Genomic DNA, 144,179 nt, shown 5'->3' on the forward strand with positions numbered 1-144,179 from the left:
TAATTAGCCAATTTAGCTCCTAAAAGACATTATAAGCTCAAAATGGCATAAGAACCTTGGTTAGCTCATTAATATTATATACTTAGCTTGTTTTCCTCTATAATGACATAATTAGCCCATTCAGCTCCAAAAAGACATAGTTAGCTAATTTAGCTCCAAGAAGAGGAGAAGAAGAGAAATGAAAAGAAGGAAGAAGAAGAAGAAGAGAAGGAGAAGGAGAAGAAGAAGAATAAGGGGGAGGAGAAGAAGAGAAGAAGAAGGAGAAGGAGGAGAAGAAGGAGAAGGAGCCCTCCTTCTTCTCCTTCTTCTTCTCTCCTCCTTCTTCTCCTTCTCCTTCTCTTCTTTTTTCTTCTTCTCCTCCTCCTTCTCCTTCTGCTTCCCCTTCCCCTCCTCCTCCTCCTCCTCCTCCTCCTTCTTCTTGTTTTTCTTCTCCTTGTTCTCTTATTCCTTCTTCTCTTTCTTCTTCAATTTAGCTTATTTGTCATATATATGTTGTTGTTCTTCTTCTTCTGACTTTCTTATTCCCATTTTGCAGATTGGATGTACTACATGCATGGAAGCTTTAGTTTCCGTTTTTATTTGAGTTGATGAACAATGTGGAACTATATGTATATGTATATATGGATGAACAATATATGTGCATATATATGTATGTATATATGGATGAAACTTTGTATGTGTTGGTTCTTTTGATATATGGGATGTACGTTGATGAACAAATGGCATTGATGAGCTTTATATGTATATCATATATGTGTTGTGACCTATTTATCATATATGTGCTATGAATTATATGTATATTTGCTGTGAAATAGAAAAAATAAACAAAAATGTGACAATATAGGCTCTTTGCCGTCTGCCAGCTGATGGCAAAGGCCTTTGCCGTCAGTTGGCCGACGGCAAAGGTGTCACGTGGCGCCCAGCTGTGCAACATGGGCAGTAGCAGCTGGCCATATAGTATCTTTGTCGTCTGCTTCCAGGGGGGTAGACGGAAAACAAGAGGGCACACAGGAGGGGGGGAGGGGTAGGCAGACGGCAAAGAGTGGAGGGGGGAGGAGGAGGCAGACGGCAAAGAAGAGGGGGGAGGCAAACGACAAAGCCTCCGTTAGCCCCTAACGGAGGTAACGCCTGTCGGCTGCCGTCTCGATCACTTTGCCGACTACTCCTATGAAAAGCTAACGGCAAAGCTCTTTGTCGTCCGCTTTGGGGAGACAGACAGCAGAGAAGCTACGATGCCGTCGTAGGCTAACGCAGAAATTTTGCCGGTCGTGAGATTCTTTGCCGTCTGTGATATTCTCTTTGCCGTCCGGGATTTACTCTTTGTCGTTTGTGATGGCAGACGACAAAGAAGCTAATTCCTGTAGTGTCACTATCTTCTTTAGTGCCGTGCAACTTTCGCTGGTGCACAAACCCACCATATAGCCTCCCTCAAAACAGCCAGCATACCTACCTACTATGGCTTTTCAAAGCCATTCTGAGATATATTTCCATGCAACTACCACCATGACATGTGCCACAGCTTCCACATTGCCATTGCATGATCGTAAGATAGCTAGCATGATGTTTCCATTAATGTCTCTGCCATGCTAGATCATTGTCACGGTACACTACCGAAGGCATTCCATATAGAGTCATCATTGCTCTAAGTTCTGAGTTGTAAGTGTGATGATCATCATTGATGGAGCATTGTCCCGTGTGAGGAAATAAAAGAGGCCAACGAAGCCCATTTACAAAAAGAGTCCAAAGATGCCCACCAAAAAAAAGAGACCAAAGAGCCCAGCAAAAAAAGAGAGAAAAAGAGAGAAGGGACAATGCTACTATCCTTCCACACTTGTGCTTATTAAGCACCATGATCTTCATGATTGAGAGTCTCTTGTTTTGTCACCACCATATAGCTAGTGGGAAATTTTCATTATATAACTTGGATTGTATATTCTAGTGATAGGCTTCCTCAAAATTGCCTTCGGTCTTCGTGAGCAAGCAAGTTGGATGCACACCCACTAGTTTTCTTTAAGAGCTTTCACAGACTCTTAGCTCTAGTGCATCATTTGTATGGCAATCCCTACTCATTCACATTGATATCTATTGATGAGAATCTCCATAGCTCATTTATATGCCTAGTTAATGTGACCATCTTCTCCTTGTTTGTCTTGCAACCTCCACCACACTCCATTCCACTTATAGTGCTAAAACCATGTCTCACGCTCATGTATTGCGTAAGAGTTGAAATTTTTTGAGAAAGTAACGGTGTGAAAACAATTACTTGGCCAATATCGAGGTTGTGCATGATTTAAATTCATTGTGCAAGTATGATAGAGCATAGTCAGACTATATGATTTTGTAGGGATAACTTTCTTTTGGCCTTGTTATTTTGGAAGTTCATGATTACCTTGCTAGTTTGCTTGAAGTATTATTGTCTCCACATCAATAGAAAACTATTGTTTTGAATCTAATGGATCTGAACATTCACGTCACATAAGAGGAGTTACAAGGGACATCTATGCTAGGTAGCATGAAAGCATCAAAAATTCATTCTTTATCACTTCTTTACTCGAGGACGAGCAGGAGTTAAGCTTGGGGATGCTTGATACGTCACAGACGTATCTATAATTTTTGATGGTTTCATGTTGTTATCTTGTCAACTTTGGATGTTTTATGTTCCTTTTATATCTTTTTTGGGACTAACTTATTAATTCAGTGCCAAGTGCCAGTTCTTGTTTTTTCTATGTTTTTGACTGTTTTCAGATCTGATTTTGGAACGGAGTCCAAACGGAATAAAATCCCCGAAATAAATTTTTCCAGAACAGAAGAAGATCGGGGGACTTGAGGGCCAAGGAAGGAGAGCCACAGGGGGCCCACAAGCCCTGTAGCCGCCACCAGGGGGCGGCAGCTACCAGGCTTGTGGCCCCCCTGGAGCTCCCCTGCCCTAGGTCTTTCGCCTATATATTCACTAAAATCCGAGAAAAAATCAGGGCATCCATGAAAACACTTTTCCGCCGCCGCAAGCTTCCGTTTCCGCGAGATCTCATCTGGAGACCCTTCCCAGTGCCGTGCCGGAGGGGACTTTGGAGTTTGAGGGCTTCTACATCAACATCATTGCCTCTCCAATGACTCGTGAGTAGTCCACTTCAGACCTACGGGTCCGTAGTTAGTAGCGAGATGGCTTCTTCTCTCTCTTGGATCTTCAATACAAAGTTCTACATGATCTTCATGGAGATCCATCCGATGTAATCCTCTTTGGCGGTGTGTTTGTCGAGATCCGATGAATTGTGGATTTGTGATCAGATTATCTATGAATTATATTTGAGTCTTTGTTGATTTCTTATATGCATGATTTGATATCCTTGTAAGTCTCTCCGAGTCCTGGGTTTTGTTTGGCCAACTAGATCTATGATTCTTGCAATGGGAGAAGTGCTTGGTTTTGGGTTCATACCGTGCGGTGACCTTTCCCAGTGACATAAGGGGCAGCAAGGCACGCATCGTGTTGTTGCCATCAAGGGTAACAAGATGGGCTTTCATCATAGATTTGAGCTTGTCCATCTACATCATGTCATCTTGCTTAAGGCGTTACTCTGTTCTTATGGACTTAATACACTAGATGCATACTGGATAGTGGTCGACGTGTGGAGTAATAGTAGTAGATGCAGACAGTATCGGTCTACTTGTTTTGGACGTGATGCCTATAGATATAATCATTGCCATAGATAATGTCATGACTTTGCGCGGTTCTATCAATTACTCGACAGTAATTCGTTCACCCACCGTCTACTTGTTTTCATGAGAGAAGCCACTAGTGAACACTACCGCCCCCGGGTCTATTCACAACTATCGTCTCCACTTTCACTTTTACTTTGCTTTGTTTAATTTTTGCTTTCAGTTCTCACTCTGCAAACAATCTATAAGGGATTGACAACCCCTTCATAGCGTTGGGTGCAAGCTCTTTATGTTTGTGCAGGTACTTGTGACTTGACGCGATCCTCCGACTGGATCGATACCTTGGTTCTCAAACTAAGGGAAATACTTACCGCCGCTGTGCTACATCACCCTTTCCTCTTCAAGGGAACACCAACGCAAGGCTCCAAGGCCGTGGGGAAATCCTTTGCATATTTGTCAAGGAAGTCCCTATAGGCGTAGCCCGTAGCAGCAGGATTCCTCGGAAGGTCTGTTGTCGCAGTAGCAATATGAAATCATGCATATAAGAGATCAGAAGAAACTCAAATAAGATTCATAGATAATCTGATCATAAATCCACAATTCATCGGATCTCGACAAACACACCGCAAAAGAAGACTACATCGGATAGATCTCCATGAAGATCATGGAGAACCTTGTATGGACCCGAAGGTCTGTGGTGAACTACTCACGCATCATCGGAGAGGCAATGGTGTTGATGAATAAGCCCTCTGTATCCGAACCCCCCCCCTCCGACAGGGCACCAGAACATGCCCTAGATGGGATCTTGCGGAGACAGAAGTTTGCGGCGGCGGAAAAGTATTTTTGTGGATCTCTCCCGTGGTTTTGGATTTTTCGGGGATTTATAGGCGGAAGAAGTAGGGCACACGAGACATAGGGGGCCCACAAGCCTGCTAGACGCGGGCCCCCTGGCCACGCCAATGGGGCTTGTGCCCTCCCTTGGTGGCCTCTGCCTTGGTTCTCACGCCCCCTGCGTATCTTCTTTTCCGGAAAAAATCTTTTCGGAAGTTTTATTCCGTTTGGACTCCGTTTAATATTTTCCTCTAAAAAGGGTCAAAAACACGGAAAAAAACAGGAACTGGCACTTGGCACTGAGTTAATAAGTTAGTCCCAAAAAAGATATATAAAAGGCATACAAAACATCCAAAGTTTGACAAGATAATAGCATGGAACCATAAAAAATTATAGATACGTTGGAGATGTATCATGAAGCAGCTAGCCAGGATGAAGATGTTGGTAATTTCTATCTCTTCCGACTCAGAAATCTCATTTCCATTGCCACGAAAGTGGGTTGTTAATAAAGTACCTCTTTATCACCCGGAAGCTTATTTGGATCTTGATTTCATTTTGAAGAAAACTTATATACACCAAGGCGCCAGACCCGAAGTGCCTCTGGTGATCTTGTGTCATGTTTACGTTAGAAGTCGGCCACTCGTAAACGACACAATGATGTGCCTCATAGTTTAAATTTTTCTTGCACAAAAGTTGGCCTTATTAGACAAGCTCTTAAATCTTATGATTCATATTATCAGAAATCACCACCTTCATTGGGCGACTCAACTGCTTCAAAGCTGCCACCCTTTATTATCAATCCAGGGTAACTATTGTTTTTATGTCGCGCATTGTTTATTACCTTTAATCCTTGCATATGTCTTAACCTGCTTGCTTTTGTTTTACAAAGCCCAAGCCAAGAAAAGGAAAGTTGGCGGGTCATCAACCAACCCTGGTGCGTCTGAGCATGAGAAACAAACAATTGTTACCCGTGAAGCTCATGTCAAACCTCCTGAGACTCATATTGAGCTCCCTGAAGCTCATCAAGGTGCCAATGGTGACATGCCTCAACATGCGAGCCAGCGAGTGCTGTTGAGGTGGCCATGGAAACCAGTCCGAAGGTTAATCCTAACCCGCCCAATGCTCTAAAAACAACCAAATACACTACGTCTCATGAGGAAGGGGTTGTGATTACTGGGATGGGTTACACAGCTCCTGTGTTTACTGTATTGACCAAGCATTCCTCCAAAAATGAGTCACCTTAGCGTGATAAAGAAAAGGCTAAACTTGATCTTCCCAATATCGAGAAACTCATCTTTGAAGAATTGCACTCTAGTTACTTAAGCCACCTCTCCGTAAGCCGGGACATGGAAGCCAACCTAGTTGGCATGATTAAGAAGCGATATGAGGTATGCCAAGTTTGATCTTATATTCCATATACGCCTACGTTGACCCTAAAGGCCGAGTCATCTTTTTGAAGACGAGTCAGGTCTTGATGAAATGGAAACTTTGATGAAGCCTCTTGTAGCCCCAAGGGCCGAGTCATCTTTTTGAAGATGAGTCGGGTCTAATGATGCTGACTCATAAGAATTCAACCTGTAGCCCCCAGTCGCCTGGTCATTATGATAATAATGAGCCAGGTCTTATCCTGCTGACTCATAAGAATTCAACACGTAGCCCCCAAGGGTCAGGTCATTATGATAATAATGAGCCGGGTCTTATCATGCTGACTCGTAAGAATTCCACTTGTAGCCCCAAGGGCCGGGTCATTATGATAATAATGAGCCAGGTCTTACAGTTTGCAACAGCATAATATCAGTCTATCTTTGAAATTGTAGAGCCAATTGCCCCCAAGTGTCGAGTCAACTTGCTTGGAGATGAGTTGAGTCTTCATGTAACATATGGCGTGAAAAAATGATATACATTAGCCCCCTAGTGTCGAGTATATTGCTTGCAATCTGCTTGAAACTTGTAATAATCTTCTTCGTAGCCCCACAGGTGTCATCATGCACCTTGCTCGCAGCTTAAACTTGACTAATATCCATTTTGGTCATTTTATTATTCAGGAAGCGTTGAATCAGTCCGACTCAGAATTGAGTAGCATGACTTAAAGTCTGGCACTGCGCTAAAGCTGATGAGAAACTTCGGGTCTCTTGTGAAGGGATGGAGAAAATCAAAGCTGATTTCAAGGCGTACAAGGAATATTCCGAGGCTGAAAAGCCGCCTTCGTTAAACGTGCTAAAGACGCCGAAGGTCAGTTGAAAACTGTTACTGAAGAGCTAAGTAGTCTCAAACGACATATCTCTCAGATGGCCACGGCTATCTTTGGTAAGTAGTGTTTGACGAACTTGTGAGAACTGCTTTATAGGGAAAAGTTTGTAGAAAAGACCCGCCAGGCGACTTATATACTTGAATTATTTTTTACAAGCCTCCGAATTCGCAACCTTCAAGACAATAGCTTATTGAAGCTAAAAGCTTTGTATACCTTAACTAAACAATTGTATGCTGGGAGCTTGTTCACCATCAAGGCTGTCATGGGAGATAAAGACCCGATCAAGTTCATCAATGATGTGTTGAGGCACCTTTCAACGATTCCAAAATAAATTGAAGAATTGAAGAGATCAGCTATTCGCAAGGGTGCAATAATTGGTCTGAGATGGGCTTTGGCTTATGCACAGGAGCTTAACCCATAGGAGATAGCTGGTGGGTTTCCTCAACTCAAAGATGACGAGACAACTTTTATGCAAGAAGACTATGCACACTTCATGAAGGCGTCTCAAGTGTTGGCTAGTCATCTGGCTGAGGGTGTAAATCTGAAGACATATCTGGCGGTTTATGATGATACCAACACACGAGTGGGGCACCCACATTTTAACCGGTGGATCTGACTCCTCAACGTCGTAAGCATCTCTTTGCCCCTCATGTTGACATGTTCCCCATCTTGAATGAAGAAGCTGAATTCCACGCCTTAATCCATTACAACTACGATGTGGACAACCTTCACATCCAGGATCCAGAAGGCTCGGCACAGGATGACCTGGCGGCGCCTTGAGCAAGAAATCAACCTGAGGCTAACCCGGATGATTTGACAGCTGGGTGATATTACTGATTGCTGATAAACTTTTGTTAAAGATCCTAGGCTACATGTAGCCTTGTAATATTCTGAGTTGTAACAAACTGATTGTCTATGCAATGTCTTCGTGCATGTTTTAAGCTTTTTGTCCTCCAACTTAAGTTGTCAAAGGAGTCTTATATGAATCAAATGTTGCTCCTTCTTTACATCTTTGTTTTGAAGACCATACATCCATCATAGAACTAGAACTGCATAACTCGCCATTATGGGGCTAGAGCTGTATAACCCGCTATCATAGGACCAGAAGTTGTATAACTGAGATGCTCTTTGTGAGACGGTAAAAAATATTGGATCATCCCTAAAATAAGTTAAGGTAGAACTTAACAGTAACAAGAAGGCTACTCAATGAGACTCGGCAGGGAGACTGGCTTGCAAGGCTCCAGTCATACCCTTAGCTAGGTGGGTGTAATAACCCATATGAATTATGATAAGCCGGCTCAATGAGACTCGGCGGTTGAGACTGGCTGATCAGGATCAAGTCATGCTTCAGTGAAGCAGATTACGTGAACCCATGGTTTCGCCTTTTTCATATGTCAGCTCTCACATGACACGCTCGATGTTTTAACTTTGACAAGTTCCAGGTCCATGCTATCCCACACACAACAGCGCCAGAAGTTGACACGTTGACAGAGGCTGGGCTTGCGTTGGTTCTTCCCTTGAAGAGGAAAGGGTGATGCAACACAGGAGCAGTAAGTATTTCCCTCAGTTTGAGAACCAAGGTATCGATCCAGAAGAAGGGTCTCGTCAAGTCTAGAGTACCTGCACAAACACAAACACGCTTGCACCCAACGCTTCAAAGGGGTTGTCAATCCCTTCAAGATTGTTTGCAAAGTGAGATCTGAAGGCGGAAAGTGCAACGAAGTAAAAAGTGTAAGGCTGAAAATATGGTGTGGAGTAGACCCTGGGGGCCATAGCGTTCACTAGAGGCTTCTCTCAAAATAGCAAGTACTACGGTGGGTGAACAAATTATTGTCGAGCAATTGATAGAACCGCGCAAAGTCATGACGATATCTAAGGCAATGATCATGCATATAGGCATCACGTCCGAGACAAGTAGACCGATACTTTCTGCATCTACTACTATTACTCCACACATCGACCGCTATCCAGCATGCATCTAGTGTATTGAGTTCATGACGAACAGAGTAACGCTTTAAGCAAGATGACATGATTTAGAGGGATAATCTCAAACCAATGATGAAAACCCCATCTTTTTACCCTTGATGGCAAAAACACGATGTGTGCAACGCTACCGCATGGTATGAACCCAAAACCAAGCACTTCTCCCATTGCAAGAATCATATATCTAGTTGGCCAGACAAAACCCACAACTCGAAGAGAATTACAAGGATATGAAATCATGCATAAGAGAGATCAGAAGAAACTCAAATAAGATTCATAGATAATCTGATCATAAATCCACAATTCATCGGATCTTGACAAACACACCGCAAAAGAAGATTACATCGGATAGATCTCCATGAAGATCATGGAGAACTTTGTATTGAAGATCCAAGAGAGAGAAGAAGCCATCTAGCTACTAGCTATGGACCCGTAGGTCTATGGTGAACTACTCACGCATCATCGGAGAGGTCATGGTGTTGATGAAGAAGCCCTCAATGTCCGAATCCCCCCCTCCGGCAGGGCACCAGGACGTGCCCCATATGGGATCTTGTGGAGACAGAAGCTTGCGGCAGCGGAAAAGCGATTGCGATGATCTCTTGATTTTTTCTTGAATTTATGGGATTATATAGGCGAAAGACCTAGGTCAGGGGACCTCCAGGGGGCCCACAAGCCTGGATGGCACACCCCCCACACCGCGGGGTGGGGTCTTGTGGGGCCCTTGGGGCTCCCCTGCCTTGGCTCCCAAGTTCCCCGATCTTCTTCCATTCCAAAAAAAATCTTTTCGGGGATTTTCTTCCGTTTGGACTCCGTTTCAAAATCTCCTCTGAAAGGGGTCAAAAACATGGAAAAATAGGAACTGGCACTTGGCACTGAGTTAATAAGTTAGTTCCAAAAATATATAAAAGGCATGCAAAACATCCAAAGTTTGACAAGATAATAGCATGAAACCATCAAAAATTATAGATACGTTGGAGACGTATCAGTCCACAATGGATTGACTTGTCAAGATTACACGGGAGTTGTAAATAGGAGTCGCACAAACATATAGTCAGGTATAACCATCGTATAACAGTATTTTTTCGCATACCAAGAGGGTGAGAAAGCTAAACTCGGTGAGTTGGAAGCGCCCAAGTGACCCATGATTAGGGAGAAACCCAGCATAGGATTGCAGAAGACAATGCAATTACTACCAAACAATATGGGGACCAGTAGCCCCCCAGATAAGATGGGTTGATTATCGTGACCAAAATTGTTCCTTATGTTTGAACCGTGCATCATGGCAACTGATTCTCTTTGGCTTATTAGCACCTATGTTTGAATGGTCGCAACGTGGTGGCTCATCCTCTTTGGTACTAATAGCGTCCATGTTTGAATGACCGCCCCACGGCGACTCATCCTCTTGGGAGGCTTAGGCTAAATAATAAAGACTCATGGTCATTGTGTAGGCTAAAACGGAAGAAATCCCAACTTTTGTGGGTGCGGACTTAATTATATTAAACAAAAAAGGGTGTCTACAAAAGTTGCAGGAGGTACATAAGTGAGGAACCACTAGCTCTAAGTATAATAAGCCGAAGGTGAGCAATGTTCCAAGGCCGGGTCGTCTCCTCCTGAGAGGTGTATGAATTGGGTCGGAGGTCCACCAGGTAATATGAACCATCGTTGAGATTCTTGCTAATGACGAAAGGACCCTACCAGGGTGGTTAAAGATTGTGCATGCGTATGTGGTCTTGAATCAATCGAAGCACTAAGTCGCCCTCCTGAAAAGTCACGCTCTTAACTCTACCGCTATGATAGCAACGTAGGTCTTGCTGATATATAGCGGATCTTGCTGCTGCCAAGCCATGTTCCTCCTCTAAGGCATCCAAAGAATATTGACGTGTCTGTTCGTTGTCATCTTCAACATAAGCGGTGACTCATGGAGAATCATGTCGTATATCACTTGGTAGAACTGCCCTAGCTCCATAAATGAGGAAAAATGGTGTGTAACCAATGCATGTGTTGGGAGTCGTCCTGATACTCCAAACTAATGTGGGAAGCTCCTCGACCCAATAGCCGGGGGTACGCTGTAAAGGAACCACGAGTTGAGGCTTGATCCCTCTCCAAATTTCTTGATTAGTGTGTTCGGCTTGCCCATTTGACTGTGGATGTGCTACTGCTGACACATCAAGCCGGATATGCTCGTGCTGGCAAAATTGTTACATAGCTCCTTTGGACAAATTATTACCGTTATCAATGGTAATGTTGTGAGGATAGCCGAAACGAAAGGTCAACTTCTTTGAAAATTTGACTTTTGTCTCTGTTTCGTAATTGTTGTTAGGTTCGGCTTCAACCCACTTGGTAAATTTGTCAACTGCCACCGGCAGGTGAATATTCTTATGAGAAGACATCTTGAACGGACCGACCATATCAAGTCCCACACTGCAAATAGCCAAGTGATTGGGATCATATGAAATTCCTGAGCCGGCACATGAGCTTGTCGAGCAAACTTTTGACATCCATCACACTTGCGTACGATATCCTCAACATCTGCATGAGCTATTAACCAGTAAAACCCATGATTGGAAGCTTTTGACACCAAAGATCATGCAGCATGATGCCCACAGCCATCAGCATGTATCTCATTGAGAATTTCCCGTCCTTCCTCGGGAGAAACACATATTTGAAAAATTCCACAAGTACTTCGCTTGTGTAACTCGGCAATATGGATAGTCATAGACTTGCACCGTCGTATTATCTATCGGGAGACGATTTCCTCAGCCAGCAACTCTCCACGAGCCAGGTAAGCCATATATGTACCTTCCAATCAGGAGTTGCCCGGAGAGCCGCCACTAACTGCAATTCCGAGTCACGGTTCAGACCGTAACTTCCGAGAGGAGTTGCGGAGGACATCCAAGAACACATTGCAAGGGAAAGGCTTGCATTTAGATCCAGTCGTGACAAAGTGTCTCCCGCCTCATTATGCCGGTGATCAATGTGGTCGACCTGGTAGCCATGAAAGTGACCCGCCACCTCGGTTACTGCATGTCGATAAGCCGCCATGAGGCGGTCTTTCGAATCCCAAGTTCTAGAGACATGTTGAGCCCCCAAATCTGAGTCGCCCAAGCATCTGACCCGACTAAGGTTGATCTCCTTAGCTATCCTGAGCCCATGTAACAAAGCCTCATACGCAGCTGCATTGTTAGTATAAGGGAACATGAGTCGTAAAACATAACAGAACTTGTCACCTCGTGGATATGATAAGACTACACGAGCCCCCAAGCCCTCCAATTGCCTAGAGTTGTCAAAATGCATAGTCCAATATGTGTTATCTGGCCTATCTTCTGGAATCTACAACTCAGTCCAATCATTGATGAAATCCACCAGTGCCTGGGACTTGATGGTTGTACGAGGCACGTACTTCACATGCTGAGGACCAAACTCAATCGCCCACTTAGCAATCTGACCGGTGGCCTCGCGGTTCTGTACGATGTCTCTAATTGGTGCCGAATTGACCATAGTGATTGGATGTTCGTGGAAGTAGTGCTTTAGCTTCCGGCTTGCCATCAAAATTCCAAAGACCAGCTTCTGCCAATGTGGGTATCGTTGTTTGGACAAGGTTAGCACATCCCTGACGAAATATACGGGTCATTGAACCGAATACTCTTTCCCCTCTTCCTTGCGCTCGGCGACCACTGCCACACTTACCGCTTTAGAATTAGCAGCAATGTAGAGGAGCATGGGCTCTTTATTAGTCGGGGCAGCTAAAATGGGCGACTTAGCGAGCTGCTTCTTGAGAGCTTCAAAGGCTTCATTAGCTGCATATGTCCAAATGAAATTATCCGTCTTCTTGAGAAACTGGTAAAGAGGGATAGCCTTTTCACCAAGGCGACTTATGAACCGGCTTAATGCTGCGATGCGACCCGCCATGCGTTGGACCTGGTTGGTATTAGCCGGTTAACCCAACAAAGTTATCGCCTTGATTTTATCTGGGTTAGCCTCAATGCCTCGCTCGGACACCAAGAAACCAAGTAACTTGCCTGCAGGAACACCAAAAACATACTTGGCCGGGTTAAGTTTCATCTGGTAAACTCAAAGACTATCAAACATCTCCTTGAGATCCTCCAAGAGGTCTTTCTTCTTCTGAGATTTCACCACGATATCATCAGCATAAGAGTTAAAGTTGCACCCAATCTGACCGTGCAAACAATTCTGGATGCAGCGTTGATAAGTCGCCCCCGCGCTCTTAAGCCCAAAAGGCATAGAAACATAGCAGAAAGTGCCAAAAGGGGTTATGAAAGTCGTCTTCTCCTGATCCTCCTTAGCCATCTTGATCTGGAGGTAACCTAAATACGCATCCAGGAAACACAAGCACTCACAACCCGCTGTAGAGACAATAATCTGATCGATACGGGGAAGAGCAAAGGGGTCCTTTGGACAAGCTTTGTTGAGGTTGGTGTAGTCGATACATATATGAAAGGTGTCGTTCTTCTTTCTAACAAGCAATGGGTTAGCCAACCACTCGGGATGAAAAACTTCAACAATGAACCCGACAGCTAGGAGCCGGGCGACTTCTTCCCCAATAGCCTTGTGTCTCTCCTCATTAAAATGACGGAGGTATTGTCGTACGGGTTTCATCTTTGGATCCACATTAAGGTGGTGCTCAGCGAATTCTCTCGGTACTCCATGCATGCCAGCCGGCTTCCATGCAAAGATGTCCCGATTCTCACGGATGAATTCGATGAGCGCGCTTTCCTATTTGGGATCCAAGTCGGTCCCAATGGTGAACTGCTTAGAACAGTCGCCCGGGGTGAAATCGACTTGCTTAGTATCGTCCGTTGGCTTGAATTTGAGAGGCGGCTCAGAATCAATAGTGGGCTTCTTGAGAGGGCTCATGTCTGTCGGGTCAACATTGGTCGTATGGAATTTCAACTCCTCGGATGCGCATGCCGACTCAGCATATGCCACATCTCCTTCCTCGCACTCCTGAGCTATCTTCCAACTCCCATTCACAGTAATGGTGCCCTTGATACATAGCATTTTGAGTTTGAGGTACACATAACAGGGTCGGGCCATCAATCGGGCATAAGCCGGCCGTCCAAACAAGGCATGGTAGGGACTCTTGATTTTAACCACCTCAAACATCAAAACCTTGTTTCTATAATTGAACTCGTCACCGAAAGAGACGTTTAACTTCATCCTCCCAACCGAGTATGCCGACTTGGCTGGAACTATACCATGAAAACCGTTGCCGACGGTAGTAGGTTGTCCTGATTACGAGATGATGTATATACTTCTCGCACCTAGTTGGTTACCCCAGTGGAAGGTTGAGATGTAGTCAGCTGCAAGTTTTTCTCACACTAAGACTGTAAGGTTTATCGAACCAATGGACTCCTAGGACCAACAAGTAGGTGTCTCCCACCCTGGCGCTAGCAGAAGACGTGAACATCCACACACAACAAATAATTTTGCTCCCAACGAGTACATAGATCTTGTCAATCTCTCCGGCCTTGTAGTTTGCAAAGGATCAAAACATAAGCGGGAAAGTAGTAGTGATTGCAACGGAAAAGTAAATGAAAGCGGTAAATGATGGAGGTGTAAAGAATAATGATGATATGGACCGGAGTCACATGATGTCCACTAGTGATGTCTCTCTCCCAAAAGACGATAAACAACTATGCTTGGATAAACAAATCACATTTGGGCAATTGACAGAATTATGAACGCACCGCAATGCTAATTATGCTACTTGATAGTTAGACGTTCAATAGTAATGGGTAGTACGCCAAGACAAGTAGACCGTTTATTCATCAGCATCTACTTACTAACCATCCACCTTGAGATATCTATCCAGAACATCTCGCCGATATTAAGTTGCGACCCACACCCAAAGTGTAAACTCAAAGCAACGGACAACTGCATTAACAAATTATGCGTAAGGTAAACAATCCTTGCAACCATTGTTTTCTAACTGTTGGCAACAAATCATGCCTTAGTCTCATGTTTCTCTCACTCAAGCTAGACATCGAGGGGCATGAACCCACGATCATACATAACGCGCCCTCTTGAAGTTACAATGTACTACTCGGCCAAAGCAATAAATAGCAATGGAGAACATGCATGAATCACTAAGCATCATAATATAAAAGTATAATCAAATATATAACTCATAACAATCTGAACATAATCTCATAATCCATCGGATCCCAACAAACCGAGCGTAGCAATAGCAAGAGAATTACATAGATGCCTTGATCATCTAGGCCAGCTCACAAGGACTAACCATTGAAGCACAAGATTGGAGAGAAGACATCACATAACTAGTGGTCATGGATCCATGGTCCAAGGAGGACTACTCACGGCACGTCCGGGGAGCGTCCATGGCGGTGGAAAGCTCCCGGAGGACAATCCTCCCTCCGACAGGGTGCCGGGAAGAGGTCTCGTGACGGTCACAATCTCTGAAGCGCTGCGGCGGCGGAACGATGGAGAAATTCGCGATTCTGGAAGTTGAGGAAGGGTTTCCTCTTGGAGGACTAAATATAGGCCAAAGGAGGGCACCGGAGGAGGTGGGGCCCACCCAGGCGGCCTCCTGGCGTGGCCAGGGGGTAGGCCGCGCCAGCAGGTCGCCTGCACGTCCCTTGGCCCCCCTCTGGAAGCTTCCGTTATGCTGATTTTTTATATATTTTTCCTGGAATTTTTCGGGCTTCGAAAAATTGGGTAAAAGCCCCTGCAAAATGGACATCAGCACACAGAAACTGGCACTAGGTGCACTGAGTTAGTAGGTTAGTCCAAATATGTGTAAAATGATATAAAAGTGTAGCAAAACATCTAACAATGTCACCCAAAAGATCATGGAACAAGCATAAATTATAGATACATTTGGGACGTATCAACATCCCCAAGTTTAGTTTCTGCTCGTCCTCGAGTAGATAAATGATAACACAATAATTTCTATGGTGACATTCTAACACACATATAAGAACTTCAAAGTAAAGCAAGTAAGATATGCAATTCAAGTCAAGACAATAACAAGCAAGAGTTTATATCTTGTAATGAGTTTAGCAAAGTAAGAACATAAAGGTGCAAGAGCTCTCGATGTCTGTGACTCGAATGTCTCCAAATGGTGTTTGCGTGCAAGAACTGAGAGATGGGTTGAGATCATAAAATATATATTTTTAATTGAGAACTCAATGTAGTAAACCTTCACACTCGGTCTCCTTCGGAATCTTATTTTGACTCATCCCCAGACCACTAGTCAGGCACAAGTCAAAATGATCCTCTCCCTTTCGACTTTGAGCACTCATGCAATGGATGAGCGTAAGCAAGATATTTTTGCACTTAGGATGGGAAATAGAATAATGATGTGGAAGGAAGACAAAAAAGGTATGAAAGGCTCACATATATGAGGACAACCATAGGCGAGAGAAAGCCAAATGATAGATATGATGTGAGGAGTAGGGATTCCATGTAACGGATGCACATATGAGCTAAGGTAAGCTCTCCAATGGAACTAGTGGGGTGCATTCAACTTGTTTGTTCATGAAGACCTAGAGCTCATTTGAGGAGGCTCATCATTGGAATATGAAAACCAAGTTCTATAGTGTAAGGGTCCCCACATAGTTATGCATGAATGATAATCTCTATGTAGTACCAATATAGCAATGGAGTACGAGTGTGGATCTTTCAAATGAAATAGTAGTGTTGCCCCCTTCTCGCTTTTTTTTCCTTTTTTTGTATTTTTTGTGGCCTCTTTGGCTCTTTCTATTTATCTCTCCGTTGTCCTCTTTGGGATCTTTTGTTTGTCGTCTTTGGGATCTTTTCCTCACTTAAGGGCAACACTCTATGTTTTACATGAATAAAAAGAAGATCATCACACTTTATAGGAAGTACTCACATAAAGATAAGTGAAAACAATCATGATGTATGCAAATGTATGCCTCTGCTAGTGTAGTAGGATATGCAATGATACTAGCACGTCATGTAGGGCAAGGCCCAACTATCATGCGGTCTATGATCAAGCAAAAGCATGTATGACATGAAGATCAAGTCATGAGATGGTGGATGTTGCATGGCAATGTATCTCGCAAAGTCTATGGAAATGCCTTAATAGGTAGGTATGGTGGCTGTTTTGAGGAAAGATATAATGAGGCTTATGTATGACAGAGCGTATCATGTCATGGGTTTGGATGCACCGACGGAGTTTGCACCAACTCTCAATGTGAGAAAGGGCAATGCACGGTACCGAAGAGGCTAACAAAATATGGATGGTGGAAGTGCCAACAATCGAATACTCACATTAGTCCGAAGAACTCATACACTTATTATTGGTAACTCTCTATCTAGTTAGGAAATTCACAAAGAGACAAGTAACCCGAGGAGGAGTGTTTGGGGGTTTGGTTATCCTTGCGCATCCTCGACTCATGGTAACGTGAGGGTACTCTATATATTACAACCCCTCCAGAGGTTAGCGATCAATTTAGTAGCTAGAGTTCTCAACTAATTTTTAGTTTTTGAAAAAAACACGGATTTACCAAAATACGACACCTATCACTAATAGGCTCAAGCTCTTGGCACCAATAGTCCAAACAATACTCAAATCAACACCTCAAAACTATTGCAAGTTACTACTATACTTAAATAGCAATCTCAATTACCTACTCATGCAAGACACACAACTGAGTGCAACGAGCCAACTCTCTAAACATGATAAGCATGATAACTCAAGAGAGTTCCAAAAGCAACCTAAATAAAATATCTTAAAAAGATAAGCATGAAAACTAATAGCTAAGCATGACAATAGCTATAGAAAGATGAAGAACACACAAAAAAAAAGGATAAGCCTGAAAACGTATATTGTGTTCTAGAGTGGAATGGAGCGTGTCTCTCTCCCGAACAAGGTAGGCTAGGTTCCGACTTGTTATGAACAGCAAGCAAAACTGAAACAAACTAAAAAGTAAATTGTGGGACGCTCCAAACATAACACATAACATATGAAGTGATAAAAATATAGTATGGAGATGGACGAACTGATGATTGTTGATAGAGAAGGGGATGCATGGGGCCATCCCCAAGCTTAGACTCTTGAGTCTCCTTGAATATTTCTTGGGGTGCATGGGGTCATCCCCAAGCTTGAGCACTTCACACTCCTGTAGCTTCTTTCATCATCTCCCATCGCATACTAGAAAACTCCCTTCATACGAAACTCATCATAAGCTGATTAGAGTGGTTAGTACCCTTAATAAAATAATTCATTACCTGCTAGAAATAAAGATTTTCATGAAAATCTACTTCTTCTCATGATAAAGGATTTTGCAAATAAAATTAAGCTTATGATTTGAAAAACAATGAAAACGCAAAACATGGCAGAATCTATGAAAAAACAGAACAACAGGTAGTAAATAATTTATTCAGGGTACTTCCGCAACTCGAATAAACAAACTCAGAACAGAGGCCAGAAAGGAAATTATATAGGGGATGCTTTCAAAAAAATTCAGATCAAAAAGATGATCTGGTGAGATTTGGCAAATTTATCCGTCGGGAAGACATAATCTGTTTCTGGACAACATGTCACAATTGTTTGAACTTTCTTGCAATTGGAGGCTATAACTTGGCACAAAGCTTAAAAATAAAGATACAATGATGTTGCTACAGTAGTAACAAGCATCAAGACCACTAAAACAGAAAGTAAAAAAACAAATTGGGTTGCCTCCCAACAAGTGCTTTCTTTTATGCCTTTGAGCTAGGCATAATGCAAAAAGATCAAGTATTATCAACTCCAAAAGAATAACTTGCCCGAGTGACGGACTCATAAGGTAATTTAATCTTCTTTCTAGGGAAGTGTTCCATTCCCTTTTTAAGGGGAAATTGGAATTTAATAATTCCCTCTTTCATGTCAATGATAGCACCAACGGTGTGGAGAAAAGGGCGTCCAAAAATAATTGGACATGAAGGATCACATTCAATGTCCATAATAAGAAAATCAACGGGGACATAATTATCATTGACAATAATAAGAACATCATCAATTCTCCCTATAGGTTTCTTTATGGAAGAATCAACAAGGCGAACACCAAAAGAACATGGGTCATAAGGTTTCCAATCAAGCATATCATACATTCTTTTGGGCATAGCAGAAGCACTAGCAACCACATCACACAATGCAAAGCAAGAGATATTATTCAATTTAATTTTGACCATAGGATCCCAACCATCTTCTAGTTTTCTAGGAATAGAAGTCTCTAGCTTGAGCTTCTCCTCCCTAGCTTTGATCAGAGCATTGTTAATATGCTCGGTGAAAGCAATATTGAGTGTACTAGTGTGGGGGTCTTTAGCCATTCTTTGCAGAAAAGTGATAACTTTGGAAAGACTACAATTGTCAAAATAAATATCATTGGTATTAAGTAAAATTGTATCGTGATACTCTATGTTGGATTTGTTCTCTATTATGAGAGTTTGGACGTCTTCCCAAGTTTGGGGACGTTTAGGAGCAACTTCAAACCAAAGATCCCGTGGCTTCCCGATGCAACCATGCCAAGGGCATAATTCTCCATAATGACTAGTATAATCACAAGGTTTACTTGTAAAAAGACCCTTAGTGGTAACTCGAGCAATAGGAGTGTAGGTATAATCATTGTTGTTGTGACTAGTGAAGTTACCCAACATAGTGTTCTCGGTGGAACCCATAGCAACGACAACAAGCAAGAACAAAGCAACTAATTTTTTTTTGTGATTTTTGGTATAAGACTCTAAAGCAAAAACTAAAAAGAAAACTAACAAGACTAAAAAGAAAAGGTAAAGGATAGCGTGCAACTCCCCTATCTTGAAGACTGGAGTCCCCGGCAACAGCGCCAGAAAACTTTGCTTGATGACGAGATGATGTATATACTACTCGCACCTCGTTGGTTACCCCAAGTGGAAGGTTGAGATGTAGTCAGCAGCAAGTTTTCCCTCACACTGAGAATGTAAGGTTTATCGAACCAGTAGGACTCCTAAGACCAACAAGTAGGTGTCTCCCACCCTGGCGCTAGCAGAAGACATGGACCTGCACACACAACAAATAACTTTGCTCCCAACGAGTACAGAGAGCTTGTCAATCTCTCCGGCCTTGTAGTTCGCAAAGGATCAAAACACAAGCGGGAAAGTAATAGTGATTGCAACGGAAAAGTAAATGAAAGCGGTAAATGATGGAGGTGTAAACAATGTTGATGATATGGACCGGAGTCACATGATGTTCACTAGTGATGTCTCTCTCCCAAAAGACGATAAACAACTATGCTTGGGTAAACAAATAACAGTTGGGAAATTGATAGAATTTTGAACGCAACGCAATGCTAATTATGCTACTTAATAGTTAGAGGTTCAATAGTAATGGGCAGTACGCCAAGACAAGTAGATTGTTTATTCATCAGCATCTACTTACTAATCATCCACCTTGAGATATCTATCCAGAACATCTCGCCGGTATTAAGTTGCGAGCCCCACCCAAAGTGTAAACTCAAAGCAATGGACAACTGCATTAACAAACTATGCGTAAGGTAAACAATCCTTGCAATCGTGGTCACAAGAATCGTTGTTTTCTCCCTGGTGGCAACAACACATCCCCTAGTCTCATGTTTCTGTCACTCAAGCTAGACATCGAGGGGCACGAACCCACAATCATGCATAACGCTCCCTCTTGGAGTAACAATCTACTACTCGGCCAAAGCAATAAATAGAAACGGAGAACATGCATGAATCACTAAGGAACATAATATAAAATGATAATCAAATATTTAACTCATAACAATCTGCAGATAATCTCATAATCCATCGGATCCCAACAAACCGAGCATAGCAATAGCAAGAGAATTACATAGATGCGTTGATCATGTAGGGCAGTTCACAAGGACTAACCATTGAAGCACAAGATTGGAGAGAAGACATCACATAGCTACTGGTCATGGAACCATGGTCCAAGGAGGACTACTCACGGCATGTCCAGGAAGCGTCCATGGCGGTGGAGACGCTCCCGGAGGTCAATCTTTCCTCCGGCAGGGTGCCGAGAAGAGGTCTCCTGACGCTCCCGATCTCACAAGCACTGCGGCGGCGGAACGATGGAGAAATTCGCGATTCTGGAAGTTGTGGAAGGGTTTCCTCTCGGAGGACTAAACATAGGCTAAAGGAGGGCACCGGAGGAGGTGGGGCCCACCCAAGCGGCCTCCTGGCGCGGCTAGGGGGCAGGCTGCTGCAGCAGGTTGCCTGGACGGCCCCCGGACCCCCTCTGGCCCATCTTCGATGATCTGGAAGCTTTCATTATGCTGATTTTTTATATATTTTTCCTGGAATTTTTTGGGCTTTGGAAAATTGGGTAAAAGCCCCTGCAAAATAGACATCGGCAGACAGAAATTGGCACTCGGTGCACTGAGTTAGTAGGTTAGTCCAAATATGTGTAAAATGATATAAAAGTGTAGCAGAACATATAACAATGTCACCCAAAAGATCATGGCAATTCTTCTCCAAAATCAGGATGGGTTGAGCTACTGTGGTGCCATCTGATGAGTGAATGATTTCAGTGACCCGACGTGTCAAGTGGTGCGCCGACTCATCAGAGCGTTGAACACAATGCTGCAGATCCACAATCGACGTTGGGCGTTTGCACGTTCCACGAAAGTTTCTCATAAAATGCTCCTTCAACTCCGCCCAAGTGTTGATAGAATTGGGCGGCAAGTTTTTCAGCAGCGTTCGAGCCGGCCCTTCCAGCATCATTGTAAGATACTTGACACACACACCACATCACTCGCATCAAGCATGTCCATGGTGAGTCCATAGTTCTCAATCCAGGCCGCTGGCTCGAGAAATGTTGTATAGTCGGGTACCTTGTGGGGGGCCTTAATGTCCTTGGGCATGCGTTCATTGCACACATCCAAGGACAAACACGGGACCACGACCATTCTGTTGCTTGATGTAACACCCAAGATGCGATCCTTATTCTGGCATGAAGACCTCGAGAGGGATAGAAGCGCATCTCGTAGTTTACAAGAATGGATATCGTTACAAGTACATGTACTGAAAATATGAGTATAAGAGTTGGCTTACACTCGCCATAAGCTACATCAAGATCACATCAATACAACAACATAATCAATCATCATGAAGAAGAGCAGGGTCCGGCTACACACAAGAATAAACGATAAAAACGACGTCCATACTTGCTATCCCATGCTATCGTTTCACGCCAAACATGCGCCCTATCCTTATTTTGGTACGAGGGCCTCGATAGGGATAGGAACGCATCTCATCATTTCACAAGAATGGATATCTTTACAAGTACATGTACTGAAAATATGAGTATATGGAATTGGCTTACACTCGCCATAGGTTACATCAGAGTCACATCAATACAATACATACAATCATCATGAAGAAGAGCAGGGTCCGACTACGGACGAAAACAAATGATAAGGGAATGACGTCCATCCTTGCTATCCCAGGCTGCTGATACGTCTCCAACGTATCTATAATTTTTGATGGTTTCATGCTATTATCTTGTCAAACTTTGGATGTTTTACATGCCTTTTATATATTTCTTGGGACTAACTTATTAAATCAGTGCCAAGTGTCAGTTCCTGTTTTTTCCATGTTTTTGACCCCTTTTGGAGGAGGACTTTGAACGAAGTCCAAACGGAATGAAACTGTCAAAAAGATTTTTTCCGAAACAGAAAAAGATCGGGAAGCCGGAGAATCAGGGCAGGGGGCCTGCAGGGACCCCACAAGCCCTCATGGCGCGGCCAGGGGGCCCGCGCCTCCCTGGCTTGTGGGCTCCCTAGGCCACCTCTGCCCTAGGTTTTGCGCCTATATATTCCCTAAAATCTGAGAAAAAATTAGGAGATCATCGAAAGTACTTTTCCGCCGCCGCAAGCTTCTGTCTCCGCAAGATCCCATCTGGGGCACGTTCTGGTGCCCTGCCGGAGGGGAGATTCGGATATGGACGGCTTCTTCATCAACACCATGACCTCTCCGATGATGCGTGAGTAGTTCACCATAGACCTACGGGTCCATAGCTAGTAACTAGATGGCTTCTTCTCTCTGTTGGATCTTCAATACAAAGTTCTCCATGATCTTCATGGAGATCTATCTGATGTAATCTTCTTTTGCGGTGTGTTTGTCGAGATCCGATGAATTGTGGATTTATGATCAGATTATCTATGAATCTTATTTGAGTTTCTTCTGATCTCTCTTATGCATGATTTCATATCCTTGTAATTCTCTTCGAGTTGTGGGTTTTGTTTGGTCAACTAGATCTATGATTCTTGCAATGGGAGAAGTGCTTGGTTTTGGGTTCATACCGTGCAGTGACCTCACCCAGTGACAGAAGGGGTAGCGAGGCACGCATCATGTTGTTGCCATCAAGGGTAAAAAGATGGGGTTTTCATCATTGGTTTGAGATTATCCCTGTACATCATGTCATCTTGCTTAAGGCGTTACTCTGTTCGTCATGAACTCAATACACTAGATGCATGTTGGATAGCGGTTGATGTGTGGAGTAGTAGTAGTAGATGAAGAAAGTATCGGTCTACTTGTCTCGGATGTGATGCCTATATGTATGATCATTGACTTAGATATCGTCATGACTTTGCGCGGTTCTATCAATTGCTCGACAGTAATTTGTTCACCCACCGTGATATTTGCTATTTTGAGAGAAGCCTCTAGTGAACACTATGGCCCCCGGGTCTACTCCACACCATATTTTCAGCCTTACTCTTTTTCTTCGTTGCACTTTCCTCCTTCAGATCTCACTTTGCAAACAATCTTGAAGGGATTGACAACCCCTTTGAAGCGTTGGGTGCAAGCTTGTTTGTGTTTGCGCAGGTACTCTGGACTTGATGAGACCCTCCTTTTGGATCGATACCTTGGTTCTCAAACTGAGGGAAATACTTACTGCTCCTGTGCTGCATCACCCTTTCCTCTTCAAGGGAGAAACCGACGCAAGCAAGTCTCCGTCAACGTGTGAATTTTTGGCGTTGTTGTTTGAGAAGTACCAAGAAGAATTTCTGGCGCCGTTGCTGGGAAGGACTTTTGTTGCCATAGCAGCTGCTGACTTGTAACCCATCCTCGATCGATTCAGAAGAATAAGAAGAAACTCCAAATAGCACAATCAGTGCGCTCACGTCAAAGTAACCCTTTACCTGTACCTGCAACTGGTGTTGTAGTAATCTGTGAGCCACAGGGACTCAACAATCTCATTTCCAAAGGTATCAAGACTAGCAAAGCTTAGTGGGTGAGGTAAGGTTAAGTGGCAAGGCTGCAGCAAACGGTTAAGCATTATTTTAGGTAGCTAACTTACGAGTACTATAATAAGAGGAGGATGATCTACGCATAGTGCACATGAACAACTCATGATCAACTGAATGATCCTGAACACCTACTTACATCAGACATAACGCCACCATGTCCTCGGTCGAAGAAGGAACTCACAAAAGAGATAGTCACGGTTACGCACTCAGTTCGCACATTTTAATTAAGCTTACTTCAAGTTATCTAGAATGGGATGTTAAACAAAGTTTCCACGTTGCCACATAACTGCGGGCACGGCTTACCAAAAGATTTAACCCTGCAGGGGTGCTCCAACCAGTCCATCACAAACTACCACCCGCTGCGACGGAATGACCTCGATCAGGGAAGCCCGTGATCTCCTCGGGTTCCTATTGGAAAACCTCAACCTCGAGATAACCCAAAGCATCCTCGGAATCCCTCGCACAAGACGCTCGAGAAAGGTAAAACAAATCCAGCAAGGCCGCCCGACGTGTCGATGATCCCGATAGGAGCCGTGTATCTCGTTACCAGGACAGGACGGATGAGCGATGGTTACCACGCGAGACGTCGAGTTGCCCCGGGTAGCGTTAATAAGCTTCTCTGTTTGGGACCAACACCATCAGCACTGCCCCTGTATTATGTTGAACTACTCCTCGGGTTCATGACACCCTATGTTTTTCAGAATTAACAGAATTGTTATGTTGGGAAAATATAATACCAATGTTGGGCCTTGCCAGACGAGCTTTATCCAAAAATGAGAATCGAGGGGGTCCCCATAACAACCCCAACCATGTTAGAAGCGCTCATTTATGAAACATAACACCGGTAGCCGAAACTAAGGCGACAAAGGTGGAACAAAACACCAGGCTAGAAGGCCAAGCCTTCCAACTTTTAGCAAATATATAGGTGCAATAAATTAAATAGCATTAATATGGTGATATAATAAGGAACCCATGTTTGCACATGGAAGCAGGTGCACCTGCAACAAGCAATGCTATCCAATGGTTAAACAAGCGGTAACATAGCCAATCAGTGGTTTGTTAGGTTGTGAACAGGTTGAAGGTATTCATGGCAATGTTGGGAGGCTGATATTTAACAGGAGGTAGGCAGCGAGACGTAGCGATAGAAACGAAACAACTAGCATGGCAATTATAGTAATGGTATCTAGGGAAATGATCATCTTGCCTCATATCCCGTTTGGAAGAGGAACGACTCCGTGAAGCAGACGAACCGACGTAGTCGAACGGGTCCTCACATTCCGATACGCTCGCGGAACTCTATCGAGACGAATAAAATCGGAAACAAGAATCAACACACGATATTCACCACGACACATGCACAACACATATGATGCATGATCAGCTTCAAATATGCAAGGTAGGGCATGGCAATTCACACAGTCAAGCGCTACACATTAAGTGAAGCTCAATATGCAACGAGTTGCATATTGACAGAACTCCACATTTAATTATTTAGTTCACTCCCGTTTAGGTACACGACAATATTAAATGTTGTTAAACATGCAAGGGGTGAAGCACAAATTAATCTACCTATCTAGGCATTTTAAATGAGGCCGGAAACGACATATAACATCTCTGAAACGACCCCACGTGTTAACTTTGTAATCTGTCCAAATTTGTCCTAATCATATTTTATGTTTGTTAAACGGCAAAACAAAGTGGTTCACGTGATTCTACTCGTCGTTCTAGCCCATTTACATATATGGCTCATCTCCAACGGAGCTACGGATAATTAACTACGGCATAAACCTTTTCTAACACGTCGACACACAAACCGATGCAAACAGCATGCTAAACAGTTTTAAATATGCAAGAGAGTTGGAAAATGTTAATCTATGCGAAATTCTACACGTTCTACATACATAAACTATTCCGATCCGGCGCACGGTTTAAAAACTACGGGCGTTTGAAAATATGTTTTTCCCTGAAATTAATAAATCCGAAAAACCTAAATAAAAACTAAACAGGCCGAATTCTACAGCAGATAGGCCTACAGTGGCAAGCACAAAATATAATACACCGCTCGGCGCAAGGAATAGGGTTTATCACCCATGGGCTATCGGGCCAGCCTGGTGGAGAGGTAGGCCAAAGCTGGAGCTGGGCCTGCTGCAAAGGGCGGCTAGGCCGGCCTGGGCTCGGTGGCCGACTGGGCTGAAGGGAGGCTCTGGCCGATGCGGCCTGGCTGCTGACGCGCAGTCAACGCGCAGGGCATCGGGGGAATTAAAGGAACTGGCTCCCGCCGATCCAGATCGCGGAGACAGGAGCGGACATCGACGGGGCGGGGCACGGAGGCGCCCCGGCCAGCAGTGTCGGGAGGCGGCCGAGCTAGGGATGCCGGTGGCCGGAGGCTGCGGCCGGAGAAGAAGGTGGCGGCGGGGATCGGAGAGAGACCCGGCGGGGAGCTTGGGAGGAGCTAGGCAGCGAGGCTGCTGTCGGAGGAGCCGGCCACTTCAGGCACGACGCGGGACTTCGGATCCGGCGGGTCTCCAGCGAGCTCCGACGACGAGGCACGGTGGGGGGCCGACGTGACGTCAGGAGGAGGCCGGGGCTGCCGCCTCGCGGGAGCTATGGGAGGACCATCGCCTCGGGGCTGGCGGCAACTGGTGCTTGGCCAGATCGGGCCCGGGCGGGCCAGATCTGGGTCCGGCAAGCCCTGTCAGCTGGAGGAGGCACGTGGGAGTGGCTGTGGTGGCGGCTAGGGTTTGGGGTGGCATGGGAACCAAGGTGGGAGAGAGGTTGATTGTCTATTTATAGACTAGGGGCTAGGGTTAGTATTTTTTGTTTCGATTTCGACCGCAGGATTGCAATCAGACGGTCTCGACTGCACCGTAGAGTTATGCGGTTGTGTTAGAGCGGCTAGGTGGAGATGAGAGGGAAAACTATCACCCGGCGACAAAGTTTTAAAACACGGAAAACATGCGACGATAAAACCGGCTATAGTGTCGCTATAGGTTTAATGGTTCGGGTATCAAACAAACTTCGATTGCGATGGAAATTGGCAGGCGGCCTACCTAGATTAAAATAAGACCGCATGCAAACTTTCAACCAAAGCCGAGAGTGTTTTAATTACACCTGTAAAAGCTAGATTTTTATCAATGCCACGGGCGCATGCGTGTGCGGTCGGGCTCAAAACGGTCAACGACGAATACAGAGAGAACTGACAACTAATAACAGATGCATGTTTTGGAAACTGGCGGTAACGGAGTGCCGATGCAATGTAGATGATGTGCATGATGCGATGATGAGTGCGAGAGACAATCTAATCACGCGGTGATAACGGAATAAAGGGGGAATCTTCTGGAGCATCGATCTCGGGCTGTCACAACTCTCCTACACTAACAAGAGATCTCGCCCCGAGATCTAAGAATGATGATGGGAAGAGGAAGAGGAAGAGAAAACGGTAAATCTTAGTTGCTTCTTGACAAATGAGTGAAACCAATGATCCTTGAAGGTTGCAAAGAGATGAAGAATGATATGAGAAACAAGCAAGAATTCAAACAAAATTTCGGCAACACTTCGGTAGGAAAAGGGGACAAAAATTAGATAAAATAGAAAAATCTTGAGAAGATTCACAAGAAACGAACTAAATTGAACAAGCAAGGAGAGAACATGATCGTGATAGAACAAGATGATAGATTGAAGAGAGCAACATCACCACAACTCCGGAACAAGAGAATAGAAACTAGATCATTGGGAAGAAAGAATGAAGAAGAGAATGACAACTACTATCACAATTGAATTTGACAAGCAGCCTTGCAAGAAGAATTGAACATTGTTGTTGGAAAAAACAACAATGAAAAGAACAAGCTTGTAGTGGACTTATGAAAACCATCCCAAAGTAATGAGGTGACAACCAGCCACTAACAGAAACAAGGATTGACTGAAAGCAACAAGATATGCATAACTTCTTTCACCAAGAGGAAAAATGTTGAGAACTTGGATCAACGATAATCACCCTAATCGCAAGAACCCTTAGGAAATGATTTAGGTGAACTTCCAATCCAAGACACCTCAATGAAGAAACCATGGGTTTGAAAATATCTCATGATCATAGAATCGGTGGGTTTAAATATCTCATTCTTGAAACAAATTTTCATCAAGACTCCTCCACTAACACAATGTTATAATACCACCACAAGGATAAAGTTGGAAGACTTGCTCTTTGAAATGCAAGAGAAAGAACACTTGAGGTTCTCCAACAAGAATCTTGAAGAACACCTTGAGAATGAAAGAAATCTTGAAGAACCAGCATGAAAAACCTCCGTTTACAAAAAAAAACGATGCAAAGATATGAAAGATGAAAAGAATAAGATTCAGTCCCTCCATTATTAGATGAAGCTTCACGGAGAGATACTTAAGGAAACTTGGGACTCCGGAAAAACAAAAGATGAGCACTTGAGAAAAGAATTGATATCATGAGCCACTCCGGAAGAAGAATTGTAATCACTTGAGAGAACAATAATAAGAATTATGTTATGTTTCTCCTTCATCAAGTTAAATTGATGACAATCACGGATTTAATATACCACTTATTCTTCTTGAAAAAGATTGAAAGAGATAGAGAACAAACTGAAGAAGTTTTGGAAGAACACCGGTAAGAATTGAAATGAATGAAGATACATGACCATGAGAGACCATGATCCACCTGAGAGAAAAACATGAACAAGGCACCGGAATAATTGAGAGACGAATGAAGAGACAACAATTGAGGAGAATTTGAGGACAAAAGCTGGAAGCTGGGAACGAAGAACTCTTCTGAAATGATGGCTTTCGAAGGATCGAGAATGAAAACAAATCTGAAATGCACCGGATAGCAAGAAAGGGATTACTCATGATTGGAAACAATTGAGAAGATAACACGAAGCTGAGATGACAATCTTCAAAAGAATGGAAAAAAAGACTTGATAAAACACCTCTTCGGTCTTCCAAGCTGAAAGATGCAGAGAACACCACCAAGAATTAGTGAGACACTCCGGAGTATTGAAGAATTAAAAGTTGAGCCAAAGATGAGAATTAATTTTGAAGCAATCTTGGAGAAGGAATATGACTGAAGGAATGCATACTTACCTCATAATGAAAAGAATTAAAGATCTCCGGAAAGATTACAAGAGCCAGATAAGATCATGGGAAAGAACCTGTGGGTGATGGGCGCACTGGAAAAAAAACACCGGATGAATGGGTTGCTAAGTAATATTTATTGCGTCGGTACAAATGAAAACTTGATGAGGTGAGAACCTCGAAATAATTGAAAGGATTGAAAACAAGAAACTTCTCACATATCTTCAGCACTCCGGATAGAATGGAGAGAGATGAAAGAAAAAAAGAAAGACTTGAATAAGAATTTTCAACATGGGAAATAATTAAAATGATGAAAAGGATATGGAGGACACCGAGAGCTTGAATTGAATCCACCGGAAAAGAGAACAAGAATGAAGAATGATGAACTCAAAAACCCGGAGAATCTTCACAATGAATCACCGGATACGACACGGCAGAGAAGATAACACAATTAACAATGAAATGAAATGCACTTGGATGATAATTGAATCACTGAAGAAAAGGGTGGGAGGGTGGGGAAAACAAAGATAACTTGGGACAGATGAGACAAACTCCGGAAGAAATGAGAGATTGATCTTGCGAATATTTGAGAGGATTGATTTCACTTGAAGAGAAGCACTCCAGATGAAAAGAATTGACATGACGACTCGGGTTGAGAAGAATTGAAAAGACAAATTGATTCAGCAAAATAATTTGCATTCCCATAAAAATATGAGAACACCTCTTGGAAAGATATGAAATCACCACTTGACATCGAAGCAACTCGAATTACCATACTCCAACAAAACAAAGGATGAGGCTTACAACACAAGCCAGACCAAACTCATGATCGAGATTTCGTTTGATATTTTCTTGGATAGGATCGCACGAGCTCTATCCTACAGTACCCATCATGTACAACGCAGTGCACACGACATATGAAGCGTCTCCGAGTCGTAGAAAGCTACAAAGACTCTTAAGACACAACGAGAACCGCTCTAAGATGACCGTGAACAAACGAATCCATTAGATGTCGAACCCCAATCTCACATCATGCATCTGTTGGAAGATTGTCCTATAAGTAACTACTAGAATTCCCACCTAAGAACTCCCAAAATTTCTGGTAACGCAATCGGGTCCACGGATACAAGGAGTAAATCCCTCACTTAACTCCTAGCAATAACACTACCCGTCCAGTGTATCACATCCGTCAACACATCACCAAAGATGTCGGAAACTCATATATTTCAGATCCTCGAAAACACAACGATATTAAGTATGGCAGTACCCCCGAACTCTCTGCACCAGTACTGGTGATGCCGGTGCTATCTCGCCACTACTAGTATTGAAGAAATTTCAAATATCCTCCGTCCTGAGATACTAAGAAATCGGAATGATAACGATGTGCTCAAGAATCTCCTGGAGCTCAATTCCTCGGAATAAAATCAACACAACACGAGGAACCAAGTCATAACTCCGTCACATCGACGTCATATAGATTCCAAAATATTCGCGTTATCCTCAAAATTTTGAGTGAGGAGAGGAGTAGAATTATTATTATTACATCAAGATTCCTCACCAGAGCATAGAAGATTAGAAAAAAGAATCCTACTCACCGATATATACCTAGACTCAAAGTAGATTTTTACTAGACTGGACTCGGCCAAGTTCGATCAATCAAGGGGGCTCCTAGGTCAGTACTGCTTTCATACCAACTTCTCACGACAAAGATGCGCTCCTATCCTTGTTTTGGCGCGAGGGCCTCGATAGAGAGAGGAGCGCATCTCGTCGTTTCGCAAGAATGGATATCGTTACAAGTACATGTACTGAAAAGATGGGTATATGAAATTGGCTTACACTCGCCACAGGCTACATCAGAGTCACATCAGTGCAATACATACAATCATCATGAAGAAGAGCAGGGTCCGACTTCGGATGAAAACAAATGATAAAAGAACAACATCCATCCTTGCTATCCCAGGTTGCCGGCCTGGAACCCATCCTGGATCGTTGATGAAGAAGAAGAAGAAACTCCAAATAGCACAATCAGCGTACTCACGTCAAAGTAACCCTTTACATGTACCTCAACTGGTGTTGTAGTAATCTGTGAGCCACAGGGACTCGGCAATCTCATTTCCAAAGGTATCAAGACTAGCAAAGCTTAATGGGTGAGGTAAGGTTAAGTGGTGAGGATGCAGCAAGCGGCTAAGCATTATTTGAGGTGGCTAACTTATGAGTACAAGAATAAGAGTGGGATGACCTATGCATAGCGGACGTGCACTACTGATGATCAACTGAATGATGCTAAACACCTACTTACGTCAGACATAACCCCATTGGGTCCTCGATCGGTTACACACTCAGTTGGCACATTTTAATGAAGATTACTTCAAGTTATCTAGAACTGGATGTTAAACAAAGTTTCCATGTTGTCGCATAACCGCGGGCATGGCTTTTCGAAATATTTAACCCTGGAGGGGTGCTCCAACTAGTCCATCACAAACTACCACACGCTTCGACGGAATGACCTCATTCAGGAAAACCCGTGATCTCTGCGGGTTCCTATTGGAAAACCTCAATCTCGAGATAACCCAAAGCATTCTCAGAATCCCTCGTACAACACGCTCGAGAAAGGTAAAACAAGTCCAGCAAGGCCACCCGACGTGTCGACGATCCCGATAGAAGCCTCGTCTCTTGTTCTTAAGACACGACGGATGAGCGATGGTTACCACACCAGACGCCGAGTTGCCCCGGGTAGCGTTAATAAGCTGCTCTATTTGGAACCAACCCCATCAACACTCGCCCCCTTGTATTATGTTGAATTATTCCTCCGGTTCATGACGCCTTATGTTTTTCAGAATTGACAGAATTATTATGTTGGGCAAATATAATACCAATGTTGGGCCTTGCCAGACGAGCTTTATCCCAAAACGAGAATCTAGGGGGTCCCCATAACAACCCAAGCATGTTAGGAGCACTCATTTATGGAACATAACACCGGTAGCCGAAACACTAGGCGAGAAGGCCAAGCCTTCCATCTTTTACCAAATATATAGGTGCATTAAATTAAATAGCATTAATATGGTGATATAACAAGGAACCCATGTTTGCACATGGAAGCAGTTGCACCTGCAACTAGCAACGATATACAATGGTTAAACAAGTGGTAACACATCCAATCAGTGGTTTGCTAGGTTGTGAACAGGTTGAAGGTTTTCATGACAATGTTGGGAGGCTGATATGTAACAGGTGGTAGGTAGCGAGACGTAGCGATAGAAACGAAACAACTAGCATGGAAATAATACTAATGGTATCTAGGGGAACGATCATCTTGCCTGAGATCCCGCTTGAAAAAAGAACAACCGTGTAAATGAGACGAACCGACGTAGTCGAACGGGTCCTCACATTCCGACACGCTTGCGGAACTCTACCGAGACAAAGCAAATTAGAAACAAGAATCAACACACGATATTCACAACGGCACATGCACGACATGATGCACAACACATATGATGCATGATCAGCTTCAAATATGCAAGGCAGGGCATGGCAATTCACACAGTCAAACGCTACACATTAAGTGAAGCTCAATATGCAACGAGTTGCATATTGACGGAACTCCACATTTAATTATGTAGTTCACTCTCGTTTAGATACAGGGCAATATTAAATGTTGTTAAACATGCAAGGGGTGAAGCACAAATTAATCTACCTATCTAGGGATTTTAAATGAGGCCGGAAACGACATATAGCATCTCCGAAACGACCCCTCATGTTAACTTTGTAATCTGTCCAGGTTTGTCCTAATCACAATTTATGTTTGTTAAACAGGAAAACAAAGTGGTTCACGTGATTCTACTTGTTGTTCTAGCCCATTTACATATATGGCTCATCTCCAACGGAGCTATGGATAATTAACTACGACCTAAACCGTTTCTAACACATCGACATGCGAACCAATGCAAACATCATGCTAACCAGTTTTAAATATGCATGAGAATTGGAAAATGTTAATGTACACAAAATTCTACACGTTCTACATATATAAACTATTGTGATCCGACGCACGGTTTAAAAACTACGATAATTTGAAAATATGCTTTTTTCCCTAAAATTAATAAATCCAAAAAACCTAAATAAAAACTAAACGGACCGAATTCTACAGCAGATGGGCCTACAGTGGCAAGCGCAAAATATAATACGCCTCTCGGGGCGAGGAATAGGGTTGCTCACCCATAGGCTATCGGGTCGGCCTGGTGGAGAGGCAGGCCGAAGCTGGAGCTGGGCCGGCTCCAAGGGGCGGCTGGGCGGGCTTGGGCGCGGTGGCCAACTCGGCCGAAGGGAGGCTCGGGCCGAGGCGGCTTGGCTGCTGGTGCGCGGTCAACGTGCAGGGCTTCGGGCGGATCAGAGGATCTGGCTCCCGTCGATCCAGACCGCGGCGACACGAGCGGAGACCGACGGGGTGGGGCACGGCGGCACACCGACCTACAGCGGCGGGAGGTGGCCGGGCTGACGACGTCGGTGGCCGGCGGCTGCGGCCAGAGAAGATGGAGGCGGCGCGGGATCGGTGCAATATCCGGTGGGAAACTCGGGAGGAGCTTCGCAGCGAGGGTACTGTGGGAGGAGCCGACAGCTGCAGGCACGACGCGGGGCTTCGGATCCGGCCAGTCTCGGCGAGCTCTGGTGACGAGGCGCAATGGGGGCCCGGAGTGGCGGCGGGAGGAGGCCACGGCTGCGGCCTCTCGGGAGCTACGGGTGGACCCATCGCCTCGGGGCTAGCGGTGGCTGGTGGTTGGCCCGGATCGGGCCCGGGCGGGCCAGATCTGGGTCCGGCGGGCCCTGGCGGCTGGAGGAGGCACGGGGGAGTGGCTATGGTGGCGGCTAGGGTTTCGGGTACCACGGGAATTGAGGTCGGAGAGACGTTGGCAGTTTATTTATACACTAGAGGTTAGGGTTAGCGTTTTTTATTCCGGTTTCGACCGTAGGATCGTAATCAGATGGTCTTTGTTGCGCCCTAGAGTTAGGTGGCTGTGTTAGAGCGACTAGGTGCAGGTGAGAGGGAAAACCGACACCCGCGACAGAGTTTTAAAACACCGAAAACATCCGGCAATGAAACCGCCTATAGTGTCGCTATAGGTTTAACGGTTCGGGTATAAAAAATTTGCCAGGCAGCCTACTTACATTTAAATAAGACCGCATGCCAACTTTCAACCCAAACCGAGAATGTTTTAATCACACCTGCAAAAGCAAGATTTTATATTGATGCCGCGGGCGCATGCGTGTGTGGTCGGGCTCAAAATGGTCAATGACGAACACGGAGAGAACCGGCAACTAATAACGGATGCAAGTTTTGGAAACTGGCGGCAACAGAGTGTCGATGCAATGCAGATGATGCGCATGATGCGATGATCAATGTGATAGACAATCTAACCACACGGCGACAATGGAATAAAAGGGGAATCTTCTTGAGCGTCGATCTCGGGCAGTCACATGCCGGTCTGGAACCCATCCTAGATCGATGAAGAAGAAGAAGAAGAATCTCCAAACAGAACAATCATCGTTCTCACGTCAAAGTAACTCTTTACCTGTACCTGCAACTATTGTTGTAGTAATCTGTGAGTCACAGGGACTCAACAATCTCATTTCCAAAGGTATCAAAACTAGCAAAGCTTAATGGATGAAGTATGATTAAGTGGTGAGGCTGCAGTAAGCGACTAAGCATTTATTTGAGGTGGCTAACTTACGAGTACAAGAATAAAAGAGGGGGGGTGATCTACGCATAGCGGACGTGAACTATTGATGATCAAATGAATGATCCTGAACACCTACTTACGTCACACATAACCCCACCGTGTCCCTTACGTCACACATAACCCCACCGTGTCCTCTTCCGGATACAGAACTCACGAGAAGAGACAGTTACGGTTACGCACACAGTTGGCATATTTTATTTAAGTTCACTTCAAGTTATCTAGAACAGATGTTAAACAAAGTTTCCAAGTTTGCCACGTAACCTTGGGCACGACTTTCCGAAAGATTTAACCCTGGAGGGGTGCTCCAACTAGTCCATCACAAACTACCACACGCTTCGTCGGAATGACCTCGATCAGGGAAAACCCGTGATGTCCTCGGGGTCCAATTGGAAAGACCGCAACTTCGAGAAAGCCCAAAGTATCCTCGGAATCCCACACACGAGACTCTCGAGAGAGGTAAAACAAGTCCAGCAAGGCCGCCCGGCATGTCGACGATCCCGATAGGAACTGCGTATCTCGTTCTCAGGACACGATGGATAAGCTATGTGTACGAAGGCCCGATATAAATCCCCTGAGTTCCCCCTGGTGGCCCCGCACAGTGCTCTGTTTTGGACCAACACCATCAGCACTTTCCCCCTGTATTATGTTGAATTACTCCTCGGGTTCATGACGCCGTATGTTTTCAGTATTGTCATGTTTGGCAAGTATAGTACTAATGTTGGGCCTTGCCAGACGAGTTTTATCCAAAATCGATAATCTAGGGGTCCCATAACAACCCCAAGCATGTTAGGAGCGCTCATTTATGGAACATAACACTGGTAGATGAAACTAAGGCGACAAAGGTGTAACAAAACACCAAGCAAGAAGGCCAAGCCTTCCACCTTTTACCAAGTATATAGGTTTATTAAATTAATTAGCAATAATATGGTGATATAACAAGGAACCCATGTTGGCACATGGAAGCAACTTCACCTGCAACTAGAAACGCTGTCAAAAGGTTGAGCAAGCGGTAACATAGCTAAACAAGGTTTGCTGGGAAGTCGAAAGATTAGAGGTTTTCATGGCAATGTTGGGAGGCTATTATTTAACACGTGGTAGGCACCGAGACATAGCGAAAGAAACGAGACAACTAGCATGGCAATGATAGTAATGGTATCTAGGGGAATGATCATCTTTCCTTAGATCCCGCTTGGGAGAAGAACGAATCCATGAAGCAGACAAACCAACGAAGTCGAACGGATCCTCACACTTCCAAGCGGTTCGGGACTCTAACAAGAAGAACCAAACCGGAAACAAGAATCAATAGACGATACTAACCATGGCACATGCACGACATGATGCACAACCTAATATGATGCATGTCCATTCAATTATGCAAGGCATGGCATGGCAATTTACAACAATCAAACACTACACATCAACTGAAGCTCAATATGCAACGCGTTGCATATTGATGAAACTCCAGATATGAATTAGTTAGTTCACTCCCGTTTAGGTACACGACAATATTAAATGTTGTTTAAACATGGAAAGTGGTGAAGCACAAATAAAGTACCTATCTAGGCATTTTAAATGAGGCCGGAAACAACTCATAGCATCTCCGAAATGACCCCATAAGTTAATTTCAAAATCTGTCCAGAACTGAACTGACATGTCTTAAAGTTTGTTAAACAGCAGAATAAAGAGGTTCACGTGATTCTACGCATCATTCTAGTCGATTTACTTGTATGGATCATCCCCAATGGAGTTACGGTTCAAAAGATATAATCATGGCAAGATTATATGCATGAATGCAATATGTATGCAAATGATAGCCACAAGCATTCAAAACCATTAAGGAAGCAAGATATTATGTAACTACATGAGATTCTAAGCAAGTTTCATATATGACACTTTCCAAATGGAGCAACGGTTCAACAATTACATGCAAAACAAGAAATAGCTACAATCTGTCAAAAACAGCAACATTGCATATTCTACACCCCAAAACAACAAGCTACATGATTCTAAAATGCTCAAGCAAGGCATGAGGCAGTACTGGTCAAGATGCACAATAACCCTCTACCAATGGCAAGTAGCATGGAAGCATGGAACACTCGTAAATGAGCTCACAAAATGGCAAGTTGCACATAGTTTCACACTTAGTGAAAATATCAGTTTTGACAGTGCAGTTTTTTTTAAACCAGAATGACATGAAAATTACCAGCATGCTATAGAATCCTAAGAACTACAAATAACTCCATTGCACCAACCCCAAAGGGCCTCTAGATCTCTAGCAAATCTCATGGCAAGACAACAACAAAATATTACACATCCCAGACTTAGAATATTTCAGCATCTCAAAACAGCACTATTTTCTAGCATGTTGACAACAAGCAAACAACACCTAAACATGGATTCTATTTCAACCAAAAATACTAGGGTCTACCATACATATCCAAGGGCATATCTCATGTTCACAACTAATTCATATCAGAATAATTCACACAAAATAAACAAAAGGACATCATGGCAAAATATCATGCACGCTAACTTTCTCCAAAGACAAAACTAAATGCAGAGATAAATTCGATAGATTTTTCTACCCTGAAAACATATATAATACATGGGGTTGCAAATAAAACCAATGCCACCACATATATGCAAGAATATTACATAAACCCACCTTAGCAAACTATTTATGCCACCTAGATCAAAACAGCAAGACAACTATTTTTCCATGCATGGAAATATAGAGCAAACAATATGAACATTTTACATATTAGGTTTGAGCTATTCGGATGCACGCTTAAATAGCTACGGAATAAATCACCTAACATAACATTACGCAAACCTATGCAAACAGCAGGTCAAACAATTTTTAATATGCATGCAAGTTGGAACATATTAACCTACATAAAATTCTACATGTTTTACATATATATTTTGTTTCGATCCGACGCATGGTTTAGAAGTTACGGGCATTTTAAAATCATGCAAATTTTGCCATTTTTAAACCGGGACTAATTTAGACAAATTCGCAGAACTTAATAAATATTCTACCGGCTGAGAGGGTGCTTGGATCCAAGAGACTAAAACTAGTCTCTTTAAGAGGCTAAAGTTCCAAGCACCCCTGACTAAAGAGAGGCTAAAACTAGTCTTGAGGCTAAAATCTTTTAGTTAGGGGTACCCCTACTAAAATGTGCATTAGTCCTCTCTCTCCTCATTTAACTCCTCATGCAAGTTCTGGATTGGAGGGTTTGAAGGATAATAAATGCTCATTAACTTGATTTTAGTCTCTTTAGTACTTGCATCCAAGCATGGATGAGGCTAGCAAGTTTTAGTCTCATTACTTTTAGTCATGGGACTAAAACGTATCCAAGCACCCTCTGAATCTACGCACTGAGTCGTTACTCCATGCAGGAGCAACAACGCTAAACATGGCATGTGGGCGAGATTAACGGAGGTGCGCTCACCTAGGGCCTTATTAGGCCGGTTGGAGGAGCTGCGGCTTGGGGTAGTTAGAGCTGGCCGAACTAGGCCTCGGCTGGCTGGGCCTGGGGAGGCTTCCCGCACCCGAGGCCGAGGCGATGCCATGGTGCGACGACAGCGAGCGGTGGCTCATGGGGAGGCGAGCTGCCGGCGGGGACCGGCTTCGGCGGCGCGGGAGATGACTTCCAAGACCGGATCTGTCCTGATCCGGCTGACTCGGGCTGCTGGCGGCAAGGCCACCCTGCGCGGAACACACAGAAGGAGCCGAGGTGAGAGATAGACACCACGGGGAGGAGGAGAGGGCCGACGAGGGCGCGATATCCCGGCGGCTTCGACCTAGCGAGTGCCGGTGGACGCGCCCGGGAATGATTCCTGCGGCTCCGGAGGCTCACTGGTCGGCCGGTCACGGGGGAGAGGCGGAAGGGTCGGGCAGCGCGCTCGGGACTCGGGCTCCGACCGCGAGAGGCTGGGATCGGGAGATCGGGCTTTTCCCGAGAGAGGTGACGACAACGGTTCGAGCCCGATGGGCCAGATCTGGGCTCACGTGCCCACGCGGCTAGAGGTGGGTGGAGGATCTGGTTGTGGCGGCAAGGGTTTACATGGATTTCGAGGTGTGAGCGAGGCTATTCAAATTAGACCGGGGGTGTTTAAATTGGAATGGGGCTAGGGTTAGGGGATTTTTGCCCAAATTTCCACCGTGCGATCGCGTTCGGACGGCTCCGGTCGCAACCTCAAGCTAGGTTAGGGCTTAGTGGCCGTGTAGAGGGGGTGTTGGGCTAAGAAGAGAGGGAGATTTGCGTCCTGGCACAATATTTTTTAAACACCGAAAAACACGTGAAGATAAACCGATGACGGTGCCGCATCGGTCGACCGTCGGGTACCAAACGAACTCCAATTGCGACGAAATTTGGCAGGCGGCCTACCTACACTAAAATAAGACCGCTCGCCAAGTTTAAACCCAGTCCAAGAATAATTTACACACTTATTCAAAATAATATTTTAATGATGTCGCGGGCGCGGGCACGTGTGGTTGGTCTCAAAACGGTCAACGACAAGAACGGAGAGAACCGGCAAATAATAACGGATACAAGTCTTGAAAACTGGCGGCACCAGAGTGCCGATGCAATGCGGATGATTCCCATGATGCGATGATGAATGCAGAAAACAAATAATTAACACGACAACAATGGAAAAAAGGGGAATCTTCTGGAGCGTCGGTCTCCGGCTGTTACAACTCTCCTATACTAACACGAGATCTCGCCCCGAGATCTAAGCATGAAAAGGGGAAGAGGATGAGAAAGAAGAGGTAAACTTAGTCACTTCTTTGACAAACGAGTGAAACCAATGAATCTTGAAGGTTGGAAGATATGAAGAATGATATGAGAAACAAACAAGAATTCAAACAAAATTTTGGCAGCACTTCGGTAGGAAGTTGAGGACAAAATTTGATAAGATGGAAAGATCTTGACAAAACTAGATAATGGATAAAAGAGAGCAACATCACAACAACTCCGGAAAAAGAGAATACAAACTAGATCATTGAGAAGTTGAGAACGAAGAAGAAAATGACAACTACTACCACAATGGAATTTGGCAAGCATTATTGCAAGAAGAATTGAATGGAGTTGTTGGAAAACGAACAACAAAAAGAACAAGCTTGTAGTGGACTTATGAAAACCATCTCAAATAATGAGCTGGCAACCAGCCACTAACAGAAATAAGGGTTGATTTGGAGCAACAAGATATGCACAACTCCTTACACCAAGAAGATACATGGAAAACTTTAATTAATGACAAGCACCATGAAAGCAACAATCCATAGGAAAAGCTTTAGGTGAAATCCAAACCAAGATGGCTCAATGAAGAAATCATGGGTTGAAAATATGTCATGATCAAACAATTGCTGGGTTTAAATACCTCATACTTGAAACAGTTTCCCTTGAGACTCCTTGTGAGTCAAGAATGCCATAACACCACCTCAAAGGAAAATGAAGGAAGAATTGGAGTTTGAAATGCAAGATAAAGGACACTTGAGGTCCTCCAACGAAATATTGAAGAACACTTTGAGAATTAATTACATCCCAAAAAAACCACCATGAAGAACCTCCATATACCAGGAATGATGAAAACAAATGAAGGTTGAAAAGAATAAGATTATGGCCTTGCGAAAAATTGGATGGAACTTCGCGAAGAGAAACTTGAGAAAAACTTCACCTCCGGAAAAGAAAGATGAAGCACTTGAGATAAAGAACTTGATATCATGAGCCACTCCGGAAGAAGAATTGAAATCACCTTGATGAAATAAGAATAAAAATTATCTTATGCATATCCTTCATCAAGTTAAATTGACGACAAGCAACGGATTTAGCATACACCTTATTCTTCCTGAAAAGATTGAGGAGATATATGAGCACAAACTTGAGGAAGTCTTGGAAGAAACACCGGCAAGAATTTGGAATGAAAGAGGATAACACAAATGGACTCGGGTACATGAGGACAAACAGAGCACTATTCAATTAGAGAATGCTTGAACAAGCCACTGGAATAATTGAGATATGAGCGAAAATAAAACAATTGAGAAGAATTTGAGGATGAAAGCTGAAAGTTGAGAATGAAGAAATCTTCTGAAAAGATGGCCTGCGGAGGATTGAGAAATAAAAAAAGCTCAGAAATGCACCTGATAGATATGGACGAAACTACTCATGATCAAAAACAAATAGAAGGAATAACACCGTGCTGAAATGACAATCTTCAAAAGAACAGACAAGATTTAAGACAAACCCTGCTTCGGTCTTCTAGCTGAGAATGATGGCAAGAAACAATACCATGAATTACTGACACACTCCGAAAGAAATGTATAAGTAAATGGTTCAGCCAACGATGAAAATAAATAAATTTGAAACGATGTTGGAGAAGGAATATGACTGATGGTATCCATACTTATGTCATATTTGAAAAGAATTTGAGATCTCCGAAAAAGATTAAAAGATCTAGGTAAGATCCTAGAGAAGAACCTATGGATTATGGGCCCACTCAAAAGAAAACATCATTGAAAGATTGCTTAGAAAGAGAGATTGCACCGGTATAAATCAAAACTTGATGAGGTGAGAACCTAAAAATAATTGAAAGAATTGAAAAGAAGAAACGTGTGAGAATCTCCAACACACCGGATAGAAAAGAGAGAGATGACTAAACAAAAGGGAGTTGGATAATAATTTCCAACATGGGAAAGAATTTAAAGGATGAAAAGGATATGATGAACACGGATAGCTTGAATTGAATCCATCGTAGAAGAACAAGCAAGAATGAAGACTGATGAACTTAACACTCAGCATCTTCACAATGAATCACCGGATACAATACGAAAGAAAAGATAGGGCAAGCATAAATGAAAGAAAGGCACTTGGATGATATTGAATCTCTCAAGGAAAGGTTGGGAGGGCCGGGAAAAACAAAGACAACTTGGGACAGACGAGATGATCTCCGGAAGACATGAGAGATTGATCTTGCAAATATTGGGGAAGATTGAATTACTTGAAGAGAAGCACACTGGTTGAAAAGAATTTGACATGACTACTCCAGTTTGAAAAGAATTGATGAGACAATTTGAATGAGAAAAGAATTAATTAACATTCCCATAGAAATACGAGAAAACTGCTTAGGAATGATATGAAATCACCACTTGACATCGAAGCAACTCGAATTACCATACTCCAACAGAAAAAAGGACGAGGCTTAATAAACAAGCCAGAAGAAATTCATGACAGAGATGTTGTCCGATATTTTCGTGGTAAGGTTCGCATGGGCTCTACTACAATAGCCATCATGTACAAGGCAGTGCACACGACATACGAAGCGTCCCCGAGTCATAGCAAGCTACAAGGACTCTTTAAGACACAACGAGAACCGCTCTAAGACGACCGTGAACAAACGAATCCACTAGATGTCGAACCCCAACCTCACATCATGCATCTATTGGAAGATTGTCCTATAAGTGACTACTTGAATTCCCACCTAAGAACTCCCGAAATTTTCTGGTTATGCAATTGGGTCCACGGATACAAGGAGTAAAATCCATAACTCAACTCCTAGCAATAACACTAACCCGTCCAGTGTATCACATCCGTCAACACATAACCAGAGATCTCGGAAACTCATCTATCTCAGACCCTCGAAAACACAAAGATACTAAGTATGGCAGTTTATCCGGACACTCTGCACCAGTACTTGGGATGCCAGACTGCTCTCGCCACTACTAGTATTGAAGTAATTTCCAACATCCTCGTCCTGAGATACTAAGAAATTTGATTGAAAACGATGTGCTCAAGAATCCCGTGGAGCTCAACTCCCCGGAAGAAATCAAGTTAGACAGGAGGCACCAAGACAAAACTCCGTCACATCGACATCATATAGATTCCAAAAATATCCGCGTGATCCTAAAAATTTGAGTGAGAAGAGGGGTAGGATTAAAATTATTACGTCAAGATTCCTCACCACATCATAGTAACAAGAGTAAAAAGAATCCTACTCTCCCATATATAACTAGACTCAAAGTAGTTTTTCGCTAGACACGACTCGTCCAGGTTCGATCAATCAAGGGGGCTCCTAGGTCGGTACTTCTCTGTTACCAACTTGTGACGCCCAAGATGCGATCCTATCCATATTTTGGCGCGAGGGCCTCGAGAGGGATAGAAGCACATATCGTCGTTTCACAAGAATGGATATCGTTACAAGTACATGTACTGAAAAAATGAGTATAAGGAGTTGGCTTACACTCGCCACAAGCTACATCAAGATCACATCAATACATCAACATAATTAATCATCATGAAAAGGAGGAGGGTCCCGCTATGGACAAAAACAAATGATAAAAGAACAACGTCCATCCTTGCTATCCTAGGCTATCAGCATGGAACCCATCCTAGATCGAAGAAGAAGAAGAAGAAACTTAAAATAGAACAACCATCGCGCTCACATCAAATTAACTCTTTACCTGTACCAGCAACTGTTGTTGTATTAATCTGTGAGCCACATGGACTCAGTAATCTCATTTCCAAAGGTATCAAGACTAGCAAAGCTTAATGGGTGAGGTATGGTTAAGTAGTGAGGCTGCACCAAGCGCCTACGCATTTACTTGAGGTGACTAACTTACGAGTACAAGAATAAAAGAGGGGGATGATCAACGCACAATGGACGTGAACTACTAATGATCAAATGAATGATCCTGAACACCTACTTACGTCAAACATAGCCCCACTGTGTCCTCTTCCGGATACATTAGTCATGAGAAGAGACAGTCACGGTTACGCACCCAGTTGGCGTATTTTACTTAAGTTTACTTCAACTTATCTAGAACTGGATGTTAAACAAAGTTTCCAAGTTTGCCACATAACCGCGGGCAAGGATTTCTGAAATATTTAACCCTGTAGGGGTGCTCCTACTAGTCCATCAAAAACTACCACACGCTATGCTGGAATGACCTCGATCAGGGAAAATCCGTGATCTCCTCTGGTTCCTATTGGAAAAACCTCAACCTCGACATAGCCCAAAGTATCCTCGGAATCCCACGCATGAGATGCTCGAGAAAGGTTAAACAAGTCCAGCAAGGCCGCCCGGCGTGTTGGTGTGTCACATCCCTGAATCCTTAATAGAGTATAGCAAGTTCGTGTTCATGTCTTATTCACTGTATCCAAGTAAATGAAATGAAATCAAAAGCAAAGCAAAGAAAACAACAGCAAACCCTAGCAACTCTACATTCAAAAGCAATTCAAATTTGGTGGCAAATTAAAAATTCCAAAATGGCTATTAGAAAAGTTCATCATTTCTGATAAATGTTGAAAACAAAATATTAGGGGTGAAATATATTTTCAAAATGCTTTCGGCATTTTATTTTAAATTTAAAATCTACTGAAATCAACTATATAATTGATTTCAAATAATCCAAAGTGTTAAAAAATGTCGAAACTTTTATATATGTTTGGAAATATTCCAAATAACATTTCAGCATGTTTCAAACTATTTTAGGAATAGTTTGGAGCCAAAAATAAAACAAAACAAAGTCAGAAAGGATCTAACAGAAATAGAAAGAAAATAAATAGGAAAAGCCTTACCTGACGCTCACCCTGGCCCAGGCCCTTCTCCTCCCCTTCTGTCGTCTTCCTCCTTCGCCGGTCGGAGCAGGAGCTGGCCACCGCTTCTCCCGACGTGCCCACACACCTATGTGTGTGCCTGTCTCGCCCGAATGAGAGGGAGAGGGAGGATAAGCCTCCCCGAGCTCGTTCCCATCCTCTCCCCCTCTCCATTCACTCTCCTACGCTCCTTCTCTCAACCGCCATTAGAGCCGAGCTCGAGCTAGCCATCGCTCCGGCCGTCCTCCCTCGCTTCTGAGTGTGTCGTTCGCTCTGCCTCGACAAGCTGGTCGTACCTGCCAAAGGAGAAGAGCCCCCGAGCCCTGCATCGCTCTCGTCACCATCGTCTTCAACCTTCGCCCGCCGGCAAGCCACCTTCAATTCGCCGGATCCAGTGCCTCCCCGAGCAGCGTGAGCATCCCCTCGTCACCGCAGTGATCTCCGGAGTGTTTCCCCCATCTTCCCCTCTCTTCCCCAAGCTCTAGGCCCAGTTTCACCGGAGCCTGACGAGGATCGCCGCTGTAGCTCGTCGCGGATGACCCTACGGTGACCGGTTGGTCCATCCGAGGCCTGCAATAGCTTCAGCTCATGGCGTAGGTGCTCTAGGAGCCCAGCGTTGTGCGTTTTGCCCCCGTTTTCGATGACCTCGACGATGGCCGAGCTTCGGCCGCCGCCAAGCTCGTCGCCAGCGTCGATTCCGGCCACCCCAGCCCCTGGGGTTTGCTCCATCGTGCGCGCCCTCGAGTGGTCGTTCTTCCAGTGCCTTCTGCCGCTCGAATGGTCATCGGAGATGCGTTTCCGACGCTCTCCGCCATCTCTGGTGCTGCCGAAGGCTCACCGCCGGCGAGATCGACCTCGTCGCCGGTGGGTTCAACCCCCCCTGAGCCTATGAAAGGTGGGGCCAGCCCCAGACTAATTAGATTTAGTTAAAATAAAAATAAAAGTTTTATTAAAAGTTAAATAGCCACTGACATATGGGTCCAGCTTTGTTAAATAGCTGATTAAATTTAAGCTTAATTTAAAACTCCACTGACTAGTGGGTCCCACTGGTCAGGTTTGACTTTCAACGGCCGCTGACGTGCTGATGCAATAAGTCCAATTCTGGTTTTAAAACAATTCCAGAATAATTGCAAAACTTTGGAAATTCATAGAAATTTCAATATAACTCCAAATCAGACAAATAATATATGCAAATTGATCAAAAAATTCAATGAACACAATGGTGCTACTTTCATGCATGAAAAATAAAGTTATGGAACAACATCAGGTCAAATAAATTAAATGATTAATATGAATATGCCATTTCAAATAATATTTGATTTTGGATTTCAAACCAGATGGAAACTAAGGTTTCACCAACCACATTGAAACATATCACCTTTCATTTCATGCCATGTTCATGCATCATGATTGTTGCATATGATTGTTATTAATTGTATGTTGTTATTCGGTAGGCCACGCCCCTCCGGATACGACTGATTATCCGACTGACGAATATCACCCCTCTACTGAGCAACAAGGCAAGCACCAATTTTGATCATCCCGATAAATCCCATGTTCTCGCTCCTGCTCTTATTTATTGCATTAGGTCAAAATGCTTCAAATGCTTTTACCACATTAGTTGAACCCATTCCTTTGCATGACCCACCTTTGTCACAGTAATTAGCTAAACCTTGCAACCTAGCATACCTGGTAGATGCTTGAGCCATGATGTGTCTTATCCTGCTATGCATGCCATGCTTAGAGTTGTATCTGGTCTATCATCTGGGTGATGAACAGGATCGTGAGAATGTGTTCAGTTAATAAAGGTTGTGTGTTGAACCTGATTTGGTAAAGGTACCAGTGAAAGGCTATGTAGGAGTACATGGCGGGTTGTTTCATTGGAACCGTCCTTAGGAACTGAGTTCCGTGTATGTAATCCAAGACTAGATACTACCACACGTTGGGATACTTAATTGACCCTCTCGACTTATTAATCGCCTAGTACTCGGTCCAGGAGTTGCAAGTAGTTTCTGGTGTTTATAGTCATGCTGGAGGCCGTGCATAGTGCTAACCTTAGACGTGGGCTATGATGCGGTAGGCAGTGGCACGGTGTACCAAGTGGCACCCGCATGGTGGGCTTGGGAACCCTGCGCACATCGTTTGGGGCCGTGGAGGAAACCTCAGCCGGACTTCCGTGCGGGTTACCCTCAAATAGGCAATAAACCTGGACTAGGTATTAGCGTGGTTAACGGTCGTGGCCGACTCCCTCGCTGGGCTTCCGCTTGAAGGTTGCCGAGGTGCATGACGTGCACATAGCGATAAGTGGCGAGAGCGTGTGTGAATAAGTACACCCCTGCAGGGTTATGATCTATTCGAATAGTCGCGTCTGCGGATATGGACTACTTGGAAACATATGTTGTTCATAGACAACTATAATGGCTACTCATAAAAATGTTAAGATAAGTGTGAGTGTCGTGGATGGCATTTCCGTAGGAAGACGGAATGATTCCATGATGGTGTATTGTTGTGGAGTTAGTGGACTCGTGTGCGAGAAAACAAAGTTTTCAAAACTATTTAAAAATGTAGTTTTTTCTAGCCAAAAGTCAAGTGCTGGCTTTCTGCATGAAACCCCACAACTCCTTGTTGATACATTGCATAAGTAGATGGATTATTCTAAAGTCTTGCTGAGTACTTTTGTACTCACGTTTGCCTAATAAATTGTTGCAGAGGTTGTTAATGACCCTAATGATGGGTTCTATCTAGACGTTGACGACGACGAGTAGCTGGTGTCCCAGCTACGATCTGGCCCTAGGTTGGGCATGTAGATAGTTAGGCCATGTGCCTTTTACCTTTCTATCTGTCTGTACTCAGACAGTTTTAATCTTTCGCTGGCTTGTAAGACTTGTTTGAATGACTTGTGATGATGGGTCGTGAGACCCTATTTGTGTAATACTATGTGAGAGGCTCTTCCGAGCCTTCTAAATAAAGTTTGTATGTTTATGGTTATGTTGTAATCCATCGATGTATCTATGCATATCGGGTATGCCATGCGTACGTGTGTTGTACTTGATATGCATGGGGTTCGAACACCTAGTCGTATGCCTTAGTAGCACTCCTTACGGGGAAATGCCCCTTTGTGATTCCACCGAGCCATGGTAGTTCGCTACTGCTCCGGACACATATGTTGACCGGCATGTGTCCTTCTTAGCTGCTGTGTCTGTCCCTTTGGGAAATGTCACGCGGTGTAAAGAAGTCCTTGTAGCTTGCTACGACTCGTCTACACTGGCGGATGACCGACACCTGCTTTGTTGGGTCATGTATGCCTGTCCCTGTACGGAACCGCCACTTGAGTTTATGACTAGACATGTCGACTCTGGTTCTTTGACCTCGGAATGCTAGCGACACAATTGCATACGCGAGTCAAAAGGCGCAAACGGTCCCGGCTAAGGTAAGGCTACAGCCGTGGGGATAACCGTGCGTGAGACCGCAAAGGGATGTGATGTGTTACATGCTGGATTCCTATGGCTTAGGATCGGGGTCCCGACACGATGATCCCGATAGGAGCCGTGTATCTCGTTCTGAAGACATGACGGATAAGCTACACGTACGAAGGCCGGATAGAAATCCCCCGAGTTGCCCCGGGTGGCCCCGCACAGTGCTTTGTTTCGGACCAGCACCATCAGTACTGGGCCCGCTGTATTATGTTGAATTACTCCTCGGGTTCTTGACACCCTATGTTTTCATAATTATTATGTTGGGAAAATATAGTACCAATGTTGGTCCTTGCCATACGAGTTTTATCCCAAATCGAAAATCTAGGGGGTCCCCATAACAACCCCAAGCATGTTAGGAGCGCACATTTATGGAACATAACACTGGTAGCCGAAACTAAGGCGACAAAGGTGGAACAAAACACCAGGCTAGAAGGTCAAGCCTTCCACCTTTTACCAAGTATATATGTGCATTAAATTAATTAGCAATAATATGGTGATATAACAAGGAACCCATGTTGGCACATGGAAGCAACTACACCTGCAACTAGCAACACTATCAAAAGGATGAGCAAGCGGTAAACTAGCCAAACTAGGTTTGCTTGGTAGTGGAAAGATTAGAGGTTTTCATGGCAATGTTGGGAGGGTAATATTTAACAGGTGGTAGGCAGCGAGACATAGCGAAAGAAATGATACAACTAGTATGGCAATGATAGTAATGGTATCTAGGGGAATAATCTTCTTGCCTGGGATCCCTCTTGGAAGAAGAACGAATCTATGAAGGAGACGAACCAACTAAGTCAAATGGATCCTCACACTCCTAAGCGGTTCGGAACTCCAACGAGAAGAAGCAAACCGGAAACAAGAATCAACAGATGATATTCACCACGGAACATGCACGGTGATACATCTCCATCGTATCTATAATTTTTGATTGTTTCATGCCAATATTCTACAACTTTCATATACTTTTGGCAACTTTTTATACTATTTTTGGGACTAACATATTGATCCAGTGCCCAGTGCCAGTTCCTCTTTGTTGCATGTTTTTTGTTTTGCAGATTATCCATACCAAACAAAGTCCAAACGCAATAAAAAAACCTACGGTGATTTTTTATGGAATATTTATGATTTTTGGGAAGAATAATCAACGCGAAACAATGCACGAGGGGGTGACAAGCTCCCTAGCCATGGCCTAGGGGTGGGGCCGCGTCTGGCCATCTTGTGACCAATCCCTAAGGCACTTGGTGCCCTTCTTTCGCCGCAAGAAAGATAATATCTGGAAGAAAATAGTGTTAAAATTTCAGCCCAATCGGAGTTACGGATCTCCGGGAATTGAAAGGTAGCATGTGGGAAGCGCAGAAACAGAAGGACACAGAGAGAGAGAGATCCAATCTCGGAGGGGCTCTCGCCCCTCCGCCGCTATGGAGACCATGGAACATAGGGGAAACCCTTCTCCCATATAGGGAGGAGGTCAAGGAAGAAGAAGAAGAAGGGGGGCTCTCTCCCCCTCTCTCCCGGGGGTGCAGGAACACCGCCCGAGACATCATCGTGTGACGACAATCTACACCAACACCTCCATCATCTTCACCAACACCTCCATCACCTTCCCCCATCTATATTCAGCGGTCCACTCTCCCGCAACCCGATGTACCCTCTACTTGAACATGGTGCTTTATGCTACATATTATTATCCAAAGATGTGTTGCCATCCTATGATGTCTGAGTAGATTTTCGTCGTCCTATCGGTGATTGATGAATTGCTATGATTGGTTTAATTTGCTTGTTCTTATGTTGCTGTCCTTTGGTGCCCATCATATGAGCGCGCGTGTGGATCACACCATAGGGTTAGTAGTATGTTGATAGGAATATGTATTGGAGTGCAAGGGTGACAGAAGCTTCAGCCTAGCATAGAAATTGATGCATACGGGATTGAAGGGGGACCAATATATCTTATTGCTCTGGTTGGGATTTACCTTAATGAACATTAGTAGTTGTGGATGCTTGCTAATAGTTCCAATCATAAGTGCATAGAATTCCAAGTAAGGGATGACATGCTAGTAGTGGCCTCTCCCACATAAAACTTGTTATCAGTCTAGTAACGTAGTCCATTGCTTAGGGACAATTCCACAACTCCTACCACCACTTTTCCACACTCGTTAAACTAACGTAATTCTAACCAACCCCTAGTTTTTATTTACGTGTTCTTTATTTTCTTGCAAACCTATCCTATCACTCCTACAAAGTACTTCTAGTTTCATACTTGTTCTAGGTAAAGCGAACGTAAAGTGTGCGTAGAGTTGTATCGGTGGTCGATAGAACTTGAGGGAATATTTATCCTACCTTTAGCTCCTCGTTGGGTTCGACACTCTTACTTATCAAGAAAGGCTACAATTGATCCCCTATACTTGTGGGTTATCAAGACCTTTTTCGTGCGCCTTGCCGGGGAGCAATAGCGTGGGGTGAATATTCTCGTGTGTGCTTGTTTGCTTTATCACTAAGTAGATTTATTTGCTGTTCTAAGTTTTTCTCTATCTTTAGTTATGGATATGGAACATGAAATACCAAAAAAATTGGGTGTACTTGCTACTCATGGAGATGGGGAACCTCCTAAAACCCTCGATGCTCGTTATGTGGAAATATTATGCACTTATTTAATAATCCTGAGGAAACCCCATTAAATTATATGATGGGATACACGTTGGATCAACGTGAATACTTTAGGGATTATCGCTTGACTCAAAAAGGGAAACTATTATGGGATCAAATTTATTTGTTGAAATGGTATGCTTGGGAGCTATGCTTGAGATATGATATTACTTGTTGCTCTAGGATGAAGGCTCAACACCTTCCCTTTTCTTGTAAATTTAATGCTAATGAAACCTTGGCTTCTTATGCTAAAGGTATATATGATTACTATGATGTGGAACAAATAGAAGAGTTTGTTGCTTTTATGGGTGCTTATGAAATTGAAGCTCTGTTTAAAAGGTGTGATGATAATGATGCTGCTTGCCGATCTGAAAATTTGGTTACGCTTCGTTATTGTTATACTACTTATGAATATAATGCCCATATTTATTGATTTATGGAGAAATTATATGCTGCCCAAGAAGAGACTAATATTTTACAGGAAACTATGGAAGAAGAAAATGCTGAAACTGTGAGCTAATTAGATGAAAAAGATGACGAGGAGAGCGAAGAACAAAAGGATGAAGAGTGTACTAGCTACCCGTGCCCACCTTCTAATGAGAGTAACTCTTCAACTCATACATTGTTTAATTTCCCTTCGTTCTTACCGAAGGATGAATGCTATGTTGATTGCTATGATCCCTTGGATTCATTTGAAATATCCCTTTTTGATGAACTTGATGTTTGCTATGCTTTTGGCCATGATGCCAATATGAATGATGCTTATGAAGATGAACTTGCTATTGTTCCTTATGTTAAACATGAAATTGTTGCTATCGCACCCACTTATGATAGTCCTATTACCTTTTTGAACTCTCCCAACTACACTATATCGGAGAAGTTTGCTCTTATTAGGGATTACATAGATGGGTTGCCTTCTACTATTACACATGATGATTTTGATGAATATAATATGCATGTGCTTTCTGCTACTACTTGCAATTGTTATGAGAGAGGAACTACATCTCCACCTCTCTATGTTTCCAATACGATAAAATTGCAAGAAATTGCTTATGCTATGTATTGGTCTTTACTTGATGTGCATGAATTGTTCTTTTATGACATGACAATGCATAGGAAGAGAGTTAGACTTCGTCATTGCATGATATATGTTACCTTGTGCTCACTACTAAATTACAAATCATTGTTAATTAAAATTGGCTTTGATATACCTTGGGATCCGGGTGGATCCATTACTTGAGCACTTTATGCCTAGCTTAATGGCCTTAAAGAAAGTGCTGCCTGGGAGACAACCCAGAAGTTTTGGAGAGTCATTTATTTCTGTTGAGTGCTTTTATTTAGTTTAAAAACAAACAAAATATAGAGGGGAACTTAAACTTTTTCAAAAAGAGAAGCGATTGAAAGGTGATGCATTGTGGAAGTGAGGGTCGACCTTGAACACTTGTGTTCATGCTCATGGAAAAAATATTGAATTTTTCATGGAAGTTTCTCACAAAAATAATTATCCCCTTGTACAATTCCATTGTATTATAAAAATAATGTGCCAAGTAAAGCCTTTATGATTAGTTTGGGTGATAGTTGTTTGATCATGCTGAAAAAGACAGAAACTTTGTGCTCACGAAATTATTTTTAATTCCTATCCAAAAAGAGCTTTTGAGTTGATTATTTTTTCTTCTGATTTATATGCAAATTTCCCTAATTTTCATAAGTTTTTTAGAATTTTTGGAGTATCATAAGTATGGTAAATGTTCAGATTACTACAGACTTGTCAGTTTTTGACAGATTATGTTTTCTATGCATTGTTCTCTTATTTTGATGAATATATGGGTAGTATCGGGTGGTATGAACCATGGTGAAGTTGTATTAAAGTAGCTATAATGCTAATATGAATTTGGAATTAGTTCACAACAGTAATTAAAGTGGTGATTTACTTTATTATACTAACGGATCTCACGAAGGTTTTGTTGAGTTTTGTGTCATTGAAGTTTTCAAGTTTTGGGTGAGACCATGATGGATGAAGGAATAAGGAGAGGCAAGAGCCTAATCTTGGGGATTCCCAAGGCACCCCAAGGTAATATTCAAGGAAGACTCAAGCGTCTAAGCTTGGGGATGCCCCGGAAGGCATCCCCTCTTTCGTCGACAATCTATCGGTAATTTTACTCGGAGCTATATTTTTATTCGTCACATGATATGTGCAAATGCTTGGAGCCTCTTTTGTGTTTATTTTTCCTTTTTATTTTATGTACCATGCTGGTATGAGATAGTCCTTGGCTTTATAGAATGCTTCATGTGCTTCACTTATATCATTTGAAGTTTGGATTGCCTGTTTCCCTACATATAGAAAACCGCCATTTGTAGAATGCTCTTTTGCTTCACTTATATTTTTAGAGCGGGGCATATCTTTTGTAGAAAGAATTAAACTCTCATGCTTCACTTATACCTATTTAGAGAGTTTACAGGAGTTGGTCATTCACATGGTAAGTCATAAAAATCCTACATAAAACTTATAGATCACCGAATATGATATGTTTGATTCCTTGCAATAGTTTTGCGACATGAAGATTTGATATTAGAGTCATGCTAGTGAGTAATTGTGTATTCGTATAAATACTTGTGTTAAGGTTTGTGATTCCCGTAGCATGCACGTATGGTGAACCGTTATGTGACGAAGTCGGAGCATGATTTATTTATTGATTGTCATCCTTTGTGTGGAAGTCGGGATCGCGCGATGGTTAACTCCTACCAACCTTTCCCCTAGGAGCATGTGTGTAGTGTTGGAAATATTCCCTAGAGGCAATAATAAAATGGTTATTATCATATTCCTTGTTCATGATAATTGTCTGTTGTTCATGCTATAATTGTATTAATAGGAAACAATAATACATGTGTGAATAAATAGATCACAATGTGTCCCTAGCAAGCCTCTAGTTGGCTAGCTCGTTGATCAATAGATGATCATGGTTTCCTGATCATGGGCATTGGATGTCGTTGATAACGGGATCATATCATTGGGAGAATGATGTGATGGACAAGACCCAATCCTAAGCGTATCACTAGATCATATTGTTTGTATGCTAGAGCTTTTCTAATGTCAAGTGTCTTTTCCTTCGACCGTGAGATCGTGAAACTCCCGGATACCGTAGGAGTGCTTTGGGTGTATCAAACGTCACAACGTAACTGGGTGACTATAAAGGTGCACTACGGGTACCTCCGAAAGTGTCTGTTGGATTGGTAAGAATCGAGATCGGGATTTGTCACTCCGCGTGATGGAGAGGTATCTCTGGGCCCACTCGGTAGAACATCATCATGAGCTCAATGTGACTAAGGAGTTAGTCACACGATGACGTGCCACGGAACGAGTAAAGAGACTTACTGGTAACGAGATTGAACAAGGTATAGGTATACCGACGATCGAATCTCGGGCAAGTTCTATACCGACAAACAAAGGGAATAGTATACAGGATTGATTGAATCCTTTACATCATGGTTCATCCGATGAGATCGTCATGGAGCAAGTGGGAGCCACCATGGGTATCCAGACCCCGCTGATGGTTATTGGCCAGAGAGGTGTCTCGGTCATGTCTGCATGTCTCCCGAACCCGTAGGGTCTACACACTTAAGGTTCGAAGACGCTAGGGTTATAGGGAATTGTTATACGAGGTTACAAAAAGTTGTTCGGAGTCCCGGATGAGATCCCGGACGTCATGAGGAGCTACAGAATGGTCCGGAGGAAAAGATTGATATATAGGATGGATGGGTTTGGACGCCGGAAATGTTTCGGGCACCAGCGGCAAAGTGCCGGGACTACCGGAAAGGTTCCGGAGGCCCACCGGGAGGGACCACAAGCCCCGGAGGGCTACATGGGCCAAGTGCGGGAGGGAATCAGCCCCTAGGTGCGCTGGTGCGCCTCCCACACCCATCCCATGCGCACCAGAGAGGGAGGGAGGGGAAACCCTAGGCGCAGGGGAGGCCCAAGGCCCACCTAGGGCGCCGCCCCCCTTTCCCTGCCCTGGCCGCCGCCTCCCTCTCCCATCTGGGCTGCCGCACCACCTAGGGTGAGAACCCTAGGGGTGGCGCACCCCCCTCCCCTCCTATAAATAGTGGGGGTTTTGGGGCTGTTTTACACACAGTTTTCCCTCTCCCTCGGCGCAGCCCTGCTCTTCTTTCTCCTCCTCTGTGCTGGTACTTGGCGAAGCCCTGCCGGGAGACATCGTCTCTCCATTGACACCACGCCATCGTGCTGCTGGAGATCTTCCCCAACCTCTCCCTCCTCCTTGCTGGATCAAGGTGCGGGGGACGTCACCGGGCTGCACGTGTGTTGAACGCGGAGGTGCCTTGGTTCGGCACTAGATCAGAATCACACCGCGATCTGAAACGCCCCGAGTACGACTCCATCAACCGCATTCTAGCAACGCTTCCACTTAGCGATCTTCAAAGGTATGAAGATGCACTCACCCCTGTATTGTTGCTGGTCTCTCCACAGGAAGATCTGAATATGCGTAGGAATTTTTTTGAATTTATGCTACGTTACCCAACAGTGGCATCCGAGCGAGGTTTTCTATGCGTAGATTCTATGCACGAGTAGAACACAAAAGGTTGTGGGCGATGATTTGTCAATTTCTTGCCGCTACTAGTCTTATTCTTTTCAAGCGGTATTGTAGGATGAAGCGGCCCGGACCGACATTACACGTATGCTTACGTGAGACTGGTTCCACCGATAGACATGCACTCCGTGCATAATGGTGGCTAGCAGGTGTCTGTCTCTCCCACTCTATTCGGATTGGATTTGATGAAAAGGGTCCTTACGAAGGGTAAATAGCTTTGGCATATCATCGTTGTGGCTATCACGTAGGTAAGAAGGCGTTCTTGCTAGAAACCCAAATCAGCCACGTAAAACTTGCAACAACAATTAGAGGACGTCTAACTTGTTTTTGCAGGGTTTGACATGTGATGTGATATGGCCAAAGTTGTGATGTTGCATGTATGATGTATGAGATGATCATGTTATTGTAATAGGTTTCACGACTTGCATGTCGATGAGTATGACAACCGGCAGGAGCCATAGGAGTTGTCTTAATTTATTGTATGAGATGCAACGCCATGTGCTTACTACTTTTACTTCATTGCTAACAGTTAGTTGTAGCAGTAGTGATAGCAGTAGTTGGCGTGACGACTTCACGGAGACACGATGATGGAGATCATGGTGTCACGCCAGTGACAATGATGATCATGCGATGCCTGAAGATGAAGATCGAAAGAGCAAAGATGATAATGGCCATATCATGTCACTATATGATTGCATTGTGATGTTTATCATGTTTTTCATCTTATTGCTTAGAACGACGGTAGCATAATAAGATGATCCCTCTTAAAATTTCGAGATCGTATTCCCCTAAGTGTGCACCGTTGCGAAGGATCATTGTCTCGAAGCACCACGTGATGATCGGGTGTGATAAATTCGAACGTTCGCATACAACGGGTGTAAGCCATATTTACACACGCGAAACACCTAGGTTGACTCAACGAGCTTAGCATGTACAGACATGACCTCGAATACAAGAGACCGAAAGGTCGAACGTGAGTCGTATGGTTGAATACGATCAGCATGAAGTTGCTCACCATGGTGACTAGTCCGTCTCACGTGATGATCGGACACGGGTTAGTCAACATGGACCATGTATCACTTAGATGACTAGAGGGATGTCGATTTAAGTGGGAGTTCATACTTAATTTGATTAAATGAACTTAATTGTCATGAACTTAGTCTAAAAGTTGTCTTTATAAATATTGTAGATGGCCAACGTCAACCTCAATTTTAACGCATTCCTAGAGATAAACATTCTGAAAGATGATGGTAGCAACTATGCGGACTGGGTTCACAACTTGAAGCTCATCCTTGAAGCAGCTAAAAAGGCTTATGTCCTTGATGCGCCGCTACATGACCCTCCCGCTCCCGCAGCAGCCCAAGACATTCTGAACGTCTGGCAAACGTGGATTGATGACTACTCTCTAGTTAGGTGTGGCATGTTATACAATTTAGAAACGGGGCTCCAAAGGCGTTTTGAGCAACACGGTGCATATGAGATGTTCCAAGAGCTGAAGCTAGTTTTTCAAGCTCATGCCCGTGTTGAGAGATATGAAGTCTCTGACAAGTTATTTAGCTGTAAGATGGAGGAGAACAGTTCTGTCAGTGAGCACATACTCAAAATGTCTGGGTTACACGGTCGTCTGACTTCACTTGGAGTCGAACTTCCAGATGATGCTATAATTGACAGAATCCTCCAGTCTCTCCCACCAAGCTACAAAGGTTTTTTGCTGAACTACAACATGCAAGGGATGGAGAAGACCATTCCCGAGTTGTACTCGATGCTCAAGTCTGTAGAAGTAGAAATCAAGAAAGAGCATCAAGTGTTGATGGTCAACAAGACCACTAGTTTCAAGAAGGGCAAGGGTAAGAAGTGTTGGGGAACGTCGCATGGGAAACAAAAAATTTCCTACACGCACGAAGACCTATCATGGTGATGTCCATCTACAAGAGGGGATGAGTGATCTATGTACCCTTGTAGATCGTACAGCAGAAGCGTTAGTGAATGCGGTTGATGTAGTGGAACGTCCTCACGTCCCTCGATCTGCCCCGCGAACAATCCCGCGATCAGTCCCACGATCTAGTACCAAACGGACGGCACCTCCGCGTTCAACACACGTACAGCTCGACGATGATCTCGGCCTTCTTGATCCAACAAGAGAGACGGAGAGGTAGAAGAGTTCTCCGGCAGCGTGACGGTGCTCCGGAGGTTGGTGATGACCTTGTCTCAGCAGGGCTCCGCCCGAGCTCCGCAGAAACGCGATCTAGAGGAAAAACCGTGGAGGTATGTGGTCGGGCTGCCGTGGGAAAGTCGTCTCAAATCAGCCCCAATACCTCCGTATATATAGGTGGGAGGGAAGGGACCTTGCCTTGGGGCTCAAGGAGCCCCAAGGGGGTCGGCCGAGTCCAAGGGGGGAAGGCTCCCCCCAAACCGAGTTGGACTTGGTTTGGTGGGTGGGAGTCCTTCCCTTCCTTCCCACCTCCCTTTTTTTTCTTTATCTTTGATTTTTCTTTGTATGGCGCATAGGGCCCTTTTGGGCTGTCCCACCAGCCCACTAAGGGCTGGTGCGCCACCCTTATGGCCTATGGGCTTCCCCGGGTGGGTTGCCCCCCCGGTGAACTCCCGGAACCCATTCGTCATTCCCGGTACATTCCCGGTAACTCCGAAAACCTTCCGGTAATCAAATGAGGTCATCCTATATATCAATCTTCATTTCCGGACTATTCCGGAAACCCTCGTGACGTCCGTGATCTCATCCGGGACTCCGAACAACATTCGGTAACCAACCATATAAGTCAAATACGCATAAAACAACGTCGAACCTTAAGTGTGCAGACCCTGCGGGTTCGAGAACTATGTAGACATGTCCCGAGAGACTCCTCGGTCAATATCCAATAGCGGGACCTGGATGCCCATATTGGATCCTACATATTCTATGAAGATCTTATCGTTTGGACCTCAGTGCCAAGGATTCATATAATCCCGTATGTCATTCCCTTTGTCCTTCGGTATGTTACTTGCCCAAGATTCGATCGTCAGTATCCGCATACCTATTTCAATCTCGTTTACCGGCAAGTCGCTTTACTCGTTCCGTAATACAAGATCCCGCAACTTACACTAAGTCACATTGCTTGCAAGGCTTGTGTGTGATGTTGTATTACCGAGTGGGCCCCGAGATACCTTTCCGTCACACGGAGTGACAAATCCAAGTCTTGATCCATACTAACTCAACTAACACCTTCGGAGATACCTATAGAGCATCTTTATAGTCACCCAGTTACGTTGCGACGTTTGATACACACAAAGCATTCCTCCGGTGTCAGTGAGTTATATGATCTCATGGTCATAGGAATAAATACTTGACACGCAGAAAACAGTAGCAACAAAATGACACGATCAACATGCTATGTCTATTAGTTTGGGTCTAGTCCATCACGTGATTCTCCCAATGACGTGATCAAGTTATCAAGTAACAACACCTTGTTCATAATCAGAAGACACTGACTATCTTTGATCAACTGGCTAGCCAACTAGAGGCTTGCTAGGGACGGTGTTTTGTCTATGTATCCACACATGTAAATGAGTCTTCATTCAATACAATTATAGCATGGATAATAAACGATTATCTTGATACAGGAATTATAATAATAACTATATTTATTATTGCCTCTAGGGCATAATTCCAACAGTCTCCCACTTGCACTAGAGTCAATAATCTAGCCCTCACATCATCATGTGAATTACATTGTAATAAATCTAACACCCATACAGTTCTGGTGTTGATCATGCTTTGGCCGTGGAAGAGGTTTAGTCAGCGGGTCTGCTACATTCAGATCCATGTGCACTTTGCATATATTTACGTCCTCCCCCTCGACGTAGTCGCGGATGAGGTTGAAGCGTCGTTTGATGTGTCTGGTCTTCTTGTGAAACCGTAGTTCCTTTGCTAAGGCAATGGCACCCGTGTTATCACAGAACAAGGTTATTGGATTCAGTGCGCTTGGCACCACTCCAAGATCCGTCATGAACTGCTTCATCCAGACACCCTCCTTAGCCGCCTCCGAGGCAGACATGTACTCCGCTTCACATGTAGAATCTGCTACGACGCTTTGCTTTGAACTGCACCAGCTTACCGCACCCCCATTCAGAATAAATACGTATCCGGTTTGCGACTTAGAGTCGTCCGGATCTGTGTCAAAGCTTGCATCGACGTAACCTTTTACGGCGAGCTCTTCGTCACCTCCATACACGAGAAACATCTCCTTAGTCCTTTTCAGGTACTTCAGGATATTCTTGACCGCTGTCCAGTGATCCACTCCTGGATTACTCTGGAACCTACCTGCCATACTTATGGCCAGGCTAATATCCGGTCTAGTGCACATCATCGCATACATGATAGAACCTATGGCTGAAGCATAGGGGACGGAGCGCATATGCTCTCTATCTTCATCAGTTGCTGGGCACTGAGTCTTACTCAATCTCGTACCTTGTAGAACTGGCAAGAACCCTTTCTTGGACTGTTCCATTTTGAACCTCTTCAAAACTTTATCAAGGTATGTGCTTTGTGAAAGTCCTATCAGGCATTTTGATCTATCCCTATAGATCTTAATGCCTAGAATGTAAGCAGCTTCTCCTAGGTCCTTCATAGAGAAATTTTTATTCAAGTAACCTTTTATGCTCTCCAAAAACTCTACGTTGTTTCCAATCAGTAATATGTCATCCACATATAATATTAGAAACGCCACAGAGCTCCCACTCACTTTCTTGTAAATACAAGATTCTCCAACCACTTGTATAAACCCAAATGCTTTGATCACCTCATCAAAGCGTTTGTTCCAACTCCGAGATGCTTGCACCAGTCCATAAATGGATCGCTGGAGTTTGCACACCTTGTTAGCATTCTTAGGATCGACAAAACCTTCGGGTTGTATCATATACAACTCTTCCTTAAGGAAACCCTTAAGGAACGCCGTTTTGACATCCATTTGCCAGATTTCATAATCGAAAAAATGCAGCTATTGCTAACATGATTCTAACGGACTTAAGCATTGCTACGGGTGAGAAAGTCTCATCGTAGTCAACTCCTTGAACTTGTGAAAAACCCTTTGCCAGAAGTCGAGCTTTATAAACGGTCACATTGCCGTCAGCGTCCGTCTTCCTCTTGAAGATCCATTTGTTCTGAATGGCCTTGCGGCCCTCAGGTAGTACCTCCAAAGTCCATACTTTGTTCTCATACATGGATCCTATCTCGGATTTCATGGCCTCTAGCCATTTGTTGGAATCTGGGCCCACCATTGCTTCTTCATAATTCGCAGGTTCATCGTTGTCTAACAACATGATTGATAAGACGGGATTACCGTACCACTCTGGAGCAGCACGTGGTCTCGTCGACCTGCGTGGTTCGACAGAAACTTGAACTGGAGTTTCATGATCATCATCATTAACTTTCTCCTCAACCGGCGTCGCAATGACAGAGGTTTCCCCTTGCCCTGCGCCACCATCCAGAGGGATGAGAGGTTCGACAACCTCGTCAAGTTCTATCTTCCTCCCACTCAATTCTCTCGAGAGAAACTCCTTCTCGAGAAAAGCTCCGTTTTTAGAAACAAACACTTTGCCCTCGGATTTGAGATAGAAGGTGTACCCAACTGTCTCTTTTGGGTAACCTATGAAGACGCACTTTTCCGCTTTGGGTTCCACCTTTTCAGGCTGAAGCTTTTTGACATAAGCATCACATCCCCAAACTTTAAGAAACGACAACTTTGTCCTTTTGCCATACCACAGTTCGTATGGTGTCGTCTCAACGGATTTTGATGGTGCCCTATTTAAAGTGAATGCAGTTGTTTCTAATGCATAACCCCAAAACGATAACGGAAAATCAGTAAGAGACATCATACATCGCACCATCTCTAATAGAGTACGATTACGACGTTCGGACACACCATTACGCTGTGGTGTTCGAGGCGGTGTTAACTATGAAACAATTCCACATTGTCTTAAGTGAGTACCAAACTCGAAACTCAGATATTCACCCCCACGATCAGACCGCAGGAACTTGATCTTCTTGTTACGATGATTTTGCACTTCACTCTGAAATTGCTTGAACTTTTCAAATGTTTCAGACTTGTGCTTCATCAAGTAGACATAACCATACCTACTTAAATCGTCAGTGAAGGTGAGAAAATAACGATATCCGCCACGTGCCTCCACGCTCATCGGACCACACACATCGGTATGTATGATTTCCAACAAGTCACTTGCACGCTCCATTGTTCCGGAGAACGGAGTCTTAGTCATCTTGCCCATGAGGCATGGTTCGCATGTGTCAAGTGAATCAAAGTCAAGTGACTCCAAAAGTCCATCAGCATGGAGTTTCTGCATGCGCTTTACACCAATATGACCTAAGCGGCAGTGCCACAAAAATATGGCGCTATCATTGTTAACTCTAACTCTTTTGGTCTCAATGTTATGTATATGCGTATCGCTATCAAGATTCAATATGAACAATCCTCTCACATTCGGTGCATGACCATAAAAGATGTTACTCATAGAAATAGAACAACCATTATTCTCTGACTTAAAAGAGTAACCGTCTCGCAATAAACAAGATCCAGATATAATGTTCATGCTCAACGCAGGCACTAAATAACAATGATTTAAGTTCATCACTAATCCTGACGGTAACTGAAGTGACACTGTGCCGACGGCGATTGCATCAACCTTGGAACCATTTCCTACGCGTATCGTCACTTCATCTTTCGCCAGCCTTCGTCTATTCCGCAGTTCCTGTTTCGAGTTGCAAATATGAGCAACAGAACCGGTATCGAATACCCAGGCACTACTACGAGAGCCGGTTAAGTACACATCAATAACATGTATATCAAATATACCTGATTTTTCTTTGGCCGCCTTCTTATCTGCCAGATACTTGGAGCAATTGCGCTTCCAGTGACCCATACCCTTGCAATAGTAACACTCCGTTTCAGGCTTAGGTCCAGCTTTGGGTTTCTTCGTCGGATTGGCAACAGGCTTGCCGCTCTTCTTCGAATTGCCCTTCTTGACTTTGCCGTTTCTCTTGAAACCAGTGGTCTTATTCACCATCAACACTTGATGCTCTTTACGGAGTTCAGACTCTGCGACTTTCAGCATCGCAAACAACTCGCCGGGAGACTTGTTCATCCCTTGCATGTTGTAGTTCAACACGAAGCCTTTATAGCTTGGCGGCAATGATTGAAGTATTCTGTCAGTGATAGCTTCTTGCGGGAGTTCAATCCCCAGCTCAGCTAGACGGTTTGAGTACCCAGACATTTTGAGCACATGTTCACTGACAGATGAGTTTTCCTCCATCTTGCAAGCATAGAATTTATCAGAGGTCTCATACCTCTCGATCCGGGCGTTCTTCTGAAAGATAAACTTCAACTCCTGGAACATCTCAAATGCTCCATGATGCTCAAAGCGACGTTGAAGTCCCGGTTCTAAGCCATACAAGACTGCACATTGAACTATTGAGTAGTCCTCCTTACGTGCTAACCAAGCGTTCTTAACATCCTGATCAGCTGTAGCGGGTGGTTCATCTCCTAACGCAGCATTAAGGATATAATCCTTCTTCCCAGCTTGTAAGATTAGCTTAAGATTACGAGCCCAGTCTACAAAGTTGCTTCCATCATCTTTCAACTTAGCTTTCTCTAGGAACGTATTAAAATTCAGGATGACTGTCGCGTGAGCCATGATCTACAACACAAATATATTCAAAGTGGACTTAGACTATGTTCAAGATAATTAGAGTTTAAGTTAATCAAATTATTCGCTAAACTCCCACTCAAAAAGTACATCTCTCTAGTCATTTGAGTGGTTCATGATCCACTTACACTAGCTCAAGTCCGATCATCACGTGAGTTGAGTATAGTTTCAGTGGTAAGCATCCCTATGCTAATCATATCATCTATATGATTCATGATCGACCTTTCGGTCTCATGTGTTCCGAGGCCATGTCTGCACATGCTAGGCTCGTCAAGCTTAACCCGAGTGTTCCGCGTGCGCAACTGTTTTGCACCCGTTGTATGTGAACGTTGAGTCTATCACACCCGATCATCACGTGGTGTCGCGAAACGATGAACTGTAGCAACGGTGCACAGTCGGGGAGAACACAATTTCGTCTTGAAATTTTAGTGAGAGATCACCTCATAATGCTACCGTCATTCTAAGCAAAATAAGGTGCATAAAAGGATTAACATCACATGCAATTCATAAGTGACATGATATGGCGATCATCACGTGCTTCTTGATCTTCATCACCAAAGCACCGGCACGATCTTCTTGTCACCGGCGCCACGCCATGATCTCCATCAACGTGTTGCCATCGGGTTTGTCGTGCTACTCATGCTATTACTACTAAAGCTACATCCTAGCAAAATAGTAAACGCATCTGCAAGCACAAACGTTAGTATAAAGACAACCCTATGGCTCCTGCCGGTTTCCGTACCATCGACGTGCAAGTCGATATTTCTATTACAACATGATCATCTCATACATCCAATATATCACATCACATCGTTGGCCATATCACATCACAAGCATACCCTGCAAAAACAAGTTAGACGCCCTCTAATTTTGTTGTTGCATGTTTTACGTGGTGACCAAGGGTATCTAGTAGGATCGCATCTTACTTACGCAAACACCACAACGGAGATATATGAGTTGCTATTTAACCTCATCCAAGGACCTCCTCGGTCAAATTCGATTCAACTAAAGTTGGAGAAACCGACACTTGCCAGTCATCTTTGAGCAACGGAGTTACTCGTAACGATGAAACCAGTCTCTCGTAAGCGTATGAGTAATGTCGGTCCAAGCCGCTTCAATCCAACAATACCGCGGAATCAAGAAAAGACTAAGGAGGGCAGCAAAACGCACATCACCGCCCAAAAAAACTTTTGTGTTCTACTCGAGAAGACATCTACGCATGAACCTAGCTCATGATGCCACTATTGGGGAACGTCGCATGGGAAACAAAAATTTTCCTACGCGCACGAAGACCTATCATGGTGATGTCCATCTACGAGAGGGGATGAGTGATCTACGTACCCTTGTAGATTGTACAACAGAAGCGTTAGTGAACGCGGTTGATGTAGTGGAACGTCCTCACGTCCCTCGATCCGCCCCGCGAACAATCCCGCGATCAGTCCCACGATCTAGTACCGAACGGACGGCACCTCCGCGTTCAACACACGTACAGCTCGACGATGATCTCGGCCTTCTTGATCTAGAAAGAGAGACGGAGAGGTAGAAGAGTTCTCCGGAAGCGTGACGGCGCTCCGGAGGTTGGTGATGACCTTGTCTCAGCAGGGCTCCGCCCGAGCTCCGCAGAAACGCGATCTAGAGGAAAAACCGTGGAGGTATGTGGTCGGGCTGCCGTGGGAAAGTCGTCTTAAATCAGCCCCAATACCTCCGTATATATAGGTGGGAGGGAGGGGACCTTGCCTTGGGGCTCAAATAGCCCCAAGGGGGTCGGCCGAGTCCAAGGGGGGAAGGCTCCCCCCCCAAACCGAGTTGGACTTGGTTTGGTGGGTGGGAGTCCTTCCCTTCCTTCCCACCTCCCATTTTTTTTTCTTTCTCTTTGATTTTTCTTTGTATGGCGCATAGGGCCCTTTTGGGATGACCCACCAGCCCACTAAGGACTCGTGCGCCACCCTTATGGCCTATGGGCTTCCCCGGGGTGGGTTGCCCCCCCCCCCGGTGAACTCCCGGAACCCATTCGTCATTCCCGGTACATTCCCGGTAACTCCGAAAACCTTCCGGTAATCAAATGAGGTCATCCTATATATCAATCTTCGTTTCCGGACTATTCCGGAAACCCTATGACGTCCGTGATCTCATCCGGGACTCCGAACAACATTCGGTAACCAACCATATAACTCAAATACGCATAAAACAACGTCGAACCTTAAGTGTGCAGACCCTGCGGGTTCGAGAACTATGTAGACATGACCCGAGAGACTCCTCGGTCAATATCCAATAGCGGGACCTGGATGCCCATATTGGATCCTACATATTCTACGAAGATCTTATCGTTTGAACCTCAGTGCCAAGGATTCATATAATCCCGTATGTCATTCCCTTTGTCCTTCGGTATGTTACTTGCCCGAGATTCGATCGTCAGTATCCGCATACCTATTTCAATCTCGTTTACCGGCAAGTCGCTTTACTCGTTCCGTAATACAAGATCCCGCAACTTACACTAAGTCACATTGCTTGCAAGGCTTGTGTGTGATGTTGTATTACCGAGTGGGCCCCGAGATACCTTTCCGTCACACGGAGTGACAAATCCCAGTCTTGATCCATACTAACTCAACTAACACCTTCGGAGATACCTGTAGAGCATCTTTATAGTCACCCAGTTACGTTGCGACGTTTGATACACACAAAGCATTCCTCCGGTGTCAGTGAGTTATAAGATCTCATGGTCATAGAAATAAATACTTGACACGCAGAAAACAGTAGCAACAAAATGACACGATCAACATGCTACGTCTATTAGTTTGGGTCTAGTCCATCACGTGATTCTCCCAATGACGTGATCCAGTTATCAAGTAACAACACCTTGTTCATAATCAGAAGACACTGACTATCTTTGATCAACTGGCTAGCCAACCAGAGGCTTGCTAGGGATGGTGTTTTGTTTATGTATCCACACATGTAAATGAGTCTTCATTCAATACAATTATAGCATGGATATTAAACGATTATCTTGATACAGGAATTATAATAATAACTATATTTATTATTGCCTCTAGGGCATAATTCGAACAAGAAGAACTTCAAGAAAGACGGCAAAGCCGTTGCCGCGCCCGGTAAACCAGATGCCGGGAAGAAGAAAAAGAATGGACCCAAGCCTGAGACTAAGTGCTTCTATTGCAAGGGAAAGGGTCACTGGAAGCGGAACTGCCCCAAATACTTAGTGGACAAGAAGGCCGACAACATTAAAGGTATATGTGATAATACATGTTATTGATGTGTACCTTACCAGCGCTCGTAGTAGCTCCTGGGTATTTGATACCGGTGTTGTTGCTCACATTTGAACCTCAAAGCAGGAACTGCGGAATAAGCGGAGACTGGCCAAGGACGAGGTGACGATGCGCGTCGGGAATGGCTCCAAGGTCGATGTGATCGCCGTCGGCACGCTACCTCGACATCTACCATCGGGATTAGTTTTAAACCTTAATAATTGTTATTTTGTACCAGCTTTGAGCATGAACATTTTATCAGGGTCTTGCTTAATGCGAGACGGCTACTCATTTAAGTCAGAGAATAATGGTTGTTCTATTTATATGAGTGATATGTTTTATGGTCATGCTCCACTGGTGAAAGGTTTATTCTTGATGAATCTCGATCGTGATGTTACGCATATTCATAATGTGAGTACCAAAAGATGTAAAGTTGATAATGATAGTCCCACATACTTGTGGCACTGCCGCCTTCGTCATATCGGCGTTAATCGCATGAAGAAGCTCCATACTAATGGACTATTAGAGTCTCTTGACTTTGAATCATTTGACACATGCGAACTGTGCCTCATGGGCAAGATGACTAAGACTCCATTCTCAGGAATAATGGAGAGAGCAACCGACTTATTGGAAATAATACATACTGATGTGTGTAGTCCAATGAACGTTGAAGCTCACGGTGGCTATCGTTATGTTCTCACTCTCACCGATGATTTGAGTAGGTATGGGTATATCTACTTGATGAAGCACAAATCTGAGACATTTGAAAAGTTCAAGGAATTTCAGAGTGAGGTCGAGAATCAACGTGATAGAAAAATTAAGTGTCTACAATCTGATCGTGGAGGAGAATATTTGAGTCACGAGTTTGGCACACACCTAAGGAAGTGTGGAATCGTTTCACAACTGATGCCGCCTGGCACACCACAACGCAACGGAGTGTCTGGACTTCATAATCACACTTTATTAGATATGGTACGATCTATGATGTCTCTCACCAACTTACCACTATCATTTTGGGGATACGCATTAGAAACTGCCGCATTCACTTTAAATAGGGCACCGTCTAAATCCATTGAGACGACACCGTATGAACTATGGTTTGGCAAGAAACCTAAGTTGTCGTTTCTTAAAGTTTGGGGGTGTGATTCTTATGTGAAGAAACTTCAACCAGAAAAGCTCGAACCCAAAGCGGAGAAATGCGTATTCATAGGATACCCTAAGGAAACTATTGGGTATACCTTCTATCTTAGATCCGAAGGTAAAACCTTTGTTGCCAAGAACGGATCCTTTCTAGAGAAAGAGTTTCTCTCGAAAGAAGTAAGTGGGAGGAAGGTAGAACTTGATGAGGTAATTACATCCCCTCTTGAACAGGAAAGTAGCGCAGCGTGGGAAGTTGTTCCTATGGCGCCTACACCAACTGAAGAGGAAGTTAATGATAATGATCATGAAGCTTCGGATCAAGTTACTACTGAACCGCGAAGGTCCACAAGGGCACGCTCCGCACCAGAGTGGTACGACAACCCTGTGATGGAAATCATGTTGTTAGACAACGAGGAACCTTCGAACTATGAAGAAGCGATGGCGGGCCTGGATTCCAACAAATGGCTTGAAGCTATGAAATCCGAGATAGGATCCATGTATGAGAACAGAGTATGGACTTTGGTGAACTTGCCTGATGACTGGCGAGCCATAGAAAATAAATGGATCTTCAAGAAGAAGACTGATGCAAACGGTAATGTAACCGTTTATAAAGCTCGCCTTGTCGTAAAGGGTTTTCGACAAATTCAAGGAATTGACTACGAAGAGACTTTCTCTCCCATAGCGAAGCTGGAATCAGTCTGAATCATGTTAGCAATTGCTGCCTTTTATGATTATGAAATTTGACAAATGGACGTCAAAACAACATTCCTTAACGGGAACCTTAAGGAAGAGTTGTATATGATGCAACCAGAAGGTTTTGTCGACCCTAAGGGTGCTAACAAAGTGTGCAAGCTCCAACGCTCCATCTATGGGCTGGTGCAAGCATCTCGGAGTTGGAACTTTCGCTTTAATGAGGTGATTAAAGCGTTTGGGTTCATATAGGTTTACGGAGAAGCCTGTCTACACAAGAAAGTGAGTGGGAGCTCTGTAGCTTTCCTCATACTGTATGTGGATGATATATTATTGATGGGGAATAATATAGAGATGTTGGAGAGCATAAAAGCCTATTTGAACAAGAGTTTTTCAATGAAGGACCTTAGAGAAGCTGCATACATATTAGGTATCAAGATCTATAGAGATAGATCGAGACGCCTCATAGGTCTTTCGCAAAGTACATACCTTGACAAGATATTGAAGAAGTTCAATATGAAAAACTCAAAGAAAGGGTTCTTGCCAGTTTTGCAAGGGATGAGATTGAGTAAGACTCAGTCGCTGACCACGACAGCAGATAGAGAGAATATGAGTTCTGTCCCCTACGCTTCAGCCGTAGGCTCTCTTATGTATGCCATGCTGTGTACCAGACCTGATATAAACCTTGCCGTAAGTTTGGTAGGGAGGTACCAAAATGATCCCGGTATGGAACACTGGACAGCGGTCAAGAATATCCTTAAGTACCTGAAAAGGACTAAGGAAATGTTTCTCGTTTATGGAGGTGACGAAGAGCTTGTCGTAAAGGGTTACGTCGACGCTAGCTTCGACACAGATCTGGATGACTCTAAGTTACAGACCGGATACGTGTATGTTTTGAATGGTGGGGCAGTGAGTTGGTGCAGCAGCAAGCAAGAAGTCGTGGCAGCATCGACATGTGAAGCCGAGTACATAGCTGCTTCAAAAGCGGCTCATGAAAGAATTTGGATGAAGGAGCTCATCACCGACCTTGGAGTGGTTCCAAGCGCGTCGGGTCCAATGACACTCTTCTGTGATAACACTTGGGCCATTGCCATAGCCAAGGATCCCAGGTTTCACCGGAAGACGAAGCATATCAAACGTCGCTACAACTCCATCCAGGACCATGTTCAGAGTGGAGTAATAGAGATTTGTAAAGTACACACGGATCTGAATGTTTCAGACCCGTTGACTAAACCTCTTCCACGAGAAAAACATGATCAACACCATAATGCTATGGGTGTTCGATACATCACAATGTAACTAGATTATTCACTCTAGTGCAAGTGGGAGACTGTTGGAAATATGCCCTAGAGGCAATAATAAAATGGTTATTATCATATTTCCTTGTTCATGATAATCGTTTGTTGTTCATGCTATAATTGTATTAACAGGAAACAGTAATACATGTGTGAATAAATAGATCACAATGTGTCCCTAGCAAGCCTCTAGTTGGCTAGCTCGTTGCTCAATAGATGATCATGGTTTCCTGATCATGGGCATTGGATGTCATTGATAACGGGATCACATCATTGGGAGAATGATGTGATGGACAAGACCCAATCCTAAGGATAGCACTAGATCGTATTGTTCGTATGCTAAAGCTTTTCTAATGTCAAGTGTCTTTTCCTTCGACCGTGAGATTGTGCAACTCCCAGATACCGTAGGAGTGCTTTGGGTGTATCAAACGTCACAACGTAACCGGGTGACTATAAAGGTGCACTACGGGTACCTCTGAAAGTGTCTGTTGGGTTGGTACGAATCGAGATCGGGATTTGTCACTCCGTGTGATGGAGAGGTATCTCTGGGCCCACTCGGTAGAACATCATCATGAGCTTAATGTGACTAAGGATTTAGTCACACGATGACGTGCTACGGAACGAGTAAAGAGACTTACCGGTAACGAGATTGAACAAGGTATAGGTATACCGACGATCGAATCTCGGGCAAGTTCTATACCGACAGACAAAGGGAATAGTATACGGGATTGATTGAATCCTTGACATCGTGGTTCATCCGAGGAGATCATTGTAGAACAAGTGGGAGCCACCATGGGTATCCAAACCCCGCTGATGGTTATTGGCCAGAGCGGTGTCTTGGTCATGTCTGCATGTCTCCCGAACCCGTAGGGTCTACACACTTAAGGTTCGAAGACGCTAGGGTTATAGGGAATTGTTATACGAGGTTACAAAAAGTTGTTCGGAGTCCCGGATGAGATCCCGGATGTCACGAGGAGCTCCGAAATGGTCCGGAGGTAAAGATTGATATATAGGATGGATGGGTTTGGACGCCGGAAATGTTTCGGGCCCCACTGGCAAAGTGCCGGGAGCACCAGAAGGGTACCGGAGGCCCACCGGCAGGGGACACAAGTCCCGGAGGGCTACATGGGCCAAGTGCGGGAGGGAACCAGCCCCTAGGTGGGCTGGTGCGCCCCCCCACACCCAGCCCATGCGCACCAGACAGGGAGGGAGGGGAAACCCTAGGCGCAGGGGAGGCCCAAGGCCCACCTAGGGCGCCGCCCCCCCTTTCCCTGCCATGGCCGCCGCCCCCCTCTTCCATCTGGGCTGCCGCACCACCTAGGGTGGGAACCCTAGGGGTGGCGCACCCCCTCCCCTCCTCCTATAAATAGTGGGGATTTTGGGGCTGTTTTACACACAGTTTTCCCTCTCCCTCGGCGTAGCCCTGCTCTTCTTTCTCCTCTCTGTCGGTGCTTGGCGAAGCCCTGCCGGGAGACCTCGTCTCTCCTTCGATACTATGCCGTCGTGCTGCTGGAGATCTTCCCCAACCTCTCCCTCCTCCTTGCTGGATCAAGGTGCGGGAGACGTCACCGGGCTGTACGTTTGTTGAACGCGGAGGTGCCGTGGTTTGGCACTAGATCGGAATCACACTGCGATCTGAATCGCCACGAGTACAACTCTATCAACCGCGTTCTAGCAACGCTTCCGCTTAGCGATCTTCTAAGGTATGAAGATGCACTCACCCCTCTCTCGTTGCTGGTCTCTCCACACGAAGATCTGAATATGCGTAGGATTTTTTTTTAATTTATGCTACGTTACCCAACATGTAGTACCTTGTTTTTATGACTAATAGACTTCTGCAATAAGTATGTGAGTTCTTTATGACTAATGTTGAGTCCCTGGATTATACACACTCTCACCCTTCCACCATTGCTAGCCTCTCTAGTACCGCGCAACTTTCGTCGGTGCATTACACCCACCATATACCCTTCCTCAAAACAGCCACCATACCTACCTATTATGGCATTTCCATAGCCATTCCGAGATATATTGCCATGCAACTTCCTTCGTTCCGTTTATTATGACACGCACCATCATTGTCATATTGCTTTGCATGATCGCAAGATAGCTAGCATGATGTTTTCACGGCGTGTCCGTTTTTTGATGTCATTGCTATGCTAGATCATTGCACATCCCGATACGCCGCCGGAGGCATTCATATAGAGTCATATTTTGTTCTAAGAATCGAGTTGTAAGTAAATAAAAGTGTGATGATCATCATTATTAGAGCATTGTCCCATGTGAGGAAGTAATAAAAGAGGCGAGTGAAGCCCAAATAAAAAAAAGGCCAAAGAAGCCCACCAAAAAAAGGAAGAAAAAAATATAATAAAAAAATGAGAGAAAAGAGAGAAGGGACAATGCTACTATCCTTTTCCACACTTGTGCTTCAAAGTAGCACCATGATATTCATGATAGAGAGCCTCCTATATTGTCACTTTCATATACTAATGGGAAATTTTCATTATAGAACTTGGCTTGTATATTCCAATGATGGGCTTCCTCAAAAGTGCCCTAGGTCTTCGTGAGCAAGCAAGTTGGGTGCACACCCACTAGTTCCCTTTGAGCTTTCATACACTTATAGCTCTTGTGCATATGTTGCCTGGCAATCCCCACTCACTCACATTGATATCTATTGATGGACATCTCCATAGCCCGTTGATACGCCTAGTTGATGTGAGACTATCTCCTCCTTTTTGTCTTCTCCACAACCACCATATTTTATTCCACCTATATTGTTATGTCCATGGCTCATGCTCATGTATTGCGTGAAAGTTGAAAAGGTTTGAGAACACTAACGTATGAAACAATTGCTTGGCTAAAATCGGGGTTGTGCATGATTTAAATACGTTGTGTGGGGAAGATGGAGCATAGCCAGACTATATGATTTTGTAGGGATAACTTTCTTTAGCCATGATATTTTGAGAAGACATGATTTCTTTGTTAGTATGCTTGAAATGTAATTGTATTTATGTCAAATGATAGACTATTGCTTCGAATCACTCGTGTTTTAGTATTAATGCCATGATTAGATTATATGATCAAGATTATGTTAGGTAGCATTCCACATCAAAAATTATCTTTTTTATCATTTACCTACTCGAGGACGAGCAGGAATTAAGCTTGGGGATGCTAATACGTCTCCATCTTATCCATAATTTTTGATTGCTTCATGCCAATATTCTACAACTTTCATATACTTTTGGCAACTTTTTATACTATTGTTGGGACTAACATATTGATCCAGTGCCCGGTGTCAGTTCCTGTTTGTTGAATGTTTTTTGTTTTGCAGATTATCCATACCAAACGAAGTAAAATGCAATAAAAAAACCTACGGTGATTTTTTATGGAATATTTATGATTTTTGGGAAGAAGAATCAACGCGAAACGATGCCCGAGGGGGTCACAAGCCCCCTAGTCGCGACCTGGGGGTGGGGCCACGCCTGGCAGGCTTGTGACCAATCCCTAACGAGGTTGGGGCCCTTCTTTATCCGCACGAAAGATAATATCCGGAAGAAAATCGTGTTAAAAGTTCAGCCCAATCGGAGTTACGGATCTCCGGGAATTTAAGAAACGGTGAAAGGCAGAATCTAGGAGCGCAGAAACAGAAGGACAGAGAGAGAGAGAGAGAGATCCAATCTCGGAGGGGCTCTCGCCCCTCCGCCGCCATGGAGACCATGGAACAGAGGGGAAACCCTTCTCCCATATAGGGAGGAGGTCAAGGAATAAGAATAAGAAGGTGGGCTCTCTCCCCCTCTCTCCCGGCGGCGCCGGAACGCCGCCCGAGACATCATCGTGTGACGGCGATCTACACCAACACCTCCTTCATCTTCACCAACACCTCCATCACCTTCCCCCATCTATATTCAGCGGTCCACTCTCCCGCAACCCGCTATACCCTCTACTTGAACATGGTGCTTTATGCTACATATTATTATCCAATGATGTGTTGCCATCCTATGATGTCTGAGTAGATTTTCGTTGTCCTATCGGTGATTGATGAATTGCTATGATTGGTCTAATTTGCTTTTGGTTATGTTGTTGTCCTTTGGATCCCATCGTATGAGCGCGCGCGTGGATCACACCATAGGGTTAGTAGTATGTTGATAGGACTATGTATTGGAGGGCAAGGGTGACAGAAGCTTCAGCCTAGCATCGAAATTGATGCATACGGGATTGAACGGGGACCAATATATCTTATTGCTATGGTTGGGTTTTACCTTAATGAACGTTAGTAGTTGCATATGCTTGCTAATAGTTCCAATCATAAGTGCATAGAATTCCAAGTAAGAGATGACATGCTAGCAGTGGCCTCTCCCACATAAAACTTGCTATCGGTCTAGTAACATAGTCAATTGCTTCGGGACAATTCCACAACTCCTACCACCACTTTTCCACACTCGTTAAACTAACGTAATTCTAACCAGCCCCCAGTTTTTATTTACGTGTTCTTTATTTTCTTGCAAACCTATCCTATCACTCCTACAAAGTACTTCTAGTTTCATACTTGTTCTAGGTCAAGCGAACGTAAAGTGTGTGTAGAGTTGTATCGGTGGTCGATAGAACTTGAGGGAATATTTGTCCTACCTTTAGCTCCTCGTTGGGTTCGACACTCTTACATATCGAGAAAGGCTAAAATTGATCCCCCATACTTGTGGGTTATCACACGGCATGATGCACTACCTAATATGATGCATGTCCATTCAATTATGCAAGGCATGGCATGACAATTCACAACAATCAAACACTACACATCAAGTGAAGCTCAATATGCAACGAATTGCATATTGGCGAAACTCCACATATGAATTAGTTAGTTCAGTCCCGTTTAGGTACATGAAAATATTAAATGTTGTTTAAACATGGCAAGAGGTGAAGCACAAATAAACTACCTATCTAGGCATTTTAAATGTGGTCGGAAACAACGTATAGCATCTCCGAAATGACCCCATATGTTAATTTCAAAATCTGTCCAATCTGAAATAACATGTTTTCAAGTCTATTAAATAGCAGAATAAATAGGTTGACGTGACTTACATATCATTCTAGTCGATTTACATATATGGATCATTTCCAATGGAGTTACGGTTCAAATGATATGATCACCGCAAGATTATATGCATGAATGAAATATGTTTGAAAATGACACCCACAAGCATTCCAAACCATGAAGGCAGCAAGATATTATGAAAATACACGAGATTCTAAGCAAGTTTCATATATGACACGTTCCAAATGGAGTAACGGTTCAACAATTACAAGCAAAACAAGAAATAGCTACAATCTGCAAAAAGCACCAACATGGCATTTTCTACACCCCAAAACAGCAAGCTACATGATTCTAAAATGCTCAAACAAGGCATGAGGCAGTGGTCGTCAAGATGCACAATAACCCTCCACCAATGGCATGTAGAATGGAAGCATGGAACACTACTAAATGAGCTCACAACATGGCAAGTTGCACACAATTTCAGACTTAGTGAAAATAATAGTTTTGACACTGCAATTGTTTTAACCAGAAGGCATATTGGAAGGAGTAAAACTATTTGTTACAGGGCATATAATGACATGAAAATTAACAGCATGTTGTACAATCTTAAGCACTACAAATAACTCCATTTCATCAACCCTAAAGGGGTCGTAGATCTCTAGCAAATCTCATCGCAAGAAAGAAACAAAATATTACAGATCCAGACTTGGAATATTTGAGCATCTCGAATTAGCACTATTTTCTAGCATGTTGGCAATTGGCAAACAACACCTAAATATGGATTTCTATAGCAACCAAAAATACTAGGGCTACCATACATATCCAAGGACATATCTCATGTTCACAACTAATTCATATCATGCACAGAATAATTCACACAAAATGAATAGAAGGGCATCATGGCAAAATATCATGCACGCTAACTTGCTGAAAATACAAAACTAAATGCACAAATAAATTTGATAGTTTGTTCTACCCCGAAAACATATATAATACATGGGATTGCAAATAAAACCAATGCGGCGGCTAGGGTTTATATGGATTTCGAGGTGCGAGGCTAGCTGTTCAAATTAGGAGGGGGTGTTTAAATTGGAATAGGGGCTAGGGTTAGGGGATTTTTTTCCCTAATTTCAACCGCGTGATCGCAATCGGACGGCTCCGGTTGCGAGCTCAGGCTAGGTTAGGTCATAGTGGCTATGTTGAGGGGGTGTTGGGCTAAGAAGAGAGAGATTTGCGGCCTGACACAATATTTTTTTTAAAACCAAAAAATGTCCGACGGTAAACCAATGACGGTACCAGTGCGGTCGATCGTTCGGGTATCAAACGAACCCCGATTGCGACCAAATTTGGATGGTGACCTACCTAGACTAAAATAAGACCGATCACCAAGTTTCAACCCAATCAGAGAATATTGTATACACACTTTTGAAAACAATATTTTAATGATGCCGCAGGCGCATGCATGTATGGTTGGTCTCAAAAAGGTCAACGACGAGAACAGAGAGAACCTACAACTAATAACGGATGCAAGTCTTGAAAACTGGTGCCAACAGAGTGACGATGCAATGCGGATGATGCGCATGATGCGATGATGAATGCAGCAAACAAATAATTAACAGGACAACAATGGAAAAAAGGGAATCTTCTGGAGCGTTGGTCTCAGGGTGTTACACTTGACCCGCCACGAGTCTGCTCCGGCTGGGGGTGAGCCGGAAGTGTATGATCTGCCATTGCTGTCGCTGCTTCATCTTCAGCTTGGCGGGTGGCTCGTGCTGCATCCACAAGCGCTTGGGCATTTGATAGTGGAGGCCGGGTTGAGCCGACCTGAGGTTGCTGTCGGCGACCCCTGCTGGAGACTACTGGAGACTCCTCATGGCGGCTCTTGGTGCAGATGGCATACAGCATGGAGTGCACCCAATCACGGCTATAAGAAAATTGCGCATGTTGAACCACTTTGGTCTTCAGCATCTCGATGGCATTCCTAGACCCGACCTCGACCGGGGTGTTTCCATGGATAGGGAGCAACTCCAGGTTACGCGTGGCAGCCAGCATATTGTCAACACGGTTGGAGAAGTGGCCGTGCGGCATGCAGAACCGCTGAGTCGGCGTCCGTGCTAGTGGAGGCTGAGCCGGCTCAACTTGTCGGTTTGTCTCTCATGTGGGGATGCGTTCCACCACAGGCGTGTGTGGGATGGCGAATAAGCGATCCAGATCAAGATCTACCAGAAGCCGAGTCTGATGTCTCCTTCAAGCACCTAGCCGGTTGTATTCCATGCAGGATGTATAGAGTCGAAAGCGTTTCGACGATGGTGCAACTTCCAAGCCTATGCCTTCAAGCACTCATACTCATCATTGATTCGAGCTTGCAATTCTGTCATCCTGCGTTCTCGACGTCAATCTCTCGCTGCACTTTGGCCATGTCCTCACGAAGCTTCATTAGCTCCGCATTAATCTCCTCCCGATTTTCCGCGGTGACTAGGGTTGCTATGAGTTTTGCCATCTCCCCCATTAGATCCATCATGGCTTGAGCCATCGTCTTTCCTAACCCGCCGGCTCCGTTTGTGGTGGCTGTTCCCGATAGGTCCTGAACTGTGTTGGCTCCTGCCATGCAGATGGTGACCCAGCGAGGCAGCTCTCGGGACCCTTCGGAATTTTTTATCTCGGGGAAGCCCCCAAGCCTCCCATCATAGAGGGGACAGATTGATCCCATGTCCCCCATAGACGACTCACCGTCGGAGTTAAGAGGCGTGTCCTCGCCAGCCACCGGCTCATCTAGGAGGTCAATACCTACCGTGAATACGACAAAAACGTGATGCTGACGGGCTTGACGTCGGCTGGTTCGAACGTACCGAGCCGGTTCGACGATGCTGGTGTAGGCATCCGACTGAAGTACTCACGCGCCAACCTTGCCGATGAAGACGTGGATCTTGTCTAAGGGGACCTGGTATCCAGACTCTATTGAATCGGCCTCGGGACCCTAGCTCGAGTTGTCGATGTAGCGCTTCCCATGGTGGCTCTTGGTCAATAGACCAACCACATAGCTCCCGAAACCTAGAAGGGCAACTCAACTCCATCGTGCGACAACCCCATGATTGGCGCCAACTGTCGTGGTTTTGTCACGACAGATATCCTCGTGAGAGAACTTAAGTGTGAGATCATCGCCGCTGTGTGGCGACTCAAAGGTGTTGATCAGGAACGAGAGACGTGTTTACCCAGGTTCGGCCCCTCCAATGGAGGTAAAAGCCTACGTCCTGCTTTGTGTGTATTGATGATGGTATCCATTACAAGGGAGCGGGTTCACTTGACCTAGCGATCGATTGATTGTAACTTAACCCTATCGACCACAGGGGCTTGCCTTTATATATAGGTCCAGATCCAGGATTTTACAAGAGTCTGGGTCGTGCTATGATTCGTGACCCGGCACATCTCTAACTCGCCTTGCCTTTCAAGCAAGGATATCTTCTGCCAACCTTCTACCTCCTGGGCCTTGTCCCGCCATATTCATAACGAGAGCCGCCAGGTGGCTTACTGGAAGAGGCGGCCTTGCACCTTCGGTCTTGTACGCCAAGGCCCATTTTGAGTACAATGGTAAGCCTCCATAATCATGACCCAGCCCCATAGGGCGGGTTATACAACGGGGTAATATCCCCAACACTTATACCCTAAGAGTAAATTGGAATGAAATATCATAAATATGAAATAAAAAATGTGCTATATTATTAGTAGTAGTTTCACATTTGGTTTAGAAAGTAAAATCTATTGAAGTTTGACAATCAAAATATTAGTCATACAAGCAATTCATGAATGATTAGTATAACGAAGAGAACTTTCACATGCAAATATATTATCTTGGACATCTTTTATGATTGCCAATACCCGTAATTATTTTCAAACTTCATCAAATAGTTGAAGTTGTACAAGGAGGACAACCTAATGGTTATGCTTTGCGTATATTTGCATAGAAGTTATATTGTTATGGACCCTCCAACATGTGGTGCTTGTCTAGAACCTTTTGCTTGCCAAAACTTCATACTAAGTAGAGATACTACTTGTGCATCCAAATTCTAGAGCCAAGTTTATTCCATAAGATCCCACCATACCTACCTATATATGGTATTTCACTGCCATTCCAAGTAAATTTGCATGTGCCACCACTAAACTTTCAAATAAACATATGTTTTGTGTGCTTGTACCGCTCACGGAGCGATGGGGCGGTCATTATCTTCCATGCTAAGAGAGTTATTCTCATGATGAGTTTTTATTCACTTGTCATTGCATCAGAGAGGCTGGTGAAAAGGATTCCAGTCCTACATAATACAAAAATAAATAAACAAGGACTCCCCTAGAAAGTTGATTGTTTGGAGGGCACCTATGGATATGGCTAGCCACGGAATGTGTTTGAATGGTTAAGGGGGAGTAAAATTTCAATTTTGTTTGGGAATCGCCAATGATGAGATTAGCATGGAAGATATTGAAAACTCCGTTGTGACATTGACATGAAAGGCACACCACCCAAAATTACATATTCATCTCTGTTTTAAAACAATGAGCTCTAACACCTTTGCAATTCCTTGCTTCCCTCTGTGAAAGGACAATCTATTTACTTTCATTTTACTTACTTCTCATGTTGAGTTAACTTCTTATTCCAACCTCAATCTATTAGTTGGCAAGCACCATGTGGTGGGAAAAGATCCAAACATATATATCCAGTCAAATATATTTGATCATGATTCATTATTGTTGACAATTATTTTTATGATAAGTATGTTGGGAAGTGAAACTTTAGGCCCCTATCTCTCTGTGTGTTAGATGGATGTTGTTTGCTCTAAAAATATGCCTTCAGTATTAGCAATCATAGAAGACTATACGATAATTGAGTATGGGGATCTCTTACTTGGACTTGATGATTTATTGAAATTGCTTGATGACTAAGAACATATGATGTTGAGTTTAATGAGAATGCATTGTTTGAACCATGACACGTGAATTTATTGATACTCAACCATAATGATTTTTATGAAAAAGTTGCTAGTTATGATGCTCGAAAAATTGATTGGAATTATCATTCATCAAACTTATAACCTATGTTAGCATTCACACTTCATAAATTATTTCTTTTATCATTTACCTACTCGAGGATGAGTAGGAATTATGCTTCGGAATGCTGATACATATCCAACATATCAATAATTTATGGAGTATTCATGACATGTTTGCCTATGTTTACAATACTTTTATATGGTTTTGATGCACTTTATATGATTTATTTAGAACTAACCCGGACTAAATATATTTTCAGTAGAGTTACCATGATGCTGTTTTTGTGTAGAAAATGAAAGTTCTCGGAATCGCCCTAAACTTTTTTATATTTTTTCTGGAGGAAATAAGCAATATTGGGGCAAAGAACCACTAGATGGGAGCCACCCGTCGGCCACAAGCCAACAGGGAGCTAACCCCTAGGTCGTGCCCTCATGTCTTGTGGGGCCCACGTGGCTCTGTTTGGCGTGATTCCAATGCTGAAAAATCATATATATATATATATATATATATATTAGAAACCCCAGAAATCAAGAGAGAACTTTTGCTCCACCGCTTCAACTCTTTGTATCGTCGAGAAACCCATCCGGAGCCTTTCTAGTACCCTACTGGAGAGGGGAAATCATCTCGTGTGGCCATATTCATCATCCTAGCGGAGGCCATGACGAGGAGGGAGTAGTTTACCCTTGGGGTTGAGGGTACATACCATTATCTATGTATTCAATCTCTTTGTCTCTCTTGTTCTTGAGATGGCACGATCTTGATGTATCACGACCCTTGTTAATCTAGTTGGATCATATGATGTTATTCCCTTGCTACCTTGTTGTGATAAATTGAATCTTTCCCTTTAAGATCTTGTTTATGTTCGATTGAATATTTTGGTTTGAGAACACTTGATGTATGTCTTGTATGTGGATACTTTTAGAGACATTGGGGTATTCAAGTGATTCACTTGATATATGTTATGGCATCAACTTGCGCATTTCGATGACCTTGGGGATCTATGCATGTGGTTGATTGCACGTTTTCATAATATGTTCTCCGATAGAAATCTTGGGCTGCTCCTTCAAGTTCTTTGCTTTGGATTGAATATGATAGATGTGAAATTGTTTGATGTATGTTGCATAATTTACCCATCGATACTTGAGGTGACATTGGAGAGTCTAGGTTACATTAGGGTTGATTGATATTTACCATGGGTGTTATTCTAGTACGTACTCTAGGGGTGTTTGTGGCACTTATAGAAATAGCTCAAAAGATTGATCAGAAAGAATAACTTTGAGGTGGTTCTACTACCTACACCAATTTCGTCATATTGTTCTCCGCTAGATAGGAACTTTGGAGCGATTCTTTGTTGCACGTTGAGGGGTGATCATATGATTCTATTATGTGAGCATTGTTGAGAGATTGCACTAGTGAAAATATGAACCCTAGGCCTTATTAGCAAGAATTTATACAACCTTTTTCTCGTTATTTTACACTTGCTAGTTTGCTATTTTTATATCTCATATTACCAAAATCTACATCTACTACCGATACTACACTTGTATCACCATTTGTTTGATGAACAAGTGCACCTATACAATATTCCATTGCAGTGGGTGTGTTGGGGACACAAGAGATTTTTGTATTTGATTATAGGGTTGTTTGAGAGAGACCATCTTCATCCTATACCTCCCTCAGATTGATAAACCTTAGGTCATCCACTTGAGGGAAAATTGCTACTGTCCTACAAAACTCTATGCTTCGAGGCCCAACATAGTCTACAAGAATAAAGTTCTGTAGTACACATCAGTGGTAGTGAGGTAGAAAACCAGATCAACCCTAGTGCCTTGGTGGAACTGAGTTTGGAGCATTTGTCACACCGAAAAACACTTGGGAGGTTTTGGAAGTCATCCCTTGTCAAATTGGTGGCTGTGAGTGCTCCTCGCCTAGAGGGTCCGAAAAGTGCTTGCTCAAACTTTGTGATGAAGCATGAATAGAATTTGAGACGAAAAAGAGTAGATAGCTAAAGGGGTGATACATCTCCGTTCTATCTATAATTTTTTATTGTTCCAAGCCAATATTCTACAACTTTCATATACTTTTGGAAACATTTTATATTATTTTTTGGAACTAACTTACTTATCCAGTGATGAATGCGAGTTCTAGTTTTTTGTGTCTTTCTTGTTTCAAAGAAATTCCATATCAAACGGAGTCCAAATGCAATATAAATTTACAAAGATCTTTTTGGAATATATGTGAATTTTGGGAAGAAGAATCAACTCCATATAATGCTCGAGGCTCTCACAAGGAAATAGGGTGCGACCTCGGGGGTGGTCGTGCCCTGATGCCTTGTGGCTCCTCCTTAAGTCGGTTGGAGCCCTACTTACCTGTAAGAAATATATTTTTTCGATAAAACTCCCCTAAAAATTTCAGCCCGATTGGAGTTACGGACGTCCAGGTATTTAATAAACGGTGAAGGGCTAGAAGCAGAAGCAAAAACTGGAGAAAACACAGAGATAGATCCAATCTCGGAGGGGCTCGTGCCCTCCGAGAGCCATGGTGGCCACTGATACGTCCATTTTTCTTCATGCTTTTATGTTGATATTTATCACTTTATGTGTTGTTATTACACTTTACGATACAATACTTATGCCTTTTCTCTCTTATTTTATAAGGTTTACATGAAGAGGGAGAATGCCGGCAGCTAAAATTCTGGTCTGAAAAAGGAGCAAGTTTGAGATACCTATTCTGCACAACTCCAAAAGCCGTGAAAATCAACAAGGAATTATTTTGGATTTTATAAAAAATACTGGGCGGAAGAAGTACCGGAAGGGAGCCACCAGGAGGCCACAAGCCTACCAGGCGCGGCCTACCCCCTGGCCGCGCCTGGGTGGCTTGTGGGCCCCCTGTTGCCCCTCCAGCTCTCATCTTCTACTATAAGGAGGATTTCATCCCAGAAAAAATCAAGGGGAGGCTTTCGGGAGGAATCACCGCCGCCACGAGGCGGAACTTGAGCAGAACCAATCTAGAGCTCCGGCAGGGCCGTCCTACCAGGGAAACTTCCCTCCCGGAGGGAGAAATCATCGCCGCCATCATCACCAACAGTCCTCTCATCGGGGGGGATTCATTTCCATCAACATCTTCATCAGCACCATATCATCTCCAAACCCTAGTTCATCTCTTGTAACCAATCTCCGTCTCGCGACTCCGATTGGTACTTGTAAGGTTGCTAGTAGTGTTAATAACTCTTTGTAGTTGATGCTAGTTGGATTACTCGGTGGAAGATCATATGTTCAGATCCTTAATGCTATTCAATACCTCTCAGGTCATGAACATAATTATGCTTTGTGAGTAGTCAATTTTGTTCCTGAGGACATGGGATAAGTCTTGCTATAAGTAGTCATGTGAATTTGGTATTTGTTCGATATTTTGATGCGATGTATGTTGTCTTTCCTCTAGTGGTGTTATGTGAACGTTGACTACATGACACTTGACCATTATTTAGTCCTAAAGAAAGGCATTGGGAAGTAATAAGTAGATGATGGGTTGCTAGAGTGACAGAAGCTTAAACCCTAGTTTAGTGGTTGCTTTGTAAGGGGCTGATTTGGATCCACTAGTTTAATGCTATGGTTAGACTTTGTCTTAATTCTTCTTTCGTAGTTGCGGATGCTTGCGAGAGGGGTTAATCATAAGTGGGATGTTTGTCCAAGTAAGGTCAGTACCCAAGCACCGGTCCACCCACATATCAAAATATCAAAGTAGCGAACGCGAATCATATGAACATGAGGAAAACTAGCTTGACAGAAATTCCTATGTGTCCTCGGCAGCGCTTCACCTCATATAAGAGTTCGTCCAGGCTTGTCCCTTGCTACAAAAGGGATTGGGCCATCTTGCTGCACCTTTGTTACTATTGTTACTTGCTACTCGCTACGAATTATCTTATCACACAACTATCTGTTACTGACAATTTCAGTGCATCCACAGAATACATTGCTGGAAACCACTTGTGAGTTCCTTCTGCTCCTCGTTGGGTTCGACACTCTTACTTATCAAAAGGACTACGATAGATCCCCTGCATTTGTGGGTCGTCAAGACTCTTTTCTAGCACCGCTGCCGGTGAGTGAAGCGCCTTTGGTAAGTGGAATTTGATAAGGAAACATTTATATAGTGTGCTGAAATTTATTGTCACTTGTCACTATGGGAACTAATCCTTTGAGGAGGTTGTTCAGGGTATCTTCACCTCGAACGGAAGCAAAAGGATTTTCTCCTCAACCTACTGCACCTACTAAAAATATTTATTATGAAATTCCTTCGGGTATGCTAGAGAAACTGTTGGGTAATCCTTTTACAGGAGATGGAACATCACATCCCGACTTGCATCTAATCTATGTAGATGAAGTCTGTGGTTTATTTAAGCTTGCAGGTTTGCCCGAGGATGAGGTCAAGAAGAAGGTATTTCCCTTATCTTTGAGGGATAAAGCATTGACATGGTATAGGCTATGTGATGATACTGGATCATGGAACTACAACCGATTGAAATTGGAATTTCATCAAAAGTTTTATCCTATGCATTTGGTACATCGTGATCAGAATTATATCTATAATGTTTCGCCTCGTGATAGAGAAAGTATAGCTCAAGCTTGGGGGAGGCTTAAGTCAATGTTATATTCATGCCCCAACCATGAGCTCTCGAGAGAAATTATTATTCAGAACTTCTATGCTCAGCTTTCTCATGATGATCGCACCATGCTTGACACTTCTTGTACCGGTTCTTTTATGAAGAGAGATATTGACTTCAAATGGAATTTATTGGAGAGAATTAAACGCAACTCTGAAGATTGAGAGAATTAGAGAAATACTTGCTTGATCATGAAAATGATATGCATATGGATGAAAGGAATGAGATAGATAGAGTTATCTTTGAACAACATCCTATCCTTAAGAATAATTTGCATGTTGAACTACTTGGAGATCCACCCCCACCAAAGGGTAATCTTGTGTTTGAGCTTAAACAGTTACCTGATACTCTTAAGCATGCTTATCTTGATGAAAAAGAGATATATCATGTTATTATTAGTGCTAGCCTTTCAGATCATGAAGAAAAGAAATTATTGAAAACTCTGAGGAAGCACCATGCTGCTATTGGATATACTCTTGATGATCTTAAGGGCATTAGTCCCACTCTATGCCATCATAAAATTAAAACCGACCCTGATTCCAAACCAGTTGCCAATCATCAACAGAGATTAAATCCTAACATGAAAGAGGTAGTAAGAAAAGAAATACTAAAGCTCCTCGAAGCAGGTATTATCTATCTTGTTGCTCATAGTGATTGGGTGAGTCCGGTGAAGAAGGGAGGTATTACCGTTGTCCCTAATGATAAAGATGAATTTATCCCACAGAGGATTGTTACTGGCTATAGGATGGTAATTGATTTTAGGAAATTGAATAAAGGCACTAGGAAAGATCATTACCCTTTGTATTTTATTGACCAAATGCTAGAAATATTGTCTAAACACACACACTTCTGCTTTCTACATGGTTATTCTGGTTTGTCCCAAATACCAGTTGCACAATCTGATCAGGAGAAAACCACTTTTACCTGCCCTTTCGGTACCTTTTCTTATAGACGTATGCCTTTTGGCTTATGTAATGCACCTGCTACCTTTCAAAGATGTATGATGCCTATATTCTCTGACTTTTGTGAAAAGATTGTTGAGGTTTTCATGGATGATTTCTCCATTTACGGGTCTTCTTTTGATGATTGCCTCAGCAACCTTGATCGAGTTTTGCAGAGATGTAAAGATACCAACCTTGTCTTGAATTGGGAGAAGTGCCACTTCATGGTTAATGAAGGCATCGTCTTAGGACATAAAATTTTTGAAAGAGGTATTGAAGTCGATAAGGCTAAAGTTGATGCGATCGAGAAAATGCCATGCCCTACAGACATCAAAGGTATAAGAAGTTTCCTTGGTCATGTTGGTTTCTATAGAAGGTTCATTAAAGACTTCCCTAAGATCTCTAGGCCTCTTACCAATCTCTTGCAAAAGGATATTCCTTTTTTTTCTTACGATGATTGTGAGGAAGCATTTGAAATACTTAAGATGGCCTTGATAACTGCACCTATTGTTCAACCACCTGATTGGAACCTACCTTTTGAAATCATGTGTGATGCTAGTGATTATGTTGTTAGTGTTGTTCTAGGACAAAGAGTTGATAAGAAATCGAATGTTATTCATTATGCTAGTAAAACTCTAGACAGTGCCCAAAGAAACTATGCTACTACTGAAAAGGAATTTTTAGCAGTCGTGTTTGCATGTGAAAATTTCAGATCTTATATTGTTGATTCCAAGGTTACTATTCACACTGATCATGCTGCTATTAAGTATCTCATGGGAAAGAAAGATGCTAAACCTAGACTTATCAGATGGGTTCTCTTGCTACAAGAATTTGATTTGCATGTTGTTGATAGGAAGGGTGATGAGAACCCTGTAGCAGATAACTTGTCTAGGTTGGAGAATGTTCTTGATGACCCACAACTTATTGATGATAGCTTTCCTGATGAACAATTGAATGTCATCAATGCTTCACGTAGTACACCTTGGTATGCTGATTATGCAAATTATATTGTTTCCAAATATATACCACCTAGTTTCACTTACCAACGAAAGAAGAAATTCTTCTTTGATTTGAGACATTACTTTTGGGATGATCCTCACCTTTATAATGAAGGAGTAGATGGTGTTATTAGACGTTGTGTACCTAAGCATGAACAGGGACAGATCCAACAGAAGTGTCACTCCGAGGCTTATGGAGGACACCATGCGGGAGATAGAACTGCACACAACGTATTGCAATCTGGATTTTATTGTGCTACTCTCTTCAAAGATGCCCGTAAGTTTATCTTGTCTTGTGATGAATGTCAAAGAATAGGTAATATCAGTAAACGTCAGGAAATGCCCATGAATTATTTACTTGTCATTCAGCCCTTTGTTGTTTGGGTTTTTGATTATATGGGACCTTTTCCAAAGTCTAACGGGTATACTCATATTCTAGTTGCTATTGATTACGTTACTAAATGGGTAGAAGCTATCCCAACTAGTAGTGTTGATCACAACACCTCTATTAGGATGCTTAAAGAAGTTATTTTCCCTATATTTGGAGTCCCTAGATATTTAATGACTGATGGTGGTTCACATTTTATTCATGGTGCTTTCCGTAAAACTCTTGCTAAGTATGATGTCAACCACAGAATTGCATCTCCTTATCATCCTCGGTCCAGTGGTCAAGTAGAGCTAAGTAATAGAGAAATTAAACTAATTCTACAAAAGACTGTTAATAGGTCTAGAAAGAATTGGTCTAAGAAGCTTGATGATGCAGTGTGGGCTTATAGAACAGCTTATAAGAATCTCATGGGAATGTCTCCGTACAAAATGGTTTACGGTAAAACATGTCATTTACCTCTTGAGCTAGAGCATCAGGCTTATTGGGCAATCAAAGAGCTCAACTTTGATTTCAAACTTGCTGGTGAGAATAGGTTATTTGATATTAGCTCACTTGATGAATGGAGAACTCAGGCGTATGAAAATGCCAAGTTGTTTAAAGAAAAAGTTAAGAGGTGGCATGATAAAAGGATACAAAAATGTGAGTTCAATGTAGGTGATTATGTCTTGCTATACAATTCTCGTTTAAGATTTTTTGCGGGCAAGCTTCTCTCTAAATGGGAAGGTCCTTACATTGTTGAGGAAGTATATCGTTCCGGTGCCATAAAGATCAACAACACAGACGGGAATTTTCCAAGAGTTGTAAATGGGCAAAGAATCAAGCATTATATCTCAGGTACTCCCATAAATGTTGAAAGCAATATTATTAATACCATAACTCCGGAGGAATACATAAGGGATATTTATCAGCCTGTTTCAGACTCCAAAAACGAAGAGGTATGTGATTCGGTAAGTAAACCGACTCCAAAACTTTTCCAGTAGAAATTTTTCTCCGTTTTGGAATTTTTAGAAAAATAGAAAAATTTAAAGTAGTCCGGAAAGCGCACGGGGAGGCGACAAGCCTGCCAGGCGCGACCTACCCCCCTGGCCACGTCCGGGGGGCTTGTGAGCACCTCGTGTGCCTCCCAGACTCCGTTTTCTTGCGGAGTACTCCTTTTGGTCGGGAAAATCCATTATATATTCTCCCGAAAGGTATGACCCTCGTATCACGCAAATATCCTCTATTTTCATTTCGAACTGTTGTGCAGACAGATCTAGATCGCTATGGCGTCCCCAAAAGTTCCAAAGGACAAGTTCTTCGAGAAGGTCATCAATCCCTACCTCGCGGGAGTGCTGCAACACCCTCAATCTATCGAGATGCATGAGGGGGTGCTTCACATCCATGATGTTCAGGGGCCCAAGAAGACCGGAAGCATGGAGGCGAGGCTCGAAGCAATGGAGCAGCAAGTCTTCAAGTGCGAAGGGATGGTGGAACGCGGACTCAACGCCAACCACATGATGATCATGGAGTTCACCAACAAGCACAAGATCGATGCCAATGACATCGAGAAGCACCTCTCCAGGCTCTATGAAAGAATTGATCACCTCCAAGCCTAGATCTACGACCTACAGAACCAAAACTGTGAGTATGAGTATAGATTTATATCAATACGGTTGGCTACAGATTTGAGGATTCCGGACACTCGATCATCTTTCCATGATGGAGCACCCATGCCTTGGAATACGGAGAATCAACCCCAGATTGCAACAACTCCACCACAATCACCTTCGAAGGAAGACAATTAAGCACGGGTATGGGCACTCCTCTTGGATTGTGACAAGCTTGGGGGAGTTGCCCCGGTATCGCATCACCATCACATCTTTTGCCTTTACCTTTTTCTTAGTTCGATCCTTTTTGGTTTTATCTTTCTCTAGTAGAATAAAGTTCTTAGTATGATCTAGGCTTGAGTTTTGCTTTGTGTTACCCCCAATGTAATCATGTTCGTGAGTCATATAATAAAGAGTGTTTTAGTTAAGGGACTTGCTTCATGCCATGATCTAAAGAAAAGAATAATAAAAGAACAAAAGCATGAAAGATCATGTAATGATCTTAGGGGAAGTGATGGCTACACATATAAAAAGAATGGTGATTGAAACTTGTTGTGGGTGGACAAACGTAGTCCTTGGTCATTGTTGCAATTAATAGGAAGTAATAAATAAAGAGAGGTTCACATATAAATATATCATCTTTGACAACGTTTATGATTGTGATCACTCATTAAACTATTACATGCTTAGAAGTAGATGTTGGACAAGGAAGACACCATTATGAATTATGTTTGCTTGGTTCCGAACAGTGTTATATGACTAGAGATCCCTTAGCATGTGACGGTTGCTTCCACCTCATCTTAGCCAAAACTTCCGCACTAAGTAGAGATACTACTTGTGCATCTATAAACCTTCAACCCAGTTTTGCCATGAGAGTCCGCCATACCTGCCTATGGATTGAAGAAGATCCCTCAAGTAAGTTGTCATCGGTGCAAGCAATAAAAATTTCTCCCTAAATATGTATGATCTATTAGTGTGTGTAAAATAAGCTTTGTACGAACCTGTGATGAGGAAGACATAAAAGCGACAGACTGCATAATAAAGTTCTTTATCACATGAGGCAATATAAAGTGACGTTCCTTCACACTAAGAGGTCACACATCCAAACCTCATAAGCGCATGACAACCTCTGCTTCCCTCTGCGAAGGCCTATCTTGTACCTTTACTTTTTATCTTTAAAAGAGTCATGGTGATCGACACCAATTCCTTAATTCTCCATTATCTTGGGTAACGCCATGTGCTCGGGAAAGATCTATATTCATATGTCTACTTGGAAGTAAGTATTCATGAATTATTATTGTTGACATTACCCTTGAGGTAAGTAGTTGGGAGGCGAAACTATAAGCCCCTATCTTTCTCTGTGTCCGACTGAAACATTGATCTCATGAGTACCACATGAGTTTTAGCAATTGTAGAAGACGAAAGGATGATTGAGTATGTGGATTTGCTTTACAAGCTCTTATTTGACTCTTTCTGATGTTATGATAAATTGCAATTGCTTCAATGACTAAAGGCTATTGGTTGTTAATTCTCAATAGGGTTCTTGATCCATACTTTACTTTGTGAAGGAATTGTCACTTCAGCATAAGAGATTATATGATTATATTGTTGTTCTAATTATGATCATGATGCCTGCATGTCTGTATTTTGTTTTATCGACACCTCTATCTCTAAACATGTGGGCATATTTATTGATCTTGGCTTCCGCTTGAGGACAAGCGAGGTCTAAGCTTGGGGGAGTTGATACGTCCATTTTGCTTCATGCTTTTATGTTGATATTTATCGCTTTATAGGCTGTTATTACACTTTACGGTACAATACTTATGCCTTTTCTCTCTTATTTTATAAGGTTTACATGAAGAGGGAGAATGCCGGCAGCTGGAATTCTGGTCTGAAAAAGGAGCAAGTTTGAGATACCTATTCTGCGTAACTCCAAAAGCCGTGAAAATCAACGAGGAATTATTTTGGATTTTATAAAAAATATCGGGCGGAAGAAGTACCGAGGGGAGCCACCAGGAGGCCACAAGCCTGCCAGGCGCGGCCTACCCCTCTGGCCACGCCTGGGTGGCTTCTGGGCCCCCTATTGCCCCTCTGGCTCCCATCTTCTGCTATAAGGAGGTTTCGTCCCAGAAAAAATCAAGGGGAGGCTCTCGGGAGGAATCACCACCGCCACGAGGCGGAACTTGAGCAGAACCAATCTAGAGCTCCGGCTGGGCCATCCTGCTGGGGAAACTTCCCTCCCGGAGGGGGAAATCGTCGCCATCGTCATCACCAACACTCCTCTCATCTGAGGGGACTCATCCCCATCAACATATTCATCAGCACCATATCATCTCCAAACCCTAGTTCATCTCTTCTAACCAATCTCCGTCTCGCGACTCCGATTGGTACTTGTAAGGTTGCTAGTACTGTTAATTACTCTTTGTAGTTGATGCTAGTTGGATTACTTGGCGGAAGACCGTATGTTCAGATCCTTAATCCCATTCAATAGCTCTCTGGTCATGAACATAATTATGCTTTGTGAGTAGTCACTTTTGTTCCTGAGGACATGGGATAAGTCTTGCTATAAGTAGGCATGTGAATTTGGTATTCGTTCGATATTTTGATGCGATGTATGTTGTCTTTCCTCTAGTGGTGTTATGTGAACGTCGACAACATGACACTTCACCATTATTTGGGCCTAGAGGAAGGCATTGGGAAGTAATAAGAAGATGATGGGTTGCTAGAGTGATAGAAGCTTAAACCCTAGTTTATGCGTTGCTTTGTAAGGGACTGATTTGGATCCACTAGTTTAATGCTATGGTTAGAATTTGTCTTCATTCTTCCTTCGTAGTTGTGGATGCTTGCGAGAGGGGTTAATCTTAAGTGGTATGTTTGTCCAAGTAAGGGCAGCACCCAAGCACCGATCCACCCTGATGTCTACTACGCAACCTTCTCCTTGTAGACGTTATTGGGCCTCCAAGTGCAGAGGTTTGTAGGACAGTAGCAATTTTCCCTCAAGTGGGTGACCTAAGGTTTATAATTCCCCGGGAGGCGTAGGATGAAGATGGTCTCTCTCAAGCAACCCTGCAACCAAATAACAAAGAGTCTCTTGTGTCCCCAACACACCAAATACAATGGTAAGTTGTATAGGTGCACTAGTTCGGCAAAGAGATGGTGATACAAGTGTAATATGGATGGTGGATATAGGTTTTTGTAATCTGAAATTACAAAAACAGCAAGGTAACTAGTAACAAAAGTGAGCACGAACGGTATTGCAATGCGTGGAAACAAGGTCTAGGGTTCATACTTTCACTAGTGTAGTTCTCTCAACAATGATAACATAATTGGATCATATAACTAGCCCTCAACATGCAACAAAGAGTCACTCCAAAGTCACTAATAGCAGAGAACAAACGAAGATATTATTGTCGGGTACGAAACCACCACAAAGTTATTCTTTCTAATCAATCTATTCAAGAGTCCGTAGTAAAATAACACGAATCTATTCTTTCCGTTCGATCCATCATAGAGTTCATACTGGAATAACACCTTAAGACACATATCAACCAAGACCCTAATGTCACCTAGATACTCCATTGTCACCTCAAGTATCCATGGCCATGATTATACGATATGCATCACACAATCTCAGAGTCATCTATTCAACCAACACATAGAACTTCAAAGAGTGCCCCAAAGTTTCTACCGGAGAGTCAAACGTGTGCCAACCCATATGCATAGGTTCCCAATGTCACGAAGCCCGCAAGTTGATCACCAAAACATACATCGAGTACTCACATGAATATCCAAACGTGTGCCAACCCATATGCATAGGTTCCCAATGTTACAAGCCCGCAAGTTGGTCACCACAGATAGACACGTGCAAAACATACATCAAGTGTTCTCAAACACTCAATCCGATAAGATAACTTTAAAGGGAAAACTCAATTCATTACAAGAAGGGATAGGGGAAGAACATCATAAGATCCAACTATAGTAGCAGAGCCTGCGGTACATCAAGATCATGACATCTCAAGAATACGAGAGAGAGAGAGATCAAACGCATAGCTACTAGTACATACCCTTAGCCCCGAGGGAGAACTACTCCCTCCTCGTCATGGAGATCGCCGAGGTGATGAAGATGGCCACCGGAGATGGATTCCCGCTCCGGCAGGGTGCCGGAACGGGCTCCAGATTGGTTTTTGGTGGCTATAGAGGCTTGCGGCAGCGGAACTCCTGATCTAGGTTTATTTTTGGGGGTTTCTGAATTTATAGGAATTTATGGCGGTGGAATTATGTCGGTTGGGCCCACGAGGAGGTCACAAGCCTGGTAGGTGCGGCCTAGGGGGGGGTGGGAGCGCCTCCTAGGCTTGTGACTCCCTCGTGGCTCTTCTGGCCTTCTTCCAAAGCTTCGGGGGTCTCTTTTGGTCCCAAAAAATCATCGCAAAGTTTTATTCCATTTGGACTCTGTCTGAAAAAGCGTCAAAAACACGAAAAAAAACAGAAACCGGCACTTGGCACCGAGTTAATAGGTTAGTCCCAAAAAACATATAAAATAACATATTCATGCATATAAAACATCCAAAGTTGACAAGATAATAGCATGGAACCATAAAAAATTATAGATACGTTGTAGACGTATCAAGCATCCCCAAGCTTAACTCCTCCTCGTCCTCGAGTAGGGAAGTGATAAAGACTGAATTTTTGATCCCTTTGTAACTTCTTTCTTGTGGCATGAATGTTCAGATTCATAAGATTCAAAAAAATAGTTTACTATTGACATGAAAACAATTATACTTCAAGCATACTAGCAAAGTAATCATGAACTTTTGAAATAACAAGGCCAAAGAAAGTTATCCCTATAAAATCATATGGTCTGGCTATGCTCCATCATCCCCACGTAACGAATTTAAATCATGCACAACCCCGGTATTGGCCAAGTAATTGTTTTTGCACTCTTACTTTCTCAAACTTTTTCAACTCTCACGCAATACATGAGCATGAGCCATGGATATAACACTGTAGGTGGAATAGAGTGTGGTGGAGGTTGTGAGGCAAAAAGGAGAAGATGGTCACATCGACTCGGCGTATCAACGGTCTATGAAGATGCCCATCAATAGATATCAATGTGAATGAGTAGCGATTACCATGCAACCGATGCACTTAGAGCTATAAGTTTGTGAAAGCTTAAAAGGAGAACTAGTGGGTGTGCACCCAACTTGCTTGCTCACGAAGACCTAGGGAAATTTTGAGGAAGCCCATCATTGGAATATACAAGCCAAGTTATATAATGAAAATTTCCACTAGTATATGGAAGTGTCAAAACAAGAGACTCTCTATCATGAAGAACATGGTGCTTTTTGAAGTACAAGTGTGGAAAAATATAGTAGCATTGTCCCTTATCTCCTTTTCTCTTTTTTTTGTTTGGGCACTTTGGCCTCTTTCCATATATTTTTTTTGTGGGCAACTTTGGCCTCTTTTTTTTATTTCCTCACATGGGACAATGCTCTAATAATGATGATCATCACACTTTTATTTACTCACAACTCAATAATTAGAGCAATGATGACTCTATATGAAATGCCTCCGGCAGTGTACCGGGATGTGCAACGATCTAGCTTAGCGTATGACGTTGAAACATCTCGGTAGCTATCTTACGATCATGCAATGGCAATATGAAAGTGATGGCACATGTCATGAGACGGAACGGTGGGAGTTGCATGGCAATATATCTCGGAATGGCTATGAAAATGTCATAATAGGTAGGTATGGTGGTTCTTTTGAGGAAGGTATATGGTGGGTTTGTGCACCGGTGAAAGTTGCGCGGTACTACAGAGCCTAGAAATGGTGGAAGGTGAAAGTGCATCTATACCATGGGCTCACATTAGTCATGAAGAACTCACATACTTATTGCAAAAGCTTTTATTAGTAATCGAAACAAAGTGCTAAACGCATACTCTTAGGGGAAGGGTTGGTAGGTGTTAACCATCGCACGATCCCGACCGCCACACAAAGGATGACAATCAATAAATCAATTATGCTCCGACTTCCTAACATAGCGGTTCATCATACGTGCATGCTACGGGAATCACTAACCTCAACACAAGTATTTCTAGATTCACAACACCCTACTATCATAACTCTAATATTACCATATCCATATCTCAAAACCAATTGAAAGGAATCAAACTTCTCTTACTAATCAATGCACATGAATATGAAGGTTTTTATCCTCTTTGGATGCCTGTCATATTAGGACTAGATTCATAACCTAAGAAAGGTACCATGCTGTTTAAGACTCTCAGAATGATCTAAGTAAAGCACGAGAGTTCAACTAGTTCTATAAAATAGAACCATTGCAATGCTCTACAAAGATATAAGTGAAGCACTAGAGCAAAAGACAAACGACTCCAAAAGATATAAGTGAAGCTCAATGAGTAGTTGAACAACTATTTGGCTATGTGGAGACTCTCCCATCCAAGAATTTCAGATCCTAAGTACCTTATTCAAACAAAATAAAACGACGCTCCAAGCAAAACACATATCATGTGGTGAATAAAAATATAGCCCCAAGTAAAGTTACCGATGGATTGAAGACGAAAGAGGGGATGCCTTCCCGGGGCATCCCCAAGCTTAGGCTTTTCGATATACTTGAATATGGATTGGGATGCCTTGTTCATCCCCAAGCTTAGGATCCTGCCACTCCTTGTTCCATAGTACATCGAAACTCTACCCAAAGCTTGAAAACTTCACAACACAAAACTTAACGGAACTTCGTGAGATGGGTTAGTATGATAACGAGCAAATCAATCACTTGGGTACTGTAAAAAAAGACTCATAATTATTTTCACACAATGCCTACTGTATATGATATTTCCACAATTTATATTACTCAGAATAATCTATGGAAACACCAAAACAAGCAAACTATGCATTGAAAACACAATCTGTCAAAAACAGAACAGTCTGTAATGATGTGAATGAGAACCATACTTATGCACCTCCAAAAATTATGAAAACTTATGACAATTACGGAACTTTGCGTATCAATCAGCAGCAAAAATAATCAACTCAAAAGCTCTCTCTGGATAGAAGTTAAAAATTGTTTCGTGAGCAGAAAGTTTCTGTCTTTTTCAACATGATTAAACAGCTATCACCCAAACTAATCATAAAGCTTTACTTGGCACAAACACTAATTAAAACACACAAAAAACACAATCATAACAGAATTATGATGGTGTGGACAAAACAAAACATAAAGAAAAAAGAAAAAATAAATTCATTGGGTTGCCTCCCAACAAGCACTATTGTTTAATGCCCTTAGCTAGGCATGATGATTTCAATGACGCTCACATAAAAGATAAGGATTGAAGCACAACGAGAGCATCATGGAGCATATGGATAGCACATTTAAGTCTAACCCACTTCCTATGCATAGGGATTTTGTGAACAAACAACTTGTTGGAGCAAGAATCAACTAGCATAGGAAGGCAAAACATGGAGAGGAAGCTTGATACTATTACAATAAGTAGACGCATATGATCCTCTCTCATAGTAATTTTCAGTAGCATCATGAATGAATTCAACAATATAACCAGCACCTAAGGCTTTCTTTTCATGATCTACAAGCATAGGAATTTTACTACTCTCCACATAAGGAAATCTATTCTCAATAATAGTAGTGGGAGTATCGTAAAAGACTTGAGCACTACAAATTGTGTCCACAATGAAAAAGCAAGGTTTAGCAAAGGGGTTCTCGAGAGTATGACATGTTTTATCATCCCTCTTTTTTATAGAATAAGTATCCTCACAATAATCATCATAGATAGGGGGCATGATTTCATCAAAATGATTTTGATCATTCAAAGTGGAAGAACTAAAAAGATCATCTTCATCAAATATAGCATCCCCAAGCTTGTGGCTTTGCATATCATTAGCATCATAGGTATTCAAAGAATTCATGCTAACAACATTGCAATCATTCTCATCATTCACATATTCTATGCCAAGCATTCTATGTAATTCTTCTTTCAGCACTTGAGCACAATTTTCCTTCCCATCATGCTCATGAAAGACATTGAAAAGATGGAGCATATGAGGCATCCTGAATTCCAATTTTTTGTAGTTTTCTAGAGAAAGAACAAGAAACAAAAAGATTAGATTGCAAGATCTAAAGATATACCTTCAAGCGCTAACCTCCCCGGAAACGGCGCCAGAAAAGAGCTTGATGTCTACTACGCAACCTTCTCCTTGTAGACATTGTTGGGCCTCCAAGTGCAGAGGTTTGTAGGACAGTAGCAATTTTCCCTCAAGTGGGTGACCTAAGGTTTATCAATCCGCGGGAGGCGTAGGATGAAGATGGTCTCTCTCAAGCAACCCTGCAACCAAATAACAAAGAGTCTCTTGTGTCCCCAACACACCCAATACAATTGTAAGTTGTATAGGTGCACTAGTTCGGCGAAGAGGTGGTGATAGAAGTGTAATATGGATGGTGGATATAGGTTTTTGTAATCTGAAATTACAAAAACAGCAAGGTAACTAGTAACAAAAGTGAGCATGAACGGTATTGCAATGCGTGGAAACAAGGTCTAGGGTTCATACTTTCACTAGTGAAGTTCTCTCAACAATGATAACATAATTGGATCATATAAGTAGCCCTCAACATGCAACAAAGAGTCACTCCAAAGTCACTAATAGCAGAGAACAAACGAAGAGATTATTGTCGGGTACGAAACCACCACAAAGTTATTCTTTCTAATCAATCTATTCAAGAGTCCGTAGTAAAATAACACGAATCTATTCTTTCCGTTCGATCCATCATAGAGTTCATACTGGAATAACACCTTAAGACACATATCAACCAAGACCCTAATGTCACCTAGATACTCCATTGTCACCTCAAGTATCCATGGGCATGATTATACGATATGCATCACACAATCTCAGAGTCATCTATTCAACCAACACATAGAACTTCAAAGAGTGCCCCAAAGTTTCTACCGGAGAGTCAAACGTGTGCCAACCCATATGCATAGGTTCCCAATGTCACGAAGCCCGCAAGTTGATCACCAAAACATACATCGAGTACTCACATGAATATCCAAACGTGTGCCAACCCATATGCATAGGTTCCCAATGTTACAAGCCCGCAAGTTGGTCACCACAGATAGACACGTGCAAAACATACATCAAGTGTTCTCAAACACTCAATCCGATAAGATAACTTTAAAGGGAAAACTCAATTCATTACAAGAAGGGATAGGGGAAGAACATCATAAGATCCAACTATAGTAGCAGAGCCTGCGGTACATCAAGATCATGACATCTCAAGAATACGAGAGAGAGAGAGAGAGATCAAACGCATAGCTACTAGTACATACCCTTAGCCCCGAGGGAGAACTACTCCCTCCTCGTCATGGAGATCGCCGAGGTGATGAAGATGGCCACCGGAGATGGATTCCCGCTCCGGCAGGGTGCCGGAACGGGCTCCAGATTGGTTTTTGGTGGCTATAGAGGCTTGCGGCAGCGGAACTCCTGATCTAGGTTTATTTTTGGGGGTTTCTGAATTTATAGGAATTTATGGCGGTGGAATTACGTCGGTTGGGCCCACGAGGAGGTCACAAGCCTGGTAGGTGCGGCCTAGGGGGGTGGGGCGCCTCCTGGGCTTGTGACTCCCTCGTGGCTCTTCTGGCCTTCTTCCAAAGCTTCGGGGTCTCTTTTGGTCCTAAAAAATCATCGCAAACTTTTATTCCATTTGGACTCCGTCTGAAAAAGGGTCAAAAACACGATAAAAAAACAGAAACTGGCACTTGGCAATGAGTTAATAGGTTAGTCCCAAAAACGATATAAAATAGCATATTCATGCATATAAAACATCCAAAGTTGACAAGATAATAGCATGGAACCATAAAAAATTATAGATACGTTGGAGACGTATCACACCCACATATCAAAATATCAAAGTAGCGAATGCGAATCGTATGAACATGATGAAAACTAGCTTGACAGAAATTCCGATGTGTCCTCGGGAGCACTTCACCTCATATAAGAGTTCGTCGAGGCTTGTCCCTTGCTACAAAAGCGATTGGGCCATCTTGCTGCACCTTTGTTACTATTGTTACTTGCTACTCGCTACGAATTATCTTATCACACAACTATCTGTTACCGATAATTTCAGTGCCTGCAGAGAATACCTTGCTGGAAACCACTTGTCAGTTCCTTCTGCTCCTCGTTGGGTTCGACACTCTTACTTATCGAAAGGACTACGATAGATCCCCTACGCCTGTGGGTCATCAGCCATGGACTAGAGGGTAAATCATCCTACCATCTTTACTTAAACATGGTGCTTAATGCTATATATTATTATCAAGTGATGTGTTCCTATCCCATGATGTTTGAGTAGATCGATTTCATCCTACGGGTTAATTGTGGTATGATGTTATTGATATGAGTTGTATGGTTGTATGATGTTGTCCTAAGGTGCCTTCCATGAGGTTCACATGTGAAGGAATCCCGCTGGAGGATTCACAATATGTTCAGAATTTTCTTAAACTGGGTGGCTCGAGTGAGAGAAGCTTACACCCGAGTAAGGGGTTTATTTGCGTATGGGAGTAAAGAGGACTTGAAGTTTAATGCTATGGATGGGTTTTACCTTTATGTTATTTAGTAGTTGAAGATGCTTGCTATAGTTCCAATCATAAGTGCATATGTTCCCATTACAGAAAGTGTGTTAGTGTACGCCTCTCCCTCATTGCATATGATAAGTATCGATCGTGTTATATTCTATTGCCTATGAACATTCTTTCTCTCGCGTTACACAAAAAAATTCTACTAAACAAATAACTTAATTAATATTTATCTAAATAGTACCTAACTTTTTTTTTTGTGTTCTTTATTATCTTGCAAATCTATGTATTGGACCTACTAAGTACTTCTAGTTTCATTCTCGCAAAATAGTTTCATACTTGATAGAACTTGGGTAAGCGTTAGCATGCATAGAGTTGTATTAGTGGTTGCTAGAACTTGATAGAATATTAATTCTACCTTTAGATCCTCGTTGGGTTCGACATTCTTTGTCGGCACCCTGATCCTAAGCCATACAGATCTAGCATGTAACACATCATATAGCTTTGTGGCCTCACGCACGGTACACAACGGCTGCCACCTTACCTTGGCCGAAACTTTTGCGCCTTTTGGCTCACGTATATGAGTATGTCGCTGATACGTCTCCATCATATCTACTTTTCCAAACTCTTTTGCCCTTGTTTTTACTCTAATTTGCATGATTTGAATGGAACTAACCTGGACTGACGCTGTTTTCAGCAGAATTGCCTTGGTGTTATTTTTGTGCAGAAATCAAAGTTCTCCAAACGTACTAAAAATCTACGGGGAGCAGTTTTGGAAAATATAAAAAATATCTGTGCCAAGTTCCACCTGAGGGGGTGGGACAGTGGGCCACAAGCCCTGGCTCCGCCGCCACCCCCTGGTGGCGGTGGGCAGGCTTGTGGGGCCCACACGGCTCTGCCGCCCCCAATCTCAGGCCTATAAGATCCCTTTCGTCCCAGAAAAAATAAAAAGAGAAGTTTTCGCCGCGTTTACGATACGGAGGCGCCGCCACCACCTGTTCTTCATCTGGAGGGCAGATCTGGAGTCCGTCTTGGGCTCCGGAGAGGGGAAATCGTAGCCATCGTCATCATCAACCTTCTTCCCTCTCCAATTCCATGAAGCTCTCGTCGTTCGTGAGTAATCTATTCGTAGGCTCGGTGGGCGGTGATGAGTAGGATGAGATCTATCATGTAATCGAGTTAGTTTTGATGGGGATTGATCCCTAGTATCCACTATATTCTGAGATTGATGTTGCTACTACTTTCCATGCTTAATGCTTGTCACTAGGGCCCGAGTGCCATGATTTCAGATCTGAAATTATTATGTTGTCACCAATATATGTGTGTTTTAGATCCGATCTTGCAAGTTGTAGTTACCTACTATGTGTTATGATCCGGCAACCCCGGAGTGACAATAACCGGAACCACTCCTGGTGATGACCATAGTTTGAGGAGTGCATGTGTCACCAAGTGCTAATGCATTGGTCCGGTTCTTTATTAAAAGGAGAACCTTAATATCCCGTAGTTTCCTTTTGGACCCCGCTGCCACGGGAGGGATGGACAATAGATGTCATGCAAGTTATTTTCCCTAAGCATGTATGACGACACACGGAATGCATGCCTACATCACATTGACGAACGGGAGCTAGCCACATATCTCTCCGTGTTATAGCTGTTGCATGATGAATATCATCCAAACAAATCACCGACCCATTGCCTATGAGTTTGTCCTACTGCTGCTGCTACTACTGTTGCTACTGTTGTTACTTGTCTTGCTCTGTTGCTGCTGCTATTTTTGCTACTATTGTTACTTGTCTTGCTCTGCTGCTACTGTTGCTACTATTGTCGCTAGCTACTGTTGCTACTTGCTACTGCTGTCACAACCGCTTTTCCCTGCCACTTCTATTGCTCGTTACACCGCCATTACTCGCTACTTTGCTGTTACTACTTTGCTTTGGAGATACTAATCTTTGAGGTGTGGTTGAATCTGACAATTCAACTGCTAATACTTGAGAGTATTCTCTCACCTCCCGTCGTGCGAATCAACAAATTTGGGTCGAATACTCTACCCTCGAAAACTGCTGCGATCCCATGCGCTTGTGGGCCGTCAACAACATTCTTCTAGTTTCGATTGCCGGAGAGTGCTAGCAGCATTTTTCTGGTGCCGTTGCAAAGGGGAAGAACAATTGGCATCAGTCGCTAGCATCCATATGTCAAAGAACTCGGGTCGACATGACTAGTTATATACCCAAAGGGCATAACCGTACAGGGATAGACACTCGTAACCCAACAATGCAGGTGTCGATCATCAGCTAGTGTAGACGAGTCACATCAAGCTACAAGGACTCCATTTCACTGCGTGACATTTCCCCGTAGGGACAGACACAACAAAAAATAAGGAAACATGTCGGTCAATCAATCTGTCCGAAGCAGTAGAAAGATATCAAGGCTTAGTGGATGCACAAAGAGGCATTTCCCCGTAAAGAAGGCTACTAAAGGCATACAACCAAGTGTCGAACCCCACACATACCAATCTTTACCTAATACTAAAGCGGCTTTTGCTTCTGTCGGAAAACCCGTTGCGACGTTTTTGCCAAAAAGTCCCTCTATTGTTCGGTATTCAACCCGCAGTCACGTTCCTATGTGAAAAACGGTTCATCATTGTGGGAGAAGACGGTCATTTGCCTTCTCGCGTACTCCATGCCTCCATCGCTCCGCCTCGCTTTGTATAGGCGGCGGCCCACCCTGCCGCCAACCTCTCCTTGCCCCGCGCTGGTTGTGGTTGGTGGCGGGCCGACCTCCACCGTCCCTCCCCCCTTGCCTCAGTCCCCCGCGCGCACCACCAACCCCGCTGCTCCCTCCCTTCCCACATCCCGATCTAGACTCCTGACCCGACCCTCCTCCCCTCTTTGAGCACGACGAGCACGGAGGGGGCCAGGACCAGATACAAGATGTAGAAGATCTATCACGTGGCAACGTTGGCGCGGAGCACGAGAGGGACGACGACTCTGGAGCAGGAGCAAGCACGGAGGGGGTCGCGACCAGATGTAGGATGCAAGATTTTGATAATATAATAAATCACAAGTCATAGAGAGAGATGAGAGATATCAAGGAGGAAGAAGGAAAGGAGGGAGGTTTGACATGGAGCGGCATGATCTTGCAGGGCTGAATAGGAGCCCACTCGTGCTACTGCTGATGTTGGACGGCGGCCGATGGGACAAGCCCATGTGTTGCATCGACACATTTGATGCATAGCAGCAACCATAAGTTCATCTCCCTTCCGTGATTAGTATTAAGATTCCATTGTTATTTGACTGAGAGCAGCCACCAAAACTTCCTCTTTTGATGCACAACGACCACAAAAATCAGCTTTGGAATAACATGTATTTGTGTTCCTTGCTAATGTGATGGGATTGATTCATGAATTAGAAAAATATTTCTCGTGAGATGTGCTAATATACAAATTTGATGTCTACAGTGTCCTTCACTTGTTTGTTGTTATGCCTACAAGAGGTGCTTCTTTCATTTTTCAAATAGAAAAGTGAAGTACGATTGCTCTTATGCAACTTATAAAAAGCAGTTACAAGTAAGAAGAATGGTGTATTCTCTTTAAAACGTAATTGCAAAAGTCCTTTTTGTGGGCAGGGTAACAAAATTAGAGGAGTTCACTAATTAAATTTTAGTAGTTCAAGTATTTAAAGTGAGTCCACTTTAAAAGTTTAAAATAATTTACTATTGTAACATTAATAAAATATAAAGTTCCATAAGCAACAAACTTCTAGATACATCACACCCTTCGGGTAACCAATTTTCACGTTTAATTTTTCTGTGGTTTTCTTTTGATTCTACTTTTCTTACTTTCTCACCTTTTAAGTGATTAAGTACAAGGAGTTTCACTAGAAATTACATGTGGATTATATATATGTGGAAGTTCTTGTTACTATTGATGGGCGCCAAATCTTTCCGCGTCCGCACCTGAGGAAGGCGATGACTTGCAACACTACCAAGCTGCTATAAGCCTACAAGGCCTTCCATGCTCAAGCTGAAAAGGAAAAAAGATTCCATTATTAACTCAGATAAAAAGGTGGCTCATCTTCTTTGGCAAAAGTACACAATGGTTGGCTGAAACTTTGGAGTGCTAAAGTTCCAGGAAAGGTAAAAATCCATCTTTGAAGTATTTGTTTTCAGAGTATTGACCCTGGAAAGATTTTAAGAGGAGAAAGATTATTAAAGATATGGTAAGTTGTCCTTACTACTTTTGGGGAAACTTTTATCACTGTTCTTTGGGCCGCATTGATGTCAAAGGCATGAAGGGATCTGTAGCTAATTTTGTGATTTCTCGTGGCCACTTTTTTTCTAAAATGCGGATTGCCTCGTGATCTCAAATAGTGGATGGGAAATATTCTTCATCAGTGTTCATCCCAATTGCTAACAATCCTGTTTGCATACTCAGGTTTGTGGTTTTCTGTGTTTGACGTACACTTGTGCCCTCCCCTACAATTTCCAAATAGTAGGTAAGGGACTACAAAAAGTGGATTGTTCAATTTGCCAAGCATTATGGCACACCTAATTTTGGAAGATTACCTGAAGAGTATATCAATGAAAGATGCTTTGATATTTTCACAAGACTATATGAGGTTCCCATAAACTCATGTATCTTGTTTAATAGATTGCCAAAATAGCTTCTTTTAGTGCACAGGGAAATTATTTGTTTTTGTATCAGGTAAATAGTTCCTTTTTCACAAGTTTTTTCAGACCAAGATCAAGAGATAGTGGGATGACCGCGCGGGGGGGGGGGGGGGTATGTGGTGCCATGGTGCTGGGAAGGTGGCCAACATCATTGTCAAACGCTGGGGAGGCTGCCAGCGGCATGGAGGAGTATGTGTGCATGTGTGTGTGGGGGGACAGAAACTTGCACGACCATGAGGGAAATGTGTACACGACAGTAGATAGATTGGAAATATTAAAATTAAGGTTTGGAGCAAAAAAAAATTGTATCGATGCCGCCACTATTCGTGTGATGATGCCATTATTGTATAGAGGGAAGAGGCATTGATAAAGATGGATAGAATTTGCTAGATGCTTTGTGTTGTACTTGTTTGTTGTCGAAGCTTATTGTTTATTCGTTTGTGCAGATTGTTGCGATGGAAGTTCACAAGATTTTTTATTATTTCAAAGCAATGCCAGATTGAATAATTTGAACTAGACTAGATTACAACATTTTGATCTCACATGACCGTGCAATTTTAGTAACAAAAACAGGTGGGTGAGTTATTTTTATCCTCGTTGCAACGCACGGGCATTTGTGCTAGTGCATTTCAAACATACATGCAATATGCACAATATGTGTATATACAACATGGCATCACAACATAACTCTACAATATAACATTTATTTAGAAGGCTTCGAAGAGCCAACATAGTATAATGTTACAACTACAAATGGCTGGAAGCGCGTGAAAATCTACAACGACCCTCCCAAGGGAGCCTAACCTCTATCTGGGATTCTCAAGCTATTCCGGTCAACATCGAACACATCATGTAGAACTATTAGTGAGGCTAAGGTCACCTCTGCAAAAACACAAATAAGCAACTGTGAGTACAAAGGTACTCAGCAAGACTTACATCACAACTATTGTGACAGCCCGAGACCGACGCTGCAGAAGATTCCCCTCTTTTCCGTTGTCATCGTGTGATTATTTTGTTTGCCGCATTCACCATCGCATCATGCGCATCATCTGGATTGCATCGGCATCCCGTTGCCACCAGTTTTCAAACTTGCATCCGTTATTAGTTGGCGGTCTCTTCGTTTTTCGTCGTGACCATTTTAAGACCGACCACACAAGCACACGCCCGCGGCATCGTTAAAATATTTGTTTTAAAAGTGTGTATAAAACTATCTCTGATTGGGTTGAAACTTTGCGTGCGATCTTATTTAGATATAGATAGGCCTCCTACCAATTTTCGTCGCAATCGGAGTCCGTCTGGTACCCGAACAGTCGACCGTAGCGGCATCGTCTTCGGTTATTCATGGGACGAGTTTTGGTGTTTTAAATTGTGTTGTCACGCCACTCCATTTCCCTCTCGTCTCCGGCTAGCCACTCTACATAGCTCACCTAGCCATTCCTGCGTCTGTGGCCGTCCGATCGCGATCTCGTGAGCGATAACTAAGCCGGATTCGGATAACCCTAGCCCCGTGTCTATAAATAGACAGCCTCCCCCTCCATTTTTAGTCTTCCCTCCCTGCGTCAAAAACCGCGCCACCCTCAAACCCTAGCCGCCACAGCAGCCTCTCTCTCCTCGCTCCAGGCCCGCCCAGGCCCGGATCGGGCCCTCTCAGGCCCATCTGGCGTGCCGCCGCCCGACCTGGCCCGAGCCTGGCCTCCCCTGCGCCGGATCTTCATGCACCAGCCGCCGCCGCCAGCTCCGTCGCCCCGCGCCCTCGCCGGAGAGCCCCGCCGGACCCAGGTCGGAGCTCCCTCCGTTCCTCTCTCTTCTCCTCTCTTCTTCTCTCTCTCATCCGGATCTCCCTCTCTTCCCGTAGGTTCCGGGCTCGAGCACCTCTACCCGTCGCCATATTTGCGTCCGCCTCGCCCCGACCTTGCGACCCCGCCGGATCTGCCTCGCCCAGCCCCCGACAGCCTCTCACCGCCTTGCATCGCCGGCACCGCCAGGGCCTCGTGCTCCTCGGGGGCACGAGAGGAGGACGAGGCTGCCTAGCGCCTCCGCTAGCCATGGTGGGCCTCACCCCGACGTGGCCGAGCAGCCAGGCCTGCCTCCGCCGGCCCAGCTGCCGTGGAGAGTCCCGAGCCGACCTGTTTCCCTTCTCCCCCGAGCCCATCTCCAAATTTGGCCTCCTAAGGCCCAAGGTGAGCTAACCCACCAGTCCGCCTATGCCCCGCCTGTGCGTTGTTTAGCTACTTGCGCCCGATGCCCTGTTTAGATTCGGCCCGATTCAGATTTCCTATTTATCCGGCGATTTATTAATTTCAGGAATATTAGCTCATTTTCAAATGCCCGTAGATAATTAATCGTGCATCAGATCGCGACGTATTATATATGTAACTCGTGTAGAATTTCACGTAGATCATGATTTTACAACTTGCATGCATGTTTAAAGTGGTCTGACCCGCCGTATGCCTAGATTTGTGTGCCGTCCTAATAGGGAGTTAATCCGTAGCTATTTTTGCGTGTGTCCGGTTTGTTCAAATCTCATAGATAAAATGTTCATGTTATTCGAGACCATTTTCATGTATTTTAGAGTAGTTGCTTGCATTTTTGCATGTAGGTTCCATCGCTAGTTTGCCATGTCGCGTTTAGGACACATTCTCGCATATACGTGTGGCGTTATTTTTATTTTGTAACCCCACATGTTATATATGTTTTCGGGGTGGAAAAATCCATAGAATTTAACTTTGCATTTAGACTTAGGTTTTGATCAAGTTAGTGCGCGCGATATTTTGCCATGTTGCCCTTTTGTTTATTTTGGGTGATTTATTCCGTGCATGATATGAATGAGTTGTCAACTAGAGATATGCCCTTGGATGTGTAGGCTAGCTTCTGGTAATTTTCGTTGCAATAGAAATCCATGTTTAGGTGTTGTTTACTGTTGTCAACATGCTAGAAAATAGTGCGGATTTGGAGATGCTGAAATAATTCTAAGTCTGAAATCTGTTATATTTTGTTGCTGTCATGCCATGAGTTTTGCTCGTGAAGTATAACTCTTTTGAGGTTGGTCCAATGGAGTTATTTGTAGTCTTTAAGATTCTCTAGCATGCTATGAGTTTTCATGCCATTAGGTGCCCTGTAGCATATAGTTTTTCTGTTTCAATATGCCTTCAGATCGAAAACGACACTATCAAAAACTGATATTTTCACTAAGTCCGAAACTCTGTGTGAGATGCCATTTTGTGAGTTCTTTTACTAGTGATCCATGCTTCCATGCTAGATGCTATTAGTAGGATGTTGAAGTGCATCTTTCCCTCTACTGCCACATGTCTTGTTCGAGCATTTTGGATTTATGTAGCTTGTTGTTTTGGGGTGTAGAAAATGCCATGTGGCTGATTTTGGCAGATTATGACTATTACTTGTGTAGATTGTAGTTGTTGAACCGTTACTACGTTTTGATCGTGTCCTATATAAAACTTGCTTAGAATCTCAGGTAGGTTCATATTACCTTGCTGTTTGAATGTTTTCGAATGCTTGTGGTTGTCGTTGCACACATATTGCATTCATGACATCATATCTTGCGGTGTTCGTATCTTTTGAACTGTAGCTTCGTTGGAGATGTTCTCTATGTGTAAATTCATTGGAATGACGCGTGGAATCACGTGACCCTATTTATTTGGCAGTTTAGAAAATATTAAAATGTGTTAGTTCAGATCTGGCAGCATTATAAATTAACGTATGGGGTTAGTTCGGAGATGCTATATGTCATTTCCGACCTCATTTCAAATGCCTAGATAGGTAGATTAATTACACTTCACCTCTTGCCATGTTTAACCAACATTTAATATTGTCGTGTACCTAATCGGGATAGAACTAAATAATTCCTATGTGGAGTTTCGTCAATATGCAACTCGTTAAATATTGAACTTCACTTAATGTGTAGTGTTTGATTGTTGTGAATTGACATGCCATGTCTTGCATATATTCAACTGATCATGCATCATATTTGGATTGCATCTTGTTGTGCATGTGCCGTGGTGAATACCTGTGTTGATGCTTGTTTCCGGTTTGCTTCGTCTCGATAGAGTTCTGCAAGCGTGTCGGAAAGTGAGGACCCGTTCGACTACATCGGTTCGTCTGCTTCACGAAGTCATTCTTCTTCCAAGAGGGATCTCAGGCAAGGTGGCCATTTCCCCAGATACCATTACTATCATTACCAGGCTAGTTTTATCGTTTCTATTGCTATGTATCGCTGCCTACCACATGTTAAATGTCAGCCTCTCAACATTGCCATGAAAACCTTCAACCTGTTCACAACCTAGCAAACCACTGATTGGCTATGTTATCTCTTGCTTAACCATGTGTTAGCGTTGCTAGTTTTAAGTGCAGTGGCTTCCATGTGATAACATGGGTTCCTTGTCATATCACCCTATAAATTGCTAATTAATTTAATGCACCTATATACTCCCTCCGTTCCTAAATATAATACCTTTTAGAGATTGCACTATGAACTACATACGGATGTACGTAGACATATTTTAGAGTATAGATTCAGTTATTTTACTCCGTATGTAATCTACTAGTGGAATCTCTAAAAGGTCTTATATTTTAGAACGGATGAAATACTTGGTAAAAGGTGGAAGGCTCGGCTTTCTAGCATGGTGTTTTGTTCCACCTTTGCCCCCTTAGTTTCATCTACCGATGCTATGTTCCGTAATTGAGTGCTCCTAACATGATCGGGGTTGTTATGGGGACCCCCTTGATAATTCGTTTTAGATTAAAACTGGTCTTTCAAGGCCCAACTTTGGTACTATATTTGCCTAATAACTAATGAACTGCACATGGAGTAATTAACTCGAGGAAACTTAATCAACCCCTGGGCCAGTGCTCCACATGAGTGTTGGTCCAACCTGAGCGATGTCCGGCAGCCCCTGGTCACCCAGGGTTTAGCCAACCCGACGTCTAGCTCATCCGTCGTGTCCTGAGAATGAAATACACGGCTCCTATCGGGATCGTCGACACGTTGGGCGGCCTTGCTGGATTAGTTTTACCTTTGACGAAATATCTTGTGCATCGGGATTCCGGTGATACTTTGGGTTCAGAGTCGAGGTTTTCCATTAAGGAGTCCGACGAGATTGCGAGTTTCGTGATCGAGGATTTCTATGCGGCTTGTGGTAATTTGTGATGGACTAGTTGGAGCACCCATGCAAGGTTAAATATTTCGAGAAGTCGTGCCCGCAGTTATGTGGCAACGTGGAAACTTTGTTTAACATCCGGTTCTAGATAACTTGAAGTAAGCTTAATTAAAATATGCCAACTCAGTGTGTAACCGTGACTGTCTCTTACGTGAGCTCCTTCTCCGATCGAGGACACGGTGGGGTTATGTCTGACGTAAGTAGGTGTTCGGGATCATTCATTTGATCATCCGTAGTTCACGTCCGCTGTGCGTAGATCTTCCCCTCTTATTCTTGTACTCATAAGTTAGCCACTAAATATATGCTCAGTCGCTTGCTGCAGCCTCACCACTTAACCATACATCACCCATTAAGCTTTGCTAGTCTTGATACCTTTGGAAATGAGAGTGCTAAGCCCCTGTGGCTCATAGTTTACTACAACACCAGTTGTAGGTACAGGTAAAGGATATTAAGACGTGAGCGCGATCTTTGTTCATTTGGAGTTTCTTCTCCTTTCTTCTTCTTCGATCTAGGATGAGTTCCAGGCCGGCAGCCTGGAATCGCAAGGATGGACGTCATTCTTTTATCATTTGTTTTCGTCCGTACTCGGACCCTACTCTCCTTCATGACGATTGTATGTATTGTACTGATGTGACTCTGATGTAGCTTGTAGTGAGTCTAAGCCAATTCCATATACTCTTCTCTTCAGTACATGTACTTGTAACAATATCCATTCTTGTGAAACAACGAGATGCGCTTCTATCCCTGTCGAGGCCCTCGCGCCAACATAAGGATAGGGTCGCATCTTGGGTGTTACAAGTTGGTATCAGAGCAGTACCAACCTAGGAGCCCCCTTGATTGATCGAACTTGGCCGAGTCGAGTCTAGTGAAAAATTGCTTTGAGTCTAGTTATATATTGGAGAGTAGGATTCTTTTTTCTCCTCTTCTATGCTTTGGTGAGGAATCTTGACGTAATAATTTAGATTTTAGATTCCTCACCAGAGCATAGAAGAGGAGAAAAAAGAATCCTACTCTCCAATATATAACTAGACTCAAAGCAATTTTTCACTAGACTCGACTCGGCCAATTTCGATCAATCAAGGGGGCTCCTAGGTCGGTACTGCTCTGATACCAACTTGTAACGCCCAAGATGCGACCCTATCCTTAATTTGGCACGAGGGCCTCGTCAGGGATAGAAGCGCATCTCGTCGTTTCACAAGAATGGATATCGTTACAAGTACATGTACTAGAAAGATGAGATATATGGAATTGGCTTACACTCGCCAGAAGCTACATCAGAGTCACATCAGTACAATACATAATCATCATGAAGAAGAGAAGGGTCCGACTACGGACGAAAACAAACGAGAAAGGAAAACGACGCCCATCCTTGCTATCCCAAGCTGCCAGCCTGGAACCCATCCTAGATCGATGAAGAAGAAGAAGAGGCAACTCCAAATGAACAATCAACGTGCTCGTGTCAAGTAATCTTTACCTGTACCTGCAACTGGTGTTGTAGTAATCTGTCAGCCACAGGGGACTCATCAATCTCATTTCCAAAGGTATCAAGACTAGCAAAGCTTAATAGGTGAGATATGGTTAAGTGGTGGGGCTGCAGCAAGCGACTAAGCATGTATTTAGTGGCTAACTTACGAGTACAAGAATAAAGAGGGGGAAGATCTACGCATAGAGGATGTGAGCTACTGATGATCAAATGAATGATCCTGAACTCCTACTTACGTCAAACGTAACCCCACCGTGTCCTCGATCGGAGAAGGAGCTCACGAAAGAGACAGTCACGGTTACGCACTCAGTTGGCATATTTTCATTAAGTTAAATTCAAGTTATCTAGAACCAGTGTTAAACAAAGTTTCCACATTGGCACATAACTGTGGGCACGGCTTTCCGAAAGAATTAACCCTGCAGGGGTGCTCCAACTAATCCAACACAAATTACCACAAACCGCATAGAAATCCTCGATCATGAAACTCGCAATCTCGTCAGACTGCTTAGTGGAAAACCTCAACTCTGAGATTACCCAAAGCATCACCGGAATCCCGATGCATAAGATATCTTGTCAAAGGTAAAACTAATCCAGCAAGGCCACCCGATGTGTCGATGATTGATACGTCTCCATCGTATCTACTTTTCCAAACTCTTTTGCCCTTGTTTTGGACTCTAATTTGCATGATTTGAATGGAACTAACCTGGACTAACGATGTTTTCAGCAGAATTTTCTTGGTGTTATTTTTGTGCAGAAACCAAAGTTCTCCAAACGTCCTGAAAATTTACGGGGAGCAATTTTGGAAAATATGAAAAATATCTGCGCCAAGTTCCACCTGAGGGGGTGGGCCACAAGCCCTGGCTCCGCCACCACCCCCCTGGTGGGCAGGCTTGTGGGACCCACACGGCTCTGCCGCCCCCAATTCCAGGTCTGTAAATTCACTTTTGTCCCAGAAAAAAAAGAGAAGTTTTCGTCGCGTTTGCGATACGGAGGCGCCGCGACCACCTGTTCTTCATCTTGAGGGCAGATCAGGACTCTGTCTAGGGCTCCGGAGAGGGGAAATCGTCGCCATCGTCATCATCAACCTTCTTCCCTCTCCAATTCCATGAAGCTCTTCGTCGTTCGTGAGTAACCTATTCGTAGGCTCGCTGGGTGGTGATGAGTAGGATGAGATCTATCATGTAATCGAGTTAGGATTGATGGGGATTGATCCGTAGTATCCACTATGTTCTGAGATTGATGTTGCTACTACTTTGCCATGCTTAATGCTTGTCACTAGGGCCCGAGTGCCATGATTTCAGATCTGAAATTATTATGTTGTCACCAATATATGTGTGTTTTAGATCCGATCTTGCAAGTTGTAGTTACCTACTATGTTTTATGATCCGGCAACCCCGGAGTGACAATAACCGGAACCTCCTGGTGATGACCATAGTTTGAGGAGTTCATGTGTTCACCAAGTGCTAATGCGCTGGTCCGGTTCTTTATTAAAAGGACAACCTTAATATCCCGTAGTTTCCTTTTGGACCCCGTTGCCACGGGAGGGATGGACAATAGATGTCATGCAAGTTCTTTTCCCTAAGCACGTATGACGACACACGGAAGGCATGCCTACATCACATTGATGAATGGGAGCTAGCCACATATCTCTCCGTGTTATAACTGTTGCATGATGAATATCATCCAAAGAAATCACCGACCCATTGCCTACGAGTTTGTCCTACTGCTGCTGCTACTACTGTTGCTACTGCTGCTGTTACTTCTCTTGCTCCGTTGCTGTTACTTGTCTTGCTCTGCTGTTGTTACTACTATTGGTGCTGCTGTTACTTGTCTTGCTCTGCTGCTACTGTTGCTACTACTGTCGCTTGCTACTGTTGCTACTTGCTACTACTGTCACTACTATTGTTCCTTGCTACTGCCGTTACTCGCTACTTTGCTACTACTACTTTGCTTGCAGATACTAATCTTTCAGGTGTGGTTGAATCTGAAATATTCAGCTGCTAATACTTGAGAGTATTCTCTCACCTCCCGTCCTGCGAACGAACAAATTTGGGTTGAATACTCTACCCTTGAAAACTTCTACGATCCCACGAGCTGGTGGGCCGTCAACAGCATTCTTCTGGTGCCGTTGTCAGGGAAGTAGAGACATCAAGCATTTTTCTCGTGCCGTTCCAAGGGAAGGTCTGCTGTTATGGAGTCAGCATTTTTCTGGCGCCGTTGCTAGGGAGGCATTGCTATATTCTCTGAGTCACTTGGGATTTATATCTGCTGATCACTATGAAGAATCTGAAGGATCCAAAAACCAAAGTCTTGCCCTCAACTACGAGGGGTGGTAAGGAATTGCCATCTAGCTCTGCACTTGATTCACCTTCAGTTATGAGTAAGTTTGCGACATCACCTCCTGCTAGAAATCATGATATGTCGCATGTGCTTGATGATGCTTATGATGCTACTACTAGAGATGCTATGCTTGATACTATTCCTGATACTGCTAGAGATGCTATGCTTGATACTACTGTGCCTGATGATGCTAGAGATGCTATTTTGCCTGATGATACTATGGTCGATACTATACTTGATGATGCTATGCTTGATACTGCTAGAGATACTACTTTGCCTGATGTTCCACTAGGGGTGTTCCTTGATGCTCATATTGCTAGAGTTACTGCCAATGCTCGTGATGCTTCTGATTCTGCCGATACTATTGAGATAGAACCTGCTTTTGCTCCTGCTAGATCTAGCTTGCCTAGATATGAATTGCCTGATATACCCGAGGGTTACGTTATGGAGGGAGAGATAGCTGAGGATTTTCTTGCGTGTAAGGATGCCTATGAGACTGAGAAATTACTTCTCAAGTGGAAGGAAAAATCTCGGGAAGCTAGGATGAAATATGACCCGAAGTTTGCCACTTCACCTATCTTTATCACCGATAAGGATTATGAATTCTCTATCGATCCTGAGATATTCTCTCTAGTCGAATCTGATCCTTTTCATGGTTATGAGTTTGAGACGGTCGTAGCCCGTCTTGCCAAACTACACGATATAGCCACCCTTTTCACTAATGAGGAGAAGATCCGCCACTACTATATCCTTAAGTTGTTTCCTTTCTCTCTAAAGGATGACGCTAAAGCCTGGTTCACCTCTCTTGCTCCTGGATGTGTGAGTAGTACCCATGATATGGTCTATTACTTCTGTGAGAAATATTTCCCTGCCCATAAGAAGCAAGCTGCCTTGCAGGAAATATACAACTTTGCTCAACTCCAAGAAGAGAGTCTTCCACAAGCTTGGGGGAGTCTCGTCCAGCTACAAAATGCTTTGCCTGATTACCCTCTTAAGAAGAATGAGATTCTTGATATCCTCTATAACGGACTTACCAATTCCTCTAGAGACCACCTAGATAGTTGTGTCGGTTGTGTTTTTAGGGAATGAACTGTAGAACAAGCTGAGACCCTAGTGAATAACATCTTGATCAATGATAATGCTTGGACTATTCCCGAACCACCTCCTAAGCCAACTCCTAAGAAAAGAGGTATTCTATTCCTCAGTCCCGAAGATATGCAAGAAGACAAGAAATCTATGCAAGAGAAAGGCATTAGATCTGAAGATGTCAAAAAACTACCACCTATCGAAGAGATCCATGGTCTCGATAACCCGATACAGGTAGTAGAAGTTAACTCTCTGCGTAGGTTTGATGAGAGTGATATTCCTTTTGATAAACCTGCTAGCCTATGCGTTGATAAATTTGACAACTTTGTTGCCAAACAACAGAGTTTCAATGATTATGTTAGCAGACATTTGGAACAAAGTACTCGCATGCTTAGCCATTTAAGTGCTTGTGTAGACAGAAATGTCAATGATCTGAAGCTTCTGAGTAAACACGCCTCTATGATTACTACTCAGGTAGAACAAGTATTTAAAGCTCAGAATGACTTGCTCAATGAATTAAATGACAACTCTGTCAGAGTCATTACTAGAGGAGGCAAAATGACTCAGGAACCTTTGTATCATGAAGGTCATCCTAAGAGAATTAATCAAGATTCTCAAGGAATCAATGCTGATACACCCAGTCATCCTAAGGAGAAGAAGAAGGATGATAGAAACCTACGTGCCAGTTCACCAAATACTATCACACCTGAAGAACCTAATGATATTTTTGCGTCTGATGCAGAAACACAATCTGGTGATGAACATGAACCTGGTGACAATATGGACAGTGATGTTCATAATAATGCTCAACCTAGCAATGATGAGGATGTGGAGATTGAACCTACGGTTAATCCTGATAACCCACAACCTAAGAGATAGATAAGAATGACTCCACTGCTAGGAAGCATGGTAAAGAAAGGGAGCCATGGGTTCAGAGACCTATGCCCTTTCCTCCTAAGCCATCCAAGAAAAAGGATGATGAGGATTTTGAGCGCTTCGTTGAGATGATAAGACCCATCTTTCTGCAGATGCGGTTAACTGATATGCTCAAGATGTCTCCGTATGCCAAATACATGAAAGATATCGTGACTAATAAACGGAAGATACCAGATCTTGAGATCTCCACCATGCTTGCCAACTACACTTTTAAAGGTGGAACTCCTAAGAAACTTGGTGATCCCGGAGTGCCCACTATACCTTGCTCTATTAAAGGAAACTACGTAAGAACTGCCTTATATGACTTTGGAGCCGGTGTTAGTGTTATGCCGCTCTCTCTTTATCGTAGACCTGAATTGGATAAGTTGACACCCACTGAAATTTCTCTGCAAATGGCCGACAAATCAACTGCTTTCCCTATCGGCATTTGCGAGGATGTACCTTTTGTGGTTGCTAACACCACTATCTTAACAGACTTTGTTGTCTTGGATATTCCAGAGGACGATGCCATGGCTGTCATCCTCGGAAGACCCTTTTTAAACACTGTAGGGGCTGTTATAGATTGCAACAAAGGCAATGTCACTTTCCACGTCAACGGTAATAAGCACACAGTGCACTTTCCGAAGAAACGATATCCAGTACATTGCATCAATGCTATCGAAAAGACTTCATCGATTCTCATTGGGAGCTTTGAATGCCCTATTCCTCGTGTCAAGATGAAGTATGATTTGCTTGTTGGGGAGATACATATCCCCATTGAGGTAACTTAGTGGCTATTCTAAAATTCTCCGTTCTCTCTTGCGATTCGAGAAGGTTTTATCATAAGGACTTGATCAATCCTATTGATGGATTTTTTTCGATGACCATGAAACGGATGAATCAAAGAGTCACATACCTCTGTTTTAAGTTGTCATTTCCTTTTGCTTAGAAGAAAAATGATAGAATTAGTTTAGTTTTTCCTGTTTTTTGTTTTAGCGTCTCGGAGAAAAATACCTCGAAAATAGAAGTTCTCTGATGGTCCTGAAAATTTAGTATGATTTTTTCTGGAATTTTTTAAAATTTCTGGGCCTGAGAGCTGGCCTGGGGGCCAGACTAGTGGGCCACAAGCCCTGCCACCGCCACCTACCCCCTGGTGGCGGAGTGCAAGCTTGTGGGGCCCACAGGGACCCCCTCCACTCATTCCAGCTCCCAGCCTCTTCTTCCACCTCGAGAAAAAAATGTTTCGCAGCTCAAACCCGTGTTCTTGCTCATTTGGCTGTGATTTTCGATCTCCTTGCTCAAAGCACCATTCTCCGAACCATTTTGGGGAAATTACTCCTTGGTAAGTGACTCCTCCATTGGTCCAATTAGTGTTTGCTCTAGTGCTTTATCCTTCGCGTATTCTTGCTACCTTGGTGACCCTGTTCTTGAGCTAGAAATGTTGATTTTAGTTGGTCCCAAGTAGTTTTAGCGCGTGATACGGTCTCTAGGCACTGGTAGGAGTAGTTTCTACAAGGTGTGGTGGGTCTTTATTCACTTTTCTCTTGAACTTCAAAAATTTCAGCAAAAGGAAATTATGTTCATGAGGAAGTTTCATGGTGGTTCCTCAAGTAAGAAGGGTCCCCGTCTTTCTTTTCGGGAGCCCGAACCTTTTCAACTAAGGGAGGCACCGATACAACCATGTGAATTGCCTTCCGATGAGTTCATGATCGAAGCAGGTTTCAAGGATGAGTTTGATACACTTGTCCGCAATGCCGGGTTGGAAGAATTCCTCTCAGATAAATGTGAACAGTATGCTATGCTCACTGCCTCTTTCGTGCGTAGATTTAAATTTTCAGTTGGCCGTGACTCATCCATACTGTTTGATCTATACGATCCCTCCTATACCGCTTGATATTTAACCGGCAGCGTGTTTTCCATATTACCCTGCCTGCTCCTGCTTTCTTTGACTTTTAGGTAAAACGAAGGTACTACATAACCATAGGAGAGGCAGAGGAGTATGAGAGAGAGGCAACTACTGCTCGACTTCGTGAGGCAGCTATTCAGGCAGTGGCTGCAGCACTCGCTTATAACACCCATTATGATTTTGGGTTTCGCCAGGACCATCCATGGGAGTAGACCAAGCTAGGCCAAAAGCATAAGCTTGGGGGAGTACGTGTTCTCACAGACTTTACATTCATGCTTATGCTTTCACTTTGTTAGCCGGTGTTTACACTTTGCCACTGTATTATCCATGCTAGTTTATTTTCGTTTTCTTGTTTTCTTGTTTTGTGTCCTTTTGAGAAAACCCAAAAAGATTTTTATTTCTTCTTTTGCTTGTTGGGAGCTTTCCCGTGTAAATACTTTTCTTTTTCTTTGGGTCAAGGTAGAAGATATTGGTTGCATTGCTTATTGGTTCTTACATGCTTACCTGTTTAGCTTGCAAAGAGCCATATTACTTTGTCTTCTCCTTTGTGTTTGCCTGCAGATTCAGCTTAGTCAAATGCGCTTATTATTGTTCACATCGTTGGATCGTGCAAATGAAAGGCAACAATGATGATATATGATGAAGTGACTGAGACTGAAAAGCTGGTAAGAACTCTATCTATTTTGTTTTTGTAAATATGACTAGCTTGTCGACCCAGATTTAGCTTTGTTGTGAGAGAACCACGTTTGCAATGACAACTTAGAGATCATAGTTTTTGATGCAAAGCTTATTTAGCTGAGAGTTTATAATGGTTTGTATTGAATGCCAACATAGATTTTGAGATGACTATGATGTAGTATGATAGGATGGTATTCTCCTTTGAATGTTTCAAGTGGCTTGACTTGGCGCATGTTCATGCATGTAGTTGAAACAAAATCAACATAGCCTCTATGATGTTCGTGTTCATGGTGATTTATATCCTGTTCATGCTTGCATTTAATGTTAGTCAAACTCATTGCATCTTGATGACTGTTGTCGCTCTCTAGTTGGTCGCTTCCCAGTCTATTGCTAGCCTTCACTGGTACTAAGCGGAATACTGCTTGTGCATCCACTTCCATAAACCCAAAAGTTTTTCCATGAGATCTACCTACCTATTTGCGGTATCTACCTGTCGTTCCAAGTAAATTTGCATGTGCCATTCTCTAAACCTTCAAGAAATAATCTGTTTTGCATGCCCGAACCGCTCATGTGGTGACAGGGGGCTATTGGTATCTTCCATGCTAGGAGTGTTATCCTCGACATGTGTTTATTCATTGTCATTCATGAGAAAGGGGCCGGTAATTGGAATGCCCAGTTCCACGCTTAAATCAAAAACGTAGCTGTAAAACAAGACTCCCCCCGGATTGATGTTAGTATGGACGGTACCCGAGGATTTGGCTAGCCGTGGAGTGTGATTGATTGATGGTGGGGGAGTTAAAACTTTACTTTTCTATTTGGGAACCGCCTATAGCATGAGTAGCATGGAAGATATTGAGAACTCTTGGTCATTGCGTTGACAATGAAAGCATGCCACCCAAAATTATTATCTCTGTTTTCAAAGCTTGAGCTCTGGCACCTCTGCAAATCAATGCTCCCCTCTGCGAAGGGCATGTCTATTTATTTTCCTGTTGAGTCATCGTCCTCTTATATAAGCACCAATTAGAGAGCACCTCTGTCATTTTTATGATTTGCTTTTGATTGATATTGAGTATGACTATGATTGGATCTTCGTTGCTATGAATCACAATGTTTAGTGAGCCCTTGATCTTTGAAAGTGCTCTGCATTTATGTTTTGCGGTCTCAGAAAGAGCTAGCGAGATACCACCTATTCATATTGCTTCATGCTTGTTTTGATTGAAGTGTTGGTATTTGAAACTCATTATTATTTGCTCGTTAGCTGATTATGCCATTGATATTAGTTTACCGTGAGACCTTTGTGTCATTTGCTTATGTGGTTAACTTGTGAACTTGCTGAAATTCTGGTTATGAGTTAGACATAGTTGCAAGAACAAGATCAAACAGAGTTTGTCAAAGTTTTTCTTTCTCTCTCAGTTTGTCAACTGAGTTACTTGAGGACAAGCAAGGTTTTAAGCTTGGGGGAGTTGATACGTCTCCATCGTATCTACTTTTCCAAACTCTTTTGCCCTTGTTTTGGACTCTAATTTGCATGATTTGAATGGAACTAACCTGGACTAACGCTGTTTTTAGCAGAATTACCTTGTGTTATTTTTGTGCAGAAATCAAAGTTCTCCAAACGTCCCGAAAATCTACGTGGAGCAGTTTTGGAAAATATGAAAAATATCTGCGCCAAGTTCCACGTGAGGGGGTGGGCCAGTGGGCCACAAGCCCTGGCTCCGCCACCACCCCCCTAGTGGCGGTGGGCAGGCTTGTGGGGCCCACACGGCTATGCCGCCCCCAACATCAGGTCTATAAGTTCACTTTCGTCCCAGAAAAAATAAAAAGAGAAGTTTTCGTCGCGTTTGCGATAGGAGGCGCCGCCACCACCCGTTCTTCATCTGGAGGGCAGATCTGGAGTCCGTCTTGGGCTCCGGAGAGGGGAAATCGTCGCCATCATCATCACCAACCTTCTTCCCTCTCCAATTCCATGAAGCTCTTCGTCGTTCGTGTGTAATCTATTCGTAGGCTCGGTGGGCGGTGATGAGTAGGATGAGATCTATCATGTAATCGAGTTAGTTTTGATGGGGATTGATCCCTAGTCTCAACTATGTTCTGAGATTGATGTTGCTACTACTTTGCCATGCTTAATGCTTGTCACTAGGGCCCGAGTGCCATGATTCCATATATGGAATTATTATGTTGTCACCAATATATGTGTGTTTTAGATCCGATCTTGCAAGTTGTAGTTACCTACTATGTGTTATGATCCGGCAACCCCGGAGTGACAATAACCGGAACCACTCTCGGTGATGACCATAGTTTGAGGAGTTCATGTGTTCACCAAGTGCTAATGCGTTGGTCCGGTTCTATATTAAAAGGACAACCTTAATATCCCGTAGTTTCCTTTTAGAACCCGCTGCCACGGGAGGGATGGACAATAGATGTCATGCAAGTTCTTTTCCCTAAGCACGTATGACGACACACGGAAGGCATGCCTACATCACATTGACGAATGGGAGCTAGCCACATATCTCTCCGTGTTATAACTGTTGCATGATGAATATCATCCAAACAAATCACCGACCCATTGCGTACGAGTTTGTCCTACTCTGCTGCTACTACTGTTGCTACTGCTGTTGTTACTTGTCTTTCTCCGCTGCTGTTACTTGTCTTGCTCTGCTGCTGTTACTACTGTTGCTGCTGCCGTTACTTGTCTTGCTATGGTGCTACTGTTGCTACTACTGTCGCTTGCTACTGTTGCTACTTGCTACTGCTGTCACTACTGTTGTTCCTTGCTACTGTCGTTACTCGCTACTTTTCTACTACTACTTTGCTTGCAGATACTAATCTTTCAGGTGTGGTTGAATCTGACATATTCAGCTGCTAATACTTGAGAGTATTCTCTCACCTCCCATCTTGCGGACCAACAAATTTGGGTTGAATACTCTACCCTCGAAAACTGCTACGACCCACGCTCTGGTGGGCCGTCAACAACATTTTTCTGGTGCCGTTGCTAGGGAAGCACAGACATGAAGCATTTTTCTGGTGCCATTCCAAGGGAAGGTCTGCTGTTACGGAGTCAGGTCTCGGGTTGTCACACATTTTTATTCGATCTATTTGAAGCAAGTTTTATGTGGCTTATTTGACAAAAAAATAATTATGAGGCTTAATCATTCCTCAATTCATTTTCATTTGAAAAATTAACAATGCATGCATGAAATGCAATGACAAACCAGTCTAAAGCTAGGGCTGTGACACTCTTACTTATCAAAAAAGGCTACAAACAACCCCCCTACACTTGTGGGTTACCAAGACCTTTTTCTAGCGTCGTTGTCGGGGAGGAATAGCGTAGTGGTTGATATTCTCGTGTGTAATTTTATTTTATGTTCTAAATTTTTTCTATCTTTAGTTATGGGTAGGAAACGCAAAATACCAAAAAATATATGTACTTGCTAACCCGGTGGTTGAGGAACTACCCAAAATGTATAGTACTATCGAAACTTAGTACTTGGGTCATTTTCAATCCCTTTGTGCTCGTGCTGAAAACTCAACCAACTTAGTTGAGGGAAAATCATTAAATGAGCATGCGTATTATGTGCGACATCGCTTATCTCAAAAACGGAAACTCTTGTGGCATCAAATTAACACTATGTGTTGCTAAGATTGGAATTTATGTGAAATACTTGATTTTACTTATTGTTCCGAAGACACTAAAAACACCTTCCCTTTCAATGTGTGTTTAATGATAATGAAATATTATCTTCTTATGCCAAGGATGCCTATTGTAATCATGATTTCTAACAAATTGAAGAATTTGTTGCTTTTAAGGGTGCTTATGCAATTTCTACATTGATTGAAAAGTATGATGCTACTCTTTACAAATCTAATTTTTTATCGTACATAAATATTTCTATGAAAACTATGCTTCTAATGATTATGTTAAAGAATTTACTGGAAGAAAGTTTGCTGCCTTAAAAGAGAATAATATTTCGCAAGAATCTATGGAAGAAGAAATTGCTAAAACTGTAAGATCATTAGATGAAAAAGATGAGGAGGAGATTGAAGAACAAAAGGAGGAAGAGCGGATTAGCTACCCGTGCCAACCTTCTAATGAGAGTAACTCTTCAACTCATACGTTGTTTAATTTCCCTTTGCAGAACGAAGGATGAATGCTATGATAATTGCTATGATCCCTTGGATTCGTTTGAAATATCCCTTTTTGATGAAATTTATGCTTGTTATGCTTACGACCATGATTGATATAGTTCCTTATGTTAAGCATGAAATTGTTACTATTGCACCCACACATGATAGTTCTATTATCCTTTTGAATTCTCCCAACTACACCATATTGGAGAAGTTTGCACTTATTAAGGATTATATTGATGGGTTGCATTTTATCACTACACATGATGACTTTGATGGATATAATATGCATGTGCTTGCTTCTCCTACTTGCAATTATTATGAGAGAGGAACCAATTCTTCACCTCTCTACGTTTGTAATACGATAAAATTGCAAGAAATTACTTATGCTATGTATTGGCCTTTACTTGATGTGCATGAATTGTTCTTTTATGACATGCCAATGGATAGGAAGAGAGTTAGAATTCATTACTACATTATATATATCACGTTGTTGTCACTACTAAATTACAAATCAATGTTAATTAAAATTGGCTTCGTTATACCTTCGGATCCGGGTGGATCAATTACTTGAGCACTATAAGCCTAGCTTAATGGCTTTAAAGAAAGCGCTACCAGGAAGACAACCGAGACGTTTTAAAGAGTCATTTATTTCTGTTGTTTGATTTTAAAATAATTATAAGCAAAAAAAGTGGGAATCTTAAAAAAAATCAAAAAAAAGGTGAAAGTACGAAAGATGAGCACCGTTGAAGTGGGGGGTTGCCTTGAACTTTGCCCATGCTCATGGAAACTGATTGAATCTTGATTACATAAACTTTTCAACAAAAATAATCATACCCTTGTATAAATCCACTGTATTATAAAAATAATGTGCCAAGATTTACCTTTAGGATGTTTAAATTGCTTGTTTGGTTTGTGCTGTGTAAAAACAGAAACCTTGGCTGTAGTGTTTGATTTTTCTTATTTTACTCAAACATCGAAAAAATCTGACAATTTTGCACAGTACTGTTATACAATTGATTTACCAAGTCCAACGTTTTCAGAATTTTTTGACTTACATAAGTATATGTTTCATCTGCATCTTTCGAGACCATCCTTCTTTTCCCAGATTGTTCTTATAGTTACTTTGTGTTCTTATGTTTGAATTTTTGTTGAGCCCCATTGACTTTGGAGCCATAGAATTGTGATATCATACAGTAGGTAATGTTATATTATAATCATGCAATAATGTTATGGGAGGACATGATGAGATTTCATGTTATATGAACTAACCTCTCTAATGAAAGTTCGGCTAAGTTTTGTGTGGATGAAGTGTCAGAAGATCGAGGAGGTATCGATATGTCAAGAGTAAGGAGAGATAAGAGTTCAAGCTTGGGATTCCCAAGGCACCCCAAGTAAATATTCAAGGATACTCAAGCATCTAAGCTTGGGGATGCCCCGGAAGGCATCCCATCTTTCTTCTTCAACAAATATCGGTATGTCCCATTTTTTGTTTTGTTCATATGATATGTGTAAATTCTTGGAGCATCCTGTGCCTTTTATTTTCCTTTTAGCAATGCACCATGCTGGTATAGGAAATTCCATGGTTGATTTATATGATGCTCTTTGCACTTCACTTATATCTTTTGAGTATTGATTTTTAGAATGCTTTGTGTGCTTCACTTATATCATTTGAAGTTGGATGCATGTTTCTCTACATATAGAAAACCATTATTTCTAGAATGCTATTTTGCTTCACTTATATGTATTTGAGCGTGGTCTTTTGTACAAAGAAAACTCTCATGCTTCACTTATACCTATTTAGAGAGTCAACAGGAATTGGACATTCACATTGTTAGTCATAAAATCTTACATAAAACTTGTAGATCACCGAATACGATAAGTTTGATTCCCTTCAAGAGTTTCGCGACATTACGATCGTAATATGTGGGTGCATTAGTGGATGATTGTGGATTAGTAAGAATATTGATGTTAAGGTTTTTGATTCCTGAAGCATGCACGCATAGTATCTAGTTATGCGATGAAGTTGGAGCATAATTTATCTTGATTGAAATCTTTTGTGTGGCTATAATCGAGGGCGTGTGATGGTTAACTCCTACCAACCTCCTTCCTAGGGGCATGTGAGTAGGGATTTGCTTCGAGAGAACTAATACAATCTTGCAATAAGTATGTGAGTTCTTTATGACTAATGTGAATCCATGGATATACGCATTCTCACCTCCACATATTTGCTAGCCTCTTCGGTACCGTGTATTGCCCATTGTCACCCCGAGGATTGGTGCAAACTTGGTTGATGCATCCAAACCTTGTGACATGATACACTCTATTGAACATAAGCCACCTTATATCTTCCTCAAAATAGTCACCATACCTACCTATCATGTCATTTCCATAGCCATTCCGAGATATATTGCCACACAACTTCCATCATCATCATATACATGACTTGAGCGTTCATTGTCATATTTCTTTGCTTGATCATAAGATAGCTAGCATGATATTTCCATGGTTCGTCCATTTCTTAATATCTTTGCTACGTTCGATCATTGCACATCTTGGTACACTTCTAGAGGCGTTCATATAGAGTCATATCATATCATCATTGAGTTGTTATATCGAGTTGTAAGTAAATAAAAGTGGGATTGCCAACACTATTACAGAACTGTCCCGATGTGGAAAGGATGATGAAGACTATGATTCCCCCACAATTCGAGATGAGACTCTGGAAGAAAAAATGAAGAGAGGGGGGCCAAATCAGCCCACCACAAAAAAAGAGCAATAGGGGAGGCTAAAAAAGAGAGCCCACCATAAAAAAAATGAGGGGAAAAGAGAGAAGACACTTTGCTACTATCCTTTACCGCACTTGTGCCTCAAAGTCGCACCATGTTCTTCATATAGAGAGCCTCTTATTTTCTCACTTCCATATGCTAGTGGGATTTTTTATTATAGAACATGGCTTCTATATTCTGTTGACGGGATTCATCAAATTCCCGAGGTATTTGTTGGGGATATTATCTGTTGATAACCCACCCAAGTTGGGCCGGGTCACCAAAGTTGGTGACTCATCTAAAATGTGGTTCGGGCCTTGGCCTGGTAAGGCCGAAAGTGGTATGGCGGTTTACGACTTTCGGAAGGAGTCCATAATAGAGAAGGTCTCCAAGCCTTGGAAAGATGGCGACTTAGAGATCGCAAGAGTCACAATTTGTGTAAAGGAAAGGACCCTTGTAAACCCTAAGGACTCGACCTGTATATAAAGGCGAGTCCCAGGGAAGAAGAGGGCAGGTTAGAAATCATCGAGTGCTAGGTCTGGCGAGTTATGCCCTCCTTGTAATCAAAACTCCATCAATACAACACAAAGCAGGTCGTAGGCTTTTACCTCCTCACGAGGGGCCGAACCTGGGTAAATCTCTGTCTCGCTCCCGTTCAACCACTTTGAGTCGCCACCAAGGTGCGATGGCTCCAATACTAAGTCCTTTCACGAGGACATCTGCCGCGACAAAACCAGGACAGTTGGCGCCCACCGTGGGGCCTGCGCACGGTGGAGTTGAGTTCTCAAAGGGAGCCCTACCAGGGTTTGGGAGCTACGCGACGGGGCTCATGACCCGAAGCCGCCGTGGGAAGTACTACATCAACAACTTGCTATGGGGGCCCGAGGCGGATTCGATCGAATCTGGTTACAGGGTCCCCTTCAGCAAGATCAACGTTTTCATCGGCATGATTGGATCGCCCGTGCCTGAGCCGGACACCTCCTCGGACGTCGTCGAGCCGGCCAGGTACGTCCGCCCGGTCGTGACGCCAAACCTAACCCGCCCGGTCTTTGTTGGATTCACGCAGGGATCTGAGGAACCAGAACACTCAGCGCCCCAGGAAACCACGCCGGTCAACACTGATGACGAATCGTCCATGGGCGATTCAGATTCAATCCAGTCTCTACACGGGGGCTGCCTTGGGGGCTTGTCACTTGCCATGGACCCCGAAGTTCATGACCGGACTCGCCGTCAGATCTCCGTTTACATGGCGGGGGCGACTCAACCCTCGCCAAACCCGGCAGACGGAGATGGAACTGGCGAGACGTCTAGAAGCACGGCCGCTATCTTGGTGGAGTTAGCAGCGGAAATTACAAGCCTCATGGGGACCCCCATCACACCGGAAAACCAACAGGCGGTAAACACGGAATTGACGAAGCTAAGAGAAGGGGTGGCAAAGGCTCAGCGGGATGCCGAGGTGGAGTCCGCCAGGATCGAGACCAGGCAAGCTCAAATTACCGCTGAGATAGCTCGCTTGAATACCGACAACTGGCGGCTCGAAAGGCACCAGCGCCCATCTGACGCCGTCCATCAGCGGAGGCACCAGGGTCGCCTGCCCCCTGATCTCAACCCGACCCGCCTGTTCGACACTCCACGAACTCCCGGGGCGGGAGCCGCCCCGGGGGGAGGGCCGGGCCAGCCACCGAACCCGCCGTTTCAGCCAGTTGTGGATCGCGTCCCCCGATTCCAGACACCTCAAGGTCACATTTCTAACCCAGTGGACAACGTCCTTGCCGCAACTCGCCATTTGGAATACCTTCCGATTCACGGCAACACTCCTGCCGAGATAGAGGCGAGGAACGCCATTGAGATGTTGAAGACGACGGTGGTTCAAAACGCCCAGTTCTCACATAGCCTAGATAAGCTGCATTCCACTCCCCAGGCAAGCCGCACCAGGAGTCGGCCAGAGGACCAGCCCGCTATAACCAGCGGACCGCGGCCCTTCCCCCAGGACAACTCGCCTGATCATCGAGACCCGCCAGGCCGGGATCATCCGGACATCCAAGTCACCCCAGCACCTCTTGTCGGGAGCGGCAGACAAGTGGGGGTGCCGTGCTTGGCCCCTGCCCTTCGCAACGAGCGAATGCCCAAGGATTTTAAAGGGCCAAGAAAGGTGCCTAACTACACTCCGGACCTTCAGCCGGCGTCGTGGGTCGAGAGTTATGAAATCGCCATGGACATGCTCGACGTAAGCGAAGCAGTTTGCGCCAGATACTTCACAATGATGCTCGAAGGGACGGCGCGTACTTGGTTAAAAAACTTGCCTCCCAACTCCATCCAGACTTGGGCTGAATTGAAAGAGTGTTTCATTAAAAACTTCCGAGGAACCTCCAAGCGTCCGATGACAATAGTCGATCTACAGCACTGCATTCAGTGCCCGGATGAGTCGGCCCACCACTGGTCGCGGCGGGTCACGGAAATCATTCACTCGTCAGACGGTATTACGGCGGCTCAGGCTGTGCTGATCCTCGAGAAGAATTGCCACTACGAGCCTTTGGTACAGAAGTTGGGGCGACTCAAGCGAAAGGTCCAAGACATGGGGGAGCTAATGGACACCCTCACTAGGTACGTTGAGGCGGACGACACCAAAGATCCCGGCGAGGATGGTGGCGAAGTTAACTCGCCAAGGAAGGGCGAGTCATCCAAAAATATTACCCGGTTCCAGGGACGCGCCCGCTATAATCAGGGAGCGAATAGCAAGAGAGGGCAGCAGGAAGAATCTTCGGACTTAGTCGCCAACACCAACGCCAATAATGGCAACCAACGCTAGAAGAAAAGTAGGGGATACAGAGGCAAAAAGCCGCGCAACTATAATGAGTTACTCAAAGGCCCCTGCCCCCACCACGCCATGGCAGATGGACCGGCGACTCATTCCTGGGAGGACTGTTACGTGATGCGGGAGTTTTGAGCGGAGGCAATCAAAAAAGGGCAAAGCGGTGACCCGGACCAACGGTAGGAACAGTTCGGCACGCCCAATCAACGTCAGAACCCCTTCGGCAATTTCCCCAAATCGGGGGCTCAGGGTGGCTCGCAGCCGAGCAGCGGCCAGTATCTGGTGCATCACCAGCGACGGTATAACCCGCCCAGAGTTTTTCAGCAACCACCCCCACAGGGGGCTTCGCAGGGGCAGGATGATAATGGCGGCTTCCGCAACAAGCCCAAGAAGTTAAGCAATGGGCAGTACCACGTTTTCACCACCCACCAATGCTTGCAGGCGTGATAAAAAGGTGAGTCACCGAGCGTACAATATCTCTAAGCCGGCACTCCCTAGATACCTCCACTGGTCCGAGCAAACCATATCATGGAGTAGGGAGGACCACACGCCAAGAGTTGACAATTCCGGCGACTTAGCGTTGGTCGTGGCTCCCCAAGTTGGGGGGTATACCTTGTCGAAGGTACTGATGGATGGTGGCAGCAGCATCAACATTTTGTATTTGGACACTTTCCAAAGGATAAACCTGTTGGAGAAAGATTTGATGCCTTCAACCACGGTATTCCACGGAATCGTCCCAGGCAAATCAGCATACCCCATAGGCCGAGTCAGGCTCATAGTTGCATTTGGAACAACGTCTAATTACAGGGGTGAGTCGCTGATGTTTGAGGTGGTCAAGTTAAAAAGCCCCTATCATGCGCTGTTTGGGCAGCCGGCTTACACCCGGTTCATGGCTCGCCCATGCTATGTTTACTTAAACTCAAGATGCCTCGTCCTAAAGGACCCATCACGGTTGATGGTGATAGAAGGATTGCAAGAGAATGTGAAGAAGGGAATGCGGCTTACGCAGAAGTCGCTTGTGCTGCGGAGGAGCTCAAATACCACCAGGCCAATGTTGATCCGGCTGATATGTCACCCCTACAAAAGCCAACGACAGATGATGAGCCGCCCCTCAAGATCAAGGCAACACATGACACTAAAACGGTGGATTTCGTCCCTGGCGACTCAACCAAGCAGTTCACTATTGGGACGAGTCTGGATCCCAAATAGGAGAGCGCGCTCATCGAATTCATCCATGATAATCGGGACATCTTCGCATCGAAACCTTCTGACATGCCTTGTGTGCCAAGAGAATTCGCTGAGCACCATCTTAATGTTGACCCAAAGGCAAAACCTATCCAGCAATATCTTCGTAGGTTCAATGAGCAACAACGCAAGGCAATCGGGGAGGAGGTTGCCCATCTCTTGGCCGCCGGATTCATCGTAGAGGTTTTCCACCCCAAATGGTTGGCTAACCTGGTCTTGGTGCTCAAGAAGAATGGTACCTTCCGTATGTGAATTGATTACACGAACCTCAATAGAGCTTGTCCAAAGGATCCTTTCGCTCTTCCCCGCATCGACCAAATTATTGATTCAGTGGCGGGATGCCAACGTTTGTGCTTCTTGGACGCTTATTCTGGATATCACCAAATCAAGATGGCCGTGGAGGATCAAGAGAGAACAGCTTTTATAACCCCCTTTGGGGCTTTTTGCTATGTGTCCATGCCATTCGGACTCAAGAGTCCAGGGGCGACTTATCAACGCTGCATCCAAAATTGCCTCCATGGCCAAATCAGATGCAACGTCCATGCCTATGTCGATGACATTGTGGTTAAAACCCACCGGAGGGAGACACTATTGGAAGATCTCAAGGAAACTTTTGATAATCTGTGGGTATATCACGTGAAGCTAAATCCCACCAAGTGTGTCTTTGGTGTTCCTGCAGGGAAGTTGTTGGGCTTCCTAGTGTCTGAGCGTGGCATCGAAGCTAACCCGGACAAGATCGAAGCGGTTACCTCCCTTGGGAAGCCAGCGAATGTTAATCAAGTCCAACGGATGGCGGGTCACATTGCGGCCTTAAGTCGCTTCATAAGCCGCCTGGGAGAAAAGGCTATTCCCCTTTATCAATTGCTAAAGAAATCTGACCATTTTGTTTGGACAGATCAAGCCGATGAAGCTTTCGAAGCCTTAAAACGGCAACTGGTCAACCCGCCGGTTTTGGCCGCCCCGACTGAGAAAGAGCCCATGCTTTTATATATTGTGGCAAACTCCAAAGCGGTGAGTGTGGTGGTGGTCGTTGAAAGGAAGGAGGAAGGAAAGGAATACCCTGTGCAACGCCAGGTGTATTTTATCACCGAGGTGCTAACTCTTTCCAAGCAGCGATACCCACACTGGCAGAAATTAGTGTATGGGGTGTTTATGGCAAGCCGGAAGCTTAAACATTATTTTCAAGAGCGTCCCATCACGGTGGTTAGTTCCGCTCCCCTCGGGGACATCATCCAGAATTGGGAGGCGACGGGGCAGATTGCCAAGTGGGCGATTGAACTTGGGCCGCACCACGTGCGGTACACCCCTCGCACGGCTATCAAATCTCAGGCCTTATTGATTTCGTCAATGATTGGACCGAGTTACAGGTCCCGGAAGACAGGCCTGATCTTACATACTGGACTATTTATTTTGACGGATCCAGACAGTTGGAAGGCTCGGGGGCTGGCGTGGTGCTGGTATCTCCTCAAGGAGACAAATTCTGTTACGTCCTACGACTCATGTTTCCATGTACCAACAATGCTGCGGAATACGAAGCTTTACTTCACAGCTTGCGACTCGCCAAGGAGATGAACCTTACGCGGGTCAGATGTTTTGGCGACTCTGATCTGGTGGCTTAGCAAGTTTCAGGCACGTGGGATTCTCGAGACCCCGTGATGGCGGCTTACAAGTGGGTTGTGTCCGATGTGGCGGGTCATTTCCATGGCTATCAGGTTGATCACATTGACCGGTGCCTTAACGAGGCAGCTGATGCCCTTTCACGTCTCGGTTCCCAGCGAAAGCCGGTTCCCCCCAATGTTTTTCTGGATACTTTGCATAATCCTTCCGTAAGTTTGCCTTCAGATGAGGAGTTGGCGATACCAGATCCTGAGTCCCAGTTCGTGGTGGCTCTCCATGCTACGCCGGATTGGGTTCTTCCGTATCTGGCCTATCTCGCCCGAGGCGAGTTACCTACAGATGAAGTGTTGGCTCGCCAAATCATTCGGCGAAGCAAATCCATGGTGATCATCAATGGCGAACTATATAAGCGAAGCACTTCCTGGGTTTTTCAAAGATGTGTTTCCTCCGAAGAAGGGTGCATAATTCTAAATGACATTCATTCTGGAGATTGTGGGCATCACGCCGGGTCACGTTCCTTGGTTTCAAAGGTGTTCCGTCATGGTTTCTTTTGGTTGACGGCCCATGCAGATGCAGAGGAAATAGTTCGCCGATGCGATGGATGCCAGCGTAATGGGCGACAGTCTCATGTGTCGGCTCAAGAACTAAGGATGATACCCATCACTTGGCCTTTCGCAGTCTGGGGGTTAGACATGGTTGGCCCCTTTAAGATGTCATCCAACAATAAAACCCATTTGCTGGTGGCGGTTGATAAATTCACCAAGTGGGTTGAGGCAGAGCCTGTTGAAGCTTGCGATGCGGAGACGGCGGTCAAATTTTTGAGAAAATTGATCTTCCGGTTCGGGTATCCGCACAGTATCATTACTGATAATGGCACTAATCTATCTCAAGGGGCGATGCAGGAGTTTTGTCGTCGTGAGCACATCCAGCTTGATGTTTCTGTGGTTGCTCACCCACAATCTAATGGACAAGCGGAGCGGGCGAACCAGGAAGTTTTACGGGGAATCAAGCCCCGACTCATGGTTCCCTTGGAACGAACCCCGGGGTGTTGGGTTGAGGAGTTGCCTTCGGTGCTATGGAGCATCCGGACCACCCCGAACAGGTCTACGGCTTTTACCCCTTTCTTTCTGGTCTATGGAGCAGAAGTTGTTCTTCCCACTGACATAAGGCATGACTCGCCTAGAGTCGTCGCTTATGTGGAACAGGACAACGAACTGGCGCGTCAAGACTCTTTGGACGCCTTAGAGGAAGCGCGTGATTTGGCTACGGCCCGATCGGCCATCTATCAGCAGGACTTACGGCGTTATCACAGCCGCCGGGTCAAGAGTTGAACCTTTTAGGAAGGCGACTTAGTGCTTCGGCTGATACAAGATTGCATTGGCATGCATAAGTTATCACCACCATGGGAAGGACCGTTCGTCGTCAGCAAAAACCTTTGCAACGGGTCTTACTATCTGGTGGATCTACGGCCTGATCGGCCAACCACGGAGGGTGAGTCGACTCGCCCCTGGAATATTGCCCACTTGCGGCCTTATTACACTTGAGCTATTAAGCTCTACGTTTTGTAAGTTTTTCATTTCTTATAAAGCAATAAAATTAAAACGCCTCCTGACTTGGGGGCTTTCCTGCTAATTCATCTTATTGAAAGGTATGGATCTTTATTCTTTCATCAACAAGTCGCCCAAACATGGACGCTATCCATACCAAAGAGCTTAAGTCGCCACGATGCGCTTATTACAAAACTGGGTATCGATAAGCCAAAGAGGATCGAAGTCGCTACAAGCGCGCGATTCAAACATAGGCGCCTTATATGATTCTTTGGATTAGACCGACTTACTTGAGGACAGCATATTCCCAAGTCGTTTTGTGGTAATAGCGTATACGCTTCTACAATCCTATGACGGTCTTTCCCTTAATCATAGGTCACTTGGGAGCTTGCTCTCACTGAGATCAGCCTTACTACCCATTTGGCCTGCGAAAAATTACCGCATTACAAATGGTTATACTGGACTGTGTGTTGGCCGAATCGCCATATGGACCCATGAACTCTTGGCGAGTTATTCCGCTCATGGACCCTGAACTTGCCTTGGTTAAAACATGTCTGGTACCGGCAAGCGCCTCACATGGAAAATAGAGAAACCATTGGTTCATTGAACCCGCTTCTCTGAAGCTTGACTTGTGCCTGATTAGCCAGTCTAAATACTTGAGCTTTTGATACAAAAGTCTCCCTTGGGTGGCGCTTGAGTTTGTTTAACTCGCCCTATCCTGTCTCGACCTGATGAGCCAACGAAATTGCTATTTTTTACCTCCCTGGCACTGCCACAAGGTTTTTCAGACTTTTTTTCTGACTGGCCTCAAAATATCTTGGGACGATTGCTATTTGTTATCACCCATTACTCACTGAGATGGTTTGATATATGTTTTCAAGCTTAAAACAGGTTGATGATCAAGATCACTCTAGCCATGGCGGATCAAGCATCACGAAAACGCCTCAGTGGCGGGTCAAGTATCATAATAATGCCTCAAATGGCGGATCAAGCATTTCAAAACGCCTTAAGGGCGACATAAGGATTTTTCGAGATATCACAGAAGCAGTTTTTGATTCCTAAAGAGACTTATTACATGGCTCTCATGGCCAAATCTATGAAGTGTCATTCTGCTGATGCCCTTGGATCAGCCTGCTGCGAGCTTTGGCTGACTTCAATTTGCAAGCCGCCCAGTACCCAGTTACACTTGGATAACGCGGCGAACTCATCTTCATCGTTCAGCACTGATGAGAGATCTGCTTCCAAGTCAAAAGGATTTGTGGGTCGACACAGAGTTAAGCTGGTCGTCACAAAAGTTGGCGGGTTAACCTTCTTGTTTTTGTTGTCATAGGCGGCTTGGTATTTTGATAAATCCAAGCTTGCAGCAAGTTGAGTCGCCGCCAAACGGGAGTCTTTAACAACATGCTGGTAGTCCTCTTCAGCAAATTCTGACCCGTCATCCTTGAGCTGAGGAAAGCCCGCCGCTACTTCTGCTGGGCTTATTTCTGGAGCATATGCTAAGCACCGACTCAGTGTAGTCAGTGCTCCTTTCCGGGCGGCTGACCGAGTTAGCTCGCCAATTTGAGGAGGAAGAGTTGATAAGCAGCCAAGCGTCTTCTTTATTGATGTTATAGGTTCCTTGGCGCCCATCACTACTTTCACGGTCAGCACGCTTCCGGTATACAGCTGCTCCATCAACGTGTAAATCGCCTTCAGCATCAGGACGCAATCATCCTGAAGGTTGGCGGCTCTCGGACCTGTATAAAAGGCAATCATAGTCAGCGATTTATACAAAGCTATTTGTTTACAAAGGTCAAGATTTGGTTTTTACCAAAGACAGCTCGCGCCATGTTGGAGATATGTCGCGTTAAGCCGGACAGCTCTTGTTGCACAGTATCCAACTTGGCTTCAGCTTTTTCTGCTCGCTTTATTAAGGCATCTTGATCAGCTTGAGCCTTTTTTAAGTCGGCTTTTAGCTTCTCCATCTCAGATAAGATCAGTTGATACTTCTCTTCTGATTTTGCCCGGGCATCCTGCTGATCGGTTAAACTTTTCTTCAAGTCGCCAAGTGCTGATTCAGTTTGGATAAGTGATTCATGTTGAAATATATAGTTAAGGGGCAAGTCTCAGAATTATTGCAAGCAACATCCCTGACACTTGGGGGCTAATGTATAATTTTTTAAACAAAATTATACAGTATCAAGACCTGGCTCATCTTTTTACTGATGACCCGGCCCTTGGGGGTTACAGGTCGAAAGTTTTTCAATTATCAAGACCCGGCTCATCTTTTTATTGATGACCCGGCCCTTGGGGGTTACAGGTCGAAAGTTTTTCAATTATCAAGACCGGGCTCATCTTTTTACTGATGACCCGGCCCTTGGGGGTTACAGGTCGAAAGTTTTTCAATTATCAAGACCCGGCTCATCTTTTTACTGATGACCCGGCCCTTGGGGGTTACAGGTCGAAAGTTTTTCAATTATCAAGACCCGGCTCATCTTTTTACTCATGGCCCGGCCCTTGGGGGTTACAGGTCAAAAAAATTTCAATCATCAAGACCCGGCTCATCTTTTACTGATGACCCGGCCCTTGGGGGTTAATGAGGATAATACAGTGTACAAAAAAACATACCTCATGTTTATTCTTCAGCATTCGAAGCAGGCTCTTCTCCATCTCATAACTCACCTCCAGGCGACTTGCAAAGCCAGAGCAAAGTTCTTTGAATTCGAGATTCTCATATTGGGAGAGCTTAGCCTTGGAAAGTTCATGCTCAAAAACAGGTTGAGCTGATGACGATATATGCTTCGATAAAACCGTTGTGGACGGTTTAGAGAAGCGAGTACCGGTGATAACTACAGCGTCCGGGTCTTCTACTGTTGTCAATGGACTTGGCGGGGTTAGGCGTTTCCATGTTTTCCTTGGGTGAGCTGGGGAGATCCACTTGATCTTCAGGTTTGTCTTGGTCCGGGTTATCCTGGATCGGCGCCGATTTTTAGATAGGCTCCGAAGTTGTAATCGGAGTTGACCCGCCAGTTTTCCTTTTCTTCGCATGTGCCCTGAAAGGAGAAAAGGGTGCATTTGAAGGTATGGATATTATCACCATCTGATTAAAGGTAAATATTATCAAAGGCCTACCCAGGGACACGGATCATCGGTCGAAGTGCCAGCATCACTGAGTCGCCAGAAGTGGGAGGAAAACTCTGCAAAAAATTATACTTCAAAGATATGAGCGAGTTAGAAACGAGATCCAAAAGGACCTGAAGAAGTGTTATTAAAAGATACCTCATTTTGCCTTTTCTTGTTTCTTGTTGGTAATCCGGACACCAGGTCTCCAGAATGACTTCGAGTTTTCCGATTCGAGGCGTGTTGTGCTTTCTTCAGAAGAAAATTTGGATCCAAACAAGCATTTGGGTGTGAGAAGGGAACTTTCCCACAAATTCGCCTGGCCGGCTTAGGTGGAGAAGGAGATGAGTCGGAGGAAACAGAAATTACCTCTACAGAATCCTCCTGGCTTTCATTTTCTTCATTCTACACAAGAGACACACAGGTGTAAACAAAAAATTATCAGTAATGGATGGGAGTTAAAAGAGGATGGATTTTTTACCTCCGAAAGTACGTCGCGGACTTGGGATTCATCGGCTTCAGATGGCTCGGTAACGGTAGCTTTGCCCTTGCCCTTGGATTTCTTCTTTGGAGGCGGCCTAGCTTGCTTCATGGTTGGCTTTTTTGGCTTCTTGGACCAAAAGTTATCACCTTTCTGAAATGGCATATTTTATAAGAGGTCATAGTTCAAGTAAGATGTAAGGAATAAAGAACAAAAGGCGCGTTAAGTTATTTACCTTTGGTGCCGGGTTAATCTTGCAGAAAGGTTTAAGACCTATTTGGCCGCGGGTTCGCCGGTCAACTTCTTGATCATGGTTACAATATCATTTTCCGTCAGAGCCGTGTGGAAGTAGCACTGAGGATGGTTTAGGGTGCCGTCGAATTCACACATTAACCCGTCCCGGCGACTCAAAGGGAGGATACGCCATTCGACCCAACAGCGGATTAAGTCAACCCCAGTAAGGCCGTTGTTTGTCAAAGATCTTAACTCGGACAATACTGGGATAAAGTATGACTCCTCTTCGGTGAGCTTGTCGGGGAGTTTGAAATTTGTTGGAAGGCGATCTTCCCTATAACCCAGAAGCTTGTTCTCGCCTTCAGGCGAAGTCTCCTGGCAGTAAAACCAAGACTCGCCCCAGCCTTTGGGATGGCTTGGCATGGCGAGTGACGGGAATGAGCTATCCCTGCGGCACTGAACATTGACACCACCAAGCTCCAGGCTGGGGCTATTGTGAAATTCTGTTTGGCGATTCAAGTGGAAGTAGTACCAGAATAAGGGAACTTAGGGTTCCATCCGTAAGTAAGCCTCACAAAACACCTGGAACTGGCATAGATTGCTTATCGAGTTGGGGCCTAGATCTTGGAGGGGGACATTCATAAAGGTCATGGCGTCTCTGAGGAATTTCGATCCAGGCGGCTTAAAGCCCCTCTCAAGGTGTTCAACAAAAACAACTATCTCCCCTTCCTTGGGATTGGGGACTTCTTCTCCTAACCCGGTGCGCCAACCCATAACCTCTTGAGGGTCCAGATTCCCCGTTTTCACATAGTCATTAAGTATAGCATCATTAACCTTGGTTGGGAGCCAGTCACTTTTGAAAACAGCGCCCATGCTACAAAGGGATAAAAGTACGGGTGAATTGACATGCCAAGCATCTACTGAAAATGGTGAAACAAGTTCATTTGACTCGCGAGACAATTTGCCTGATGACTGAGGAAGTTTTTTGACCCGCCAACGAAGGTCCGGGTTAGGTTGCCAGGGCGACTTATGAAAACTCTTGCTACTTAAAGGAGAGGTGTTTCAGAGCATCAGTAGTATTTGTCAAAATGGTGAAGTATGAGACTATAAACAGATTTCACTTGACAAGCGATAAATTATGGATCTACCGGGCAGACGAAAATGAATGCAAAGCTGTCTGGATAGAACGACCTGCGACTAAGGTGGGGACAGTACTGTTGATTTGGTGAAGCCCTTTTCCAAATATGCAAGTCAAGGCCGAACAAATAAAGGTATGAAAAACATTGTTGTGCTCGCTATCATCACCGCCAACTAATCAGGAAAAAATAAGGCCATTTGGGAGATACCAAGAACACAGTAGGTATGAACCCCGAAAAAACTTGGATCTGCTTTTAAATGGTGGGAAGCTAACCTGGTGGATACGGCTGGAGACGTCCGAAGAAGGGTTCGCCGCAAGCGTTGCGCGGAAGGCGACGAAGGTCTTGGACGGATGCGAAAACCTTGGGTGGCGACGGGGTGTTTGGCGGCGACGAAGTCTTTGGGCAGCACCAAAGCTTTCGGATGGCGACGAGGTCTTCGGGCGACGGCGGAGCTCTCGGGTGGCGATGAGATTTTCGTTGCGATAGTGGGGAAGAGAAGGGCGAAAAGACAGGTAGGTGAAATGCGCCCGGTCCCTTCCTCCCGCCTATTTATCAGGTCGGGCGCTAGGATCGAGGCGCCACGAGTGGGAACTGCCAAAAGATAAAGATTCGCCATGATGGCACCCCTAAATTTTTGGGATAACGATATCGAAGGATCCGTTGGGGATTACGTCATTATCCTTTCCGGGATTCAAGGGAGGTGCCAAGAAGAAGTGGTTTGGCGACTCAAGTTTTTCCGCAACAGATGGCGGTTTAAGTGCATGGTGCACAAGAAGAGTGAAGATGAATCGCCCATAAATTGAGTAAGGATATTGGCGTGAAGGAAATTCAAGTCAATCTGGGGCCTAATGTTGGGGATATTATCTGTTGATAACCCGCCCTAGATGGGCCGGGTCACCAAAGCTGGCGACTCATCTAAAATATGGTTCGGGCCTTCGCCTGGTAAGGCCGAAAGTGGTATGGCGGTTTACGACTTTCGGAAGGAGTCCATAATAGAGAAGGTCTCCAAGCCTTGGAAAGATGGCGACTTAGAGATCGCAAGAGTCACGATTTGTGTAAAGGAAAGGACCCTTGTAAACCCTAAGGACTCGACCTGTATATAAAGGTGAGTCCCAGGGAAGAAGAGGGCAGGTTAGAAATCATCGAGTGCTAGGTCTGGCGAGTTACGCCCTCCTTGTAATCGAAACTCCGTCAATACAACACAAAGCAGGACGTAGGCTTTTACCTCCTCACGAGGGGCCGAACCTGGGTAAATCTCTGTCTCGCTCCCGTTCAACCCCTTTGAGTCACCACCAAGGTGCGATGGCTCCAATACTAAGTCCTTTCACGAGGACATCTGCCATGACAAAACCACGACAATATTCATGAGCAAGCAAGTTGGATGAACATACACTTAGCTTCACTTGAGTTTTCATGGCAATCCCTACTCCTTGCATTGATATCTATTGATGGTCATCTCCGTATCACATTGATACGCCTAGTTGATGGGAGACTTTCTTCTCCACTTTCACCCCAATGAAACCTACCACCATATTCTATTCCATATTTATGCTATATCCAGGGTTCACACTAATGTATTGAGTGGGGAATAAAAAGTTGAAGCGCTTTAAGTACGATCTAGTTGCTTGGTTTGACACCGGGGTTGTCACGCCCAAGATGCGACCCTATCCTCAATTTGGCACGAGGGCCTCGCCAGGGATAGAAGCGCATCTCGTCGTGTCGCAAGAATGGATATCGTTACAAGTACATGTACTGAAAAGAAGAGATATATATAGAGTTGGCTTACACTCGCCACAAACTACATCAGAGTCACATCCGTACATTATATATTCATCAAGAGTAAGAGCAGGGTCCCACTACGGACGAAAACAAACGAGAAAAGAAGAACGACGTCCATCCTTGCTATCCCAGGCTGTCGGCCTGGAACCCATCCTAGATCGAAGAAGAAGAAGCAACTCCAAATGAACAATCAACGCGCTCGCGTCAAGTAACCTTTACCTGTACCTGCAACTGGTGTTGTAGTAATCTGTGAGCCACAGGGGACTCAACAATCTCATTTCCAAAGGTATCAAGACTAGCAAAGCTTAATGGGTGAGGCATGGTTAAGTGGTCAGGTTGCAGCAGCGGCTAATCATATATATATGGTGGCTAACTTACGAGTACAAGAAATAAGAGAGGGAAGATCTATGCATAACGGATGTGTCTACTGGTGATCAAATGAATGATCCTGAACACCTACCTACGTCAGACATAACCCCACCATGTCCTCGATCGGAGAAGGAACTCACGAAAGAGACAGTCACGGTTACGCACAAAGTTGGCATATTTTAATTAATTAACTTCAAGTTATCTAGAACCAGTGTTAAACAAAGTTTCCACGTTGCCACATAACCGCGGGCACGGCTTTCCGAAAAGATTTAACCCTGCAGGGGTGCTCCAACTAGTCCATCACAAATTACCACAGGCCGCATAGAAATCCTCAACCACGAAGATCGCGATCTCGTCGGATTCCCTAATGGAAAACCTCAACTCTGAGATTACCAAAAGCATCACCGGAATCCCGATGCACAAGATATCTCGTCAAAGGTAAAACTAATCCAGCAAGGCCGCCTGACGTTTCGACGATCCCGATAGGAGGCGCGTACCTCGTTCTCAGGACACGACGGATGGGTCACACTAGGAGATACCAAACCTCGGGTTGCCCCGCGGTGGCCCCGTAGTCTATCAATTTGGACCAACACTCATGAGGAGCACTGGCCCGGGGGTTGATTAAATTACCCTCGGGTTAATTACTCCCTATGCAGTTCTTTAGTTATTAGGCAAATGTAGTACCAAAGTTGTGCCTTGCCAGACCAGCGTTAATATAAAACGAATTATCAAGGGGGTCCCCATAACAACCCCGATCGTGTTAGGAGCGCTCAATTATGGAACATAACACCGGTAGCCAAAAACTAAGGGGGCAAAGGTGGAACAAAACACCAGGCTAGAAAGGCCGAGCATTCCACCTTTTACCAAGTATATAGGTGCATTAAATTAAATGGCATTTAATATGGTGATATAACAAGGAACCCATGTTGTCACATGGAAGCAACTGCACCTACAACTAGCAACGCTAACAACAGGGTTAAGCAAGCAGTAACATAGCCAATCAGTGGTTTGCTAGGTCGAACGGGTTGAGGGTAATCATGGCATTGTTGAGAGGCTGATATTAGACATGTGGTAGGCAACGAGACATAAACGATAGAAGCGATAAACTAGCATGGCAATGATAGTAATGGTATCTAGGTAAATGGTCATCTTGCCTGAGATCTCGCTTGGAAGAAGAAAAACTCGGTGGAGTCGGCAAGCCAACGTAGTCGAACGGGTCCTCACATTCCGACACGCTTGCGGAACTCTATCGAGACGGAGAAAACCGTAAACAAACATCAACACAGATATTCACCACTCGAAGGACAACATGATGCACAACCTAATATGATGCATGATCAGTTCAATGATGCAAGGGATGCCATGGCAATTCACCTCACGCAAACACTACACATTAAGTGAAGCTCGATATGCAACGGGTTGCATATCGACGAAACTCCACGATCAATTATTTAATTCACTCCCGATTATTTACACGGCAATATTAAATGTTGTTAACATGGCAAGGGTGTAGCGAGTGATTCTACCTGACATCCTAGTCGGTTAACACGCGGAGCATAGATCGGAGCTACGACACAAGAACATGCAACACAAGATTATATGCCATGAATGTGTCATGCATGCTCGTTACAACATCACGGCAAGAAGAGAAAGAAACAGGTGTAGCCACGGCGAGCGAGAGGATACCATGGCGGCAAGTCGGAAACGATATCACGGCAACGTTCCTATCTCGATACTCAACGAGATATCAGTGCCACGATCTGGAAGAGTGGGCAGGAACGCTAAATAAAGAATGGGGTGATCCCGCTACCAGGTTCCCATGTGTCGAGGCACAACAAAAGAAGTACACGTGCAACGGGAAACATACAGTGCATACACACGATACAACTCATACATCACATGCATACGGTTCTCGGCCACGTCTCATCGGTATACCTTCGACGCGTACGAATTGGAGCGGTTCGGTGAAGGGGAACAACGGTCGTCGTGGTCGTCGTGGAAGTAGTTGTCGTCGTGGTCGTTGTGGAAGTAGTGGAAGTCGGGGTACTCCGGTCTCGTCGACGGTAGACGTTTGCTCGGCGTCGTGGCTCTCGGTCTTCGGTGCCGGTAGTCGTGCACTTGGCGTCGCAAGACGGGTCTTCGCGACGGTAGTCGAAGACGGGTCCGAGGGTCGTCGAGGACGTCGTGGTACTCGCCGATCTTGTCGGTTCCACGGCGGAGGGGAACGGCGCATGCGGCGACGCAAGCGGCAACACAGCAAATATGCAACGGCGCCGGCAAACAACGGCAAGCAACACAGCAACCAAGCCTAGCAGGGCATCTACAGCCACATAGCAGCGACTACAGCTCTTTTCATCAGCAGGCCAAACGCAAGCAGGCAAGGCAACGACAGCACAAGCTAGCTAGCAACGCTACAGCATGCATCAGGAAGAGCAACTCGAAGCAGCTAGGCACAGCAAACTCCGCAACCTAGAGAGGTAGCATATACAGCAACAACAAACGCAGCAGGCAACAGCAGTGGCTCGGCACATCTAGCAAAACGGCGGCAGCAAGCTACGACACTAGGCAAGCAAGCACAGCAAGCAGCGACAGTAGCCTAGCAGGCAAGCACAAATAGCAGCAAGCAACGGCATCAGCGGCAGCAAGCAGCAGCAGCAAACACTGACAGCAGCACGGCGACACGGCACGGCGGTAGGAGCAGCAACATGCAACAAGCAGCGGCAAGCAAGCACGGCAACAGCAGCAACATTGCACAATAGCACACGGCAGCGGGCGAGCAGCATCAGCGGCTAGCAAAGAAACGGTCAATAGCAAAACGGCAGCACAACGGCGAGCTCGGCACACGGCGAGCGCAGCGGCGCGGGGCTCCTGCATGCAGGCGGCACATCGAGGGAACCTCGGGCCGGGTCCTGTCGACGGCATGGCGGCGACCACCACAGGAGAGCTCGACTCCATGGAAGCTCCTGCGGCACGGAAGGGGCGGCCATGGCGGGCTGGCGCCAGGACGGCGGCCGGCGAGGGCCTTGCCTGCAGGAGAGGTCGAGGGGAGGCTGGCGAGCGGCTCGGGGCACAACGAGGAGGAGAGGGGCGAGGCAGCCGGCGGCGCACATGGCGGGGTGAGGCCGAGGCGAGGAGACCAGGGCGGGGAGCGGCGGTGCTCGGGGCTGGTGGCGGCGCCCGGCGGCGCGAGGGCGAGCGAGGGCGAGGACGGCTCGGGCACGACGCGGCCCTGGCGGTGGGACTGCGCTGGGAGGAGGAGGCTGCTGCATCGGGATTAGAGGGGGAAACGAGAGGAGGGAGACGACGACGCGAGGGGAGGAGCCATGAGGCTGGGGTGGTCGCTAGGGCAGGGGGAGCAGGCCTGGGCCTTGGCCGGCTGGGCCTCTCCCTCTCCCTATTGTTTTTTTTTAACTTTTGAAACAGAAATTTTTAAAGAAAGAAAGGCTTATAACAAAAAATAAAATATGATAAATGTCGTTGACCCCTTTTGAAAAAATATATTCACAACTATAAGAAATAGTTGGGCATTTTTAAAAGAAAAATACAAACCCTTTTGAAGAATTAAAATTAAAACCTTTTTTTAAGAATGAAATAAACCTCTTTTATTTAAAGAATAAAATAAAAGCGTTTTAAAAGAGAAAAGAAAATGATACTGATTTAAAATAAAACAAAAGGAGGAAATAAAGAAAACCCAAGGGGTTGCCCCCACATTTAATAAAAGGGGTTTTAAAAGAATACGCTTTTTTTAAAAGGGTTAAAACAGAAACTTTACACAACCCCAAAACAAAATCAAAGAGAAGAGAGGAGGGCAGTGGTTCGCGGTGAAACGGGGCTTAGCGGTGGCTCTGTCGCATGCACTCTCATCATGCCAACAAACGACGTCACACTCACAAAGCACTAACACCCAACAACACAGCAACAAGCAACACCGACAACTAACACGGCTGACATGATGCCATGCATAATGCCATGGTGCAAACTACATGATGATGCAGCCAACAAAATAAAATAGCCACACGACGGAAACGGAAAAGAAGGGGGAATCTTCTGGATCGCCGGCATCGGGCTGTCACAACTCTCCTACACTACAAGAGGATCTCGCCCCGAGATCCAAGAATGAAAGGGGGAAGAGGATGAGAAAGAACAAGAGGTAAAACTTAGTCGCTTCTTGACAAACGAATGAAACCAACGATCCTTGAAGGTTGCAAAGAGATGAGGAATGATATAAGAAAGAAGCAAGAATTCATGGAAAAATTTGGCAGCACTTCGGACAAAAAATTCGATAAGAAGAGAGAATTACACAATATTCATAACAAACAACTAAATAGAACAAGGGAACACCATGATCTTGGGAGAACAACATAATAGACCCAAAAGAGCAACATCACAATGCCTCCGGAACAATAGAATAGGAACTAGCTCATACGGAACAAGAGAATGACAACTACTAACTCCAATGAACTTGGCAAGCATCCTTGCAAGAAGAATTGGACGGAGTTGTTGGAAAAACAACAACGAAAAGAACAAGATAGTAGTGGGCTTATGGACACCTTTTCTAACTAATGGAGTGACACCCAGCCACTAACAGAAACAAGGATTGATTGGGAGCAACAAGATATGAACACTTCTTTCACCAAGAGGATATATTGAGAACTTGAATTAATGGCAAGCACCATGATAGCAACAATCCGTAGGAAAAGCTTTAGGTGAAATCCAAACCAAGATAGCTCAATGAAGAAATCATGGGTTGAAAATATCTCATGATCAAAGAATTGGTGGGTTTAATTAACTCATTCTTGAAAGGAAATCTCTTTGAGGCTCCTACACTAACAAGAATGCTATAAAACCACCTCAAGGATAAAGGAAGAACAATTGCACATATAAATGCAAGAGAAAGGATACTTGAGGTTCTCCAACAAGAATCTTGAAGAACACCTGAGAATGGATTGAAACCTTGATGAACCACCATGACGGACCTCTGTATACAAATGAATGATGCAACGATATGAAGGTAGAAGGAATAAGATTATGACCTTGCCAGGATTTAGATGAAGCCTCAAAAAGAGATACTAAAAGAACTTGGAACTCCGGAAAAGAAAGATAAGCGCTTGAGAAAAGGAATTGATATCAACAGCCACTCCGGAAGAAGAATTGAAATCTCTTGGAAGAAGGAAGAACAAAATAAGAATTATGTTATGCTAATCCTTCATCAAGTATAATTGATGACAAGCAACGGATCTAGCATACACCTTATTCTTCTTGAAAAGATTGCGGAGAGATATGAGCACAAACTAGAAGAAGTCTTGAAGGAGACACCGGTGAGAATTGAAATAATGAGGTAACCATGAATGAATGGAGATACATGAGAATGAAGAGATCATGACCCACCTGAGATAAAACTTGAACAAAGCACCGAATAAACGAGAAAAGAACGAAGAGACAACAATTGAGAAGAATTGAGGATGAAAACTGAAAGCTGAGAATGAAGAATCTTCTGAAATGATGGCCTTCGGAGGATCGAGTATAAAAACAACTCAGAAATGCACCGGATAGCCAGAAAGGAATTACTCATGAGTGACAACAATTAAGATGATGGCACAAAGCTGAAATGATAAATCTCAAGAAAATGGACCAAGATTCGAGAGAAACACTCCTTCGGTCTTGAAAGAAGAGAATGATGAGAAGAAAACCACCAAGAATTAACTGGGACACTCCGGAATAAAGAAGAATGAAAGGTTCAGCCAATGACGAAAATAAATTTGAAGCGATCTTGAAGAAGGAATATGACTCATGAAATCCATACTTACGTCATAGTTGAAAAGAATTAATGATCTTTGGGAAAAGATTACAAGAGCCAGATAAGATCATGGGCAAAACCTGTGGGTTATGGGCCCACTCAAAGAAATCACCGTTACAAAAGATTGCTTAGAAGAGAGATATTACACCGGTATGAAGAAAACTAGATGATGTTAGCACCTCGAAATAAATAAAGAATTGAGAACAAGAACTTCGAGATATCTTCAACGCTCCGGGTAGAATAGAGAGAAATCACAACAAGAAAGGTTGATGAGAATTCCAACATGGGAAAAAATTACAAGGATGAATAGGATATAATGAACATAGACAACTGAATTAAATTCACCAGTAAGGATGACAAGAATGAACAAATATGACACGAATGTCCTGAGAATCTTCACAACGAATCACCGGGTAAGAGAGAAAAGAACAGACAGCGGAAACACC

Source organism: Hordeum vulgare, chromosome 7H (genome assembly GCF_904849725.1).
Source record: "Hordeum vulgare subsp. vulgare chromosome 7H, MorexV3_pseudomolecules_assembly, whole genome shotgun sequence".
In the NCBI taxonomy this organism is placed as follows: Eukaryota; Viridiplantae; Streptophyta; class Magnoliopsida; order Poales; family Poaceae; genus Hordeum; species Hordeum vulgare.